The 126,653-nt window shown below is 41.3% G+C and overlaps 6 protein-coding genes across 11 annotated transcripts; 3 read left to right on the top strand and 3 right to left on the bottom strand.

The window, feature by feature from the left end:
- The first annotated feature begins 10,753 nt into the window (after positions 1–10,753).
- Positions 10,754–29,731, top strand: cntnap1 (contactin associated protein 1). The gene is made up of 24 exons (XM_065964962.1): positions 10,754–11,146; positions 15,489–15,590; positions 16,145–16,338; positions 16,617–16,770; positions 17,134–17,337; positions 17,449–17,633; positions 17,748–17,897; positions 18,076–18,337; positions 19,057–19,206; positions 19,289–19,463; positions 19,670–19,776; positions 19,872–19,994; positions 20,384–20,587; positions 20,684–20,840; positions 20,915–21,042; positions 21,143–21,316; positions 21,428–21,646; positions 21,760–21,999; positions 22,101–22,344; positions 22,523–22,646; positions 23,066–23,159; positions 23,256–23,486; positions 23,576–23,620; positions 27,127–29,731. Exons 1-24 carry the CDS (start codon positions 11,086–11,088, stop codon positions 27,324–27,326), a joined length of 3,927 nt encoding a protein of 1,308 aa, XP_065821034.1. The 5' UTR covers positions 10,754–11,085; the 3' UTR covers positions 27,327–29,731.
- An 819-nt stretch (positions 29,732–30,550) lies between these two features.
- ezh1 (enhancer of zeste 1 polycomb repressive complex 2 subunit) lies at positions 30,551–43,370 on the bottom strand. 6 transcript variants are annotated; one of them, XM_020652461.3, is made up of 20 exons: positions 43,263–43,370; positions 41,361–41,545; positions 41,096–41,221; positions 40,461–40,583; positions 39,816–39,933; positions 39,374–39,610; positions 38,668–38,770; positions 38,251–38,414; positions 37,986–38,077; positions 37,714–37,882; positions 36,329–36,519; positions 34,598–34,689; positions 34,271–34,299; positions 34,043–34,168; positions 32,736–32,914; positions 32,524–32,640; positions 32,313–32,394; positions 32,143–32,223; positions 31,952–32,036; positions 30,551–31,821 (listed from the first exon to the last, which is right to left on the bottom strand). In XM_020652461.3, the coding sequence occupies exons 1-20, from the start codon at positions 43,333–43,335 to the stop codon at positions 31,761–31,763; spliced, it is 2,433 nt and encodes an 810-aa protein (XP_020508117.2). In that variant the 5' UTR covers positions 43,336–43,370; the 3' UTR covers positions 30,551–31,760. The 6 variants fall into 6 exon arrangements, with proteins under 6 accessions (XP_020508117.2, XP_065821038.1, XP_065821037.1 ...); XM_065964966.1 differs by having other exon boundaries at positions 32,524–32,619; XM_065964965.1 differs by having other exon boundaries at positions 36,329–36,513.
- Positions 43,371–44,689: 1,319 nt separating this feature from the next.
- Positions 44,690–51,057, top strand: ramp2 (receptor (G protein-coupled) activity modifying protein 2). Its single transcript, XM_020652459.3, has 6 exons — positions 44,690–46,417; positions 47,061–47,123; positions 47,207–47,236; positions 49,058–49,090; positions 49,217–49,400; positions 49,514–51,057. Exons 1-6 carry the CDS (start codon positions 46,357–46,359, stop codon positions 49,761–49,763), a joined length of 621 nt encoding a protein of 206 aa, XP_020508115.1. The 5' UTR covers positions 44,690–46,356; the 3' UTR covers positions 49,764–51,057.
- A 7,045-nt stretch (positions 51,058–58,102) lies between these two features.
- Positions 58,103–59,952, bottom strand: apnl (actinoporin-like protein). The gene is made up of 3 exons (XM_020652488.3): positions 59,714–59,952; positions 59,053–59,175; positions 58,103–58,958 (listed from the first exon to the last, which is right to left on the bottom strand). Exons 2-3 carry the CDS (start codon positions 59,154–59,156, stop codon positions 58,502–58,504), a joined length of 561 nt encoding a protein of 186 aa, XP_020508144.1. The 5' UTR covers positions 59,157–59,175; positions 59,714–59,952; the 3' UTR covers positions 58,103–58,501.
- A 652-nt stretch (positions 59,953–60,604) lies between these two features.
- Positions 60,605–62,744, bottom strand: LOC109997855 (uncharacterized). Its single transcript, XM_029280899.2, has 3 exons — positions 62,584–62,744; positions 62,277–62,385; positions 60,605–61,317 (listed from the first exon to the last, which is right to left on the bottom strand). The coding sequence occupies exons 2-3, from the start codon at positions 62,378–62,380 to the stop codon at positions 60,888–60,890; spliced, it is 534 nt and encodes a 177-aa protein (XP_029136732.1). The 5' UTR covers positions 62,381–62,385; positions 62,584–62,744; the 3' UTR covers positions 60,605–60,887.
- A 34,143-nt stretch (positions 62,745–96,887) lies between these two features.
- On the top strand, positions 96,888–112,583 carry LOC109983135 (C1q-related factor). The gene is made up of 2 exons (XM_020632676.3): positions 96,888–97,557; positions 110,787–112,583. The coding sequence occupies exons 1-2, from the start codon at positions 96,949–96,951 to the stop codon at positions 110,964–110,966; spliced, it is 789 nt and encodes a 262-aa protein (XP_020488332.1). The 5' UTR covers positions 96,888–96,948; the 3' UTR covers positions 110,967–112,583.
- Positions 112,584–126,653: the final 14,070 nt, after the last annotated feature.

Below are 126,653 nucleotides of genomic sequence, written 5' to 3'. Positions count from 1 at the left end.
GCTGTAAGTGTTCTGCACAGTGTGGTGAGTCCGCTAGGCTCAGTGGACCCATTTCATTGCATATTATTTTTTTTACATTTTCTTATACTCTACTCTTATCATGATGTCACGTTATTATTAAAAGATAAGTATGGATATGAAAATGACACATCTGAATAGTATACACTTGACATTAATTCTTGACATTTTATAAACTTATACTATATAAAGTATATGAGGACTCTCTCAATGTTATACAAAAACAGTTTATTGAAGGGCCTAACTTAAAGGGCAATCGTTACTTAAAATTAAATCAGGGATAGTAGAAGTACTCAGGTAATCTTTTGAAGTAAAAAAAAAAGTATGACGTATAAGCTCATTAAACTAGTCCTGCATTAAAAAAAAAAAATGTTGGCCAAAATAAAAGACAGAAAGTCTCAAAGTGTGCAAAACAGACTTCACATTTTGCAGAATGCCCCCCCCCCATACAATGTTATTTATGTGACCTGCTCTATTGGGTCTTTTTACTAGTATGTTAACAGTTAAGTATACCTTTATGTACAGTATGTGCACATTTTTAACTTTACAGTAATTGAATCCCTTACTAAGGCTATTAAATAAATGTAGTTGAATGTTGCAATTGATAAGTTTCCTTATGCTGTGTACCTGCAGGACTTAATAATCAAGTGACTGTCCTCCACTGAGTATCTATAAATATTTCATGGCTCATCAATGCAGTGAGTTGGCTTTGATTTATGCATTTATTTTTTTAAAGCAGTCTACATAAGTGAGTGACTTTAAGACCATAACGGTCTGGCTTTATTTGAAGGGCCATTTAGATTATAAAGGGTCATGATACCACTAATTACGCTATGTATTTGGTTACAGTTGTTTTTTTTTGTGTAAATATCTTATTATTTCTCTTTCTTTACTCTCTGTCTCTTTCTTTTCATGCACACACACACACACACACACACACACATACTTAGCCACCTCCCCCACTCTTTCTCTTCCACTTTGCTGAACAGTCTACAAAGATACAGCAGTAGGAGGTATAGGAGGACTGGTGCTAAATCCAGACACGTGATAAATCCAACCCTCTCTGTACTCGTGCTTATTTCTCCCTTAATATCCCTTCATTTCCCCTTCTCTACTTTGTGCAAACTTCCCCCACACATCTCAGTCAGTTAGCTTTAACCCATTCCTCACCAAGAAAAGCTCTATTGGCTGCTGGTATGCCCACTTTAGTTTGATGGATACACTCCTTTGACTCAGAGATCACACAATGCACACTTACACAATGCACACTTTCACTATGCACACTGCCGCTCATACTTTTATCCCTTGCCCTTAGTAATTCCCTGAAGGCTTTGCAATAAAAGGCTCATGGATGCACCTTTTCAGCTCACCATTATTGACAGTAATCCTGACCACCCCTCACCCAGTCTTACACACAGATCAGTTCAAGACACACACAAACAAAATGCCCCACATTTGAACCCTCGGTGGTAACTGGAAAGCAGTGATGTCTACTTGTATAACTAAACAAGGTTCACTTTATCTTTCTATAACAATGTAAATGCACATACATGTATGCAAGACAGAGTATTCCCTCCTGTCTTAAAAGTACAACGGCCTCTATCTCCGTCTGTAGCCTCTTCAGTATCTCTAAGCCAGATCCTCCCTGTCCTCCCCCATATCCCAAAACAATATGCCGGAGGCCCCTCCATCCCACAGACCTGGAGGAACATGTGTTTTATTTTTAGAGCTCACTCCCCCTGCCTACGCTAGCTGAAGTAAAAAAAAAGTAAAACGAGAAAAGCCCTCCCCCATATGAATCCTTAGAGAGCTGAAGTCAGTACAAAAAGCAGAAATGTATCTGGATAACTCTCAAACAGCAGAAGAAGTTGTTACCTTTTTTTTTTATTTAGAGACAAAGAATCAGCAAGAAAAAAGGACATCGCATGAGCCTATAGTTTCTCTTACAATCTCTTAAGTCTTCCATTCCCCGGTCCTATCTTCCTCTGCCCCCTCCGCTGTTGTCCTCTTACCCTAGCTCTTTCCAGGAGATGACACATGATTCTCCATGAACACAGAGGTGCACACACACACACACATTTGGATGCACGCAAGATAACCTGATACAGTGTGTCGGGTTGACGCGCAAGATCAGAAGAAGGGCATATGATTTGGTCGGGCTCCCAGTATGAACACCAGCCGGCCTGGCTAGCCTTGAGCCAGAGGAGAGGGAAGTTTGAATGTGCTGGAAAAGAATTGAACTGAAGGTTTATATAATGAAGGGGTATTTATGCTGCGTGTGATTAAGCTATTAAATGTGTGATTTGTTTTTGCATTTCAGTTGGCATTGCTCATTTCCTTTTGATACAACTTATCTTTACTGTGGAGTGAATAAAACTTTGTCCTTCACCCTCTCCTTTTTAACTTCTAGCAGGTCCCCACCCCCTTCCTGCCTCCCACTCCACACAACAGTGTTTGTTGAAATTGGTGTGCGGGGTTTCCAACAGAGACATGGAGTAGACACAAGTCGCACATGTCAAGTTGATCAGAGACAGAGCAGAGGCATGAGCAGTGCACTGTTCCACTCCATTCTCCCTCCTCTCTTCCTCTCCCTCTGTAACTCTCTCTCTCTCTCTTCCATCTTTGAGTTTGTGTCTGCAGGATCCTGTTTCACTGTAGCCCGCATCGCAGCCAGACTTTTATGTTGGGGAACCAGATTGATTGTCAACAGAAGGGGCTGTGAAATCTTGTCTGCCAGGGAGCTCCCTGCATGGTTTACAGTGTGGTGGCTGTATGTTATGTTTTCCTCTGAGCTTTCCCTTTGTGGGAAATCCTTTGATACGTTTTAAGGAATACTGTGGGACTTCTGCAATTGAAGTTGGGTTTGAAACTGAGCAGGCACATATCGAAGTTATTGACTAAGAAGCTCTGCGCCTGTTCAACAGATAGTTGCTGTTTCTCTTCAGATATCTGGTCCATAGAGTTTATCCGGCAGCCCCAAACTTAGGATTTAAGATGGGAACTGACCCCCAGTGACCCCTCACCTTTGACTCAGACAGGATTTCCTCCCCACTGCGTCCAGCATTGAACTTCACCCTTATCCTGCCGTGCCACCTCCCCCCTCTATCATCAGCCCAGTGTGTTTAGGTCCAGCAGAGATTTAGGCTTCGGGGTTTTGTGAACAGAGGACTGCTGTTTGACGGCTGTTGGCCCATGTAATGGGATAGGGCTGCTGCGGAGGCCTTTAACTACTGCACCACTTGACCTAAAGTCCCCACTGTGAAATATCCAGCTGTGCATGTGGATTGTTTATGACAGAGATGCTTTCTGTAAGGGAAATAGAATAAAATGATGATGAAGAGAGTGAAACTGATGAATAATTAGTGGATATGTCTGCTTTCAGCTTAGCACCCACCCTGTCGCAGATTGTCTATGTCTGTTTGGTACCTTCCTACATGCTTCAGGAGCTGTGTTTACCCGTATCAGGGACACCACAGGGAGGGAGGTGTTTCTAACCCTGGCTGTGGGTACATCTGTTCCTGGGGACTGTGTGGCACACGGCCTTGTGTCAATGGAAGGCCTGGCTGGGGAAAACCTTCCCAGCTTCAACTTCTGACCCTCTCACCCCAGTTAACCCCTTGCATTCCATCCTTCCCCTCCTTTCCTGGCTTTATTACAGTAACCCTTAACGCTCCAGACTCTTGTACATGCCCTCAGCTTCTCAAGTTTTAAGAGACTGAGTGATATTCTACACTTGAATAATTTATCTTATTTGGCCAATTGAATATGTGAAAGACTTCAGATCTATTATTGATCCAATCTTACTAAAGTTTTAGTCTGAAACATACAACAGGATTTGTTCCTTGTTTTTTTGGGCTTCAAACTGCAAACATTTTTTGTAATGAAACATTTCATTTCGTCACTCTTTAAAGAACAGTTGTGTCTGGAAGCATTAAATATGGCAGGACTATTATCCATGTTGCATTTAATTCATGCTGTTTCATAGTTCAGTTTTCACAGCTTTGCATCAAAACTCACCTTCAACTGAACTTTGAAAAAGATACATTCCTTAGATTTGGAAAAGCACAGCAATACTAGAAGTTTTATTTTATTTTTATCTGTCACTGTCATCAAAGCCGAGGGAGTTGAAGTCATACTGGAACCAGCGAGGCAGAGGAAGATGTGGCATTGATAGGGATGAATTGTAAACCAGAGAAGATAAAGAAACAGGAAACTGAGACTAAACTTGGAGAGGAGACAAAACAATGTACAATGCAAACAAACAGCAGAGCTATGCTGTTCTCATATCGTCTGGTACTTTGACATCAAAGAGGAAATGAAAAACAGATATAGAGTCCCAGTAGATACTCCAGCTCATTATCTGCCGTGAGCGTAAAGACACAGAAAAATCGACTAAGTTCTATCAGTCCATACTTAAGGCAGTCCATACCAAAGTAATGTACAATTGACTCGTGGGTGTTTGTGAGCCAGAGCAGTTAACGGTTGTGGTTCTGTAGGTTTTAAAGGAAGAGAAGATAACTTATTGACAGTTAAGGAGTCTGGGCAGCGAGCCAAAGTCCCTCGGCTATTTTTAGGATGCTGACTGTGTGAAAGTGCACTCAATGCAGAATCGATGACACATTGCCAAATTCTGAACCTGTGCCGGATTAGTGTTGTCTGTGTGCATTTTGCATTTTGACACATACGTGTGCAGAAGTGTGCTTTTGCAGAGAAGTTCATTTATGTGAATAAATCAAGAGCAAAGAGTGCAGGACTCATTGTTGTATCTTGGCTTTCATAACTTATTAAATGGTGGGCTACATGGTGAACTACTCAGAGATGGACATGTCAGAAGGATTAATTGAGTCATTGAAAATGGCCTGCTGATTGTGAAGGAGTCTGGCTCTGTGCTTCTCTGCTGCAGTCACGCTTTTGTTTCCTGTGTTTAGATATCAGCCTTAAGAGTGGCTCCTAGCCGCACAAGCTGTATAATCACTGAATATGGAAAAAGTGCTCACTACTTTAACTCAATCTGCCCAGCAGCCCTTTATAAAGCAAATGTAAGTGAACTTATTTCCTTTAATCCAATGCATTTCTGTGATCTCCCTTACTTTATGAAAAGAAGCAAGAAAATCAAGGCTTTAGTGGCATGGAAGGGGAAGCTAATAAGTATTGCGTGTTGAGTTTTTTTTTTTGTTGCCCATTTATTAGTTGAGTTTAAAAGCTCAAAAAATATCTGTGGGAAAACATCAAAGTTGATGTGACACCTCCCACAAATGAGCTATTTATAGTGACTAGTTTGGCTTCAGAGACTACACAGCGAATGCAGTCTTCAATGCAGTTTCCTCTTTGTGGTATAAAGAGACATAACAGACAAAGATGGAGAGGAAACATGCAAAATATATATGCATATCTATATATATATATATAGATTCATTCATTCAAATGTTTTCTTTTTGCATTAAGATGATGTGAACAATCTCACTATGATCAATTCAATGAACACTTGAAAAATGGGAATTTTCTAGCTTCCTAGTTGAGTCAGTTGTTGATCTTGGATAACTCCTCTGCAATCAGGTTGGTAAAAATAAAACCTAAACATAATGCACGCAAACAAAGTTAGTTTAGTCCGGATCAGTTTTGCAGAATGTACAGTATATGACCATTTAACTTTCGGTATGTGTGTGTCTGCTTGTGAGTTGTCTCGTGTTTCCTTCAGGACTCTATCCAGGCTGTTGCTAGGAGCTGTGACCTCCACAAGCAACATTCATGGATGCAGAGAGTGAACCCTGCAAGAAGTAGGGCTGCATGTATTTTATTTCTGTAACCTCCCCCTACCCCAAACAAACTCCCCCTCACACTCAGTATACAGCAAACACCCTATACAGTGGCACATCAGGAAAAATGTTCACTTTTAACTGCTCATGATCTTAGCTCTAGTTTTGAACAGACGAGTTTCTGGTAATAAGAGCTAAGATATTTTTTTGTTACTTTTCACCCCCCCCCCCCCCCCCCCACCGTTTCAGAATAAAATCATTGCAAACAGGTTTTAAACACTGCAAAATAGACCTCCCGTCCTAGCTGCGCTGATTGCTGCCCTCCAGATGCACCAACCCCCTCCCCTGCAGCAGGACGTGAGTGGAGTGGGGCCCAGCACTGAAAGGACAAGCCGTTCTGAAGCGTCCCTGCCAAAGGTACTTTACTGGAGCTCGACTCCAAGGAACTGAGCTGGGGAGGGGAAGGACACAGTTTGGACACAGTTTGGATGTCTGGCGGGATATCTTAGAGTGTGTGTGTGTGCGTGCGTGCGTGCGTGTGTGTGTGCATAACATAGTGCAGTTGAAATGGACCTTAAGAATTCCTTTAGACCTTATCCTCTGTTAGATTGAAATACTTTCCAGTATTTATTTCCAGTATATATACTCTTACTGAGTATGAAGATAAGGCTTTGCTTTTTACACACGCACAGAGACGTATATGTTTATCCAACATGACCGCCTTTATGATTTGTAATTTGGCATGACCCTTTTCTTCCTCACTCATCGCCCTCCAAGCTGCAAATGTCATTCACCAGAGTCAGCAGTCACCATCAAACAAAGCTGAAAGGCACAGCAACAAAGGAGAGAAGACAGTGGGCAAACAAACTGGGAGGCAGACTAAATAACTGCGGCTTGTCTGCTGCATGAGGGAAACTCAACCCAGTGGTGAGTGTGTGTGTCACTTGCTTGGTTGGTCTGTGTGTGTGTGTGTGTGTGTGTGTGTGTCCATGTGTGTTCGTGTTGGCAGCAAACGTGAGAAACAAAAGTGTTTCAGTATCTCCACTAGGTCGCAGCTGTTGCCTGTATTTAAACTTAATGCAGGTGTCAGCACTGATCTCTTTGTGTCTTTGTGAAGCTGTCTTTGTGCTTATGTGTCCTCAGTAGATTAATCAAATATAAAACTGTATTCATGTGTTGAAAGATGGGGCAGTGATACGCATTGTTGTCATGATTTCTTACTTCAACACACAAGCATCACTTGGTTGTTTAAAGAGAGCAAAGTGGAATCTGATGAGAGCTTGGTTGGCTTAGTATTCCTGTGTTGTTGACCTGGCAGACACAAAGAATTACCCTTGGTAAGGGGACAGTGACAAGAATGGGAACTTTAAATAATGATAATCTTTTCTTATTCCTAACATTAACCAAGATCAGACTAAAAAGACTGATAATGGCTTGGTACGGCAGGAAGATCCCAACCTGAGGGATCTGGATTGTACTGCTGAATATTTCAGATTAGGCCAGGAGTGCAGGTTTTAATGGTAATTAGGATGCTTCCTCTTGCATCCAGCTAGATCGTCTTAGCACAGAGACAAAAAACGACGGCATTGCTCTGTCCAAATCAAATCTCAGATTGCCTGTTAGTGTGTTGGATCTTGTTTTTCTTAACATCAGATCAGTGTTTCTACACAACTTCTTAGCCAGCTCCAAGTGGAAAACACAAGTGACAACTTCCATTAAAAAAGATAGAAAAATAAACACCATTTTGCACATTTTCTCCCACCTTTTTTTAGAATCTAAGACTCTCAGCAGAAGCCAGGACAGTTGCACTTTTTTTTTTTTTGGTGAGTCCATTGTTGTGTCAGACGTCGAACAGGTTGTAGCAGCTGTCCTGGACACACCAGTTGAGCTAACACTGTGGGGAAATCTTCACAGGTGGGATCCCAGTCTGGGCATCTCCTGCTGGGCTTATTTTCAGCTGGGCTAGGCTCTCACCGGCAGGAGGTCTTTCCGTAGTATGGACACCTGAGAGCATGCAGGCTGCTTTAATAGCCCTGTTTACAGCAGCTCAACCGCCAGTACGCTAGGACATCAGGTTCCCATAGGTGCTGGCCAAAATAAACACCTGCCTCAGAGTCCAAGTAGAACACAATCTTGCTGAATTCTCCAGTTTCTGACACATACTGTCAAACCAGCATTTGTCAGCATTCCTCTGTTTTGTTTTTGACGTATCACATCCACAAAAATAAAGAAAGCCCTCATAACTCAAACTTTACGCTTTCCTTCATCCATCTTCAAGACAGGTAGCAGTCAGCCATGACAACAACATCAGCAAATTTAAACATCTCTGCGTGAGGCATAACATGAACCCTGTTTGTAAGAAGAAGTGTTTGTGTGCACGTTGTTGTGCCTTTGATGGTGTATGTCTACGAATGAGAATACCTGAATGTGAGAATGTGTGTGTGTTTTTTTTCGCTTGTAGCCTCAAGAGCATGTGGCACCCCTATGGAAAATACACATAATGCTTAACAAAATCCCCGTGAGAAACAAAGCCAGTGTGAGTCTCCACCTGTGTGTTTGTTAATGCATCTGTGTTTTTATTAAGAAGTTAGAGGAAGTCATTGATATTTTATAGTCTGCATGATTTTGTGTTTCATTTTGAAGTCTAAAATCTCTTGCTTAATTGCATTCTTCTAATTTATTTCAAATTAATTAGCTTAAACTAATGCCCTGCAAGACTCAATGTATTATCCCTAAGACATCAAGCTCAATCATGTATAATGAATGAACATGTTGTGGCATCAATTAAACATTTTCTTCAGAGTTTCAGAACAAAGTGTTGAATAGATAGAGAGAGAGAGAACATTGGACAGCAGTTTAGATGAGACAGAGATCCAAGTCTGAGTTTTGACTGACATCTAGTGGTCGAGTGTGTTTTGACTGCTGCTGCTGCTGCACCTGCAAAATGTAAATGAAGTTAAAATTAAAAAGGATGAAAAAAGAGCAGTGAGCCATATGGTGAGGACTGTTATCACTTTTGCAATTCATATTTCCTGTCACTACTTATTGACTAAATATGTTTCCAAGTAAACGTAACAGTTTCAAGATGGAATCCTTGATCTATTATTGAAATGTGGATCCTTAAAACAAGGTGAGGTGTCATAAAGCAATCAGTAAGTCATTCATATTGCCAGATGTGATGAGTGATTGAAGTGTAAAGTGAATTCATTTAGAGACACTTTAGGTGATTTATATTGTTTCTTGCCTTAATACAGTCTGATTTCATTGTAAATAAAAATGGATTAATGTCACTCTATTGGTAGAAATGATCAAGAGGATTTGGTCTATTTTAGGCATATTTTGTGGCAAAGAGGTTGCCAAAATCACCATGACCTTGAGATTTAAGGTCGAACATTGGAAAGCTGGAATTATATTTGCTGAAAATTCTCCCTCTGATGGCTCGGGATAATCAGTTTATCATTTGAGCCTTGTGTTGTTGTTCCCCCCCCCCCCCCCAGATGAGTAGTTTAACTCCAGCTGGGCTGTATTATGAAACTCTGAACAAGTCTGTCTCTATGGTTACCGTGAGGTCAAATGTAAAAGGTCAACAGGGGAACAGATGGCAACTCAGCCTAACCAAAGCCCGCACAAGAACGTCTAAGCTAGGTGCAGATGAGTGGGATGTTTGTAGCAATTATTAGAAGACATCTGATGGTTTAAAATGATGTAACCGTTATGTTGTAGTTTATCTGAGACGACTCGATAACAAAAAAACAAAGCGATCACTACATCTCAATTATTGTATGACAGATCTCATACAAGTCGTATGAGATTGATGCTTGTCGGTATGGCAGATTGTTTGGACAAACCTGCAAATCAACATAACTATAAACACTCACAAAAAATACACATCTTAATTTTCATGAGAACTTGATATATATATATTTATTTCAGCTTTGACTCAGATAAATTGTTATTTAAATAATAGCATCTAGACATTTTTGTACCTGTCGCTAAATGTAACCGACCTACCATGCAGTGCCTGTGGGTCATATCCGATGCCAGTTCCCCCTGCTGATTTGTTGTCCTACTTTACTCTCCCTTGTCATTTGCCATTGTCTTGCCCCTGCAGCTATAATTCTATACTCTTATAGTATTTTAGGGAAGAAGGGGGGGGGGGGTGCAATGGCTGGCAGGGAGCTTACAAACTGAGAATCTGATTTGATTGAAAACACGTTAAATCCCACGCTGGCCCAGGCATTCAATCTCACATCATCACTGACACACTGCCGTCCCATAAACCCACTTTTTAATCCTAAAGCCCTTTTTTTTTTTTTCTGGTCAATGTGCCACCCATCGCCACAAATCCCCCACTGCCTCAGTGTCATCCTGCCCCAATCCCATTTGTTTGTGTGTGTGTGTGTGTGTGTGTGTGTGTGTGTGTGTGTGTGTGGTTGCAGGGATGAGACTAGGTTCAGACACAGCTGGCATCATCATCCTGTAACCTGTTCACCACTGGGCTGATTTGTGAATGCACTCACATAAACTGAGTACCTGGACAAGGTCAGACAGACTTTACGCAAAACTGTGCAACTGCTGCTCTACTCTGACTCTCATCCTCTGTAGTTGTTCCGCTGATACGGGATACTAGGGACTTACATCCTACTTTGGTCCAGTACTGCGTTCCTGGAGAGAAAGACTTCTTCACCTCTTCCTCACTATAGTGAAGTGCATTCTTGGCCAGTTTGCAGCCTTGAAAAGTGTGCCAAGGGATGATATGAGATCCAGAAGAGAAGAGGATTATGTGTTTTGTGCTTTGGTGATTGGACAGCCTGGATGGAAGATTGTTGTTTTTAACCAGTCTCACAAGATTTGAGCTTAAGGACAATACTATTCTTAACTATTTGGGAGCAATACTCAATCTGCAGCGGACTGAAAAAGTTTTTTTTCTTCCTCCTCCCCTTTTCAGTCTCCTCTACATCTATTCTCTTCGGGGACCACGCCAACCTGGCCCACTGGCATTCTGCTAGTGAAGCACCTATATCAATATGTTGAACGATATCATGCAGGAGCCTCACCATTACATGACGGTCATGTGAATAAAACAATTTAAAGGATATAAAAGAAGAAGTGCGCGCTCTCGGCGAAGCGCAGCATCAGCACCAGCACCCGATGCGCGTCCCCGCCCCGGTAGAGGCTGCCCGACATCCCGGGAAGAGGAGTTGGAGCTGCGCGAGTTAAAGTTGGGCTAAAGGGGGGTGCGAGGATGCTGCGGAACAATCTACGATCTTATTAAAATATCCTATACGGAGAAACGTGTCCTAAGTGAAGGATGACTTGCAAAATACTGAGCATATGCCTCTTGTTTTTGGGTTTTCAACATTGCTCATCACGTAAGTCTTGTGAAACAGCAATTGTTCCATTTATTATCGGCTGCTAGTGTATCATTCAAATGCCTTAAAGTGTTTATACATGCCATTTCTGCTTATTGGTAAGGATATGATCATATTTTTTAGAAAAAGTTTACAACATTCGCTTTAGGATAAGTAGAAAATACCACTGGAGGGCAAAATGTAGCTTGAGGTGTTTGGATCTTTGAAGGGTAAATCACGTTGCTGCGAAACAAGACAGCATTAAAACACAGGTGATTGACTTTCACTGCTTTGTAAGTTAATGTGGGCATTGTTTTGTGGGATTCAAAAAAAAAAAAGTCTAGAAGCAGACCGCATCGGCCCTGCGGAAGGTGCGCACGGCGATCCCCATCGCGACTCCACTGTCTGCATTGCAGTGCTTCTCAGTCAGCACGCAAGTTTCTGCAGCGTGCAGCTTCAACTCTCGACTTCTCCCTAAAGCACGATGCTCTCAAAGAGTGATTTGCTGTTTGTAAAACAATAATCTCCAAATCGCGTTAACAGTGTGAATGGCTGATGCTCAAAATCCGCTAAGCACATTTTTTGCAGTGGCGTTAGAGAGAGCATGGTTCATCGTCCTGACCGGGACCAGCCCACTGCAGCACTTTTTTTTTTTTTTTTTGGGAAGCCTGTGTTTCCATCACCTGTCCGCACAGCCCGAAATCCTGCACGCGACGCGCGAGGATCCACCTTGCAGGGAGATCATCACGCGTAGCAAGATAAATGACTTCTGTGTTTAGTTGTGCAGAGGTGGGGTTGTGTTTGAGGTTAAAATTGGGCTAGGGGTAAAGGCACCATCCACCCTTTTTTATCACAGAGCTTGTATGCATACTAACGCTTTGTGTGATGTCAGTGGAGGATGTCCTCAAAGGGGCTTGGCAGGTCATTAACCCGAACAGTGCATTGCATGAGTTATTCATTTTGATATCAGTGGGATACCAGGAAAGAGGGATGCTGTGACTTGGATTTCTTGATAGTCATTTATCTGAAATTTAGGAATAAGTAACATTCACCACTATTTGAATGCGAGTTCGATTATCAGAGGCAACATAACTGAGTTGAAGAGATATAACACAGTTAACCTGCCCTGCACGATGGGAAACAAAAACTTAACCAAGTTTACAGTATTAGAATTTGATGTTTGTGGATCTACTTTGCATTGCATTTGCATACAAGACATAAAGGCATAAAATCCTGCCAGATGTTGTTCTATAATTTGAATCAAACTTTGGATAAAAAAAAAGGTTGCATAGATGCTGTGCTGCTGCTCACATCAGGAAACTTTCTTATGCTGGGAAGTGAATGATGATGTATTGCTGTGTTGAGAGAACTAACAAGTGAAGGACTACATCATATTTCAAGTGTTTGAATGAAGGTTTGTTTACCTCATGGATACATGAATGCTCCAGTAGAGGCCTGTGGGTTTGGTTTATTGTACATCCTGCTGGTGCATGATTGCAGGCCATAGGTCAACTTTATCTGCCATGTGGATGTGTACAGTGGAGCTGTGCCAGATTAAAATGGAGCCTCAGATCACACAGCACAGGGACTCAGTCTTGGATGGAGCAGAGGGTGTGTTGGTGTATGTTTGAAACAGGAGGCTGTCATGCATATGTATAAGTTTTATGCTTTCTGCATTCTGTCGTGGCCAGCCCATGAGACAGGAAACTGACTGGTACATGTGAGGGGAATTTTGCTATCCAGAGAAGGAGGGCTGTTTTGCTGTGTTTGAGTGAGCTGTCTTGTTTCTTTAGTCAGAGAAGAAGCTGTTTTGAGGTCTAAACTTAAGTCCAAATGTTTGTGTTTTTTTATCCAGGGGAGTGGTCAGACACCCCCTGCTGCGCTGCCTGCCTGGCCATGAATGATTTATTAGAACCCCTTTAACAGAACATGCTATATTTACTTCACCTATGCACTGTTTTGTTGCAGTAATTTGTCAATGATGTGTTGGTGGACAGCTGCAGTGAGCTGACATCTGCATACAAAGAGTTTCTGTCTGAGATCTCAGCTGCCACGCATCACGCATGCCAGTGACATCCAGAGGAGGAGCCTCTCTATACTGTATGCAGCCAGCAGTAATGATGTGTCAGCCTAGACAGTGCAGCCCACACTTACAGCAGACTGATGATTCAGCAAGAGTGCTGCTAGAGCTCCACACAGCAACACTGCTCCCCACAGTCTCTTGATAAATGGAGAAAGAGTATACTCTGTGTGGTGCAGAGAAGGGGGGGGGGCGGGGTTGCAGGAGCACATGGCAAGGGCTGAAAACCTGGTGACTGGATGCTCTGCACAGCATTCAGGTACACTTTAGCTACCGCAACATGACAACGCCCACATGGGAAGAGAGCGAGGCAGGAAGGGAGAGAGGGAAGTTAAAAAATAGCAGGATTATAATTAGTGAGAGAATGATGTAATGGGACGCAGTGAGAGCGGGAATGAGTGAATGCACTTGGGGGTTAAGATGGAGCCGGATCTGGGAGAATAGAAGCGTGACAATGAATTTAGGGGGTGTGGAGTGCGTGACAGTAAGGAGGAGCCGAGGAGTGGAGTGGCCTGGGTTAACCTGCTGCAGTCTGGGAATGTGCTGCTCCCCACATCTAAAGTCGAACTCCCTTTCTTTTAACTTCTAATTGAGAACTTAAAAGAAATCGATAAACATTAAGCCATTTACAGCAAATGAACTTTGTCTGCAGCGCTAAGCTTCTAAATATTATTGTTTGAAGAGCCACCAGGGCTGTGAATGACTTGAAAGGGCTTTTCAGTTTGGTAAGGGAGAGATGCACCAGAGATCTATTATCGACCCTCTGCAGCCCCAGCAGGGATTTCAGTATGACAGAGATGGTTTAGAAAGCCTCTTACGGTGGCAGACAAACGCAGAAAGTCAAGGTCATATCTCCCGTGCTCAGCATGTTTTCTCCACTTGACTGTGCAGAATGTCCTTGCACCAAAGGTAATAGAACTCATGCTCATGTAACCAAGTTATTCATGAGGCAGAAAACTATTCTTTCATTTTGTATTACGGCTTGCATGTTTCACGTCATTTAAGGCATTAAACAGCAATGGATGAAAGCCCTCTATGTTGTCATTCCTGCAGGGTTTGCTGTGATAAGTATTCTGCTCCCGGAAAAACTTATTTAGAATTTGAGTACATCCAGTACTCTTCCTCATCTTGCTCCAACTGCAGCCTGCATACTAATTCTGCTGGTGCTCGTGCTTCCAGCCACTGTATTCTGCCTTTCTTCTGTGCTCCATGACCTCTTTGAGTGTAAGAACAGGGATTAAAATGCCAGAATACTGTTTACCAGTAAACAACTCCAAATGTTAAAAGAGGATTATACTGATAAGGGAGGAGGAAAGCCTTTTGTTTACTATATAGTCCTATTTAAGTTGGTCTTGTGCACAATGGATCTAAAACATTCTTATTTATGTTTGTGTCTACCTTAATATTTAAAAGAACCATGTATATTTCATTTAGATATATATTTTTTTGCAGATCAATATTAAATTGTCTGATCTTCTGGGTGATTTAAAGAGCATACTTTGGCACTTAAAATGAGACAGTGTTTCTCTTGCAGCTCGAGGTGAGGGCATCGAGCATTTATCCTCAGCAGCGACAGGCCAGATTATGTTGAATTATGGTCATTTTTATTAGCTGGGGGCTGGGGAGCGAGCCTGAGCAGATGGGTGATGGTCCTATCAGTCTCATGCAGAATAGACTCAGTGTGACTTTGTTTTTCTTGCACATTGAACCTCAGTGCTTTTTCAAGAAAATTAACAGACTTATACAGAATGTACAGGCACTGACAGGCGTGTACACACAACAGTAATAGATTGCTGCAACATTATTATTATGTGACCGCAACATTGATCAACACAAGAATAGATCCATAGTTGTTTTTTTAAATAGGACGGGGGCGTTGTAAAAACTGCATGACGATAACAGCAGTTTTTCTCAGAGGATGGTGCACATTCAGTCGGCGTTAGTCGAGAATTTTATTTTCCAGTCCCACCCATCCCGTGATGAAATCATGATGCACTCTCAGTGAAGATGTCCTGATAGCTTGACAGATTTATATGCCTTACTGTGGAACATGAATCTGTGATCTCACACACCCATTTTTATTACATTGATACGGGTACATGTGTATCCTATCCAGTGGAGCACAAACGTGCCTCTAGTTAAGCTCAAAGGGTCTTTTCTTATTAAGATGTGCATCTGTGTTAGTCTCTGCTGCCCACATCTGAATAATAATGAAAAGTGCTGCATGAAAAACAGTCCTGTAATAACGCCTGACTCCCTGTGTTTTCTCTATCCTCACTTCAGAGGAATGTGTTGATCCGCTGGTGTCTGGGCTCTATGCCTCCTCCTTCCTGGCTTCCTCCAGATATAACTTTCTCTACTCTGCCAACTTCGCCAAATTGTATGGTAAGTTCCAAACTGTAGGGATGAGTTCATCCATGATTGTGCACCACTGACCTTCAGACCTCTCTAGTCGCAGATATTTTATCTTATTTTGGAAGTAGAAACATCTGCATACATCTACCTGCACCGACTTACGTAGATGTACTTTTATTAAGTTAACTTTGTGATTTGCATGTCAAAATGCCCATCATGACAAAATGCTACTTCCACTGTGGCAACACAATGAAATAACCACACTCAGAGTAGATGACGCTTTCAATTCCTTGGTGATCTTCTTTCAGCTATTTCAATTAGCTAACGTCCTTGTTATTTGCTAAACAATAGACCCGCAGTGTAAGTGCAGTCACATAAATGAATAGAGCTTTATAGTGGGTAATCTGCAAAACCAGAAGTGCAGTATCTTTAATCTCCCTGCTCTCTACATCTGCTCTCTAAATTGGATTCATGTTTAAAATGTCTGCCAGAAAAGACCTGTTCAGTTATTGTCACAAATGCATGAGTCATGGTTTCTGTATTTATTAAACCCCTATCAAGTCCATGTATCTTTCCCTTCTCAGGCAGCAGTGGTTGGTCCCCATCCCCCAGAGACAGACAGCCATGGCTGCAGGTGGACCTGGGCAGGAAGTATCGACTGCAGGCCATTGCAACCCAGGGGACCTTCAACTCGTATGACTGGGTCTCCAAGTACACCCTGCTGTACGGTGATAGACCAGACTCCTGGACGCCGTACATCATGCAAGGAGGAAACTCGGTAGGTTTCTCTGAGCCAGGGTGGTGGGGAAGGGATGAGGCAAGGATTAACCGGTCAAATGTAATCTTTACAGCTGATTCTCCAGTCAGTGTGTGCTCCATTATATTCACTGTCACTGGCACTGTAACAAGTCAGCACAGCATATTGTCTCTCTCCACACTGACAGAGCTAATCTCACCATCAGTTCATCTCCAGTCCCTTAATAAGACGTTAACACCGTCGCAGTGACTAAATAACTCTCTCCACTCTCTCCCTTGCCCGCTCTCATCTGTTTGCAGACGCTGCCTGGAAACTGGAATTATTATCAGGTGAAGAGGAATGTCTTCCATTACGCCTTTACTGCTAAACACATACGCCTACTGCCTCTGGCCTGGAACACAGAGAACGGAGGAAAGATCGGAGTGAGGCTGGAGCTCTATGGCTGCTCTTATGGTAAAACTCACTGACGGGGATTTACTGCCTCTGATTCACATCCAGGGACATTCTACAATCCCAACCCTTACTCATATTTGATAACGTGTCACTAAATTGAAGTGCAAGATATGTTCCTTGTTCAAAAATGACTAGGCTAAGGATCATCATTCACTAACTAAATGCCAACTTGTCTGAGAACTCCAGGAAATATGACATGTAGCGCTTACTCAGATAATCTGTAATCCCTCAAAAAATACTACATAAGACTCTGTATCTGTAACCTAATATGCACATTACCTAAAAAAAATGGGGAATATCTTAATACTAAATCTGCTGCAGTGATTTTGGAAATGTTGATTCATTTTGAGATGTTGTCCACAGATTCCTATGTGCTACAGTATAACGGGGATGACTCGGTGGTCTACATGTACCCTGGGAAGAGGTCCCGTACACTAGAAGACCACATTGCCATAAACTTCAAGACTTTGGAGCAGGATGGTCTGCTGTTACATAGTGAGGGGATTCAAGGTGACCTCTTCACACTGGAGCTCAAGAGAGGCCGTCTTTACCTGCACATCAGCCTAGGTAAAGTGAAACCTCAATATCATTTCAGCATCTCCTCTCATCACCTGAAGCTGGTTTAAGCATTTGTATTTTCCTCCTCTCGTTCCTGCCCTCTTTTTTCTTCTTCTTCAGGAAGCAGTATAGTACACAAAGTTAATGGGCGGACTACGCTGACTGCTGGCAGCCTCCTTGATAATCTACACTGGCACTATGTCACCATTAAGCGCTATGGTCGCCAGGTGAACTTCACAGTGGACAGCCATACAGTGACAGCCATCTGTAATGGAGAGTTTACACACTTGGATCTGGATACGCAGGTACTATAAATACAGTATGATCATTAACGCCTCTTTTCAAATATTACTTACCGGACATTTAATGTGCTTATTTGAATACTTGATGAGTGGGTGCCCTTTACACCTTTCTCTTAGTTATATGTAGGAGGTGTCATAGAGCAAAATTTGCCTCACCTGCCCACTACACCAAATTTCCGTGGCTGCCTGGAGAACGTCTTCATCAATGGTGTCAACATCATTTACAAGGCGAAGAGAGAAGAAGAAGACATCCGCATCCCACGCAAGGTAAAACCATTACTGCGTCTCTACAGCAGTTGAAGTCATGCTATCACTGTAATGATCGACTCCATTGTCTGTAGTAAGTCTTAAAATCATGTTTTTCTTTGCTCCCAGTAAAATATCAGTCACTGGAAATATTTTCGCCTTAATTAAAAAACATGTTTTTGTCCTTTTTCCTCCTCAGAAAAAGATGCACTATGCCTGCAGGGACATTCTGCTCAAACCGATGACTTTTGCCGGCCCAAACAACTACCTGCAGGTGCCGGGCTTCTTCAGAAGGCCTCGCATGTTTGTCAAGTTTAAGTTCCGCTCTTGGGACTACACAGGGCTGCTAATGTTTACACGCTTTGCCGATGACCTGGGTGCCCTCGAGCTGGGATTAAGTGAGGGACAGATCAACGTCACCATATTCCAGCCTGGAAAAAAGAAACTCCAATTTGCTGCAGGTGGGCTTATGTCATTTTTGGACCATATCAGAAAACAGAAAGAATCATCAGAATATTTTGAAATAAAAAAACTTGATGTAAATGACAGCTAATCACGTCTTTCCCTGCGAGTTACCACTGCTATGCTTTTTAAGCTTTCTTTCTATCGGCACATAATAGCAGCCTCAAGTGAGAAAGGTGGCACTTCAGAAGACCAAGGATTACTTTTTATTTGTGGTCTATGATGTAGTTGCTTGGTTTGATATTCATCTTTAGCTAACTAATCATGATCATTTTAAAGCTTTTACATTCTGCTTGATTTGATTAGAGTGTGAAAATGATCGTCAACATTAAACCCTTAAATGCTATGACTTCATATCTTTCTAAAAGGCTATACTTGTTTGCAGGTCATGTTAGTTTGTGCAGCTTATATAACCGCAGATAAATCACTGTTTAGTCATTCCTTAAACATTTGCTCTCGTGTATTTTCTTCCTGTGAAGGCAAACCTCCACACTCTTTGGATGTTAAATGTAGCGTCAGAGCTCTTTTTATAGTCCTGTGCGCAAAGCCTGGCAGCCCTGCCATGCTTTGTCTTGGCTGCTAAGCTGTGATTGGAAAATCCTTTCCGTTTGTTGGGTTTAGCTGTTTAATTTTGAATAGATGCTGTTCATTGCATGTTATCTCTGAATGGAATATTGTTTCAGACACATTGCATGACTTGAATTTCTCCAATCTCTAGGGTACAGACTAAATGATGGTTACTGGCACTCAGTGGATTTGGCAGCGAGAGACAATCTGCTAACACTCACAATTGATGAGGAGGAGGGCTCTCCACTAAAGATTACTAACCCTTTCATGATTCGAACTGGAGACCGCTACTTTTTTGGAGGTGAGAGAATGACTTAATAACTCCTAAAATCAACTCACAAATCAGTGCTTTCCAATTCATGCATTTGCTTCCGTGCACTCAGGCTGTCCCAAAACCAATAACACGATACGGAAATGTGAGACCAAGCTGAACCGATTCCATGGTTGTATGCAGCATATTTTCATCGACAATGAGCAGCTCGATATCGACATTATTCTGCAACGACAATGGGGTCGCTATGCAGAGCTTCTGTTGGGCACCTGTGGCATCACTGACAGGTTAGTCATATCACCTAATTTCCTATATGTAGCATGAACCAGTCAAATGTAATTCAGCAGTATATTGAAGCTTAATGATAGAATTTATAGATATAGAAATTAGTTTTTACCTCATTAACCCTCACCTCAAGGCTCTCTTAAGGCAGAATTTGGAAATAAATGAGATCGCCCCTTTGTTTCATGAAAATGTTCTGCTTTGTCTACAGATGTACACCAAGTCCATGTGAACATGAAGGCAGATGCATCCAGTCGTGGGATGACTTCATTTGTCTGTGTGAGAACACAGGCTACAAAGGAGAAGTGTGTCACATGTGTAAGTGCAGTAATAAGTGTTCCTTTTATAGGATATTACACTCGGCCTGTGCTGTAATTCATCTTAATCATAAAAATCATTGATTTCTTGATCAGCGGTTTATAAAGAATCATGCGAGGCCTACAGACTCAGCGGCAAGTATTGGTCCGGAAACTACACCATCGATCCTGATCTCAGCGGGCCGCTCAAACCATTTGAGGTGTACTGCAAAATGAAGTGTGAGTCATCTCTGTCACGGAGAAAGTACAGCTTCATCAGCAGTGTGTTCAGTGTTTGCATGAATCTTCTTTGAGTTGTTAATTAAAAAGTCAAGGCAGCTTATCATATTCCTTTAATGAGAAATGTGTGCTGAAGTTTCATGGGAACTGAAAGGCATTAAAACACAGGCTGTTCCTTTGTGTCTAATCTCATATATAATACAATACATTTCACTTGTCATCACTTTTACTATTATTCCCTGCAGTGACATTCTTTTAACATGAATTAACTATGGCATATCTCAATTCAGAGAACTTTATTTATCCATTAGGATTTCCCTGTGTCAAAACAGCAGTGTAAACACAACATAAAGCTCCTTTTTAGAATAATCTGTCATGCCTCTTCACAGCATATAAAGCCTGGACAGTGATTTTAAATGATCGAGTGGATGGTACCAAGGTGACTGGGAGTTCAATAGATCGGCCCTATATAGGCAACGTCAACTACTGGAACGCCTCCTGGGATGAAGTCAGTGCTTTAGCCAACACCTCCATCTACTGTGAGCAGTGGATCGACTACTCCTGCTACAAATCCCGGCTCCTCAACACCCCCAGTAAGTAGCATCAGTGAGTTTATGTATGATTTCCTTACATAAAACCTGGAAGATAGGAAACTTAAATCGCAAATGAAAACTATATTTTTAAAATAGATGGAAGACCTTTTGGTTACTGGATTGGTCGTAACAATGAGAGTCACTATTACTGGGGTGGAACTTTCCGAGAAGTCCAGATGTGTGGCTGTGCCATCAACCAAACCTGCACCGATCCCAAGTTTCAATGCAACTGTGATGCTGACTACAGACAATGGTAAGAGAAACCCAGAGCAGGTTTCATCTGTGAAGCTGAAGATGAGTTCCTTACTCCTCCCCTGTGGCTTTCAGGTATTCCGATAAGGGCTACTTGGACTTTAGAGACCATCTGCCTGTGAGGAGAATTGTGGTCGGGGACACCAACAGGACTGGGTCAGAGGCGCAGTTCACCGTTGGGCCCCTCCGCTGCCATGGCGACAGTAATATGGATTGTTCTCACCTCATGTTGTACACTGTGTCTGAAGGGTTAAAGGTTGTGTCTTTAACAAATACATGTTTATTTTTAATGTTTTTCGACAGGAAGCATATGGAACACCATCGCTTTCACTAAGCCCACCTACATCACCTTCCCCACCTTCAGGCCTGGCACCAGCGCTGACATCTCTTTCCATTTCAAAACCTATCGTGACCATGGCGTCTTCCTGGAGAACTCCGATGACCAACTTCGGAACTTCATCCGAATAGAGATGAATAGTAAGTTAGCTCACAGGAATAGGCATTGATCTTTTCTACTGATGTGATTTAAAGACTGAAGAAATATAATCTGTTTTTAATGTTTACTTCCATTTCTTCTTTCCTCTTCAGCAACTCACAACCTCTTATTTATATTCATGGTTGGTGATGGCATCCTCAATGCCACACTACGCTCGCCTGTACCGCTTAATGACAACGAGTGGCACTTTGTTCAGGCAGAAATTAACGTGAAGCTGGCCCGCATCAAGGTTGACTATCAGCCTTGGGCTGTAACGCGATTTCCAGGTCAGACCTTCGTCACCATGAAGTTTACACATCCTATCCTAGTAGGTATGTGGACAATTTGGATTTTAAAACTGCATGACCCAAACTGTACTTAAGGCATCCTCTCTACAACTTTGGATGATGATGAATAACCATTAACACATGGTCTTTGTCTTAAGGTGCTGCCAACCGCACGCTGAGACCTTTCTTGGGGTGTCTGCGAGGGTTACGGTTCAATGGTGTTCCTCTTGATCTAGAGGGCAAAGTGAATGAAGAACAAGGAATAAGGAGGAACTGCACTGGACAGTGTCTGAATGCTACTATACCATGCCGAAACAGCGGCCAATGCATTGAGGGCTATGCTTCCTACACTTGTGATTGTAACAACACAGCTTTTGATGGTTTCTACTGCCATAAAGGTGATTTCAAACTTGTTTCTCACCACTTATTCATTGGAAAAGATGTAGATATCTAATTTAATTATGCTTTTTTTTTTTTTTTTTTTTTTTTTTTTTTTAAGATATTGGAGCCTTCTTTGAAATCGGGTCTTGGCTAAAATACAACATAAGAAAAAAGCCTATAACAGACGAAGCAGCATGGGCAAACTGGATCGACCCTCACTACGACAACTTTAGCCTGGGCTACAACGACACAGCAGATGACATCGAGTTCAGTTTCAGCACAGTTCACGCGCCAGCTGTGTTGCTCTACATCAGCTCCTTTGTCCAAGACTACATCGCTGTCATCCTCAAGACTGACGGTAGGTAGAAAAAGCTTGGAAATATTTTGTCTGAGAATGTTAAAACTGGAATTTTGAGCAGGATTACATTCGAATAGCAGGAGATTCTTTTTATTTAACTGTGATTAAACTAGCCCTGTTGATGTCATCTCCTTTACAATAACAATATTGTTATTATTTTGTTCCTCCTTCTCCACAGGTAGTGTAGATCTGAGGTATAAGCTGGGGCTCATAACACACAAGTACCAGCTGACTCACCGTAACCTGGCAGACGGATACCCCCACTATGTCAACATAACCAGACACAACAGAACCATCAAAACACAGGTTCATGTCCTCCCTGCTGTCACTGTGTAAACTCTGATCTATGGTTCATGTTATATGGTTTATGGACCGTATGTTAAAAAAACAATAAAAAAATAAAATAAAATAATGTGTTAGGTCTGGAAAAACCAGACTGTTGTGCTAGCACACAACATTTCCAACAAGACAACAAGAGGAACTATCATGTCTGTATATTACAGGAAGACAGTGATTCATTCATTGCAACACATTGATTTAGTAATTGTTCACATTAAAAATCAAACCTGACTTTTCAAAGCATTATTCTGTTTGAAAGTATTCATAACACCTGTTATATTATGATTATTAGTTCTGCTAGTTGATTAGTATGCAGATGCAATTTTTCATTCCTTGGATCAATTCCCTTTCTGTGAAGATGATCACTTATTTTGTCTTGCCCACAGGTGGATTATATGGAGCCTATAGTTGAGAAGATAACACTAGTGGAGGATGCCAGGTTTGATTCTCCAAAGTCCATGTTCCTCGGCAGAGTGATGGGTAAGAATTTGGTTTTAACTTGTGGATGCAGGAATTCATGCTGCTGTCATGTAAGAATGTACATCAATGTTGCATTGTTTCCTTGTGCTCTTTCAGAGGTTGGAGACATTGACTACGAGATCCAGAGGCATAACGCTCCCGGCTTCATAGGCTGCATATCTGGGGTGAGGTACAACGTCTACGCCCCTCTGAAGGCTTTCTTCCGACCCAATGAAACAGACCCTCCGGTAACGACGCAAGGCTACGTGTCTGAATCTAACTGTGGCGCTTTCCCTCCTATTCTGGGTTATGTACCTTGGGAAGTAGACCCCTGGTTTACTGGCATAGGTGAGTTTAAAGTCCCATAATGCATCAGTAAAAAACAAAATTTTTGTAACTTGTGTTCATTCACTTATTTGTGTACCTCTCTCCCTCAGAGTATTTTTATATCCATGATGACTTAGGATTGTTTTGGATAACAGGTAAGGTCACTCTTTGTTCTCTTCTTATTATAATGGTTTGCTTCTCTTCTGTATTTTCTGTTAATGTTACTCTACAAACACAACTAGTGCACCTTCCGTCTGACTCAGTGCGTTTCAAAACATGACCATTAATGTGACATTAAGCTTTTTTTATTCAGTCTATTTTGAAGCACTGCTCCTGTTTCTCTCCTGTCCTAGATAACACAAATCAGTCCTTTAAAGGTTTTTTACTTTTTTTTTTCTAAAATCCTTTAATCCTAAATTAGAGCAGGGTTGTCAGATTCCAAAGTGGGATTTTGTATGTTGTTCAAGCTTTCGTCTGAGAGCTCAAATTTATTACGAGAGACATAACCTCCTAACCCCCCCCCCCCTTACCACCCCCACCACTAACACACACACCCACACACTCATCAAAAAACAAACCAGACATTCTTAATGTGTTACTATCAAACTGAAGATTAAATTTGATTCCATTCAGATCAAATCTATTTTTCTATCAACTTGAGTATATGAGTGGATTAAATGACAGTAAAATAAACCTTTTTGTCTTTGCATAGAAACCAATATTCTTAATTTTTAAATGTCCGCTATGTTGTTAGACCTTTACATTTGTATACATCACTTATCCCAAAATAGATCATATACATTACATACTGAACCTTAAACAATAATGTCATTATGTATCTATCCCACCAACAACCATTGAATAGTGCAATGACAGAAGACTTTTCCTTGTTGATAGATGCTTCAGTGTATCATACAGATTCAGAGGTGTTAATACAGGACATCAATATGTTGCATTTAAGATCGGTGCACTGTACAGGGAACAAATGTCTGTGTTAGTGATCTCCTCCAGCCTTGTGCCAGGTGCAGTATGTATTATAAACATCATCAACAGAGCTGGTCTGTTCTCTAAATCCACTTAAGTTTATAAGCCTGAGGGGCCCAGGCTTCTCCCAACATGCATTAGCAGTTAGGCGAGGAAACACTGTGGACACTTTTAAAGACAGTTACACTGTAAAAACACTGACTGTCAAACAAAGCACACCTATAGGCAAAGTAATGTCTGCAGTTCACCTGACCCACATGTCAGGAAACAGGAAACCAAAGCAAAAGCAGAGAGAATATTCAAACTATAGTGAGAAAGACCTGAAGTCTAAACCGTTAGTTGTGAGAGTACAGCTTCAACTACTTAAAAATACTTCTGGTTAAAGGGGCTTTCAGGAAGCTAAAGGAAGCTGATCACAGGCAAGAACCCATCAGTAATTTGGGATTCTGACTTGACCTTTTAAAATGAAAATGGAACATTTTATGTACTCCAAAAAAATCCAAGTAGCACGGGTCCTTACCAAAACATAAACATCAGAGCACATTACCGCAGTTAAAAAAATCCTCATCGTGGTATAAAAGGCATGGCCCCATTGACAGTATGGATAATGGATGTGGCCATCGCAACGTCATCCATGGGCCGACCTCAGCCTTAATGATACCTTGAGTTCAGTAACTTGATTTCTGGGTAGTAAGTAACCCTATTTGGACGAGACAGTGGCACCAGAGCAGATTGAAGGCTTGGCAAACAGAAATGTGCTTTCATCAGTCTAAAAAGGCAAAGACAGCCTCTGAAAGAGAACGTTTGATAACACAAACCTTGTTACTTTAGAGAACAATTTTTCTCATAACTGCAGCCCACTCTCTTCTCTACAGGGAAAAAGCAATAACAATCCTGACTCTTTGCACATCAGTCAATGTATGAGAAACACCTGCAGCTAAGGAGATAGGTACAGTCAACGAGCCCAGCCACTTCAACAAGCTAATTAATGCCAACATGCAAAAATGTATCGATGCTGGATTATCACGCCCCGAAAGGCAGAGGCACAGACTTGTTGGATGTTTTGTTAGCACATACAGCAAGTCAAATTATTTATACCATATTTCCCTTAAAAACTCCATCAAGACTAAAGCACTATTGTCAGTTACTGAATTAGACAAGGTGATGTCCATTAGAGAGCTAGCAGCATCCACATGTCACTTAAAGCAACCTTGCCCCAAATGATGCATTATTTTATGCTTTTATGAATGTTTAACTTGTGAGTAATTCAGCACCAATTACGTTATCTATAGCATATATCTACATAGTTAGGCTTCTTAAAAGAGGCCCAAATGGGATTGAGTTTTCTTTATGTGCAAGCCTCAAGTGGCCACGTGAGGAACTGCAGTTTTAAGCCTTCACATATTGGCTTCATTTCTTAGCCTCTAAGGTTGCAGCATGGCTTTTATATGAAATAATGATCTTAATATACAAACCCAGCAGACCTCCCAAAAAGCACCATCTGTACCACGTCCCGAGAGCATACTCTGTTTTCATTCTGTTATCAATTCCATATTCACACACTCCCACACCTGTGACCACATCACCCCCCTCCTTCATAACCTCCACTGGCTCCCCATCCCCAAGCGTATCCTCTTCAAACTCTGCATAACCTCGCTCCCCCTCTACCTGTCTGAGCTCCTCCACTAGCATACTCCCACCCCCTGTCCCCCCATGCAGGACTAACCATTGGTCCTGGGGAGGTGGGGCCTTCTCCATTGCCGCTCCCAACCTCTGGAACTCACTCCCAAAAACCATCGCAGACTCCCCCTCCTTCCTCACCTTCAAGAAATCCCTAAAAACTCACCTCTTCAACATCGACTACAACCAACAAACTCATCCTCCTTCTCTTACATTCTTTCCATATTGTATTGTTTTCACTCTTTTGTCTTGTTGTTATTCTTTGTTAGAGCATCTTTGAGTTTTCAGAAAAGCACTGTAGAAGTCTTATGTATTGTTATAATAAAATATACCTAATCTGATATTCCGAGCACTCAGGATGTTTTAATTTGGTTTGGCATTCTCACAAAATGATTTTCTCTCTTCCTCTCCATTTCCATTGCTCTTATGATGTAAACACGTCCTCTCTCCAGCTGTTTAATTGTTCTGCCCTTTTTTTCTTTATTGTGTAACTGATATGAGCCCTCCTTTCTTTCCCCCTGTGAAGCACTTTGGTCTGCTGTATGAGAAGGTTCTTAAACATACACAGAAAGACAGAAATAATACAAATAGAAAGGACTTGCTAATGCTACCGGTGTCCACTTGGCTGAACAGACTAATAAAAAAACAGCACCAGAAATTACCTCTCAGAACTAGAAAAAGAAATATAAATTACTCACATAGTACTTGCTAGTGTATGCCTCAACAAGAAGTTGAAGACCATTTGCAAGAGGCAGTTTGGACTGAAAACTTGACTTGCATGTTTAAGGACAGTGATTCTGGGACTGCACATATCTTATTAAGATTGTAGAAAATTCCAGTCACAGCTTCACCAATTCCAACAATTTGACTGATATAAGGTAATAATAAAGCATTAAAAACTCAGTTTGAAGTGCCTGCTCCTCATCAGTATTCTAGGAGTGCCTCTTCCCTCATTGTGTTACAGATTAACTCTGACTGTGCTATTTTTATCCCGCAGTCATTGTCATCCTGGCGCTGCTCCTGCTCTTTGGAGGCCTGTACAGCATCTACGTCTATGCGTATCAGCAGAAGGGCAGTTACCGCACCAATGAACCCAAGAACCTGGAGTCCCCAAGCAGCGCCAGGCCGCTGACCGAGACTCTGAGGAGAGAGAAAAAGAACCTTCCAGAAATTGAAGAGGAGTTCAGGAGCGACTAGCGTCACAGGACCTTTGGGGAAGTGGGCGGGGGTTCGACTGGGGGGTTTGGGGAGAGGGAAATAGCACTTACAACAACCACAGATACCCGTTTTATGTTTTCAAATTCCTCATTCTTTTTTTATATATATTTTTTGTTTTTTGTTTTTCTGGCTGAGTGGGATCTAATGCCTGGTGCTCTACATAGTATGTATTTTGGTAAGGGTTTAAAAGTTCACATCAAGCCCCATGTTGCGTGAGAAGCCAACAAGTCTCACACTGTATCGCAGGGTGAAATACTGAAGTGCCTCATCTAAGCCAGCTTGATCTGAATTAACCATAATAGCTTATTCAGATAGGGTTTAGATTTGACACTGTGGATCACAGGACCATGAGTTTAAGGTATTCAGACTTGTATGAATACATTTTGTTTTTCCTGAGCCATTTTTGAGACTGATTAAAGCTAAAAAAGTATCTAACTGTATAAACTATAATGACATCTTAAATATACCTTTTAATGACAATCTCTCGTGGAGCAATTTTTGACAACAAAGCTCGTAATCCATGAGCTCATCTGCAAACTGAGACAGTGCAACAAAAATCCAGATGACTGAAACACAACTGAATAAAAACAACAAACTTAATAGAGAGCATAAGGACAAGCATGGAGCTTTGAGATGTTAAGCTTTGAGATGACACATACTCAGATTGTTAAAGGTATATATGCTTATATTTGTTGTATTGCAGCCTATAACAGTGCATTACCTATACAGAATGGCACATGTAAGTGGTTTCAGAATTGCTTAAGTGTCAGTAGATAGCAGCTTTGCCAATAACAGTGTGCTCAGAACACATTCTCAAGGATGGGGCTTTAGAAATGGGATTGTGTCATTTGTACCTTTTTGAGAGCTAACAGACAGTTGTACTGAAGAATCAAAACTAACGTGGGAGTGATAATGCCCGAAAGGACAATATGACCCTGATACCAAACTTCTCATTCTGTCTTAAATCTGGTAGCTTATTTTATAGTCGAGATGTCAAACACTGGTGCCACTGAGTGTTTGACCTTGCAAACATCTGTAACAACGGTCGAAGAAAACCCCCAAAGTTTTCTCGCATTCTTTTCTCACACACAAGACTAAAGATCTTTCAGAAAGAACTGTTTCCTATGGCCATGTGGAGAAGCATCAACACAAACACGAGTGCACACACACAAAACAACATAATGTACAGAGGACCACAAGAGTGTAAATGCATATCTTTACCCTCCAACTCATACTGCTAGAATATTTTTGCATCACGCTGTAGGACAGCAGCGGGCCACGCAGTCCTTGCTGCTGCTGCTGCTGCTTGTTTAGCTGCTTTCAGTGGAAAGTTAAAAAAAATTGTACCTTTAGTCTGATGAAATTTCCTCCTTGGCAAGTTGAAATTTCATTTTATCTGTTGCAACCAAAGCTTAGGTCTTCCATCGCTCACTGCAGCACTTCTTGATACTAAAAAGCACTATTGTCTATGTGAAAAAAAAAAACACTTGTAACATATTAGCTATGCATTTGTAGAGCATGAGCGCACTTTGCAGTACCATGCAATAATATGAGCTTCTTCCAGCCACCAACGATGTTATCGTCTCAGATTACTTTGCTGATGCACAATAGCAAATAGGGTGTAATAAGTGAACATGTGAATATAAGTACAATGTGTTAAACAACCTTTATAATGCTATGGTTTATATGAGACAGGTTAATAGAGTTACATAGAGTACCTTGAATGTAAATCATTTGACTCTGTATTGTATGAGCAGACACTACACATGTTCTCATTGTAGGCTGCTTAGCACTGAAAGTAAAATATCTCATGGTAGCTTCTTCGAACGCTCAGGAAACAGAAAGTACTTAGAAACCTCACAAACTCCACATTGTTTTATTTCTGTTACAGCTGGGCCTAACTGTGCAAAGTGTACAGTCAAAGAATGTAAAGTAGATGTGAAAACTGCAATTAAAGGCACGATTTGCTAGTAAGATATGAAAATGTACAGATCCGGCCAAAGATAGCATTTTCAGGCTTTAGTTTTAAGAATGATGTAATGAGATGAATGATAATGAAAAGTGGGCAAAGTTTTTTTTATTCAATGGACAATCACCATGCAAAGTTCATATTAGTCATAAGCCAACATGCTTGAGTCAAATATGCTTTGTTGCCTAATAGGGAAAGTGTCGACTTCAGTGTTGTATAATGTATTCTCTCATTGTATTCACTGGTAAACATTCAGCTTAGCAGTGTCACCTCATTGTCACTCACTATTAATCATGCGTGGTCCCTGGAGTGTGTGTATGTGCGACTGACTGGATGTGTAGGTGTTTGTGTATTCATTTGCCCAGCAAGATTCAGCCTGCTGGTGTTAAACAATGACTCTCATGTAAAAAAATAATAATAATAAAATACAAAAAAAAGCTAATGTGCACCGTTGCCAACCATCCAACTCACTTATTGTAGTGCACCAACAGAGTTACAGTGAGAGAGGAACACGGCTAGGTGTAGCTTAGAGAGGCTTCTCAGTGTTCTGAAAGGTACAAGCACGTTAAATCAGTGCATATCCTAAAATCTCCTTACTGCATCAGAGGGATTAAGATAAAATGGCCACTAGGGGGAGTAGGTGAAAAGGATGTTGTTAGCTCGACAGGGTATCTACTGATTTAAAGAAAAAGTCAGATGTGTGAAGTGCTGTTAAATTCTCTTTTGTCAAAGCAGTGGAAAGTTCAGAAATGAAATACAGTACAGAATAAATTCAGTTGGAGTGATGACTATCAAGTAACTGTTCTGAGTTCTTTGCAAACCTGAGATTTCATGCATATTAACGCTGAGATATTTTCATAGGTGACAAGACAGTGTTAGATACCCACCCAATAGTGGCATCGCTTATAAAATCAAATGAAGCACCCGAGTGAGGAGTATGAGGTGAAGACAGATCAGACTCGTCTGCACCAACAAACTGAATCCTTCTGCAACAGGTACCAGAGATGATCATTACAGGTGTTTGTGATCACACTGAAATGTAGGACTTTTTCCTGTACTGGAGTATGCTCAGTTTTGTTTTTTTGTAAAACCTTCACTGTAAATGACCATTACTGTGTAAATCAAGGCAACGCCAAATTGTCACTACAATAAAAGAAGCTTGAAGGAAATTGTCTCAAGTTATGTGAAGCTGGGGGGGGGGGGTGTTTCTGCACAGTGAAAGCCAACAGACACATTTTAATGTATAAAGTTAAACTTTTATTTTTATAGGCAAACACTGTACATAGCAGTAAACTCCATTTTGTTCATCTCTATTGAGAAAGATCTCATTTATTAGAAGTGGGTATTTAATGTTTTGTAAATGAAAGACAGAATAACACTTCTGGAAAGTAAACGGAATAAGTACAGATAATGAATGGTATACATTCACACGTGGGGGACTTTTCAATTTTTGGTCAAATACTGAGAATTTTGCTTTTTTTTCCATGGTCGTGACCTTTCAAAGGTCACCTCGAACTTGTCTCTGGTTATTATGCAACACATCCACATTTTGTCAGCATCTTTCTGCGTGGAACCATTTGGCACATTAACAAATATATAGGAAGACATTTACTGTGTGACTAGAGAACTTTTTCACTCAACGCGAAGACCTCGAGATCATGTAAACGTGACGATACAAATTTGATGTGTGTGTACGTTGCTTTGAGTACCAATCGGTTGATAATATGAGAAATTAAGAGAGGGATGAGATCTCTTCACCATCATCTACAGGTTACATTCAGTCAGTCGGTTTTCTTGTCTGGTTGCCTATTTTTGCAGAACAATGTATCATAAATGCACAGAAACGTCGTTTTTTTTTTTTTTCTACTTGCACAGAGCAGCATCTGACTGAAGCTAACGCTGCGGCTAATATATTTAATGGTTTGTTTATGCAAGAGACAGCACATGCATTTCACTGATCAGTAGGTACGATGTAAAAGCTTGCATTACACATAGAGGTCAAACATAAGCTGGTCTATACTGTAAGTACAGTAACAAAACGGAGAGAAGCAAAGAATCATGGGAAACCGTGGCCACTTTGCTTTGACAAGATTTAACAAAAAAAAAAAAAAAAAAAAAAAAAACATGATCCTCTTGCAAAATGGATTAATAGTATTTCCACTTTAAATAGATTAGTTTTATAAGCTCGGTTTATACGATTTTGCAGGTGGGTAGGTGGGTGGGTTTGGGGAGATGAGTGGGAGAACACACTGACACTGTGTCTGCAGAGCAGAGGCACCTGCAATCAGCAGGGACTTTCTATTTTTAGAAGATTAGCAGAGAGGGTGGAGACGGTGACTGTTCATAGAGATCTGTCAGCTGGATGTGAGGCTGCATGGAGGGACAGAAGCATGAGTGGGCAGCTGAGGACTTCCAATCAGGTTATGGAGAAAGGCAGCAGGTAGCTAAGTCATTTCGGCCTCCCTCTCTATCCCCACATATTTGAGAGCGTCAGCTTGGCTGTATCTGTGGAAGATAAAGATGAAGGGGAGGCAGTGAGCTTGTACACAGTAACTTAAGAAGCCATAGATTCAGTCAGCTGCTTTGTTTTTTGTTCTTTACTTTGAAGCTGTCACAAAAAGGCCAATGTTTCTACCTGTAGTCAAAGAAAAGCTCCTCTCCCTGCAGGATTGCTCGTTTGGCAAAGATTCCAATGCGATGGTCTCCATTCACCATTACCACTGCAGTGACATCAAACTCAACATCAGCCAAGAAGAGGCAGCTTTCAGTCCACAAAGATCCTCTCAAACTCTCATTTGACTCCATCAATAAAACAAAGATACTAACCTTTAGCGTAGCAGTTAGGATTAACTGAATGATTTGCAAAGCGGATTTTGTTCCCCTTTCGAGTGGCATCCACAACAAAGTCTACAGAGAGACAGAGCACATTCAGGATTTCTTAAGTGTACTGTAATATTGGTAAGTCGTTGGCTAGAGGGGAAGTGGGGGAAACTTGCCATTGTTCAAGTTGAAGAGGAAGCTGGACATGTATTTGTCATAGATCCTTCCACGTCGGTCTGCCTCATCCTGGGAGATCAGCTGTTTGTGCAAACACACAAGAATAAAAACAAAAAAAAACAAAAACAAAAAAAAACTCCAATCAAGCTGAGAGCCCAGAGCCAATGCATACGTGTTTTAAATGAATGAGACTAAACTGTTTGGACTTGCCTCCCCACAGTATTCAGAAATAAACTCGTTCTTTTGAACTGCCTCTTTGATGAAGGTGCCCCATCCGGCCACATCTGATGGAGCCAACAGCAAGTGCTGAAATAAGTCAGGACCCCACTAGTCAAAAAGGAGTTTTAGGTACCGCAAAATGCAAAAAAATGAATAATTTTTTTAAACATAAAGTTAGTTCGACATTCAGTGCCCTTGGCTACCTTTTTCAGGCCCCTCTGTATACTGCAGTTCTTACAGGACACCCCTTTGCTGTCGCAGTGGTCTGCCGCGCCACAGGTCATGCACAGATCTGGGTCACACTCCCTCACAGCGAGGTAGCAGGGACACTGTTTAGTGTTGCACTGTGTCTTACACCTGCAGCCTGGGAAGCGGTTCTGGCCTGGAAAACATTTAGACACACAGCTGCTCAGAGTGAGGACGTGCCGAGTTTCATGCAGCAAAACAGAAAGACCAACACAAAAGACTTGTGCCGAATACATGTACAAAAAAAAAAAATGATTCCAGCTCTAAATGCAGTCGCAGCACAGAAGCCCAACGGCTGAGTAATTCATAGAAGGCTCATCAGTTTGGGACCTCTGCTGGCAGATATGCTGAAATACAATTTTGCAGGGTGTAACATAACACCCTCTGGGCAGATGAAAAGAAGGATCAGGCAAGATTTACTGAAATATCTTTCCTGCAGCCTCTTCTTGGGGGAGAACTGTCCATAACAAGAGCTCCAGGCAAAATGTCTCTCCACTGTTATGGACCTTCCAAGCCTGTGTAGTTTTTTTTATGTGTCTGTATCATCAAGGCTTGTTTAGCTGGAACTGTCTGACTCATACTGATGCTGCAGATGACGTTCAGTACCAGGCACAGAGCCTGTCACGTCCCTTTGATTTCTCTCCAACTCTTTAGTGAGCACGCATTTGCAACTGGAGGCCGCTTCCTGTTTGGCCTCTGCTCAGGTCTGCTACGGGAAAAGGCGAGGGAACAGTCGGGTGAGGAGGAGGGAGAGTGGGGGGACTGAACCACAACAGATGAACAAATGAGGCAAAACAATCTCCTTCAACCCCAACAAACTGTTTACTCCGTCTTAGCCTCGGTCTTTGATTTAAAAACTCTCCAGAGGGCAAACAACAAAATCCCTTCCTCCACCATGTGGCCGATTCAGAGAACACAGTTCTGGGACATTGTTGCTGCAGCAATGCCTCATTATGAGCACAGCTTTGTATAAAACAGACACCCACCTATCCCCACTAGAGGATACTTTCTCCTCTGGCCGGAGCCAGAACACTGCAGAATCAATTTACATTCTGCTGCCCTGCCCGTCTGTGGCCTGAAGAAAAAGGGTTTTGAAGCTGCAGAATGCTCTCAGCGGGAAATGGCTATGACAGAAACATTCTCATCAATTTTACTTCAGCATCACAAAGGCAGTGCAACTTCATTATGAGTTTCTGTTCTTGCGAGAATGACAGAAGAAGAGATAAGGCCTGCACAGGTGAATAAGAGAAAAGGTTACACTTACACTCATGTTTGCACTGGCAGAACTTTTCACAGAAATTCTGGGTCATCACACAAGGACAGGAGCTGTCGCATGGATGGTCGGGGTGATCACATGGCTGGTAGTTGTACACCTGATTGGACGAGTTATCTGGAGCAACAGAGGACAAAGCTCTCTGAGCGGCACATCAAGCTGGGTTGTATTTCAGAGGGCACAATATTAATGTAATAGTTATTTTTAGGATAAACATACCCTTCTTTAGTTGGATCTTTGCCCATAACCTACCACATAAAAAAAGGGGAAGGGGGTTTTATTTAAATTAGTCAATAACTCATCCCACCTATTTAATAATACACTCTTCTGGGATTATTCAGAGTAACAAATTCATTTTTGAAAGGAAGAACAAATGAACTTTTAACACTAATGCGAGGCAAAAAACACAGACATTGACATGAATTGTTTATCTTTTTAAATGTGTATTCAGGCAAGTTTCAACGAGCTCCCTTTTCCCAAGACTTATGTTTCCAGCAATCAGCAAAAGGCAGGAGCAAAAGCGAGAGAAAATTGGTGACATCATGCCTGTGCTTCCTTTTCTTCTTTTGGGGCGAGGTGCCTCCATCACCCAAAGGAACACGATGGATCAGGACCTCTTTCACTGCAAATTCGTACACCTGCAGGAAGTAGGAAATAAAAAAAACACATTCAAAAACAGAACATCCTGCGCATTAATCAGACGTACTTTGAAGATTTTTTTTTTATTCTCTTCATCTTAATTATGTTGAGTTATGTACTGCCAATCAAGCTGAAAAGCACATCGCAGTTATTAAACCACAGAACATCCTGCCCCCCCCCTCCTCCCCCCTCCCCGCCCCCGCCCCCCCCTTCTCCGCTTTCAAAACCCCGACTGCAGAGGCAAAACATTCACACGCATGTGCACAACCACACACATTCAACCACTGGCTGCCGAAAACCCCGATTTGGCCTCCTCCCCGGGACACAGACATACGTAACAAGGCAGCTGGTTTCAGCATTTCCACTCAGTTAAGCAGTGGGCGGGGCACTCTGGATGCCAGCAGACCTGGGACGGACACTCCAACGCAGTCTGTGGACCGCTCTGGCCATGGGACAAGAGGCACTACATGGGTTTGGGTGTGAACAGGAAAGCCTGCTTCAACATGTCATGATTTATTTCACATGTGTCTTTACTGCATGTTTTATGCTCGTGTTCAAAGAAGGTCATTTAGGCATTGTACAAGCTGTCTTTAGGCACATGCTGGTATGATTCAAGGAACGTCTTAGGCCGATTGCCTGAACTTATCAGAGAATATGAGAGACGTCACATCTGGTAAGCAGCATCCCCGTTTATGGCGCCACATGCCATTCTCTCAGTATTCAGCAATTATCCACAACATAAAACCACAGACACAAGATGAACGTGTTGCTACATCGCACTGACGTAAAATGTGATGCACATTTTTGTCCACTTTGTTTCAAAGCATCACCAGTTCCCGAAAGAGTTAGTCAGAGTTATGAATAACAAAAAAATATGGGGTACAGACTGAGAGGAAAATCCCAGACCTCTGTAGACTGATCCTTAACTTTGTTTCATGAAACTGCTTGTTTCTACATTCACTATAGCTACTGCTTCATTGGTGTGCCTCTCAGCCCATTAGGCAAGTGAAAGTCAAACATGGAAACTACGTGAACACTGCAGGTAACATGTTGTATTTTTATACTCTATATGGACAAACAATATTAGAAGACTATTATCATGATCCAATTTAAAAAAAGAACCAAAAAGTGATCAGCGATGCTCAAATAAATACAAAGTTTTTGATCATCAAACTAACAATTCCTTTGATCCACCAGGTTTCTGTGTAATTTGTGACATCGACTCTGTCCTCTCTGTAAATAGAGAAGGAAATCTTTGTTGTTGCTGCAAGTTGAAGGCCCCTCCACAAGAATTTTTCCCACTCATTAGCACATTTTCCAAATATTCTCACACCAAGATAAAGCATGTAATCTAACACAGCAAGAACTAGATGTCGGCGTTCCAGTAGCATTAAGGATTTTGTAGACAACAGGTTTTGGTGAAAAAAGTATTATGCATGGTTTTACCCTGTCAATTGTGAGATTGACAACATGACAATATATAAAATATATATATATATATATATATATATATATATATATATAAAAAAAATGTTTTTTTATTCAATATGTAAGCCTTCATTTCATTATCAGTCGGTAGGAGCATTATTTAAGTTCCGAATGTTGAATGAGGTGTGATGATGAGTGTGAAAATGTCACCTCCTTGCAGGTCTTTGTACCGATAAGGCGAGCGATGGAGCAGAAGTTGTTGAAGTACGTGCCATGGAGAACCCTGAACAGTGACTCCTCCGCCCCGCTCCACTCCACCACACTGCACGCCTCCTCTTCCGCGTCATCTTCCCCCGGACGCTGCTTGGTGGGAGTCGGGCACCGTGAATTGCCCTCTATTTCTCACATAGACACACAAAACACAAAGAAAAACACACACACACACACGCACGCACACACACACACACACACTTCAGTGACTACTACTCTTGGCAGAAGGCTTCTATCTTTTGATTGTACATTCATGAAGCTGTGGACAAATAAATACTTCTTGGTTGAAGGATTTTGGCAGATTTGTTTTCCACACCTACATGTGCTAATCTAACTCTTCATTAACACACATTGCTATTTCTGGATACTATTTCTGGCTATTTGCATTTCAACACTCTCACACATACACCAGGGACCACGGGCTTTGATTTAGCTTTTTGGATATTCAGGACTGATGCTCTAACACCCACAGCTCGAGGCTGAGAGCTGGATGTTGCTTGGCAACAGGCTGAATGCAGCATTGCTGTGGCCACATGCTTCAGCAGCAAGTATCTTTATTAATCTGCTTAACAATCTGCTTTTTCCACATTATCTCAACACATGTGAGGGACTCTGCTGAGTCACTGGCTGAGCTTGAGCGGTTTCCGAAACTAACACAAGGCATTGATGGAGAACCTGAGAGCTTGTGGGAGGGGAGGGGACAATAAAGAGCCTGGGGAGATTGCTCTTATTGCCCTCCTGCTGCTCTCCACATGAAGATATCAACAGAAATGAAAAAAAAAAAAGAAAAGAAAAGAAAGAGAAACCACAGTCGGAGGACGACGAGAGGGAACAAAGTGTTTATGTTGGGGCTGAAGCATGCAAACCTAATGGCTGTTTTATTTTGCTTGGCGCGTGAGAGCTGATATTGAGAGGAGATGGAAGTAGGGAGACCAGGGAGGGGGCAGGATATGACTTAAAAGCTCTCATCTTCAGCCAACTTTCACTTTTCTGAAAGGACTCTACTCTGTTGGGGCAGGCAGTTTTTCGGAAAGGGAGGTATTCAGGGGAGGTTATGGTCAATGATGCATCGCCTCAGTCATGCAGTGACTCATACATTAGCTGTGTTTGTGCTTCGAAACTAAATTCAGCAAGTTATTGGCAGATTTAAAACAGTACGGAGCACTTGGTAAGATGCAGCATTGAGTCAAAGTAAACATGACCAAAATAAAGCAAAAGAGTTACTTTTCACAACTTCCCTAATCCTGCCCTTTAGACTCAAAGAGGCACTTCATGGTTTCTAAAGCAGCTGAGGAACCTGGTTCGTGTGATATCAAGACTCTCACCTGAAGAGGAGGTAGTTTCATGGTCACTGTCACCCTCTTTGCCTTCCTCTGCGGCTCCGGATGGCCCAGGACAGCTGGAGCTGGTGGGACGCTGCTGCTGCTGCTTTCGGCGCCTGCGAGACCTCTGTGACCGCAACATGTTCTGATCCACAAACTCTTTAGCTTCTTTCTGCGGAAGAGAACAGGGGATGAAAAAAAAAACAAAACAGAGATTAAACGACAGATATGTAGCATCTGCAGCTACAGAAGGAGGCAACTGTGAATTGAAATACCTGCAACAAGAAGCAGTCAACACCACACGGGTCGGTTTCGATCCGGATCTCCTTACTCTTCCTCTTGTAAACGCTGGGTGTAGCATGGAAAGCTTTGTGAAGCAAACAGACATATTTGGGCTCCATGTTAAAAATCCGCTGAATAATCGCTGGTGTATAAAAAGAAGGACATAATCCAACCACCTTATGATTAAAAAAGTGGTGGCAGGTCTGAGAGGAAATTAAGAACCTTCATAGAATAAATAATCATAAATCAAGCCATTACTGTGGAGGAAACAGTCGTATTTGAAGCATCGTCGGCAGAACAGCGTATGGAACGAGTGTAAGGACTGCTCCCGCTGCACGGATTTTGCGAAAGGTCCATCCAGGTTTGGGGTGCAGAGGGGGGGCAGCTTCTTTTGACTCGGCGGCTCCAAAAGGTCTTTGTACCTGCGGAGGTCAGAGAACTCTCTTTAGCGGTCATTCATTACCTGTTCACCACAGGCTCATTTTGAAGTTAGTCAAGTCGATGAGGATCTCCGAGAAAAGCTCTTTCAGATGCTGATCAAACTGCTCCTTTGAGTCCGGCGCCTGAGAGGGAGCCGCCATTATTACACTGCGTCACCATGGTGAACACTAAGCAACTGGGCCTGTTCAGTATTGTGCACACAGGTTCACAGTTCTTTTCCTTCACTTTTCTTACTTTTCCTTAAGCTCCTCCGTGGTGCCCTTGTAAGGGAACATCGAGGCGATGGCTGTGAATATCTCATCGCTGGGGACCTTCTTGCTGCTGGACGCGTCTCTTACTTTGGGAAATACAAAGAGACCACAGTTGGTAAAACAAATAACCCTGTTTTTTTGCTCACATCAGGTTTCGATACAGACTAAAAAAAATTTAAAAAACACTTGTGTAATATGTTCTTTTAAAACATTTTGCAATGTTTTCCCAGGGCTCATGGCCAGTTAGCAATAACAGGCTCAGGAAACACGTCTCAGTGTCAATCATAATGTACAAATAAACAGAGCAGGCCGTGTAGTTCCCTGTTTTTCTGCATCTTTTATTCATGGGTCGTAAGCCAACGGAGTGTGTAGCTAGGTATCCTTCTAACTTAGTGTGTATACGGCATAGTTTCTCATAATGTGAGAGGTCTTTAAGTTGTGTAATAAGAGTTGGACTGTATTCCTGTCATGGACAAACAGGTTCCCTCACACACACAGTAGCCATGAAGGGGCACAGGGGCAGCTTCAAAGTAAACACTGCCTGTGCCAGAGCTGCTGTGGCAGGGCGACCTTGTGGCAGCTGTACAGTGTAATGACGAGAACAGTGCGAGCCTTGTTCCCGCTGCGGCCTTCTTGTTCCCTCACACAACAATGTCCGAACACACAAAAGGCGCCGATGACTCACTCACCCTCAGTAGTGCTCCTCCTCTTCCTCCTGGTGAACGCCACACTACCAGATTTGGTCTCTTCTGAACCCTCAACTGAACTCCTCATCACTCTCTCGTCCTCCTTCTTTCCAGTCACCTCCACTGCCGCCGCTGCTGCCGCCGCCACCGCTCCCTCTTCGTCCTCCTCATCATGGTCAGAGTACTGGCTCAAGGCTTCCACCAGCTCTTTAAAGACTTCATCGCTGATGAATCCTCCCCCTGGGACACAATTAACATGTCAGAAAACTAACATTTTGAAAGTTTTCCACAGGCTGAACGAGACGTTATAGAAATACATCAGCTTCATCATCATTAGAAAATAAAACATAGCTCCCAAGTGGTTCTTAAGTGTGATATCCAGAGAGAAGGTGGTTATAAGAGGCATTAAGGCACACATCTGATCCACAGAGAGTATTATACACACCTCTGTCACCATGGACACCATCGTAGTTGTCAATGAGTTCCTCCAGGAAAGCCTCGTCCTGTTCCAGCACCTCATCGCCCATGTACGGGATGTTATGAAGGAACGTCTCATCCTCCACCTAGTACAGAAACGTCCCATCAACACAGGCATGGAACCAACGAAATGCAACATGTACCACATTCTCCTGTAATGCCTTTTTTAAGGATCAAAGAATTGTCAAAATAGCAAAGCTACACTAACCTCTTGCCGCACAAGACATTTACATGGTCCTGCTTTCTGTTCAGTTCATGTTCAAACAAAGGTCAAAGATAAAAAATAAAAAAAATGGAGAATGTACTGAATATGGACAAAGTTGTTGTGTTGTGCAGTATGTGCACATTTTACGTGAGTATGTCAAGTTTGGAAGATACAACAACAACAACAATTGAAGAAAGGGAAAAAGGTCTCTTGCTTAAAGCTGGATAACCTGTGTCAATGAGTTTGTCCAACTGGTGAAAATGCCGTACAGTATAAAAGCACCAGCTCACATTGGATCATCTCCATTGCCACTTAATCATAGTAAAAAAATAACATAAAGTATTTGCGGCTATTGTAAAATCACTGTATATATATATATATCAGTAAAAGCAAAAGTGTGGTTCGTACCATGAAGTTGTGCTGCAGAGGTGACCAGGAGTACATAAAAGGGATTCCTGCCACAGTTGACAGAGGTCTCATGGCAATGGCTTGAGCTTTGAATGATGGGAAGCCAAACTCCACTGTACACATCTGTGAGAGAACCAGAGGTGGGCTGACAAGACAATAGACCAATCCCCCGCAGTAATGGAGAATTTGATAAATCATCAAACACACATGTGGCAAAACCCTAAACACAAGACATTGGACCTGAACATCAAGTGAGAAGGGAAATATAACATGACGGCCTGAGGCTGTTTGTATTATGAGTTCTCATAGGCCCAGATACCACTTATAGCGGTTACATGGCCCTTTTTTTTTTTTTAACACACACACAGTTTATCCTGAGATAACACCTGACTGCCGGGTGGGAATCCTAGCACAACTGGAGCTGCTGAAGAGTTTCTCAAAACACATCCACACAATAATGATAATAGACTGGATTGCTATTTTGGTGTTAGCCGCCTGGGAAGGAATATAAATGCAGAACTGGACGCTGCAGTCAGGTACTGTATGTAGAGGGATGATATGAAATTGCTATTATTTTTAATCTCTTGAGGATGCATCAAAAATAAAGCACATCACACACACACACACACACACACCTTCTTGCTGGCCAGTGCTCCAGTCGAAGTTGACAGAGGGATGGTCTGAATCCGGAGTCTAGACCACTCTGCATTCAGAAGATTTGTGTGCTGCTCAATCTTTTGCCTGTTGGACATGAAGAGGTTCTAGAAACAAACAGAACCCAAAGCATGTCACAATGAAAGACACAAAATACACACCCACTGCAAAGTCCCCCACATCATGCGTACACTACACAGACATACATTTGACTGTGTTTACTGTCAACAGCAGAGTTTGACCCACCTTGACCCCCTCTGCTTTTTTAAGGCGCTTTAATTGGCGAAGGCGCATATACTCAGACTTGACCCTCCTTCTCCACTCCAGGAGGCTGCGGGACGGTACCAAGGCGGGAGGCTGAGGTCTTGGGGTTGGGGGGGCAGCACAGGTGCCAGGGGCTGGGGCTGTAGCAGCTGTTTCCTCCATGACTCCTTTAAAAAAAAATATATATATATATATATATATATTATGTGGAGGAAAGGCAGTCCACAGCACTGGGCTGCACTATGCATCCAGACCTCGAAACATAGTAGATTCTGTTGTACTTACGATCCCAAAAATGACGTCAAATGACGCCAGGTACTGTCATTTGTAGCCTTGTAGGGCTTGTTAAGTCTTTTTTATTCCTATTTTGATCCCCTTGTCGCACAACAATAATCCACAATAATACAGCTAATAAGTGCTTACACTCTCATAACTGATAGTTCTGCTTGGATTTGCTTACAGTCCCTCTCTATAATTGGTAGTGACATCAGAAGTCTGCATTACAAAACAATGACTCTCTCCCCATGCTTGTCACAGACATTCAACTTGTCACTTGATGTTTTAAAAAAAAAAAAAAAGAAAAAAAAAAAAAATGCCCTCCATATTGGTGCTTTAACACTGCTCCGGTTTAGACTGTGAGGCCATTTTTAAATCGTGGATTTGCAGCTGACCCAATAACGAACAAGCACCCTCATCATGTGCACAGAAAATGAGTGGAGTCTCGAATATTTTAGCAGCGCGATGCATTCACTTTCCTCTGGAGTGGGCGTGCCTCTTCGGACGAGCGATTTGAAGGGGAGCAGAAAAGTGCGTAGTACTCTTTTCATGTCTCCCACGAGCACATTGCTGAACACTAACTTCCCTGTCTGAGCCCAAAACAGAATGACACAAATACGCGCAGAGCCAAAAAAAAAAACAAAAAAAAAAACCCCAGGCTCGGTAAGGCTGCTGCAGTGATATTTTTTTCCTGCACTGAATCGTGCACACGTTTCAGCCCCACAGCCATGAAGTGCGTTATGTCCTGTAGCTGCAGCCACACACTGTAACCATTTAAAGGTGGAATACTTTAAGACGTGAGCACCGAGCACCACAATGACAGCATGTTATTCTAGCAAGACGCGTGTGTGCACGACTGCCTCACTAGTGTCGCAGTTATTAAATACCTTCAAATCCACGGCTGGCGTCCTTGTGTGTTGCGACAAGAGCCCCGCAACGCGATCAAGCCTGTGTTGTTTTTTTTTTTTGTTGTTTTTTTTTTTTTTTTGATCGTAAGAGGATCCGGAGCAATCAAAGGCTGTTTCTACTATGGATCTGACGCAGAAATCGTCTTCGCACGGCCAGGGGATCTCAGAGAAATCCCGACGTTATCCATGAGCATGGTGCTGGAAGGTTGTTGTTGTTGTAGCTTACAAATAGCTTCGCACTTGGCTTGGTTGAGCCTACCCGAGCAGCAGGGTGACGTCTTTATTGTGATCACAGCCTTTTCCCTAGCAGAGAAAGGATTTATGACTATTCTGCGTCCTGGGAATAAAAAAAAAAAAGTAGCGTGAAGCAGCCACGGCACAGATATTTACACGCACACACAGGAACTGATGCAACTGTCCGAGTGCTAGATTGCCATTTAAATGTGCAAGGGCAAAAAAAAAAACGCCCTTTGACTTACCTATGTTTAGGATCAAATAAAATATGCAATCTCACAGAATTATAATGGATCTTGAGTTTAAAAAAAACCAAACAAATAGGATACTCACTAAAAACAAAATCACAGAACCAGAAGCACAGTCTTATTAAAAGATGAATAAGGCTATGTGAAATTGTTTAGATTAAAGTAAAAAAAAAAAAGAAATGCTACTCGAAAATGATAAGAGGATTGAAAAGTCATACGTTGAAGTTGAGCCGGATAGAAAATAGTTGAGTTGTTGTTCTCCGTTCCTCCTCCAGGGAGAGCTATTCGCATTTTACAGAGAGAGAGAGAGAGAGAGGGGGGTTGGAAGAAGGTCCTGTAGGGCCAATGGTGCGTTCAAGTACTCCGATTCAAATTGTAATGTAGACTCACAATGAAATCATCACAAAAACCGTGAAGGCATGTTTTTTGGAAACATCATCTCTACACGAGATAACCTCCAGGCTACAAAAAAATAGTATTTGGGGGAAAGTTTTTTCACAGAAGTTGAAATGATATTATGTTGAAAGTATACTCAAGTCACGTACAAAGCCCTTTTGTACAGCTATGAGATCTGTGAAACACTTGGCAACCTGTTATCTTAATGTCGTCTTGATTCACAACTTTAACAAACAACGTTATTCTTGTTATTCAGATCCTGACATTGACTGTAACAACTATAGATATATACGTGTGTTTATATACTGTATGTCTATGGTAATAACAGCGATACCTTACAGGAAAATCCTATGAGAGACACATCATGACATTTAACTGAACATTTCTCTGGTAACCCTGTACTTAAGGTTTCATATATAGATACATCCAGGTTAATAAATCTAATCCTGACTTTAAATGTGCTTACTCTTACCCTCACATTGGGTTTAGCCGTTTAACAGCTCAGCAGTTTATTTGTATTAGGAGCAGCTTCATATTCAAGTCCAGTGTGAACAGCAAAACATACAATACTTTTTTTTTTTATTTCTTAAGAAGCATGTGTGCTATTAAATCTTTTTCAATTAAACTGATGTGATTTTTTTTTTCCATGATTTAATGCCAATGAATTCTTTAAAAAAATAATTTGCAGCTTTGACAAACATGCCAAGTTCTTAAAGCCTTAAAGCCTTTTTGGTCAATCTCTTCAAAACCCCACATGGCATACTACTCAGTGAGCTCACAAGATGGCACTATTCAGCCACTTTTTGCAATTCAGTGACCCAACATGTGCTCATACGCAGGGCTGTAATGTGAGCGAGGAAACCTGGCGTTTCACAGTTTGGTCTTGTATCATGCTTCACTCTTGTGACTGCTGTAGTGTGTTGCTCTGAAATCACCACACATCGTTTCAGCTCTCTGGTTCTGCTGTGTGTGTGTGTGTGTGTGTGTGTGATGCATTCCTCAAAACTAATTATGCATTCAGTGAGCAATAAGTATGTCAGATGATACTGTGTGTTTGGCATGTCTGCAGTGGTGTTTGAAGTAAAATGTGCCATGTTGATACTGAGCTGTCAAACAAAAGCAAACTCACAGGAAGTTAAGCTTTGGTGGTGGTGTGTGTGTGTGTGTGTGTGTGCGTGTGCGTGTGTGTGTGTGTGTGTGCGTGTGCGTGTGTGTGTATGTGTGAGTGTGAGAGGGGAGGGTCGGGATTCATTTTGCGTATTGTAAACTATATGTGCTGTTCTTGGCGCCTGTCATTGTGGGACTCAAGCCATTGAGTATGGTTTACCTTTTATGACCTGAAACAAAGGCTTGGAGATGGAAAGATAGCTGAAATGGGGACATCAAGAGTCATTTTAACTGACTGCAACTGATGTAAGAAGCATTTATTCATAGATGACATACTTGTCAGGTACGCTGTTGTCTGTTCTGCTTCCCCCAATACTGATTGTAAAGCTCCACCCTGAGGGCAAATCTGTTTTTTCTTTTTAACCTCAACCACCATGAAGTTGGATACAGATGTATTTAAGCGCTTATGTTATACAGTCCAGTCAGTTAGGCCTACATGATGAAGAGTGGCCTCATTTATCTGAAAAGAAAATGTGGAAGCAATTGTGTCCCTGGGCTACCTGGCTCTCTCCCAAGTCAAGCAGCTGAGGCAGAGCTCTGGTCCTTCAGTGACGTGGATGAGTGAATCAGTTTCATGCTGGAGATCCTCGCTGCCTCAGAAGCTCAGTGTGACGTAAGAGCCGATGAAAATGAGGTGCTTGTCATCAGCACTGATGTTGTAACATTGAACCGACACCAGAAGGACTTTTCTTACTCAACTCGAGGGAGACTCAATGAAAGCAAAGTAAAGCTCATGCTGTACAGAAACAAAGCAGGAACGTCTTACATGACCACAAACTAAAGTGGAACTGTTCCTGTTAAAATAACAAAGTCTGCTCGATGGTATTGGGGAGTTTAATCAATATGAAAAAATATATTTATTTTGAGCTTTTTGTGGCTTTGTTGTGTAATGTAATAAGTTGCAACAAGTGATATCCCTTGAGACAGTATTGGTTAGAGCTCAAGTCTACAAGTCAGAGTGAGGGGGGTAAGGGCAATTTAAGGTTATCTCAAAGCTACATTCCTGCTACTAGTCTACACACAGAAATCTCTGAGCCAACTGTGAAGCATTGTGGGTAAAGTGGGCCCGGTGTTTTGCAATAGAGGAATTTCTAGGATGAAATATTTCTGCTACGTTTTCATTGTTTTTGATGCTTTATGAAAGGACCATCCTGAGAGTGAATATGTGATAGTGCTGGATGTTATATCAGTCGGGTAAAATGGTAAAGCAATGCTTCCAGTAACAGGTACTTTTGTAGACAAAGACAAGAAAGTAGACAAGAAAAAAAACAAAGCTCTTGAGAGTAGAAAAAAAAAGCCTTTTTTATTATGTTAAACAATCATGCATATGTCTTAATCATTTGGCTTCACTTGTCCAAACATTCAAATGTACTCAGTATGAAATGACTGTTCCATGTTTTGATCAGTCACAAACAATGCAAAACAGAGAAATGCATAGTTTCAGTCAAAGATGAAATAGAGAGGGTGGGACTCACCCTAGTTTCTCTCTTTCTGTTTGAAAATAGGGGGTGGGATGAGAGAAAGCAATAGATAAAGAGAGAGAGAGAGAGAGAGAGAGAGAGAGAGATGGTGGTGCACTAGTGGACCACAGTAGTTCTAACCTTATCTGAGACTCTCTGTCCAGTTGTGTGAAACCGCCCATCCTAGGAAATTAGGGCTTCCTGTTGTTTCATAGAGCCTTCCTGCAAAAAGGTTGAGATAAGTAATCCCTACCCAGCAGACAAGACAGACAGAGCATTGTCAGGCAAAATGACAGCAACCACTTTCTCACTTGTGTTTTCTGGGTGCTTTGTGACTCTTCTCCTCTGGGGTAAGTGCGAGATTTACACTGTCCATTTCTTCACTCTTATGATATAACTTCTTCACTTGCCCTCCTTCTCACCTCTTAAGAGGAATGCTTGGGGGCTTTCAGTGATTGAGTGGCTTTTAGAAAGGAGCTTAGCAAGTCTCATGATAGAGTTTTTATACTTAAACGGTTTGGTTTAAGGGTCATAGAGTGATTTTTTTTTTATCACTACTATACATTTTGTTTTTTAAGAAGAATTTAGCGTTGATGGGAATATAATCACTGGATTATAACAGCTTGTTTTATCAGACAATTATGATTTTTCTTATGTATGACACAAGACCTTTTATTCTTTTATGAGAAAGGAATGTATTGTATTTTTAAAGGTCCTTGAGTTGACCATTTTAAGATTTCAGGAAGGCAAACAAAGAGAGGATGTATTAACCTGTTCATTCCCTACAGCTTGTGCCTTCCATTTCCCTCTGACTCCTATAGTCTCACAACTTTTGAATCCTTCTTTAACGGTTGCTAAAATACTCTTTTTAAAAACAGTTTGTACAGTATCATAAATTCAGTCGAATAATTCCTGTGACATATTACGGTGTTTTCTGCTTGACATCTTGGTTCTAATATTCAGTTCTTCTATCGATTTTTTATCCTGTGGCAGGATGCACAACTGTGGTTTGTCTGGTTGATGAAAAGTTATCAATACAGCCCAGCACAACAACAGGTATGTGTATTTATAGAAAAGAAAGATATCACATGCATGAGCACAAATCCATTGACTAACCTATGATCTTTTTTTCTCTGCAGGGTATCGCTCATCCAAGATGACAGCTTCTAGTAAGTTTACGCCCTTTTAAAATGATAGACTATCACTAACAAATTCATCTTGTGAATAGTCAAGATTTGATTTAATCTTTCTCATTTATTGTAGCACAAAGACATTCATTCTATTTACAGTGTATTTATTATATGGTGGAAAAAAAGTGATTACTAGTTCATAACCCCTGGGGGCTTGTATTGGATATGGTCCCTAAAATTCATTTGCTGGAGCGGAGCTGACAAACACAGAAAGCTGGCTTCTGCCAAGATCTCCTTGTGTGTTATGATGGGAATCCAAGACAAACTCCTGGGGAGGTCTCTACCAGTGAGGGGTCAACAGCAGTAGACACAAGGCCCATAATGGTTTGGGGTTAAAGGTTAACTTAAACCTTATTATGAGCAGCCCTCCCCCTCTGGCTCAACTTCCTGAATTTGTTCGTCATTCACCCCATGCAACGTCTGCGATCAACGCATGAACTCCGAATTGTGAAACAACTGGAACTTTGGAGCAGCGCCCCTTTCACTGTTCCTCATCCTTTGCCTTCCTTTTTTTTTTTTTTCCCCCTGACTCCCCCCCCCCCCCCTCCCTTTCTCCTCCCCCTGCCAACTCCCCCAAACTCAGAGCTCCTCCTCTTCAGAAAAGACACATTTCCTGATGTCATTACTAAATCAAAATGCTGCTCGGCAAACAGATGTTGTGAGAGGCCCGACATGTGGATTCGGTGACATAAATTAACAAGTTGGTCGTGAGAAAGCACAAAGCATCAACTTCAGTTTTCACTCATCTAATGAAACCACCTCTCTCACACTGCTCTTTAAAGTGGTGAGTGATGAGAATGTACCTCAGCTGTAGCTCCTTATGTCATAAAAAAAAGTTTCCCACACTTGTGGTGAAATAAACAGTGCATTCTTTTTACATGTGTGTTTGAAGATAGCTGGCCTTTGAAACAGCTGGTTAGCTCTGACTAATTACTTCTTGCACGTTTGTTCAAATTAGCCTGAATATGAAATCATGGCTGTCTGCAAAGCACACCCTGCAGAGTCATGATTACATCCACCCCAAAACGCTGAGCCCTAAATGTTTACTTATGTTTCCTATTTGGCAGAGGCAGCCCAAAAGGCAAATAAATCACATGCTGTGAGCCGGCCAGGCCTTCAACTGTGAGAAACTGAGACTAAAAAGCAGAACAAGAGTTAAAGAGTAAAGGGTTTTCAGATGTGAGTCCAGCCCAGCTTGGGTGTGCTCCCTTTTATTTAGCAGAATGGAGAGGACAATCTCTGTTGCCTCCACCCCTTTAAAAAAGGAAGAAAATCCCAAAGAAACGTGTGTTGGAAAGAGGAAGAGCTGCTGCCAAGGCGCAGGGCCGTCAGACAGATCTACGGAGAACATCTGCTAACCGCGGGTAACACTGTTTGGACATCTGGTAACCGAAGGTTACACTGCGTCTCTTCCATCCTGTCGCGCTTCCTGTTATGCCTTGCTGTACACAGTCTAAAAAGTTGAGTTTTAATATAGTACATGGTGATCAGTCGGGAAAAACGCACCTTTATTCATTTTCTTCTGACATGAAGGGAGCACTTGGTTTCATTGGGGTATTCCTCTCCTTTCTCTCCGGTGAGTGTGTGGTCTCCCTACTACAGCTGCAAATGCCTGTCTTAGTTCTAGACATGTGAAGGGACTTATGAGCAACAATAGACAAGAACAGACTTGTGTTTTGAATGGATGCATGTCTTTGACGACTGTATTTAATGAAGTGAATTAAATGTGCCTGACAATGAGATTTAAAGAGGGCTTACGTTAACTTCAATAGTCTAATCCAAAGTTTTTCTCTATTTTAGATGCCACTTATGGAGGGCCTCCTTGGCCATATAGTAAGTGGCATAACTAAATAACCACACATATCAATAACAGCTGATATCATTCTGTGAACCAAACATCTAATGTTTTCTTGTCGCTCACTTTGACACTTTTCAATCTTTCTTTTCTCATTTCTACAGCTTATGCAGCCTGTGGGAATAACTCTCAAAACTGTGGGCAATATTGCAGCTTCTGTTCTCAATATCAAGGAACAATAATGGATTGCCTTTCTTTACTCTTTGAGCATCTCTGTCTGGTCAAATTTAGGAATACCATGGCATCCCTAAACGACACTGAATGGTGCATTTGGGGTAATGTGAGAGGGTAAGTAGTGTGTGTGTGTGTGTGTGTTTATGTTTGCAGTTGAAAAAATATGAATTAGTTATTTTTCTCATGTATGAATAATCACTCTCCCACTCTCTATGTCTCCACTGCAGCTTGTATAGTAACCTGAGCCTGTGCACTGAGCAGATATCGGACTGTCTCCTGATCCCATGGCCCAACCCTCTGGTCGAAGAGACATTTGTGAATATTCACTCCACGTTTTTCAAGGAGTGTCCCTCAGAGGAGCTAAGAGACCCATCACCAGCCATCGTCTTTGCCCTGGTGATAACTCCCATCTGCTTGATCCCTGTCATGGTTAGCCTTGTGGTGCTCAAGACCAAGAATGGGGACGGCAGCTCCTAAATATCCTAAATCTGTGCTCCGCTCAAAATCACAAAGAATATTGTGCTTTTGACCTTTGCTCTACTTCATATCCCAACCTGAGGACTACAGCTTGATCATACATGCACTGTGCTGGACTTTTATTTCAACAGTGACAGAGAATCTTTCTGACAAGTTTACCTGCAACTTCACAGTTAGACATTTCTCGAATTAAGCCACAAAGGACACCTAATGACAAGCTGACGCTATTCACAGTAAATTATGTTCCTGATGCTAGCAGACAAAATCTATACTTTTATAAATGACTGTACCATACTGTGAAAAATGTTCAGTTTTTTTGGTTTTCTGACTTGACATTTGAACATATTAATACTGGTCACATTCCATTTATACACTCTGTTGAGAAAACAAGGCTTGATTTTAACGGGGAACCTAGTATTCAGGGTTATGATAACAAAAGCTTTAGAGCTCGCTAAAGCAAAGACACCATATATTTGTGCCGACGCTCCTCATTATATTGGACAGCAGTTGTGTCTATAAAAGACAATGTAATTTTTATTGCTGAACTCTAGGCCTCTTCTTATGTAATTATTATTTTTGAGTGATTATATACTTTGAGCACACTTATTAGACAAAGTACAGCTTGTATGCAGATGACATGTGCAACTATTTCAAGTCTGAAAATGGATATTTACATAGAAATACGTGTGCATGTGTGATGAATGACAAAGATCCTGTAAATGTGCAAAAAGAGGACAGAAACCCAGTGCATCCAGTCCGATGCATGGATCTGGTTATGTGAGTCATAGCGTGTGTAACGTTCGGGATCAGAGGTCACAGATGGGACACAATGAGTGGGTACGCCCAGAAAAAGAGATATTTTCCTGCTATTGTCTATTTTTGAACTATAACAAATCCTGTTGCACTTTCCCCTGTCCAACCCTCAAAAGCCCCTCGCGATCGCACGATAAGCTAATTGATGAAAAGTTTATCTGAAATCTCCGGACAAAAAGACTTTCAAATAGTCTGTGCAGCGATAAACACTGAGCAGCGACAAGAGGATACAATTCGTATCTCTCGCCTGACTAATGTGGTTGTGCATTGTTCATTTGTGAAAGACGATAAAGCCATTGTAAGGGGCTTTCAGAGAGTGAACTAAATGTGTATTTATATACTGTGTGATACTGATGCAATTATCAGGACTCTGAAGACTCCCTTCTGAGGGAGCAGAGTCTACCTGCTCTCAAACAAAGAGTACTGTATGTATGATGATCAACTTTTTTAACATTTCAAACAATTAAATCTACAGTTCTTATGTTGGCTGCTGCTCTTTTTCACTCATGTAGCACTGAGAAAATAAAAACCCTCAAAATAACATTCAGTTCAGCTCATGTTCATCAAGACACATTAACAGAGTTGCAGCAGGCAAAGTAGCCTTTAACCTGGGTCAGTATTTGATGAAACACTCTGGCCCCTCTGAGGATAGTACAGATGGCACTGCTTTAACTCAGGTAGAGTTTAAGTGTATCATCCCTGGATGAGCAGCATATTATGTTGTGGCGCAGTTGCTATGCTGCACAAGTGCTGATATGTAGAGAACGAAGCAGTGACAGCAGTCATGTATCACACCCTCATCTGGCAAATGCAAAAGTGCAGGGTGGGCCTCTGTGTTTATGTACTATATGTGCTTGTGTGTGTGTGTGTGTGTGTGTGTGTGTGTGTGTGTGTGTGTGTGTGTGTGTGTCTAGCAGGGATGGGTGTGGGAAAGTGTGTTTGGTGACCTTCTTCCTCTTTCTATATCAGGTCATCCTCATCCCCACCCCCCTCTGTTCTCAGCCAGTTCTGGGTTACTCTTATTGTTCAAACGAAACAGAAAAAAACCTTGATTTGATTTAAAATTTGACTGAAGATGAGTCATATTGTATTGGTCCTGTTTAATTTTTTTTTTTTTTCCCCGAAGACAATGAATGTATGTGTGTGTGATCAGTTCACTATGTACATGTTGTCAACAGGCCCATACAGGAAGGTTTTTACAGCCAGGAAACCTTGCCCTCTAGTGGTTTCATATGATATAGTAACAAACTGCCTTAGGAGTCAGTGGCATGCCCACTCTAGCAACAGGACTTATATTTGTACAGGACATGTTACAAAAGGCTCACTAAATTTTACTTCTGGAGCACTGATTTGACCCCAGGCTGACCCACAGCCCATTTTTGTATGCAGGCAAACAGTCAATGTGTAACAGAATGCCTCACATTTAGCTTGGTTTTACAGTAAAAGGATGGATGTAAAACTCCTGAGCATAGTTGTAAACTACCAAGTATGTTGTTATATTGTTTCTAGGTTATCATGTTAACATTAAGTTATTAGACATAATGTCTATTTGAGAACAGCTTATTTTATTTATTTTTTATCTTTTTAATGTTGGACACTGTAAGTGACACAGATAAAATGAAGACAGCTGCACACCAAAACACAGGAAGTATTTTTGAATGGCTCCAGTGTTTCTGGTATTCTATAATTAAAATTTTGCTAAATTAACAAAAAGCTATTTGCATTTGCTTGAAAATACTAAAAAGCAAAAAAAATATGATGTGCCCCCCCCCCCCCCCCCCCACTCTGATTTAAGGATGGAATTCCATATTTTTGATCAAATATTATCTGCATGTGTTTCTTATCTTACTTCTGAAAAATGGGTTTAATACCTCTGTGTGAAAATTGGACCAAGTTATGACTCTGAGTAAAAAAAAGTATGTTTTCAACAACTGCCTTGGTTTTACAGCTTCTGTTGTATCTTCAACTGCTGACTGTTTCTAAAAGGGCCAAATAATCTGGCGCCAGTGACAACAATATGAGTAAAAAAAACCCCACATTATCTAAACATCTAAAACACCCATATCAGGTTATGTGTAACACAATAATGTCAGTAAAAGTTGCAATAGAAAATGTGAGTGCTTGGTTAGAGCTGGGATTCTCTTTGGAACAGTTAACTGGGAACCCTTAAAAGCTGTAAATCCTGTATGAGGCCAAGAGGTTATTCTCAGGCGCTTTAGATTAGCCTCAACAAGATTACATAACAGGTTGAAATGTTTGAACTTGTGAATAAATCAGCTAATCTGAACACGATCCCAGAGGCCCCTGGTTCAATGATCTTTGCTGACACTGAAGTGTGATGACTTGATGCTGTGGGGTTGATTCTGCTCTCACAAGGGATCATTGTCTGCACTCCTACAGATATGTTTTGGTGATGTAACTTGTGTACTTATGACTGACAATTAAGGAAAATAATGAAAAGGGATCAGATTTTTTGAATGCATGATGATACAGTATGATGTTACTTAGAAAAGGGAAATTAGAACTAAGGCATAATATTTAAATTTTGTGGTCATGTTGTTACAGCAAATTACAACTTAAACTACGAATGCTGCAATGAATATGCTATGTTACGCATTTGAGTGATTTTTTTTGCATAATTGCTCCTTTGCTGCTTTCTCTAACAGCAGTGGGCTCACAAATTACATATTTTCTAACCCTCCACGTTCTATCTTTGATTAAGCTGATTTCTGGATGGATGCATGTACCGTGTTTTTTTTTACAAGTTTCTAGTTAGTAAGAAAATATTTCCACTTGTTTATCCTGTAAACTATAAATTATTTATCGTATGGTTCATCTATAGCTGGGAAAAGTTCAATCATTTCCTTGTTGTTCCTTTAACTGTGCTTCAGAATTAAAATAGTACGCACAGCCAAAGGGGTAGAAAAGGGGCGCTTGTTATGTTAAACTCCTGATGCTATGCAGGAAAGCAAAAACAACTCTCAACTCTCAAAATATCTAATCAACACAGATAAGTCAGACCGAGAGAAGCAGGCTGTAGCAGGTGCGAAATGAGGGGAGGATGAATGGTATAAAAAAAAGAAAGTTTGCTGCTCAACAGCTTAATTAATTCCACACTTTTTAATCATAACCTTCTGAATCGTGTCTCGCTCATAGTGTGGTAGAAAATCTTAGATTAATTGGCCCAGCAAATATTTCCTTCCACTCTCCCCCTCCCTGAAGTTGTGATCACACTCTCAGGCCGCAGCTGTGTCTCCGGTTGCAGGGTGCTGGGTTTTGGCTCTGCTTTCTGTTGGGGCCTGTGGGTCTTCTCACCGTGGGAACCTATGACTGTCATGTCTCAGAGATCTGGCAGAGTGGTTGGAAGGACAGCCGGTGAGGGCATCTGTACATCAACCTCTGTTTCCCTTGGCAGCTTCTTCCTCTGGTGTGGCTGTGGAGACATGGCTGTGGAAATATCAGAGCTGGCTTACAGCGTGTGTCTATGTCTGAATAGGCAAATTAACTGATATGTTATTGATCACCCATCACATGTATAGATGTCCTTTTGATATCAAATCTGCATTGCACATTTTTCTTGCTGACCAGTTTGTCTAAACATTATCAGACTGGAGTTTTCGCCACACTTCTTTGAAATGAAAATGAAAATATTGCACCCATTGATGCAAGTCATTCAGTGCGACATGTGTAATTACTTTATTGTGCAGCTGGCACTGCTGTGTCAGAGCTGACCCTTCAGCTGGATGGCAGCGAGCTGGCAGCAGAACGCTCAGAGTCAAGGAGGTTTGACATCAAAACGGCTGCCTGATCAGTCAGAATAAACACAGAGAAATACATAGGGTGAAAAACCTCATTCCACTGCCAGCTAAACGTTTGAATGACAAGAGGTGGAAATGATCTTTAGTTTTTTAGAAGATGGTATTAAAGGAGCAGGGCCTTCTGGGACCTGTTGAGGTCACTATCATGAGTTTGATGAAGATTGTCTAATGCACAAGAAAGCAAATAAAACTGCAATTAGTAACAACAGACACCACAATGAGCATTTAATTAGCATTAGCATGTGTAAAAAAATTTTTTAGCAATGCCAATAAGAAGATTCTACATGCATGTTTTTAGATTGGAGGGATTAGGTGACATGAAGCAAACGTATTGGGCTGTTGTTACAGAGAGGTTGCAACAAAAGATGTCTTAAATAACCCGATCACTTGACATCATCACTATCGACTTGAAACTGGATTTGTAGACACTCAGCATTTTGTTAGTCCCTCGAAGGTAATTTATGCCTAAATTGCAAAGCTCATTATGTTGCTTCTTACAAGCAACAAAACAAGCTGTGAATGACTGTGAGAATATTCAATTACAGTTAAGTCTGCTTTTGTACTTCTTCTGAGGGAAACATGGGACTCTTCAACTGCTAAATACTCCACTGTTCTTCTTCTTATCAGCTATTTACTAAGTTTGTATGTCTGCTTTATGGTGCAGCGCAGGTATCATATTGATGATATAATATGATGGAATTAAAAAGGAATTGAACACTTGTGTTGTTTTATGAACACCTTCAAGTGCAACATTGATTCAGCCTTTTAACCTTAGAATTACAAAGAAAGCATACGTTGTGTTAATAATCTTTAGAGGACATTTTAAGTGTCTTCCCTTAAGTTATCTATAATGTTTCATGATAAACATCTTTGTCATTATTCTACATGATGATAAGCTCCAAAACAACAAACTGAAACAATGAGACAAAGCCTGCTAGAAATAATGTGATCTTCAACCCTGGCATGGCATCCAAAATAAGAACGAATAGTGACATATGTCCAAAAGAAAAATAGGAGGAGAAACATTCTGAAAAATACTAGTCTTGTCTTAAAGTGGTCTGTCACCAGTCTGACACACATCAGGGTGGTTTCTTAAACAAAAAGAATCCAGGTTCCTCAGTATTCTGCTAATGTTCATATTACAGTCATGTGTAGTCCTTTTCCCAAGACTTGCCTGGCATGCTTTAAGCATTTAGGCATCAGATGTGTAAATGAACCAGACGTGGCCACTAGATGGCACTCTTTGAGAGCACATATGGTAGTTGAAGGTACTCAAAAAGTACCTCTTCAATTCTCCTTCCAGAGGAGAGAGATTGTATTTTTTATTTTTATTTTCTAACTGTATGATCACAGGCATGCATTGGCTTAAGCTGCAGTTCACACCCAAACCTCAAATTATCCAAATGAAATTATTTGATCCTTCTGTTTGTTTGGACACTCCTCGTCTGAGTCAATACACAATTCAGTGCTCCAGTGCTGAAGGTAAATAGGAAGATCGAAACTCAAACAAGCATCAAAGCTGATACAAATAATACTGAAATGATCTGACGCTCCCTCTTAATACACTCTGGGCGTTCATGTAATTTGGCCCTTCTTAGAGCTAAGAGCTAAGAGCTGATATGAAAATGCGACAATAATTTTAGTGGGGGGGGGGGGTTCATTAAGAGAGACAGCCAACCTGATACGAGGTGGAGATGATAACAGGGAGATTCATGCTGCTGAGTTTACCTCATACTTAAGACCTTTGTTTCCTCTTGAGAAGCACAGAGAGAAACATTACAATGTGTTCACAAAATAGAAATGCTAGAAAAATTAAAAAGCTTAACAGTGGTAAAATCTGGTTCAACAATATTTGACCTCTGCTCGTCTTCTTGCAGGAGGTTGAACTGGAGACTTCAGATGTGATCAGCTGCTTTTAGTGTCATAAAGAGACATGACAACGTGTCAACTTCTGAGCAGCACCTGCACTCCTCCTCCTCCTCCTCCATTTCATCCTGTCAGCCGGTAGAATTTTGGCAGAAGCTTTTATCATGAAAAAGTGCTAGATTTACTCCTGTCTTTTGGTAAAAAGCATCACTTACAATCTTCAAAAGCTGAGCTCAAGTCGTCTGGGCTGGAAAATACACCTTTTCACACAAATCTTTTGTTTACATTTTGAGAAGCCCTAATCCTTCCATGTTTGTGAAATGCTGTTTCATAGTCTAGCTAATATCTCCCTCACATGAATATCTGTAAACTCAGATTTAGTACAGACACAGACATAAACACAAACGTACACACTCACAAAGATACACACAGTAAACAATAAAATACAAAACACAAAAGAAGACTTATGTGCAGGTGAAGTAAACATAGAGAGCAGTTGAAGAGGAAAATACAAAAGGAATTTCATGGAACTCATCCCTTTTTTTTTTTAAAGCTGTGGCAAACAAATGTTTTAGTTTAGTGTCCCTATCTGTTTATAAGGACTGCATGTCATTTCTTCAATACACTCTTCAACAATGCTGCAGGGATTGAGCCCAAACAGGCCTACTTTATTCCTCTGTATTGTGTGTGGCTTTCATGCAAATGCAACGGCTACAGTGAGCAGAAACCTTTGATCTGGGAGTCTTTGTGGCAGGAACAGTTAATGTAGCAGAAGCATTATGAATCTGATGGGAAAACAAAATCAGAATCAGCAGTGTGGAGACTGTAAGTAGAATCTGGGAACCTCATAACTCCAGCTGCAATGTGAATGAAGAGCGCATACACTGCCTCCTGCCTCTGAGCCCCATATTTTCCTCAGGTTAATGACCGTAGCTCATCAAAATTGGTTGATCCATTACTGCAAAACAAGTCATTTGATGACCAAATAACAACTGAAGATAGTCATTTCTGCACACTTAAACAATAATAAAGCTTTAGAGAGAGCAATAAAGAGGTCGTCACCTGTGTGTATCCCTGTGTCATTTAGCACTGCCAGAATCAAAACTGCTGTAAATCTAAATCTGTATCCATTGGTTGCCTCCTTGAGTTTACTGCCTCAAAAATAACAAGTGTATCTGTGAATGCGTTTGAATGTTCCCTCGAGTTCTGCTATAAAGGCAAAGCAGAAAAAAAACACCTTTTGTGTCAAAAGTTAGCAACACTGCAAAACTGACAGCATTTGTAACAGATTTTTAATTCATATGCTTTTCTTGAGATATACTTTGGTCTGTTTCCATTAATGTTTTCAAAGAGACAGTTAGGTTTAAATGTGCTGCACATATGGATTTATGATATTGTTCATTCTCTGGTGTCCTTATGTCTACTTACTGTACATTCGCAGCATTTTAAAATCAACTGATGGTTTCTTTGATAAAATATATAAAAGAATTCTACAAGTTCATATACTGTAACAGGGCATGATGATTTAGAAAAACACCCACCCATTTTTTTTTTGTATTAAACTGACTCCTTTTTAATTTGCTTAGCGTTATACTTTTACATGAAAATTCATTCACATACACATCATCTTTTTTGTATACTGTAAATATGTTATTAGCACTATAGTTGTTTGATGTCGTGTAACATGAGAAAGGGTGTCCCTGCTGCTCTCACACAGCCCCTGTGGGGAAAAACCGCCTCCCATACTGTATGTTCAGTTTGAATCTAAATTTTACTTCAAAGTCTCCTCCTAAGCACTTTTGCGCCCTTCCAAACCCAATCAAAAAGACGTACACAAAAAGATTCAGAAAGAAAGGTTCATTTTATTCCTCCGACTACAGTGTCAAGGTAAATACAGACAAGCTCACAATGTTTGATTAATCTATGTGCCCGCATCCTCCTGTGAGTCATCCTCTGATTTCCTTTTCTAAAGATGCCGCTTTAAAGCCGGATGCCATTGAAACAGACAGAGGTATCTGCTATGAAGGGGGGGTTACTGCAGCCTGGATTTATACACAAACTAAACTCTGATGTTAAGCAGATTAACTGAAGGGTAATACCTCACTATACAGACACATGTCGGCAACAATACATCTGTGAAATCATGTGAATTGGCTGTTTTAGAATCAGTCTCAAAGGGGAAAAGCTGGAGATGGAGGGATGAATTCTGCTGCAGGACTGTTGACAGAAACATGGGGTGGGTTAGTATTGCTGCTGGCCTGCTGGTGTGAAAAGCTTATCCCACACCTCCACCTTCATGATGGCTTTGCCCAGGGGGCCCATGGTGGCTCTGATATCTAGGTAAGCACCCACATAATCAATTCCGGATCCAGTGGCTTCCTCCCTGACAAAGCCATGCTCTTTCTGCTTCTTCTCGTAGTACATTTCTTTGAACAGAGCCTCATCACACTCACGGCCCTTTTTATAGATGCCCACTGAAAACCAGTTCTTGTACAGGTTGTAGTCCCAGGGAACCGAGAACATCATGGCCACAGTCTCAATGTAGTCGTTCCTAGACCTCTCGTAAAGATCGTAGGTTAACACGCCGACACTTCCAGTTGCTTTGCCACCAGACTTAGTGAAAGTGCACACCTCCGAATTTTGAGGGCGCACTGTTGGCTGGGGTGGGTTGTATGTTTCCCCATTGTCAAGGTATACCCTAAGCAGTACAAGAACAGACACATGCATTATACATATTATGTGGTATATATTTCACCTTTGAATACATGTCTCAAAGCACAGTTTGGGCTTACCTAGGGTTCATGAGGCAGTAGTTGTTGGTGAGATTTGAGATTTCAATGGTTACACTCCTCTTGCTCGCCACATCGGCTGCTACAGCTTCAGCTGACTCTGTCATGTTGAACTGTTTGTGAGATCTGCTTGCAAAAAAGGAGTATGTATTATGTTAAGTAGCTAAAGCGCACAATAGAACAGCTGTGACCAACACTTCCTCCACTCCTAAAGACACTTACTGACTAAGAATCACACTTATTATGATATAAATATCCTCCTGACCCGTGCTCTGCTGACATGCTTACATTGACCTTCAGAGGAGCACGTAGACTGGAACCGGGTATGAATGATGCATTTCAGAGGCTAATGAGATTTCAGAACAGTTGTGAACAATCAGAGAATAGCTGCAGAGTGTCTTTGCCTCATTAGAGAGTGCACCTCTTTAATTACAGCACTAAGTAGCATGCAATAATGAAGTTAGAGTGAAAACACTGGAGAAGTGATTGCCCCTTTATCAACAGATATAATATACAAATCAAACAAATGCCCCGTCAGGCTTCTGTATGACTCTACAAATTACTTTTATCTTGAGAGTTATGTGCTAATGAGCCATTCCCTGAACTGCAGCCTCTTAAATTATTCCATTAAAGACTTTTTAACCAAATATTTTAAATGACTTACCTTCTGAGAACCTCTGCTGCCGCTCCCAAGTTCCAAACTGGTAAAAGTTATCTTAAAGGGAGGTGCCCGAAGCCGTTTTTTTATTTTTTACTAAGATGCGTGCCAATGCCGAGGAAAACCTCCCACTTGCAACACGACCCCAGTAGCACTGTACACACCCTCTCTGAACACACATTTATCACCAACACAAAAAGACGAGAGGAACAAATATTCCAATGTTTTCCCCTGTGAGAGGAAACTGCCACACCTTAGTCTGTGGCCGAGTGGAAAAAACCCATCAGATCCCGATGTGTTCCGTGGAAGGGATCATTGACTCAGCACACTCCTACAGGATTGTGGGTACAAAATCCAGCTGACGGTCTGTCTAAGGCGGACCAGGAATGGCATGTTTGTGGAATTGTGCAACAGAAAAAAACAAGAAAATTGAAAAAGTAAAGACAGATGTTTCTTGAGAGACTTTATCCTTATTGTGCTCTATGAAAAAACTTCTATTCCCTGACTTAATATAAATATGATAATTTTCAACTGATTAGGAAATAAAAAGATGACTTGACAATAGAGTTTTTTACCGTCGTGCACATTTAAACCCAAGGATCCAAACATTTAACCATTTATTGACGGAGGGAGTACCTCCTTATTTTGTTAAATATCTTGCAATTCCAAAAACCACACATTTCAGAGGAAGATGGAGAGCACCACAGCCAGCGAAGAACAACATTGTCATCATGGTGATTAAAAAAACATCTATGCAGATATTCCATCTGTTGCTACTCATTAGATTTGGATGGATCGAGCTAAGAGATTAAAAAATGATTACTGTTCATCAGTAATAATGAAAGCATGCACTGAGTGGAAGAAAAAAATAATAAAATCCACACAAAGCAAGAAGCATTTGGTCTGAATGTTTTATTATCATAATAAAGAGAAAGAGGGTTTGATACACATAAGGACAAGAAATAAGCTAATGGAGAATCAATGAGCTGGCTGTCAGATATTGATATCTTTCAGCGCCACAAAATACAGATGACAGCAAATCAGTCTTCCTCTACTTTCAATGCGTCTGTATGAAAAAATGTAACAGCAGTCAAATCAAATTGAGTTTATTTATTTTGTTGGGTGCAAAAGTATCCCCCAAAAAGTACCAAAAGTCAGAAAACTGGAAGACTTTTTTACTCTAGCGACCCATTTTATCATAGAACTCCACTTTAACTATAGCTTTGCCAACACTGGACATTGTAGCTCTCAGATCTACATATGTAGCCTTATACAGAAGCCCGCAGCCTGACTTCTCAGAGCGGGTAAAGTTACTTTGATCTTTCCCATCATACATCTGGTCGTACAGATGTTTGTCGCAGGCACGAGACTGCTCCACCACGCCCACGGCCAGCCGGTTCTTGTACAAGTTGTGGTCATAGGGTACAGAGAACATGATGGCCATGCGGTCGGAGCAAACTCGGCTCTGCATATGGAAGAGGTCGTAGGTCAACATGCCGACAGCACCCGTGGCAGTGTGGTCATCCTTTATGAAGGAGCACACTTCAGTCTTGGAGCTCCGGATGGTGGGCTGGGGTGGGTGATGGCTGAAGCCACTTGACATGTAAACCCTATAAAGGATAGCAGAGACAAATCCTTACCATTACACACAATCGGATGATAACTTTTCTGTCACATTTCTCAGAGTTTCCAGGAAAGACGAGTTTTGTAAGTTTAGTGGAAATTGTCACTTTTCTGAGTGCTGGGCTTTCCAGGGTGCCTCAAATACCTTATGCTGATGGATGGACTGTGACTGCACAAGTAGTACTGCGGACTTCTAAGCAACAGTGTACCTGCTTACAATGTGCAATGAGGCAGTGGGTGTCACTGCATGATGGATAGGTGGTGGATGTTCTACGCAAGTGATGTCACACATGAAAACCACCCATCCAAGATATGGTCTGTCCTGCCACCACTAGATAAATGTTAGGGCAGGGCAGAATTTCCAATAGAGATGAGTCATTTTAAGTTATTCTATTGTTTCTAAATGTTTACTTTTAAGCTGAAAATGGAGAAGAAGAGGGACTTCATTGTTTACAAATCTTAAAATACAGTGCAGTACAACCACAGTTAATAATCTTACATTTTTATTCTGGAAATCTTTATTCCCCCCCCCCATGAAAAAGATGGAGGAACTACATTTTTTTCTTCTTTTTTTGTCTGAGGGGAATGCATGCCGATAGGATCTGGAGCTGTTATCAGGGATTGAAACCTCGGAGCACTTCAAAGAAATGCATTAAGCATTTTGAAATTAATACCTCACACTAGAACATATTGATCTTGCGTTGTACAAGCCATGATACTAATGCAACATATTTCTCTGTCTTGTTGCAGGTGTTGCACTAATCTCAAATTTAGATGTGCATTAAATCCACATTTCTTGGTAAATGTTCCAAAACCATCCATTTACAGTATGACAACATTCATTAATTTTTTGACTTTTTTCTGTAAAGAAATGTGAAGTCTTTGCCCCACCCCTTTGGTTCCTTTCACTGCTTTAACAAATATTTAAACATATTGACAGACTTACTTGGGGTTGATGAGGCAGTAGCTGCCGCTGACATTGGTTATTTCAATGGTGCAGTTTCTGTTGGTGGAGAGAGTGGCTGACACAGCCTCTGCTGTTTCTGGCATCTTAGCTGCAAAGAGGAACACGAATCACAGCTAAAAACAGTACAGTTATTCAGAAAGTAGAGAGCTCTAAATGTAAAGTTTCATACACGAGTATTCAGGTCATAGATACATAAAAGTACTGAGAAAACATTTCCTGCGAGATAAGCAAGGCTTGGAAATAGTTAAGTTGCAATCTTGCTGTAAGTGGCAGTAATTATATTCACCTTTTGGAGTACGAGTTGCAGGTTTCTAGACGGCAGTGTCAGATTGTGTTTTCTCAGCTCATGAAAAGGGTTGAAGAGAGTCTCCCTTTGTGTGGGAGTCCTTGTTCTAACACAAGCACGGGCGTGTCCGTCAGGAACTGGGAATCAACATCCCTCATGGAAAAACCTACCACAAATAGGAGTTACTCAGGCAACTCACAGTATAAAGAATTCCTAAATTAGTTAGGCGACTCATTGCAAAGGCATTGAGACAAAATGTTCTCAATGATTCACTGATATTCAGTTTTTTTAAGACAACATCTTTGCTTCAGCATATTTGTTTCACATAAGATATAAAAGGTATCTATAGCTCAGCTGTATCTTGAAAGGATTAAAAACTACTAACTTCTAACTAAACTATTTTACTTCAGTGGTGTATCTTAATACATTGATGTAACATGACACCAAGGAATGTTTATTCATAATAGTTTAAAAAACACAACTCTTCACTCTTATGGGACTTTCTGCAGCTCAGTTCAATAAATGTATCTCTTGAAGACCCTAGTGTAAAATTTCATGTGCTGACTTGCTAAGAATGAAACTACAACCTGCAAGGTATTGCTCAACTGATTGCTTGTTGTTGTTCCAGGTGATAGCGACAGACTCCTGTGGGAACCCTCCCGACATCAGTCATAAATTTCAACACTTACTATTATGTCACAAAATATTTGACTGCCGACTTTGCTCCAGACGGAGTGTGGAGTGTAAGTGGAGACACTCTTTCTCCAAAGTATAGGAGCGACTTACAAAAACAATTTTCCCAGCATGCTATACTGCAGGGTTATATTTATCCATAAGATAATAGGCCCTGAGGCTCGCCCTAATTAAGTATGTTTTGCAAACTTGGAGTGTTTTGGAATGGGTTCGTTACCGCACCAACCCAATTCAAGTAATGTTGTGGCAGCTGTTCTATTCCATACATCAGGAGCCTGAAACTTGATTTAAATCCTTCAATTCTGATGCTTTAAGTCACCAGATGGCACCAAACATGCATTTGCAAAAATAAATTTGCACTACACAGACTTTGACAGTTAATGTTTGCTTTCTGATGGTTAGCCAGTGTCCACAGCAGAGAATCTCGGACAAACATGACTCATTTAGTATGCATAACCTTCATTATGTCCTGTTTAATGGCCATGGCTGCATTCATGTACATTCAACCTCAGATGAGGGGGGAATTACCATATATCAAGTGTTACTTAAGTAAGAAAATGATTTGAAATGGAAACAATATAAAAATACTCATAATAGTCTGTCTGGATTTGCAGCACCAGCAGTCAAAACACAGATCTAAAGGTCTTCAATGTGTATTTGATATGCATTTAAGCCATTAATGTCAGAATTTATCAAAATTTCAATTTATTAAACTGAGCAGGTCTGTTAAATGTAATCACGCCGAAGAGATATCTTTAGGCTTTCTGAGAACAGTTTGTAAGAGGCTATTAAGAAGGTGACAAAAAAACAGAATGTCACTAATCTCTTGTAAGACGTAGCTGAGGCTTTTAAAGTGTTATGATGACGAAGATGAATGTAGGCTGAAGATAAAAACACATTTTATCATAGTGTCTGCAGTATCAGTATCTCCACCTCATGTAGCTCGTGCTTCTTTTTAGTCCGATAGGCACCTTTACTAACATTCATCTCTCAGCTGGTTTCATATGGACGTCACTTTAATGGTTCATTTGAACTGACACCATACATCATTTTTGTCAAAATGACATGATAGATTGTAGCTGCCAACATTGATTCCACTACCGACTTACAACAGAACAAAGAGAATATCTGATAAATACAATATTGAGCAGTCTGTTTTCATTAGAGTGCTTGTTTTACTTTATATTGTAAGGGGAAATGTAAACTCGGATTATTGCCATCAGTATAGGCTTTACTACACTGAGAATGAGTTTTGAGATCCAGGACCCACTGAGGGATGTGCGTTTCCTTTTTGATTATTTAATCAGAATTTAGGATGAAACACAACATATGGAAAGAAGTAAAGGAACAGTCACTCTGCAAAGAGAAATGTGCTCATACATATGAGATAGGTGGGTTAAGCAAACTTGTTGGTAACTTAGGGACAACTGGCAAGGCTAGCATGTGAACTGTTATAGCTAGCAAGCTAACCAGCTAGCTTAGCCTATAGCTTGGCAGTGCCACTGCTTTTCAGTTAACTGAAGGAGCTTCTGTCCACTTTCGCTTGGTTTTCTGTTTACCACATTTTGGTAATTGTAAAGCCCTTTTTACATAATCGTGCAGGGAAAAACTAAACAAGCTTTCCAGTGGAAAGTTATATCACATGCAAACAGAAATGTAAGTTCAAGTAGGATACAAGTCTCATTCATACCATTTGACTTCTGTCAGAAAACTGTCTACATACCACTTTGTGAGGCAGCAGTTTTATAAGGTTCAAGATGAAGAGGTTAAAAGAAGTGAGTGGTGCAGCAAAGCTAAAAAAATGTGCTTTAAAGTCAAAACAGCTGTTTCAATAATGCAAACATAATGTGCCATGGTTCATGTCAGTTGAACATTATGTGGAACACAAGCAGATCCCCCTGCTCCCTCCTTAAAATGACTGAATTAGGCTGTTTAAAGTCCAGGTTTGAATATTTATTTCACAGCCAGGAGACACCTGGTGGGCAGGTGTGGAATTTCACGTCTGACACCACAGTTTCATGTTAGTAAACAGCAAAATGAATCATTCCGCAGAATCAGATGCAATGCTGCAGAATAGGACGATCGGAGCAGCTGTTGCCATGACAATGTCATTAAATCATTCACAAACAATTTTGATAGCATGAAATAATATGTGTTGAAATATGAGACTGTCACAGGCTTTCTATTCTGGTTTATGATATTCATCCTCAGATCAGGACCGATTGTCAGATCTTTTCATGATTGATTTTTGCAGGAAAAGGTATCTTGGTCAGAGGACAAATTCCTCCTCTATTTTTTGGCAGAAAGGCAAAATGAACATGATGTTTTTCTGCAAACAGGTCAGTTTTAGAGAAATCATTTTTGTCTTAATTTGAAGGATATTACAATAAAATTACAATAAAAAAACAACCATGCTTATTCTTGATATTTAGCAGTACAACTGATCAGTCTGAAATGTTACAATACATTTCACATTTTAGTAAAATGACTGAAATTGCTATTCTAATGTTTATGTGTTATGTACGAGTTTGTAACCTCTGACATGTGCATTTGCTTTTCATGCTGCTGTCTTCCAGCTGTTACCTCCATTATCAGACACGTTGTAAATCTTTGTCATCCGATGCTTGATGTCTGATTTTGTTTTGACCTTTTCAAAGAATCCCTCTCTCACTACAAAATGTGATATCGACATAATGGAGCTCTGCTGTGTAGAATTGGCCACTTAGGACGTGTGAAAACAACCGTGATCGCAAATTGCTCCTCTGGCGTGTGCTTAAGCAGATGTGCCTGATTAATTTTAGATTGAAATGATGGCAGACTTCTAATTATGCATCTGTAGAAAACTGCAGCATTTGTCCTCACATTTTTACTGCTCTTTGATTGTCTGGGATATGATCAGTTCATATTTTTATATTTTATTTTTGAAGTTAATGCATAACCAGTTTGACGATGATTTATAGTCATGTTTCATCCCTTTTAAACTATCTTCTCAGCGCAACATTCAGTCTTTTAGCAGACTGTTGTTTATAGAAATAGAAACCTTGCAAGGCTTAAAGTATGACATTTAGATTTGGTTACAACCAAGTGTCTCTGAATTACTTCACATCTAAACAGATTATTTTAAAGGTACAGTTCTGAAGCCTCAATGGTTACAGTATGTTTGATGTTTATTTCTTTTAACTCATTTAGAGGACGTCAGACGACCTTTTTCTAGAGTGGGACATAAAGTTGCATAGATGTACTTCCTGATTTGTATACTCTTGTGGCAAACAATACACATACAGATTATATAGTGTGTTGCTCTAGAACAGAAATATCTATGAGTTATCTAAAGTACAAAGTATTTCTTCACTTTTGATTCAGTTAAAGTACTATTCATGTTGTTGTCACCATCAGCTATCCATCACTCTTGAAAACTGTAAAATATTTGTGTAAGGAGAAAACAATCTCTTATCAAACAGGCCAAAACTGAGTAAAAGAAATCACTGTGCACATTTTAAATTCAAATGAAGACCATCAAACTATTTATTTATCATTGCCTCATCTCAGCAGCATGCTCAGCTTCGAGAGCAAAGCGCCTGTTTTCATGCCTCAACATTTACAGGCATAGCACACTTTCCACATACATGTTATCCTTTAACTTCAGAAGGTTCATTTGGGTTTTCATATAAAGAGTGAAATTGAAACTCGAATCAGAACTGGATACTTTCATTCTTACGTAAACTAGGTGAATGCTGAGATTGTCTGATAAACCCTTGCATGCTTTGTCAGAATTAAACATTTTCTGATTCACAGCAGCATTTCCCTCATGTTTGTTGTTATGTCCTGTTTCTCAAAAGTGGAAATCTAAAAGTCCATGCAAACAATCGAGCAAGATATCCAACCAATGGATATAAATACCATTTTTTTTTTTATATACATCTTAACACTACTGCAAAAACGCTTTTTCATCTGCCTTCAGGATGGGAAATTCTGATGAATCCCTTCAGTCATCAAAGTGGTCTTGAAAGGTAAAGGTGCTCACACGTGGGTTAATGGGTGGTGGGGGGTGGGGGAGGGGGGGGGGGGCGGGGGGGCGAGAGGGATTATGCAAACTTCTCTGTGATTAATTTTGGCCTGAGACATATCTGCACTGATGGTAGCCGGGAGAGGAGCATATTGATTGATTGCTGCAGGGGGCGCGAGGTTCTGCACATTTACTTTTTGATGAATAGGCTGTCAGGGCCACGAACAACCAAATGTGGCTCCGTAAATGAATGTTTAAGCGATTATGGTATAAGTGTAAATATTACACATCCATTAAGGAGGATTATATTCGGTGCCACTTGGAAGGGGGGGGGGTGTTGAAGGGAACAGGGGGACAGGCCAGCAGAACATCCCCAAGCAGAGTAGGTGAACAGAGAAATGTGCTTTTAATCTGCATGTATAATGTTTTAGAATTCTAAATAGGAAAGTCCTTGACATTAATCTGTGTGAGTGTCTGTGCGTGCAGGCGTACAAGTGTGTGTGTGTGTTTATGTTGGCTGGTGTCTGTGTGTGTTTTAAGAGGGCAAGGACTGAAGATGGGGGCTTTAAGTTGACAGAGCATGCCAGTGCATCCACCCGCTCAAATTACCACACGATAAAATGCATCCGGGGTGTTGCACTAGAGGTGAGAGTGGGAATAAACGCCTGCTTCAAAGATGATTTGTGCTCAGCGCGGATTAATTCTCCCACCGAAGAAAAATCAATGGCACTATGTGCAAAAGGAATACATTTGTGTCACGTCTCGGGGACAAAGAAGTGAAAACGCAGCTCAGACAAAGGTTTAGACAAAGCACATCAAAATGAGTAAAAGAAACCAGCCGAGAACTGGTTTCAGAGCTCATTCTGGAGAGCTGCCAGTAATTAAGGACTTTCTCCTTTCTGTCTGTATCTCCCTCCATCCCACATCTCAATGTAAATTAAATACTTTTTTTCTCTAGCATTCCACTTGTGTAATCTTTAACTTTTGAAGCTTCAGCATTTGATCCTTCAAAATATGCAAATGTATTCACCATATTCATCATTTATAGTTCAAGTAAGCCCTTTTCCATCCTAGTTTTGTCATGCAAACTATTAAATTTGACCCTCAGAACCGGGAGATGGACAGTTTTTCTTGATTTATGATTATTTGCTATCATACTTTTTGAACATAAATTCTAATATGAATGCATTAAAACACAAGTCTCACACATACCACACAGAAAAAAAAAAAACCCATCCTGAGCAAAACAAAGAAATTATCATTTCAAACACAAGCAGAAATACCACAGGGAGGGACCAAATGCAATATTTTTTCTCAACAGCATGTCAAAAGTCTGCAATGAAAACAAATCGGTTCTCGTCATTGTGAGCTCATTCTGCCACAATTCTGCTAATTAAGAAACGTGAATGCATAATGCTTTGTGTCCTCTAACAGCTTGCTTTGTTTCCTGGAAAACAACTTGACTTTTGCCCTTTGTGGCCACTTCATCTTTCAAAGACATTTGGGGACAATTTCTGAGTCATGCAAACATGCTGTATTGCAGAGTTTGCCATTCATTTCCATATCCCCCGACAGAATGTCCTCATCCTCGCATTGACTACACGATAAACACCGGGGCCTCTGTTTGCCTCGGATCTTCTGAAGAGGAGACAGACAGGAGATCAATAAGCTCCCCACCCTTCATCCCATCTGTAGGCATTGGCTTTTCTTCTGTTAAACACCCACCATCCCTCCAACCCCATCCCTCTCCTTCCCCAAATCATCGCTTCGTCATCACATCCTCCAACAGCCCTCGTGCAGCCTTTCACTCGCACAGCCCCGCACCGCCCGTCCCACCACCCCCACTTTCCCCTGCTCCCTCCTGCTTTATAAGAAATATAATCCCATTGATCCAAAACCCGATGGGAAGCGCTGATCTGTAAACAGACGAGGGCTCAATAAGAGCTGCCCAGTCCTCTAGAGAGGAGACGGAGGGATGGAAGGTGTTGGGCTGATTTGAGAGGAGAGAAGGTGGTGGGTGGTGCGGCCTTAGTATCTGTGAGTCTTGGCATCATTTATCAGTTTTATTGCTTTCTTGTCTTATTGCAGACTGCCATGGCCCCTCACCTCGCCCTCCTGCTCCCAGTAAACGTCGCTTCAGTCCCTGCAGCAGCCTCACTTTCATAAAACTTGGTTTTACCAGAGCAATTAAAAGTCAACAGATGAAAGGTGTGACATTTTGCTTTTGACTGACGATGGATTCAGAGTGACAGGCTGGACAGATGCATCCAGGCATAGATATGGATTTATTTTTTCCCCTTATGTTCCCACACTGTCCACTCCATCCCCTCCTCCGCCCTCCCCACTGTCTTATTTTTACATCTCCCTGAGGTGACGGGGGACTAGCTGTAAGGGAGTGTGCAACACCCAAACTTACCCTAAATCATTACGTGACAGTTTAAAAGGGCACAGAGTAATGGATGGCTTTTTCGTCTGTCTGTGGTTATTTTCCCTCTCTTAACCCTTTCCCTTGTGTGTCTTTGATGAAGTGAGTGTTTCTATCTGTGCTTACACTCCCCCTGTGTCAAGGTCATTTGTTACTGAAAGAGTGAGACACACACTCTTGCGCCGCATGGAGGCTTTTTTTCACTGGGTGATTTGTGTGGAGGTTTAAATTGCGGATCGTTTGAGGTGGTTAAATTTTTAGAACAGAGTCAGAGGTTTCTCTTCAGCCTCTCTTTGTACTTCAATGAAAGAATAAACTCTTCCATGTAAACTGCACCTGGGTTACCCTTCACCTTCTCTAGCTGCAGAGAAGCATGACATCTCAGTGAATTACACCTTGAGTATTTAAGTTCCGAGAGCTCGCACAATTATTTGCATGCTAACTGTGCAATAAAACTGAATATATTCCAATATAACTGTTAACATTTGCTACTTTTTTGAGATGTTAGAGCCATGGGTTAGAAATACATACAGGAATAATAATAATATTGTTAGTAAAATGTGTTTTGATCAGTTTAGAGGAAAACAAAGAGCTATCCAGCAACACTGCCATATAGCTCAAACATAGCCATAGTATGGATAAGAACAATCAAGAGTAACTCAAGTCTTGCTGTTCAAAAGGACATTTTCAGTGATGACCTGTAAAGCTAACTCTGCAGTTAAAAGGTGACATCAATACTGACTCCTCAACGCTTCCCTGATGTTCTTTGTGGTTCTTGCTTCTTGAAATGTAACAAACACTCCAAACATGCTGCCCAATACTGAGATCAGCCAAACTCATTCTCCTCTAAAATGGGGTCAGCAGCGGTCCAAGGAGCGTGCTGTGCACACATGGAGAGATGTTATTTTCAGTTTGACACATGACCCGACACACAATGAGCCAGAAGATGCTACTCACATTTCAACAGAGAAAAGAAACAGTCTCCTCAGGTGTATGCACACAAAGTAGGTTTTATGCACAGGAAAAGATTCGGTCTATTGAGTTAAAGAACAACTGGAGATGGCAAGCCATCCATCAGGCACCAACATGATCAGTCCAGACCATTGATCCACCAGTGTTCCCAGTCACAATAGCCAAGTGCCTCTAAGAACCAAATACACGATCCCACTACCAGAGAACAACTGAAATTAATCCTCATATGGGCAGGGAATAGCAGAAGAAATGTTTTATTAACAGTAGCAAAGGTTGAATACAGTAGTAGGTTCAGTCCAGTAAGTGCTGGCAAAAAGCAAACCTGACTCATGGAACAAATGTGCCGTTACTAAAATTGCATAATTAGAACAACAATAAATAATCATGTCGTGTGAGAGGCTTCTCGAACATATGTTTCTTTTGTTTGCTTTTACAATGAACTGAGTTTATCAGGACTTGTAAGTTTTCCAGAAACGGTTATATAACATAAGAGAAGATGCCCAAAAATTAAGAAAACAGATTTCTCCCAATTCCAAGCTTGAATTGGATGTTTCACTAACAATATGGCTGTTGAGCGAGTTGTTAACCAGCTTTATTACTGGTTTGATTCATTAATTATTTTTCTGCAATAATAAGTGTTGTTCATTGGTGTCGCTTGCTTTTTTTCTTTTTCAGGCTCCTCCTGAATTGAATGTGTGGAAATCAGTCAGTTTGTAAATGGTCTGTTTACCTCACAGTGTGCATGTAGTTTTTTTTTCTTCAGTGAGCAAGCAGGTGCAACTAAATTATGCACAATAGGTATCAGAAAGGAACTTCCTTTACTCAGACTATTTTCTTTCTTCTATATTTCTGGAAGGAGTAGCAGGTGTGCAGGCTAGCTTTGGGCGAGTGTTGGCACTGGGAATCATTCCAAGTATAATCAATATACTCCAAATCAATGTAGCACAAACACTTTTATTTCCCACGCTCATGTTGAGAGAAATGAATCTTGTCAATGAAAATGAGTTTTGTCAAAAACACCATTGTCAGTTCTTGGATGAGCAGTATGTTCACCTCCTCATCTGCATGTTTTGTGTTGATCTATTGCTTCATGATTACCGTATTTTCCGCACTATAAGGCGCACTTAAAAGCCTTTAATTTTCTCAAAAAACGACAGTGCGCCTTATAATCCGGAGCGCCTTATATATGGATCAATTGGTTAATTGGTTGATCCATACTGGTTGTACACGGCGCTCAGCGACACTGACTCGGATAATGACGAGAGGGAGCCGGGCATGTTGGATGCCGTACTCGCCCAACTGTTCAATTCGGACACTGAAGAAGAAGAATTCGAGGGATTCGTGGACGGGGAATGAACTGAAAAAGTGAGCTTTACGTGTTATACGTAACCGAACAATGTTGAGTTATGCACTAACGTTTGAATTAGCGGTATCAGACTGTGTTTCTTTTACGTGTTTACAACTGAACAAGGCTGGGAGATATTGTGAATATGCACATTAACGTTTGAACAACGTTGAGTTATTGTGAATGCACTACGTTTTATACGTATTTATATTTATATATTCACAATATCTCCCAGCCTTGTTCAGTTGTAAACACGTTCTATTCTAATCCGGTGCGCCCTATATATGAAAACAGTTCTAAAATAGGCCATTCATTAAAGGTGCGCTTTATAATCCGGTGCGCCTTATAGTGCGGAAAATACGGTAATTCAAATAAAACTTGTTATTGCATTAGAAATGTAAATATGATATAAGTTTAAGAACTCAAACGTAAAAATTAAGTTACATTTCCTCTCAAAAACAGAGGGATTCTTCCTGCTTGATCTCCCTGATAGTGTAATCACCTTCTTAGTCACCAACAAATGACTGTAATTGCCAGAGAGACCCCAGAGTCAGTTTACAAGACAGATGACAGATGGCTGGGACAGAATAATCTTGGCTGTGCAGTATTCATAGATATTAATTGAGGGGGGGGACGTGTTTTAAATTGATATGTGTTATTCTTCTCATCGACCAACAAACTGTGCTGAAATAGCTTTTAGAAGATTACTCACAAACTTCTGCATCAGTTTCATCTTCCCAGCACCTTCACACCTTTCTCAAATAATTCTTCATGTCTATTTGACTGTAGATATAGATGTTCCCTGAAGGAAAACAAAAACAGAATTTAGAAGACAAATAGAAACGGGCAGAAATTGCACTTTAGCGGCCATCAATTGGCTCTTCATGGAAGTAGATGCTTTGGATCTGCAAACAGAATTTCAACACAAACCAACATGAAAAATCTGATCAATATCATCCTTCTAAATATAGTTTCCTCTTAGGTGGATAATTATCAATTAAATGAAAATAAAAAGCTCAAGTACAATTGCTATAAGGATCCAGAAACTTACAGCATAGCCCTACAACTTGGTGCATCACTTTTACTCATGAATTTAAATGTTTCACTGGTCTTTAGCCTAACAGTTTGCGCTAGTGCGGGAGAACAAAGGTGCTCAGCGGAGAGCACAAGGAGATCCCTCAGAGGTAACCTCCACACAAACGCCCGAGGCAAAATAAAATGTGCGTTGCCTTTTTACTCACTTACCGTTTGATTCCTTTGATTGTTTTGTGTTCCACTACATCTCCCTGCAGGCTCCTGAGCTTTAACTGAAGGACTTTGATGCTGTGGGCTTTACTTAATTGTTTTGTTCACTCCAGAAAAATCATTAAACGTGTGTGTGTGTTTGTGTGTGTGTGTGTGTGTGAGTGTGTGTGTTCGCGTGTGTTGCAAGCGCAACGGGCCATCTTTTCAGCCACGAGGACCTGGGGAATAATCTTAGATTGATCCAAAGACATTCAGTCGAACTCCCAGGTTGTTTTGGCACCTGTGCAGATGGCAGACCTTAAAATATCAGTTTGCACACAGAGGTGAGAGCTCAGGAAAGCGAAGCAGCAGGCTCCATAATAAAAAACTCAAAAAGACAAGGTGTCATAGGAGAGCGAGAGCAATGTGCTGCCCAGGTACTGTGTGACTCATCAGATGCTCTATAGGTATATATAGAATGGTTGTCAGAAAACACAACTTTATGTTTGATAACAAAGACATAGCAAAGATTTACTGTAAGTTCATTGATGTTGTTCAAAAACTTTGGAGCAATTTCAATCATTCGCAACACTTGGCAATCTACGCTGTTAAGACTGTTCACTCCTCTATTGTGTCATTTTAAATAACAGGTGGCTAAGTGGTGTGCTTCACTGAGAAAAAAAAACACATTTACACTGTATAAGTGCCTTTTGTACCATATAACAATACTAACAAAACAGTTCTGTTGCAATATTTTTACAAAGAGACACACAAGGGTGTTAGAGCAGCAGAGTAATAACAACCTGGTCTGAAAATCATGCTGTCAAAGAAATGTGTAGAAGTTGTTACATTTAACCAAAATATTCCATGGATTATGGCACAAACTGCATGTTTCTAAATAGGAATTGGATACTGCAGATGTCCCACAGTACATGCAGATAACATCAATAATGCTGGCAAACTTACAAAACTATCAAACACAACCAGGTCTTTGATAAGAAGAAAACAAAGCGTCTATATCTTACTGTGTCATCTGTGCTGAGCTACAATAAACTATGAGGCCAATACCAAAACTCTAAGTTGGTAGAAAAATCAGTTTTTTGTAAGGTTTCCAGTTAATCAGTTAATTAATGAGATCGTCAAAGAAGTGTCTATGGGTCTTAGGCATACACAGGTTTATTTCTTTTTCTCGTTGTCTTGATGTTACTGATGTCTTTGAATTACCCTGCTGCTGAAGAAGTGTTCTTTATAAATAAACTTGACTTGATGGTCTACATGATAATAATGAGGGACTGAGGCCTGATCTTTATTGTCCAGGAAAAGTCATCTCTCTCAAAGTTGTAGGTGTAAAAAGACAAAAAGCAGAATGTTCATGTATTGCAGAGAAGAGCTAAGCGCAAATTAGCCAAGAATAAAAAAGTTACTGCGTCATCAGCTACTCTATGTGCAAGTCAATTTATACATCTCTCAACCCTCATACCTTTATGATGATGTAACATTAACATTACATGTACATTTAAGTGGACTCTGTCTGAAGCTGTGGTCGTGTTTTTTTTTTTGGGGGGGGGCGGGGTAAACCTGTTATTTATTTATTATTTTGTTGCTTTATTACCAAAAATATGACAGTAAATGTTTGGAGAGGGAGTGGGGGATGACATGCAACAAACAGCGTCAGGACTGGGAGTCAAACCTGGGACCAGTGGAATGAGGACTCTAGCCAAGACTTGGGTGCCTGTTCTACCATCTGAACTAAACTAGAGCCTGGAGGAGGTGACTCTTGTCTATGTTTGATAGCAGAGATACTGACCTCCACCATCAGCCTGAGACACCTTCGCTCAAGCTTCGTTCTATTCAGGTATTATAGAAAATCTGGCCGTCCCTACAAACTTCACCCTTGTGATGGACAGCTAATTAATCACAATAGTGACATGCTGTTTTTAAGCTTCTTCCAGCCCTTTGTCCATATGTTGTTGTTTAAGACACATAAGAAAATCTTGGGGAGGGCAATGTCTCTATCTTTTTCTATCTGTTTGGCTAACACTTTCAAACACAATGCATTTTCACAACATGTAAGGAAGTTCAATTATAAAGGCTATTAAAGATAAGCTATGTTTTGTAGCATTTTCTGAGAACGCCCGCACTTAGAATAAGAAGCTTGGCGTGTGTGAATTCAATGAAAATGACACAGGACAAACATTCCGTGTGAAAGAAAAGGGGAGGTGGATGATGCTGAGGTGGAAAGTGAGAGAGAGAATGTGGGAGGCAGGGATAAAAAAGATGGGCAGATGAAATTACACCTGCAGGTCTGTTAGCTTTAGCAGCCAGAGTCTAGTAGTGTGATGTCCCATAACATACCCCAAGGGTCCGCGAGGAATAAAGAGTGAGTAAACCTCACATATCAAAGTTTCTTTTTCTCTCACACTACCGTTATTGCTCCTGTGCCTCTCCTTGACAGCCCTGTGATTCATTTCCCCCTGCCTGAAAGACGGGAAATGAATAGAAAGCTGGGATATTGTCAGGCGCTAAATGGAAAAGCAGGTGCTCAGGAGACACAATGCAGGTGCAGGTAAGAATGGCGAGTTTCGGTTTAAAATGCCACTCAGTCCCAGCAGCACCTGTCTCACCAGGCTGAAGAGGGAGGGATGGGCGGCTGATTGGGTGTATAACACTCACACATCAGCCTGGTTTATGTAAGGGGAGATTCATCTCTCTGCTGTCAGACTGACACTCTGTTATACACCTGCACCTTAGAAAGAGAACAGCTTTTTTTCACATTTGCATTACACAAAGAAAAAATACAACTGACCTCGAAGTTTAACCTGTTTTGATGAAAAAAAAAAAAAACTGGCAACTGGTCAAGTCTGTGCTTTGCCAGCAAAACAAATCTGTGGAGATTTTCAGCAGTGCATGTGGGTTGAGCATATACACACAACACCTTCAATGTTTCTCTAGCACCTGTTTAGATGCGCTCAGTGCTGAATCCAACACATATATCATCGCTCACATGCTGACACACTCATACAATCATTTCCTAAAGCATGGGGAATGAATACCACATGAATGAGGTATGCAAAAAAAAATGGTCGCCTGACCCCCATTCAACAAACAAACCTTTTAAAAGTGATTCTCTTGAGTACAGACCTGACAACACTTGCATCTTTTAATTCATACAAGTCTGCAACATGATTCTGGTACTTACTGAAATAGGTAAGTTCAAGACCCACTTCTTGCAAGGAAATAACAAAAATATCAGGGTCCCTTTTGGGCACATTATTTTGAAGTGAGCTTGAGGGTAGCCTCCGTGTGACTTATTACTTACTTACTATTTACAGATAAACCGAGACTCGCTACAAACACATGTATGGACGCATTGGGTGATGTAATGATCCAAGTAAGGGCAGTTTTTATTTCAATTCTCTTTATTTGGATAAGAACTAACACAAGGTCTCCTCTCAATTTGCTAAATGGACTGGAATCAATGCAATGCATATGAACAAGTATTGTGTGCACTGCAGGGAGTATTGGCTGAAAGTAATTTATGCTGGCTACACTGGAATTACTAATTACATGCCACCGTTCCCAGGGGCATGTATATCCTTATGATAAAAGCTTATGGGTTCTGGGATTTCCCTCCTCAACCTTACCAATTATTTTTGTAGATCCAACAAATCTTTGTTGATAACATCATAAAAATTACATGTTATTTAACCTTAATTTAAACACTTTGTAAAAGGTCGTCTTGGAGTGCAAATAAACAATCCCAATGTGCTGTTAGACAAACAACTTATTTTGGTGTTTGTATTGTTGCTTAAAACTTTAAGACTATGGAATGGTTTTAGATGAATTCAGTAATTATAGCACGGTGGTTTGTTCCCTTCTGAATTTGCTGCATCTCTGATTTGAAACTCTGAGTGTCTTCTTTTTCTTAGAAACAGCATCTGAGGCTCATAGGTATCACAGAATACCTTGAACTCTCCACCATACATTTTGTTGTGGAGATACTGAGGATAGCATTCAAAGAGGACTGAAATGCTTTTACTGTGAGGCCACCTTAGTGGCCATATGTCCATTATGTAAAGAATGAAAGTTCAAGCTTTTACCCAGAGCTGTAATGACTCAATGTCAACATCTAAAGGCTTCTTTTTTTACTTGAGGATACTGAGCTGTACTTAAGGTCTTTGAGCCCTGAGACATGTCTGAGTAGCTTTGTAATCCAAGCATCTTCCCTGAAGTACATCGGAGATAAAAAACACAACATATCAAACTAAGGGAAAACACTGCTTATGAAAACAGAATGGGTATAGATGAATGGTCTCCACCTTTGTTAGAATAGATTTCATGTGACTTGAATGTCTCCATACATTTTCATAAGGGTCAATATAAGGACACAAAAGTAAAGGATGATAATATACCCTGACAGGCATGGAGTGACCAGGGGCCACCCAGAATCTGAACCTGGGACAGCTCTACAAGAAGTAGTTTCAGACCGGGTGGATGATGCTGCTTGTGTTGGCTGGTTCAGCATGGTTTTCAAACATCTCTCCACATGGATGCTCCAAAGGTCCTGACTCTTTGTTTGTGATGGCATGGGTCTTGCTGGGGCATGATACTCAGTGTGTGTGTGTGTGTGTGTGTCTTAAGAGGCTACCAACTGGGATTTGGACAGCAATGACGCGGGTTGAAGGGGGTTGGATGTTCAACAAGCTAAAAAAAAAAAAAAAACACACAGTTGTCTAACCACTATAACATGACGCTGTTGCATTTGAGTCTGATCTAGATATGTTTGTGCCATTAAAAAAAACAGATAATTTATTTGTTATTAATAAATGAACACACTATTATTTAAATGACACTAATTATGAAACTGCAAGGGTTTAAAGACTAGAGAGCACTCCGCACTTCTGCATTGGTGTCTGCATAGCTCTCCAATACTAATACTATGCCTACAAATGCTGGTTGGCAGTAAAGATTTCTATCTGCAGTTTTTTTTTTTTTGGTTAGTCACATTCTCTGCTTGTTTGTGTACAGGAAACCATGGTGACTGAAACTGAGTGTATTAAATTGGAGTTGGAGCTGATCAGTATTGAGCAGCAGTTGGTTAAACTGGCTTGTAGCGTTCTTTATTCTGCAATTTAAAAAAAAAAAGTCTGATACCAGAAAGGTAAATGCAGGAAATAAGATGCTACCCAGACGTCCAAACACAGGGCTTGCGGTTGAATTGTTTTAACGTGTACATTTTTGAGGAGATGCACATCAGGCTATATCCGTACAGTTGCAGTATACAGTTAAAGGGCAATGCAAACCTAGAGTATCTTACCGCGTTGATTCAGTGCAGGAGTATAAATCAGGCTTAATGCTTTATATCTTCCAGTACAGTTATTTGCATTATGTTCTGCATTAGTTTTCAGGAGCATCTCATCTTCCCCATTAATCCTTCATTTTCCTCTGCGCTGTAATTGATTTTCTCAAGGTTGTAAAAAAAAGCTGTTTGACTGTAACGTACACTTTTTCAAATCTGGCTCTGCTTTGAGACAAACTGGCAGAGTGGGCAGCTAAAAAGAATAACCTTTATGGTGTCAATGGAAGTGTTCATGGCCACCTAAGCCCGATTTCAAGACTGAACTGAATACTTATATCAGTACACCGTTAACCTTGAGCTTTTTTGTTGTTTGATTAATGTCCTCCTGAACATGACGTCACAGCTGGTGCAAGCAGGGTTACAGGTATAAAGGGGAAACGAACACACACACTTCTAAGACAGGAGCATACAGAAGTGATGCTATTGATTTATTTCATGTAAAAAAAAGTAAGCAAAAGAAAAATAAGAACGAACAAGGATGCAGGCAAGGGTCAAAACAAGAATACAGGTGTCCAACAAAGGAAAACAGATCCGAAAAGAGCAGGCACATGTCCAAAATGCAATTAAAATTAGAAAAGCAAAATAGTTTTCAGATAGACAGAAGGGCATCAAAACTTAACTCACACCTTGTTTAGACTGCAGGCAGATCAGATTGCTTTATCAAATCAGATGCTAAAGACTGACACCTATATTTGTTGGTGATCAGATTCAAATCATGTGTGAAACCAAAGTTTGACTGGTGTTGGGTATGATGTATGTGCCAATGCAATGTGTGGCTTTAACATACATGACAGCAGGAGAAATCGGGATCCTCTATATTGCACGCCAAACAATCTTACTATGAAGTTGTGTCACAAGACACTCAGAGAAGAGAAACTCCAAACAAGTGTAAGGACACGATTGTTCCAAATATACAGTTATATCATGCCTAAATAAACTTCCAGATATTACATTTCTGCATTGTTATGCATTGTGGGAGAGAGAGAAATGATAACAGAGGAGAAGAGTTGACTGATATGTTGCAAAGGGAGATTCCTTATTTTAGAGATAACTGCAGTAATTTAACAGGAAAACAAGGTCTCATGTCAGCGTTCACTGAGGACAATAAACTGAGTGATAGAGACCAGGGACGCAGCAAGCATGACAGAAGGTTTTCGTGATGAGGGCATTCCCAATTACTCACCTCTGTTACCCCATGGCCAAATTGTGATCATGAAAAAAGAGACTAAAGGGCAAGATCAATGACAGAGATGCATCACTGAACTGGGCTGGTTTCACGGCTGCTGCTGTGCTGCTAACTGTGTTATTGAGTTTTTAATTAAATGAAATGTAATTAAACTACAGTATAGCGGAGTGTGCTTTGGTTTATGTACAACACTTTCACACCACTGTACTGCACTGCAAGAGATTGTGCATTATTGTTTGCGACACCGGGGAGTACATGTAAGCCTTTTCTGTGCCAGAGCCTGCTGCTGCAGAGTCGGGCAGTCGCAAGATTTAAAAGTCCTCATACAGAGACGCTGAATTAAACATTGCATGCATGCCATCCTCAATCTGCACCCCTTCAAACATTCCAACTCTGTGTAATTAGTCACACGGTGCTGTCTGCTCTTTTGGAGACGTGACACACTGAATACACAAGGCTAAAGTCAGGATTACCACATATGGACAAAGTGTCCCACAAAGAGGAAGGACAATTATGACAGCTTAAATCCTGAGGCATGTCCCTATGGGTGCTGTCACTTCTCCAGGATGTTTTCTCTCCAGTTTTGTTTCTGCCGCTTCTGCTGCTGTTTTTTTTTTTTTTTTTTTTGACAATCTAGCCACCTGTCAATTACTGTGAAAACACTTGCAGGGAGATGACTGAGTATCCAGTGGAGACACTGCAGAAAAGTTATTCTGTTTAAACCAGGATGCATGGCAGTGTGGATTCATGACAACCCTCTGAAGAAGAGAGATCAAGAAGTGTGCTTCTGGTGCATAAGAGTCAGAAGAGTCAAGTAGCCCCCTGTAGACAAGCCATATGGCCCGGGAAGACTATCATGGGTGTATATGTGTGGCAGCGAGCACCATGCCAGTCCCACTGCTGATTTCTCATTATCGAGGAATAAATAGAACAAGACAACAAAACAGTGGCCCTGTTGTGTCAAACCCATTCTGACTTGGGTGTGAGACAGATGGTACTAACTAAATGCGAGATTTGAAGAGTTGGGAAACTGGGCAGACGCACAAGTACAACATACAACATACTGTGATCAAGAGAGGACCCACTTCCGCCCCTTTATCCTCCACATTTTCTCAATTGCATAATAATTTTTTTCTTTGTCAATTGCATAACCAAGTTTCCTTTTTTTTTTTTTATTCAAGCATCAGCCTGATTGTACCTGGAATAGTTTCTGCTTTATTGCCTGTACATACAGAGTTCTTGTATGTGGCAGTGGCGTGGGAGGCTGTAGGGAAGTCACAGGGAACAGCAGATGTCAGGTCTCCTCCAAGGTGGCTGACGGGCGGGCGAGGCAGACAAGTACAGGATGCAAAAAGCCGAGGCAGAAAGGCTACCTGTAAATATAGCACAGCAGCTCAGGAGCTTCGGTTTCCATTAAATAGCCATGTATTTCCCAGCTCCTGGCTTTATTGCACCGCTGCTTCGGGAGTGGGAGCCCAGGAGGCTCTTCAACATTATTAGCAGCTCACAGTACATAATCCCACAGCAGATTCTTGCCCAGCTCCAGACCAGACTGAGATATATAGAGAGAGATGTGGAGGGAGAACAGCGAGGGTGGTTGAGAGAAGAGGAGGGAGGGGCAGTGGCAGTTACCAGTCTCTCTGAGTATAAAAGAGACAGAAAGAGAGGCAGGCGTGCATTGTAAAACCTGTGCGTTACTCGTCATGGTGTCTTGCTAACTCAACGACAAACACCAGATGGTGGCCTGTCTACAGAGGTATGTCTCACTAAGTCATGAGGACGGACAGAGTGCCAGAGCCCTCCTCTGCCATTCCTTCAGAAGGGGAGGAAGCCCCCTGGTCTGGATTCCCTAAAGTCTCGGCCTGCTTCCGCTTCTGATGCTTGTTGGACACTCTCAGGTGCTCACAGGCACGCCGAGTGGCTGAGAAGAGGAAAAAAAACTTATTCACAACCATAATGTCAGAGAATAAACATATAGCTTAACTCTTCCAACTCATTCATCATCACATCAGAAAAAGAAACAATGGATATTTAATTCATAGGGTTCAAAGATTTTGTTGAGTGGATACTGGCTCATCACCGTCTTTGCAATATGGCTGAAACAAAAAATAAATGCAAAAAAACCCCCATCAATTCTGATCCCAGTTCTGTTGCATTCCGTTTAACTCATGTAAAGTTAAATACTGAGGTAAAGGGAGCCAGCACTGTATGCAGTGTTTCCCCTACCATTATATTAGGGGGGCAGTGTTTGGGCAAAATACCTTTAAATGAGGTTTAATTTCCTTTTCAATCACAGGAAATGAGAAATTAAAACAAGCGCTATGTAGAAAACAAATAGTCCTCCTGACAGCGAGCATTATCTAAATATTCCTGATCTATAAAGAAGTGTGTGTTGTGTGCTTGTGCTATTTATATTGCCATGAGATTACAGAAAGTTCTCTGTATACTATTGTGTTTTTTGCTTTTTTTATTGCTGCTGGTATTGGCATCAGACATGGGGCTGAATAAATGCCATCGAAACAGTGTGAACTACAACAAGGCCTTTCAAAAATGAGAGTAGTATTATTCTAGTGTAAACAAGAACATATAGGGAGATACATATAAAGTGCACAAACTGGGGTTCAAAGCTATGCAGTCACACGTGATGTGGTCTCTGAATAGATGAGCTCTAGGGATGCCGGCATCCCACAATGACACACTGTACACATCGCCTCATCGCGCAGCGTGTCGCTGACATCCTGTGTCAGAAGGTGAAGAAGATACAATCTTAATGTCCTTTGGCAAAATGTCTCATTAACATTGGAACTTGTGTGGTAGTCACAAAGTGTTGAAGCAGCCTGTTATTAGATAATCACCAGATTAGAAGCGGCAAGGGAGAGAACGCCTGACAACAAACATGGCATCACAACATCCCTCATAGCACAAGCCTTTCTCGTGTCAAACTGGGTGCTTTTAAATAAACAACAGCGACAACATATATTCCTGAGAGGACTCTGTGAACTCTGTTATTAAAGACCATTGAGGACACAAATAAACAGCGTCAAAGTGTTGAATGAGCCGACTTAATTGACTTTTTAAAAAACTATTTGTTCTCTTTCTTTTTCTGCCAGAATCAGTAACTCTGCCCACATAGATTTATATTGTTTTTTTTTAATTATCTGTATTTCTGATTACAGCCAGACAGTTGTGAAAGTCCTGTATTAGGAACTCCATAACAGGAGTTCAAATCTAAAATGAGTGAAAAAGAAAGACAGAAAAAGGAAGTAAGAATATACAGTATCTGTCTGCATCTTACTTGGCATGGCCAAGTATAACCAATCCGAATTGACATTTCTTCAACCATCAGTTATACAAAGAAAATACAATATTCGATGTAACTTTCACAAAAAGATAATCATGGAAAATCACTCACTATAGATTCTTTGAATATCACTAAAGCATGGAGGTTGTAACGTAGAGGTCCTTCTCAGGGAGAGCACAATAAGCCTGCATGTAAAGACTGCTAACGCCCCTCATGGCCAAACCTCCCGTCTGCCCCGCGCTGGCTGCACTGCTATTCCACTTGGCATGATCACTATCATTACTCGCCACTTAGCTTTTGCCCAGCAGCCTCTCAGCAACATTTCCCATCCGCCCCACTTATTCACCTTCCCCTCCCAACCCCGCCCTCCCCTCCCCCCTGCTCTGCCCGCTCACTTTTTTCCCGCCCCCTTTCAGTCACCTTTCTCCTGCACACGGCTCTGCCGGCTGCTGTGACATTTGCCATTTAGATGAGGGAAGAGGGACGAACCCTTATCCAATCTCTGACCTTTCCCCCCTCCTCTTTCTCTCTGTGGTAATTGACACATTCACTTCCAACTTCACCGACAATGAATCTCACGGACCAAAAAATGATTTCATTCAATACATATGTAAAATATGCGTGTTTTGTGTTTGTTTGAGCTGCATTTCACCATCCAATGATATTCACCTGATAACCTGTCTGCACACATAGCTAACTTCCCTACTTAATGCAGGTAACTTACTGCAGCAGTAAAGGTTAATGAATGCTCATTGAATGCCACATGCCACATGCCGCTTTGGGGCATTATGTATTCAGCTTATTCAGTGGTTGGCCTGCTCATGATCTACTGTACTTTTTCAGTCCGCAGCCATATCCTCTTGAGATGGTATAACTATCTCATTATGACTATATGTGAAGGACAAGTGCTAAAAGTTTAAACCCTCAGCTATATCCTAACTACTTTACAGCCAGTGCAGTTAAACAGCCTTTTACCATTAGGCAGACTGTTGTAATATTACAATTGGCTCCTAACTGAAGTTGTAGAAAGGGGCCTATGAGTTCAGAAGTGTTTGCTGAGATCATGCTTACCAGACATGTCAAAGCCAGACTCATCCAACAATCACCTTGTCAAAGCTGTGATCTCCCTCTCCTTCCTTCCAGCAGCAGCAGCAGGGTGCTGGTGACACATATGGCCAATTATAGGTGGAAGTGGAGAAGATGATGTGAGCTGAAAGCTTGTTCACACGTGGCGGGTGTCCACACGGCCAGGGGGCTGCAAGGTGGAGGGCCGTGGGATAGAGAAACTCATCAATAGCTGAGCTCCTCTCCTCGCTCTCTTCGTCTCTCCTCTTTTCCTCTCCTCTCCATACATCCACCGGTCTGTGGCAAATCAAAGACTACTTTTTAGCCAATCGATACTGCCCCTTAACTTCCCTTTATTACTCGGCAGCCAGAATAAGGGTTAGAGAGGGAGATGCAATATTCAGTTCATAAATCATGCAGTAAAAAAATGTCAGGGGGGTAATTGTGGTTTTCTCACACCCTTTAAAGGAAGGCAGATTTTATTAGCGGGTTAACGTCGCCCGCTGACCCTCATTCCTTCTCATTATGGGCTTATGGAGGCATCATCAAACCTTAAACGTTACAGCACTCCTCTGCACACACTGGCCTTGTTTTTTCACGTATACACCTCTCCTGAAAATATGGATACACACAAGCAGGTACACCAAAAAGTGAGAGGCTCTTAACTTGACGTACATAAGACGTTTTTTTTGAGGGACTTGTTATTCTCTTGCAATAAATGACAAGATTGTCTCGGTCAAACTCATTCTCTGAGCCTTTTTATTCTTAATCATTAATTTGTTTTGAGTGTTACTTTTTGCACTGCTAGTTTCCTGCGCAAACAAAAAGCCTCTTATCTTAGTGAGGATTCATAGCACAGATAAGTGGATTGATTGCCTCATAATGGTGCTACAGAGTACTGTTTCTATAAGTTTACTCCTCTTTTTCTATTTCTCTCCATGCTCTATCCAATGAATATCAATTGGACAACAATTTTCCACCATATCCCCAAGTTGCAGTATTTTTTTTGTCACATCTTTTAGTGATTAAATGGATCGATTTCAGTTCTCTGTGGGTGATTAATCCCACAGGGTTAGAGAGATTACAGAGAGGGAGCCACAGGGAAGCCTTCTTAATGGATTCAAGCAGAGAGACTTCCATTCATAGGGGCTAATGAGATTGGATTATAGGAGCGGCGTTTCAAAGAGGAGAGGGAAAACTCACAAGAGGAATCTCTTGTCTGATGGGATAAAATTAAGGTAAAAAAAAAAAAAAAAGATCCAAGAGTCACATGCAATGAATGTATGACCTCTCCTTGAGTTCAGACCGAGTGACCCTCCATGCTGTTTTCCTAACAGTTAAAAAAGACCCACAGCACCTGCTTGGCTAGTGGGGAGGTTCAAACTTCAGTGCTTATCTAGTGTGAGTTTCTTGCAGTTTAGCTCCACATATGATTGATCACAGTCATTATTGGTCAGTGGGACGGGTGAAGAGTGCAAGGCATGGCTGCAGCGAACCACTGCAGCAACTACAGTATACGTTGGGTGTCCAACACTGCCCAGCTGTTTGGACTTGAGAGAGCCTGTGATGCTGGGGCAGTGAGGGTGTCTAAATGTTAGCGGCAGTGGGCGGGGCCTTAATATCGGAGGCTCATATCTGTGCCCCACAGCTGGACATGGAAGCAGGAGCTATAGAAGGTTATACTCTTGTGCTCCAGAGGACTGGAACTCTCCCTCAGTCCGGTGATCTGTGTCACGCCCCACAGATTCAGCCTCCTCCAAAGCTCCGTCAGATCCCAGCGGGAAACTGCGACCCACAATACACTTGGTCGGAGAGGTGGAAACTGGAGAAAGGAGGTTGAGAGATTGCGGGGGGGGGGGGGGGGAGCGTGTCGTTGAGTTTTAAAACACATGTATGACCCACAGGGGGAGATCAGAGGCCCCAATCACAAGCAGAGGTCATCCGTGTCACTGGGACGGAACAGGAGGCAAAGCTAGCCGATGCTGGTTACTCCAGGTCAGAGCACAACGATAGCCCCAATTCATGTGGAGTGTGTAGACTAAATACCCAAGGGATAACAGATCATAAAGCCTAAAGCACATTCGTTCAGTTTCCTCTAACAAAATCGTATGTAGCTATATCATTTTCTGCTATTCTTCTGACTGACCTTTTTTTTTTTTTAATAACAGACTGTGTCACTACACAACAGATGTTTTTGACAACAAGAAAGGTATCAATCCATGCTGAACAACAAATGGATTTGGGCTGTTTATCAAGAAGATAAGAGGAACATGTTTTTGTAAAAAAAAAAGGCAATAAATAAATTAAATCCCAAAGTTTGTGTATTAAGTTAATATTTAATACTGTTGGAAAAGAGAAGACACACACAAAAACAAACAAACACACACACACACACACACACACACACACACACACACACACACACACACACACACACACACACACACACACACACACACACACACACAGCGGTACTGTACATCCACAAGTCAGGCGGATCATTGGACACATTTATTTTTGAGACTTTGCTCCATGTTTCTTATCGGTCATATGGCTGTAGTCAAATGAGTAGTGACGGGTCATGGGGAGGCATGGAACAAGGAAACAGTGCCCCGGAGGAAACACGTCTCTATGCACAGAGCAAAGGGCGTCACTGACAGGAAACTGCAGAGCAAATAAAAACACACAAGCGGTCCGTTGCCCTCAGCAAGGAGTCACAAACTGTCCCTAACCCACCCTGTCTGCTGCTGCAGCCGCATCAGGATCCCCCCCCCCGACATCACTGTGGGACATCACTGTGTGGAGCTCTACACACACATACACAGAAAGTCATATTTGGTTTTCATATATTTTAAAACTGGACTGTGAATAGGAATTAGGAATTTGGAAACATGATATGTGAGGTACAATATTGAAGTTATAAATCAGTTGTATTGTTATACCCAACAACTTTAGATTCAACAAGACTTAGACTTACTAATGATAAACAAATATCTTTGACTTTCATTGAACGTTGGTGCCAATTTTCCAAAGTGTTGATAAACTGGACGTAAATGAAGGTTATCTCGGTTTATGGGTGGGTGTGGTTTTATCTCGATTATTTGATGACCAAACATGTCAATAGACTGTAAAAAGACTATTTTTATCAAATGCCTGTTGGTGTACAGTAAAGTATGTGACATCCCTCTATCCTTGAGGAGCCCCACGCTTTTACTCAGAATGAAGAGAACAATACATAACTCTGTTTTCCAGAAGAATCAAAAAAGTGTTCTAACTTTCAAACGTTCTTTAATGAAGTGAAACGTCACTTATAATCATTTTTAATACAACAAAATCCAAACGTCACTCTTTGTTTTATCCTAATTGTGGTTTATAGTTTATTTATGACAGTAACAGCTTAATAGTGACTTGAAAAAAATGGAAGTGCGTAGTCTTTTTTACACCCTACACGACTTCAACTAAATTCTATTTAGAGCTCCTTGAAAAACAGATTGTTTGAATATTACTACAAAAACTTCTGCTGTGAAAGACCCCCCAGAAATAAACTCTGTAAATACCCCATGGGTATTACTTTCTAGACTACAGGAAAATACATTTGCAGACACTTTTATGACTCACATGAGTCACAAATCTGGGTGAGCTGATCTTGTGTGCAAACTCAGAGTGATTCTTTTTGGAATCCAGTCCAAGGTTAGTTTCGTGTCACACCCGCCTGACGTCAGTGTGTTGCAGTTATGGGGGCTAATTATGGAGCAACACAGGGGGATTTCAGCCTCTAGTGAAAGCTGCTCACGTGGAGGGGTAAGTCTGCTGACTCTTTCAAAAACTGTCTGTCTGACTGGATCACTCGTATTTCCAGTACAATAGGCACTCTATACACGCAAACCTAGCCTATATTTTTTGCAGTGCAGAATGTCTCCAGGTACAGAGGCGAGAGTTTTCCCTCAGTTGCAGAAGCCATTAGTCAGAATGGAGGTGATTTATAGGTTGTCTCCTTGCAGAATTTAAATTAACTGCCATGCTGTACGGTGCAAGGAGGGAGGGTACCAACACTTTTTTTGGGGTCGCTCCCCTTTGCTCTCCTCCTCACTCTCTCCCTCCATCTCTCTCTCTCTCTCTCTCTCTCTCTCTCTCACTCTCTCTCTCACTCAGTCTCATGGGAGAAATTTGGATTATTTTTGGATCCAAGTGTTTTCTGGTGGTCATCTCTTCCATTACTCTTAAACGATTTCAGCAGACAGCGTGTGAACCCGGGCCTGATGAAAACTTTTATTTTCTGATAGGCAAGAAATTAAGCAGAAATCTAAATAATGAAGAGACACATACAAGGTCAAGGTGAGCAGTTCAGCAGTGCAGAAAGTGCTTTGTCTTGTCAACCAGCACATGGCTGCAGTAAAAGCTCTAAAAACACAAAAGTATACACCTTTTTATGTAAATAGCCCTTTGTTATATTCCCCCACTTATTTTGATATGATGAATAATAACTGGGTGGATACAGCATTACTTATCATGTCTATCTCATTATTTCAGGATGTACTCTGCCTGCTCCCAGATCCATATTAATGATTTTCCTATTAAAGACGTTTTGTGCTGTACTCTCTGCTCCCTGATGGCTGTATGATATATAACTGAGCAGGTTTGTGGTGTGACACAGGGAACTTAAGGGACAGGAACTTGATCAGAGTTAATCAGAAATTCCCTACACGCTGCAAAGGATTCTCCGGTAAGACCCCATATACATAAATACATACTTATTGCATAATCCTTAATGTGGTGTGAATGGTTGTGTCGTGACACAGAAGCTGCAGGATGGGTCGTGTTACTGGCTCGGGTTGCAGGTTGGAGGTCAGGATACCACGGGTGACTGGCAGCTCGAAGGGAGAGGGTGGATGTTGGGGTAGTGGGTGTGGAGAGTGAGGATAACTCCATGTGACATTGCACTGTAAGGAACTCAGAGACTACCACATGACAGATTAGTGCGGTGGATTCACAGCCATCTTATTTTGTACTTTATTATGGTTATGTAGGATTAGTGTACATTTGTTTTTCTGTACTCTCTAGTCTTTTTTCGAAGAGAATGCTTTACCAGCAGCTTTATTGCTTCTCCCCCCAAAACCCTCCCCACACACACAGACACACACCTCTTGACTTCCTCCTGCAGGCTCGAAGGGCTCACAATGAAATATGTGCTGCTTTCATTATGCATCTGTTTCCTCCATATAGTGCCTTGACCTTTAATGTACTTGTGCAATTCTGCGGTGCCTAAGCTATAAGGAGGATGCAATTATTACCTTACAAGTTACAGAGTTTAATATTAATAACCATTCAAGGCAATACATTCATCATTTTGAATATTTTGCAGTAATTTCAGTGTTCACTGAGATTTATTTACGGACATCATTAGAGGACGACGGCAACACAGCAGCACAAAACAAAAGAACCAGGACTTGTGGGAAAACCGAAGTTCATTATATTAGAATGTTCAACTTATTACACAAGATATCAGAATTTGCAAGACTCATAAGAGAAAATAACTGTATTATGAAGTCATACCTACTTGCATGTTGGACTTATCAGAACAAAGTAAATGCAGGAATCACCACTAGTTGTTTTAGAGAAATTTGCTATAATTAATGAGCTCTAGACTGCGAACATGTCTGTATGAAAGGTAGCTTCACCAGGAGCTGGCGAGTGTAGCTTACAGCACAAAGATTGTAAACAGCCTGGTTCCAAAATTAAAAATGTAAAAGCTATTTTAAAGAACAACTGAATCCAAAGTGCTTTCAATTAAAACGAAATTTTAAAAAAAGCTAAAAAAAAACAACAAGTTTACGTTCAAGAAAGTAACCTTTGGTGGTTCTAGTTTGCAAGTTTTCTTGTCTCGCTGTATCAACCTTCTAATAAAAGGGTGGTTGGCTTCACAACCTCACAGACATGAGAGGGGTGTGATCTTTCCATGACGACTATCAAGTTATCGATACATCTACTTTTATATGTGTAGAGCACAGGAGAATTGACACCTCAGTCCTGACACTCTTCTTCCCTTTAACTCACCTCTGGGAAAGTTGTCAAATTCAGAGAAGCCTGATCAGCCTCCCCCAGGGAACAGAATATTCCTCCATGGTTTCTCTGCTGCAGTCCTGCCATGCTGGGAGCAAGACCAGGCCACAGAGAGGCTTCGATGGAATCCAGCCGAGATTTCGACAGGCCCGTGTCTTCATGCCTGGATGAAGGCAACCACCCAGGGAGTCAGTCAAGAAGCAGAACAAAAACACAAAAATAATGTCCCTTGTAAGTTAAATATCACAGAAGCAAAATAACTTTTGAGTCTATCATTATCCATAATAAATATTGTGCAACTTGGTTATTCAACATATTACAGTATAAGATGATTATCTGACTATATTGTTGAGTTCCAAAATAATAGATAAAGGCAACATTAACACATGCTTTGTGTTTTACTTACATTATTGTACATAGAATCCTGACCCTTTTGTAAAGTAGGATTCATAGCAGATGCACGTGGAGGAAGAAGGCTGAGCAGAGAGGGATGTGAAGTGTTTAGCGAAGAGATGGATTTTCAGTTCAAGCTGTGAGTGATGCTACAGTCCTAGCTGAGGTGGAAAGGTCAGCCCATCATTTGGGAGCCTGGAGGGAGAGGAGTCAAGTAAGAGTGAAGCCACAACCGGCTCGCTGCAGGCGAGGCAAACTGAGGGGAAGTAAACGCGAATCGCACACACTCATACACAAACACACGCACATACACACTTTACATGTGATGATACAGATAGATAAACAATGTTCACTTTGAAGCTTTTCTGCTCAGCGAAGGAAAACACATAAAGTAAAGCTCAAAGGTCCTGTTTATGACAAAGCCCAACTTTCACAACTCTGTACAGTATCTTATACTCTTAGCCCACTACAAGTCTGTTTAGTCAGTTAGCAAATGTTTCATAATCTTGCATACACAGCATGCAACCATAATTAGCTCATTTCACTAAAAAAAATGTATGCAATAAGGCTGATTTTGTTTGTGTGCACATGTGACACAACATGCAAAGAGATAACACTATGTTTGTTGCCAATTTGATATCAGGATCTCCTGTGCAAACATGAATCCCCGAACATGAAGGCTCCGTGTGATGAGTCACCGATAAATAGATCAGCTCTGCCTGGTAAAATCACACTTATGTCGTGTAAGAATGCAAAGCTGTCACATGCTTTAGTAAACAGGGCAGATGTCAGGCTTGATAGAAGCGTGGCTGCTGTAGTGAGGAGAAACACACGGCCTCAGGGTATTATGTGTTTGTGTGTGTATGTGTGTGTGTGTGTGTGTTTTCTCTGGAGTCATGTCCTTCACTGTTTCTGCATTCACCTGGATATTCTGTGCATTTTACAGCGCGTCAGCAAGAAATCACCGAGGCAGGGAAGGCTTTAAGCAAATACATATTAATTTTCTCAGCACATATATATATATATATATATATAAAACAGCTCCTCCCCAGACTCAAATATTGCCCTCTTCTGACTCCTCATTCTGTCATGGACAAAACACACACACATACACACACACACAAACACTCTAATTCCATAGACACTTTTCAGACGCCGTGGGCAATTCCCCTCCAAACGCAGCCATTTTTTCTTTCCCATTTTCTCTTTAAATTCACAAATGCACCATCTCCCTCCTCATTCACCATCTTCAATTTTGACTTCCTCTGCCTTGCTTTTTTTTTTTTTGTTTTGTAGCCCCCCGTCCCCCGTCCCCCCACCCCACACACACACACACACACACTTCCACCTCCAAACCACCTCAGTGGGTGCCAAGCAGTCACAGCAGTGGCTTGATCCTGGCATTTATGAAAGGAGCTCTTTGATAGGCCTCAACCAGGAGCAACACAAGGGAAGCAATCAGAGACACAAACTCAACCAGAGATGAGGCTTCCTCTGTGTTTTCTTGTGTGTTTGGGATGTTGTTTTGTTACTTTGACCTGTTAAACTTTCCTCTTAGAAAAAAAAAATCCATAAAAGTCTTCTTTTTTTTTTTTTTTTTCTTTTACTCTCTTATGTTTTGTGGTTTTCCCTTGTGCTCTTCTGAAACTCGTAAAAACACATTTGTTCTGCCTCCCCTTTTCTTTGTAACCAGGGAGAACAACAAAGTGATTAAAGCTTTTGAGGTGTGTTTGGATGCAGGGAATGCCTGGACACACTGCCACTGAGGTTGCAGTTTCCTGTTTTTGCCTTGTCCTCACATCCGCTCTCTTAATGTATAATCAAAATCTTTACCTGGCCAATAAATCTGATTCTGATTCTGATCTTCCTTCTCTATCAGAGAATAATAAGCTGTGCTGCATAAGACCTCGAATTACCACGATGTGTCAAAATAAAGGCAAAAATTCATCTTCAATTTTCTGAGTAAGGCTTGAGAAAACTATTCAGGGGTTCTGGTCAACGGATGAAATGTGGGAAGAATTAGTAAAAAGGGATTTAGATCAAGTAAAGACTGGACAAATCAAGAACATGTCATAATTATTCTGGTATAAGTCCCAACAGGCAAGAGTTGTAATACATAAGCGAACATCACCGGTGTTGCCATTTTTAAGATAGAAGACTTTTATTATCACAATGTAAGTCTTCTTTATATTGGAGTTCAACGTAATTAATAGTTTAATTAAAATAGATTAAGAGCATTTAAAACAAATCAGCTTCTAGGATTATTTTTCAAACTGTGATTACTGAAATACTACAATAGTCTTTATGTTTACCAATTTTTATTTTTGGTGAAAGTGGTTGCTCATTCTTTAATGGAAAGTTTGTTATAGGTTATCAGATGTATTATTTGATGTGTTTATTTTCTCATCTATTGACGCGGAGGGTTATATATATATACACACACACACACACACACAGTATATTTGGGATATAGTTGTGTTACAGTTGTTCAAAATAAGGTAAGGGAGTAGGAATAAATTATTGTAAACTTTATTGTACTCCTTGTTGAACCTGTACTTCTGTTTAGGGCTGACTAAAACAGTCAATGTTGTGGTTAAGGTTCACTTTTCATATTTTGTATCGCTTACCTTGTTGAATCATGTATCCTAATTTATATATCCTTTTATTTTGTTTAACATGCTCATGTCCTGACAAATTCAAGTAGGATTGACCCCCCCATTCAGTTCCCCTCAGCTGTTAGTTAGTCTTTTAGCTTTTTCTGTTGGTATTATAAGCCTGTATGCTGCTCCATTAAGTAGCCAAAGCACTAGCTACAGAGATGTTTGAGACAAAGAACAGAGCTTAAAGGAGTGTGGATATGGGACTGAGAAAATCAGGTAGCCAGGGATATAGTACTCAAATTGCTGTAAATCGCCTCGTTACTGTCGCTTCAATATTACAGGCCTGACAACTCTGGACTCCAGACAGTATGGGAACTGTGCAAACACCAACAATTCCCAAATGCTCAGATCTTTGAGGATTCAGAGCTACAAGTATGGCCTGCTGCAAAAATGACTAAGCTAACTAGCTAACTATACAGTGGTTACTTCAGCAAAGCTATCAGTCTATCAAATACCATTTATCCAAAAGAGGATCCAGTTTCACCAAATCATAGATTCATGCCGTCTGTTTTTTTGTGCAACTAAAAGGTATGCAGCATTGTTCTATTGCATTGTTTCTGAATTTGCAGCATGACCCTCCTTAGGGAAATCTTTGGGCTGTTGCAGTGCCCTTGCCCTTGTTATTCGACATACAGATGTGCCCTCTGAAAAATAGCAATCTTAAGGTGGCGTGAAAGTAGACCTTTGGGTTGGACAGGAACCTTTTTAACCCCACGTAGCTCCCTAAACATTTGAAAATCTGACATGTCAATTTCCGCAACTCATTTTGAATATCCGTCTACCACTGCAATGTAGGGTTTCAAAACCTGTCAGTTACATTTTAACAACATTGATATTCATGAAATGTGTTCCTTTATGTTCCAAAATATAAGAAAACAAACCAGCTGAGATTAAATAAAGCTCAGCCGTCATGACAGTTAACTCCCTCTCCAAGATATACCTCTTTCTCCCCCATTGCTTCTCTGTTTCTTGTCTCCCCATCCTTCTCATCTCTCTTTCATCGCTATCATGCTCTGTTTGTCCTCTCTGGTGTGCATTGATCTCACTGGTTCAGAGATTTAGAGATTTGGGGCACAATGATCTGACTGGCAGATACAGACGGCAGGTGTGAAGAACAAACAATGGCCCCCTAAACAAACCCAGAAACCAATTTAGGGTTTGTGTGCTTCCTCTTTATAGGCAAACTCCATGTCTGATATGAGGAATAAAACTAAACAGGCAAATAGGCATCTGAGGCACACCTGGCGTGTCAGTTATTTGGGTATGTCACAGAGACTCTCCTCGGTGATAAATTAGACACCCAACTGGTGATGCCATAAGTTTGTATTGAAGTTTAATGATGATGAAGAGAGAGAAACGGAGCAAAATAACTGGTGATATGTCAAGTGTTGTGGTGACAAATAGTCCGGCATCCTGCTCATTAATCCATCTCAATCCATCACACAAGCTCGCTCCAACTCACGCACAAACTGTCCCATCAAAGCCAGGAAGAGACAACTCTATGACATAGTTAGTCAAGCACCTTCACTTTGTTATCCAACCAGTGACTAGCAGCTCATTCACCGATAAGCAAGAGTTAACTTGATAGGTTTAAGCGATCTCCTGGGGGACCTAAAACAAAGGCATCCAAGTTTTTATCCAAAAATGTCTCAATGTTGCAAAAGATGGAAGAAAAGATTAAACTAAACAAAAGAAAATTAACAATCACATAATGACAAAACTGAAAATATATTTTATAATGCATTTAAAATGCACAAACAGCACTGAAACTGACTCTTTCCTCAACAGACTGAATAAAACTGATCATTTAGGTTTTTGTGACCTTGAACTGCACATCACTGGATTGTGTGGTGTACAGCTAGCAGCTGTATTGGCCTCCGTTCTGTGATTCAATGCCAGAGATATCAAGGCATGAAACTGCCCGCCTCTGCCATTTCAACCATCGCCCCTGTGAGGCGGATACTGACTTGAATACTTTTTTTTTAACCAATTGGCAGTTCATTTTGACTTGAACATGCCGTTATCTCTCCCATCCAACTTGGTATATTAGCCCAACTTTAAAAAAAAAACATGCCAAAAAGGGACTTTTTTGCAAAACAAAACTCATATTTCACACAATGACTGTCTTTTGTTTTTTCGCCATCTAGAGACAGTCTTTTTCTTTCTTACCTCACCATTCATCACTCTATGGGATGAAAATGTCAAACAAATGACATCACTGCTGCATATAGATTTTTTTTCTCCGGCCCAGTTCCAAAGGACCTTTAATTTGATAAAAGCTGTGAAATCAATACTTTAAAAAAAAAAGACACCAATAAGAAAGGTTGACAGTGAATTCAGTGAGAAATTGGGTTATTGGTAAAAGAAAATAAAAAAAAGGAGGAAAACAGGAAGTGTCAGTGGCCCCTATTGGCAGAATAAATTACTGCTTTTTACCTTTATATTGCCTCCTTATGAGACTTACCTATGAGATACAGTAAGAATTATTTTTTTTTCAAACAGTAATTCCACATTGAAGGTTGTATGTATAATAAAATACTGTTCAAGCTGTTGGCTTATGAGAACATTCTTGGCAATAACTTTTGTAATTAGCACCTTTTTTTATATTTGAGAAGCTGCTTGCATTTTCCTGGCAAAGAACATTTAAGTGTTTTCTTGTGTCTGTGCACATATATGCATGAATCTCTAGAACCCACCTCCAGGAAAAGAAAAAAAGGTTGTCTTTGCACAGATCCATCTTTATTTTTAGAGGCTGGATGCTGATAAGAGAGGAGAAAAAGCAAGGGAGTGAGAAACAGCATCAAAAGTAGGGGGGAAGGAGAGAAAGAGAGGGATGAAAATGGGGGGAGTGAGATGGTCTGGGGGGGGGGTTGTGTTGGGTCCTCAGCAGCTCAGGAGTTGGTAGAGAGAAATGCAATGTGATGAGAGTCCTTCCTCCGAGTGAGCCAAAGAGAGAGAGAGAGAGTGAGAGAGAGAGAGAGAAAGAGAGAGAGAGGAGAGGGGACGTAACCACACCAACCTCTCACTTGATGGGGGAGCAGAGGGGAGGGGGAAGGGAGGAGAGGGGCTTTGCTTCTCTTGCCATATAAAAAGCCAAGCCTGAGAATCCAGCACCACAAACTCACCACACACACACACACACACACACACACACACACACACACACATACACACACGCACCCACAGATCCAGTGGCTGCTCTGTATATCTCACACTCACCCACTCATCTCCTCTCTCTCTCTCTCTCTCTCTCTCTCTCTCTCTCTCTCTGTCTCGCTCCCTCTGTCTCTCACTCCGCTCCTCTGGGCTCCTCTGCATCCTTGTTGCTTCTTCTCACAAGTCAGATTGTGTTTGTAAGTGCAGGCTGGATGTCTTCTTGTGCATGGTAGGGTTTCATTAGCTCTTCATGCATGTGTGAGTGACTGTTCGTCTTCATTAGTGTGTCTATGCAGAGCAGAGAGAAGGATCAAGTGTATGTGGATCTTTGTCTTGCCCTCAAACACTTGCCGGTCCTCTTGCAACTTTTCTCGGGATCTGTGGGTCCCTTTCCTCGGTGACAGGCTCCCCACACCCAGCAGTCACCATTTCCGCCCCCGGGAGACCCACGCTGGCAGCGCAGCCCCTTCCCCGACTCAGCATCGGGAGGAAGACCCTGGTGGCGGCTGCCGTAGGGGTTATGCTGGTCCTGGTGCTGGTGGTCCTCATCCCGGTGCTCGTCAGCTCTGTGGGAACAGATGCCAGCCACTATGAGATGCTGGGCACCTGTCGGATGGTGTGCGACCCCTACTTGAACAAGGGCACCCCGGCCAGCAGCACCAGCTCCACTGGGCTCCAAGCTGAGGCAGAGGCACTGAGTGACCACAGCAACGTACTTCCACCCTCCACCTTACTGCAGGGCCCACAAGGGAAGCCTGGACGGCCAGGCAAGCCGGGACCACCAGGACCGCCAGGAGAACCAGGACCACCGGGACCAGCAGGGCCTCCTGGAGACAGAGGGGATCAAGGGAGGACTGGGATTTTGGGTCTTGGGGGGAATGGAGCTATCAGCACTGCTACCTACAGCACGGTGCCTCGGGTGGCCTTCTATGCGGGGCTTAAGAACCCCCACGAAGGCTACGAGATCCTCAAGTTTGACGATGTGGTCACCAACCTGGGCAACAACTATGATGGCATCTCTGGCAAGTTCATCTGCAGCATCCCGGGCACATACTTCTTCATCTACCACGTGCTGATGAGAGGAGGGGATGGCACCAGCATGTGGGCAGACCTCTGCAAAAACGGCCAGGTTAGTGATTTAAAACTTTTTTTCTTTCTTTCCTTTTCCTCGGTGTGAAAACATTGTCTCCCGTGGGTTGCAGCCCCTGCCTGATACGGAGGCTCTCTTAAAATTCCAGTCAGATTATTTTCAGTCAATAAAATAAAATTTAAAAAAAAGTGAAAAGTTCACGCATCCGCATGAAAAAAGCCCAGAGCGCACAGCTGTCACCCAGCGCGCCTGGAGATAAAGACGTGTTGACTGGTGGCATCCCGCGTCCCCTCTGTGCGCGGTGCGTCCCGACATCCAGAGGACGGTCACAGTTTGAGCTGAAAAGGGAGCACGGAAACCAATCGCGAGCTTTTCATGCTTTTTTTTTTTTTTTTTTTTTTCTTCTTCCAGATTTCTTTTGATTCCGAGAGATTAAATGTCAGTTTTCGGCAGAGATTTACTGAATTTTGTTGTGGAAGAGTTGAAGAGCCGAAGTTAAGATAAAAAATAAAATAAAATAAAAAAAAGACGTGCTTCGGAATTAATGTGGGCGATTGGCTTCAAGGAGCGATTATATAGCTACTGTAATAATAAGTAATAAAACGATAAGAATTTTGTTATCGTGAATTTCTGCGATAATTATTATAAGTAAGTGTTTGCAGCCAATAAACCTGGGTTCTTGTGATTAAAAATCGCCACAACACTTCAGATTTGGTGCGCTGTAGTGTCTTGGCTGCACTCGAAATGTAAAAAAAAGGGAGGAAATATTAGAAATTCCTTTCATTCCATGTTTAAATTCAAGCCCACCGGATAACGCTGCTTGTCCGCCGCTGCACCCGTCAGTCTCCTGAGTCGTGTTAAACACATTAGGGCGTCTGCGCTATCTATTCTCGGCTTCTTTGATGCATCATTTTAATGGGGCTTTAATTTTATTTCGCGCCCCGGAGGGTCTTCTCAGGTCGGTAATGCGTGCCGGTGGAGTTTGCAGCCTTCCGATCAGCCGTCAGATCTCTTCTGCTCAAAGCAGCTCCCGAATATGTTTCCCCTGTAAAAAGATGGATGATACTCAAACCTATACGGTTATTTCAGATTAGCGCTGTTTTTGCACAGTCTGCAAGTATTTCTACGTGTTCCAACGTTCACAACAGACATGAAAAAAGTAGGCTATCGTTATAATTGTGAATAAAATAAACAACAAAGAAGCAGCATATTATTTAAAGGCTTATGATTCAGTAAGCAGCTTTTGGTTCTAACAGAACTAACATTTCAATGCTTTAGACATACTTACTGTGGTTAGATTATGTGTTAAAGTGTATATATGGTAAAACACAGAGAAAGTTAAGGCACTGCCAGCTTGGCATTTCACAAATGGCCACATTTCTCCATCTTAAAACAGCATCCTCCTCTAGCTCTGCTGCACTTTATTACTTCACTCAAAGATCTCTGCAATCAAAGTGAATAGAACATTAAGACACAGTCTTGCTATCATAAATGCTGCTGGTAACATTTTTTTTTTTTAAATAACTTTATAACACAAGTGATATCTCACTTACCACAAGTCAAAGGAAATGTATCATTTATAGTCTATTTCAGACAGACTTTGGGCTCCTCCACAGTCAGAAACACCACCCTGCACTGACACAAGATTAATAATAAATATAGAGTAAAAAATCCCCCTAAATCTCATCTTCTCTAAGTATTTTTACATCTTGGCCCAGAATCCTCTCTGACCTGCTTCAGCTGGCTCAGAAGTGACTTCATTTCTGTTTTTTCTTCTCTTTAGCACCTTACTTTTTTTTTTGGAAAGTTTAACAACATAAAAAAAAAAATCCATGTCAATACATATAAAGAGTTAGAATAAAGTATAAAGCTGTTATACAGTAAAAGTGCTGAGACAATCATTTATGTGTCTTTGAGAAAAAATGATAGTTGGCATCAGCTCTGTGCTGTGAACCTGCAGTCTCATCATTGCAGCTAGAGGTTACATTTCTGACCCTCGCCAAGAACACACCCAGCAAGAAAAAGAGAATTACAGCCGCTGCGTTCTATATATAATGTCTCATTCAACAGTAATGTTTATGAGCGGGCGGAAGAGCATTGATATATAATTGGGGAATAGGAACATATGTTCCTATAAAATGCCTTCTGTTGCCGCTTCATTGTGCTCCCAAGAGGAGGGTGTGGAGGTACTTAAGTTAGACGCACACAGTGTTCCTCTCCAGAGACCTGCGTAATGTTTATAAAGTGGTAACTGCTTCCTCCGTCCTATGCACAGCTTTTACATAAACACGCAGTCCTCTCGCTGTGGTGTTTATTAGCTTTGTGTTCTTGGCTGATGAAGAAGGCCCCAGAGCCCCGGTCTGTGTAAATGACTATGAATGGTTATAAATGTTAGGCAAACTTATGCTACATCATTGATGAAGTGCTGAGAGTCAAACAGGGGCTCCTGGAGAAACACTGGTGCTTTACTCAGCTCATTAAGGCTGCAAAAAGCTACACAGTGAGCTGGGACAGGGGAGGCCAGGGGATTGCACACAATACTAGTATTTTATCATCTTTTGGCTCGAGGAAATCGGCGGGTTTCCAGGCCCCGCAGTGCCGCAGCATGCCAGCTTTTGCTCCTCCCACTCCAAGGGTCCTTACAAGCTGTGTATAACACCAACATCCACGGGTTACTCTTTTTTCCATTTCAACTTTTTATATGACAGCATGGAAAGCAAGAATCCCAACTCTGTCCCCAGGACTTTGACACTTTCAAGCTAGACCAAAAGTGAGCTGCCAGGTAAACAAACAAATAAGAAATCTATTTTCAGCTCAGCACACTTCATCTGTAATCCAGGTTCCTCCACGCTCACTTTCCTTTTGCCTTCTTCATTGCCTCTTCTCTTACTGGTGTGTCAAAAATTCCAAGCCATCCTCAACTCTCTCCAGTAAATCAATGCTTTTCTATAACCTGTGATGGAAGCATCATGAAATACACAGCAGAGACAAAGACCAATTTGTAGGATTGGTAAAAAGAGGAGAAAGAAAAGAGGACATAATAGATATAGTTATTATGCTATTGGGCCATCTTGTCTATTTAATTGCAATTAAAAAGCTTGAAACAGATCCAGGATGTGTTTGCGCTTCTACTCTCCGCTCCCATCTTAATATTGTTATTACTCCACAAAACCGTTTCAGAGTTAATTAAAAGCAATGACTTCAGCGTCAGTCTCTCAAGAGGACCATAGTGAATAATCACTCTGTCTCCTCCTTTAATAAGCTTCAACGTCCTTCTTACACATGCCTTTTCCCAAGCAATTACTGCTGCAGCCTCCTGCTCACAAACACACACATGCTTGCACACACGCATGCTTGCCTCACTCACACCCAGCCCCACCCTTCAAGCCCACCCCAACTGTGCTCTGCCCTCCATCTCTCCTCTGTGTCAGGTTTACAGGAGCTCACTTTTCCAAAAGAGCGGAAAGTTTTCTGCTTATAAAGGGAAGTAAAATTAAAAAAAAAAAAAAAAAACTGCAGGCTGCGGTACCACTGAAGAGATTTGATGACACGTAATGCCATTAATACTCTTCATTTTTCTTGAATGTTAAATTGCACAGAATACAGTGAAGAAAAAAAGGATTCCTTTTTACCTTGAAGTGTTCTGTTTCAGGTGTGTCATTTCCTCTCGTTGTGTATGCAGGTGGAATCCACACACATTGTGTTAAGCATGTGGTGTCAATCTCAACATTAAACATCGGAGATGAGCCATCTGGATGAGGTTCTGCTCTGTTTGAATTGAATATTGACATACTGCAAGTCACTTTCAAGCCACAAAAGAAAAGAAGAGAGTTGAGTTACCCTTGCAAGCATGACTTATCCACAGATAGTTACAGCAATACTTGGACTTGATTGATTTTAACATTCTGGGAATGTTCAGACCTGCTAGTCTCCATCGTGGTCTGACTGCAGCACTGAGAGGCCTCTGTGTGCGTGTGCAGGCTGTAACAGAGAGACTCTGTCTCAAACATACAGACTGGGTCTGAGAGAGCCACCCTCAGTCCCTCAGCCTATTCGCCTGCGGTATTGATCCCCTTATGTGTTAAAGTGTGAATGCATGTGCATTTTCCTTTACTCTGTCGGACCAGTTGCTTCCTGTGTGATGCAGCCGTGGCATTTCTTCTATAATCAGCCACAGAGGTAGTGGAGGCGGACCTTTGGCCTTGATCTGCTGTGTAATTGGACATTGGATTTGACACTCTGCCGAGTGGAACATTAGAGCTGCTCTAATTAGGTGCGAGGGCTATCAAATGAAGATTGGCCCATGTTGTTAGGAAATACCACCCACATTGGAAATGTCAAGTTGACATCAGGGCTTCATCTGCAAGCGCAGGGAAGAAAATCTATCATTCATCTGTGAAGTTTCAAGATTTGCTCGAAAGCTGCCTGCTACTCATCTATAATAATTCTGTGACTTCAAAAAACGTGGCGCCTCAAATAGAATGCCATTAGAGGCCAGGAGTGGACACACACAGTCCCCGCGCTGGCATCGCAGATTAAGTAGCTCATGAAATGTTGCAATAATGTCTCGTGTTTAGTGAGAGCGAAAACATACGGTCTAAAATAGGCTATGTATCGTCTCCTGTGACTGCCTGACTCAAGGATGCTATGCTGTTGACTCACAAGGATTCTTCATTATAATGAGGGCCATATGGGAGATCGACAAGTGCCCCCGGCCCTCTTATGCAAACATCTCTCTCCGCCTCTCCCCACGCCCCTGACATTTAGCCGTCCAACAGATTCACTTCTCAGTGATATCCACAATTATCCTTTCCCTCTTCACGGAGAAGTAGCAAGTCAATGGCTTTAAATGACTCACAGTCTGAGACATAACTCAACATGTTTAACACCTCCTGCCCTGCCCCCCCCCCCCCCCCCCCCCCCCTTAAATGAATATGGGTAAGATATCAACAATCACGCCAGAAAAGAAAGATAAATTGACTACAGTATGAAAAATTGATGTCATAGAAAAGCCTGAATTCCGCCTCTCTTCCAACACTTACTCATTTGAGGTCTTTTTTTTTTAAGAAGAAAAGAAGGAAAGTTGCAGTGCCTCAGGGTTACTAGGAAGCACCCTGGAATAAAACACAGGCTTATGGGAACAAAAGGTTGAACATTTTGTAGTGAAAGTCTCTTTGCAGTGATTGTGCTTTTGGTCTTGGTGCTGGAGGCGCACAGCGCTGTAAATCTCAGTAATTAACTGAGTGTGATGAGTCGCACACGAGGAAGAAAGAAGAAGCTGGATTGCAGGTCAAAGTTGATAACTCTTTCTTTTTTTTTCCCACCTTGCCTCTGACAACACTCTTTCAGCGCTCCTGATTCTATCCTCTTTGAAGCCTTGTCTGGATTGTGATACTGTCATTCTGGCCTCTTCAAGGTTTCCTGGATGAGAACTATCACTGAAGAACTAAATGAACTACGCTCTGCTTAGGACTCACCTTTAGCATTAATGGATGTACTTTTGTAAATGGAGATTTTGCAGGTGTGCAGTTTCAAACTAACCTAAGCAGTTACAAAGAGAACAGCTGGTGAACTTCATCTTTTTTTTTTTTTACTCTCTCCTGACAGATTGCAAATCTCCTGTTACCATTTCCTTTCTCGTATCATGCTTTAAGTTAGGTTCCTCTGACAAATAAACCTGTAACACACGGGAGATGCAATTCTTCCAGACACTACAAATCTCCCTTAACCCTTAAAGTGTTTCCTGTACAAGTTTTTCCTAAAAACTGCGTCTTGATTGTTCATGTGTAGCACTGAAGTCCATTTGGATGTCTCTCCTTCAGCCCGTGTTGGTAAGTTGTGCTGCAGTGAAATGTTGGACCAGGCTGTGGCAGACTTTCTAAGCTGCTATTAGGCATGCGGTTCACGACTGGAATGTTCAAACACAATTAGACGGCAGCACACTTTGATTTAAGGGGGACCAATAGACTCGTTGATCCAAAATAGAGGCTCAACATCAAGTCAACAAATCCCTGTCAGAGAGGGCCGTGAGACGCGTCCTTGTCACAGTGACAAAGCCTTGTGTGAGATCAGCATCCCAGTGAGAATATCCCCGAACACAGCGGATAATACTTCAGATTGTCATGATTCTAATAAAGGAGCAATTAATTACAGATTTACACTGCACAACACAGCTGCTGATTAAGGAATATGCAACTCAAGCTGTACTGAATATCAGCACGGCTGTGATTCAGTAATATATGAGGCAGCAGGCTGAGTGTAGAAAATCATCATAGCTGTGCAGATATACAGTACATCAGCATCAACTTGAGTGTCATATTGTTTTACATAAGCATTCTACAAAGTGCTCTTTTTTAACTATTCATTTACCTTAGGTCAACAGCTGATTGACAGTTGACATCTATTCATTCAGCTAAAGCAGTATGATATAATCATTAGGTACCAGTACTGTTGTACTCCTGTCCAATCAGATGACTTGGTTAGCGCTAACTCTTTGGTAAATTAAATAATATATAATTCCTTTTGAATAGAGGCTGTCCATAAAGGAACTTACTTTATTAAGTAGCATATAGTTACTGTATGCGCCATAAATACATCAGAGTCTTCACAAAAACATCATTATTATTAATAACTGGGAAGTTGAGGTGCAGCCTTGAATTTTCCGCGTCTCCACTCGTAATATTATTCAATCAAAGCCATCACGTTGACGAAGTGACGGATGCAAACACGCACGAGTAGCCACGAGGAAGGCAACGTCGCACGACACCTCATTTAGCATGGCTGCAGTTGGCGCTCACAGCCTCACGCTTTGTTTGTCTTGTCAAACTTCCTCTACATATTGGGTGTCAAGGTCACGCACTGCCAGTTGGCTGTTTGTCCCAGCTCATCTCCCCGCTACACATCTGCCATTCCCGGGAATTGAACCTCTGGCTCATAGCCTCTAACAAGTTCCTTGTGTGCATGGGAGACGTGCAAAAAAAAAAAAAGGAAAAATAGCTCAGACACGAGCTCCCTGATCATTATTTCAAAAACATTGAGAGGTTTTATTCATGCGTGCTTATCATTGGAAGCAAACGAAGGAGGCCTAGACTGCGGCAGTTATAGTCTCAGAAGGGGATAAAAACCATTAGAGCAGAGAAACAAAACAAAACAAAAATATCATTGTGGAAAAAGTAGAAGGATTTCTGGAAACTTTACTTTCACCAGGGCTTTGCTCATTTTGTGTCTTCTGAGGGAAAAAAAAAAGGTTATATTTGGTTTTATTTGTACTGCTCCCTCCTCTGCTAAAAAAAGCACATCAATCGGGAACTTGAAGACGATTTAAATTTAGCTCCTTAAAGAGCAAATGAAGAGAATCATTTCCGCTATATTACACATCTGTGACTTTGCCAGAGGTTCACAGGTTCTGTGTGAACACTCGGAGTGCAAATATTTTAATAAAGTTTCATTAATATCTCGGCTGACAAATCCTCCTGAGCCCTCGCCACCCTCTCCAGCGTCAACCCTCGGCGGTAACCCTCTAATAGGATGTTGTTGACTTTGCACGCTCAGGGCACATCATATCATATTAATATGCACTGGACGCCGGCATCTCAGTGTCAGAACAGGAGGCTTTGTTTGCACATTGATATGAGCTGCGCTAGATTTAATCAAGAGAATAAACAATACAAAAAATGATGAGTGTTCCATATATCACTCCTGTATCTTAAAACCTCTCCTCAGAATTTCATTATCCAGATTAGCCTTCATAGCTATACTGCACATGTCATACCAACGTGACTTTCACTGCCTGATATGTTGTTCAAGTTTGAGACTGTTTGATTGCAAAGCAAAGCAAAATCTAAGTTGCCCTGTCTGCAGCCTGAGGAAGGACATTTGGCTGTATATAAATTATTTTCCCGCACAAATGTTCCTTTAAGTGTATTGCCCGTGCTTGACATTCTTTTAGATTCATCTGAATCATCATAAGAGGTCTGTTTGTCTTTTCATATTTCACCTTCCATTACAAAATTGAATATTTAAAAAAAAAAAAAAAAAAAAATCAACGGTCTTGGTAAGAAGGCTGAAAGAGTTTCAACCTTGCGCCTCTCTGCTCCATAATTCAATGCAGTGGACTCAAGAACAGCTCTCTGTCTTTAAAAATGATGAGGAGCGTCTGTAGACAGTCCATGCTGGCTCTTTCTATTGATTATTAAATCCTAAAAAGCTGAATAGGTTTTCATCTCAAACATCAATACAGAAAGCCAATGTGGATTTTTTATGGTGGATATTTATGGAAAGACACATGGAAAGACGAAGCATTGTATAAATAACTATTCAGAATAAGAAGTCACAGGATATGGCCTCGCACCATTTAAATGCTTTTTACAGCGGTATTGGAAGAAAGACTGACTGTGGCCTCTAGTGTACGTCTGTCCGTGTGCCATTGTGTTGCTCTGAAGAGAAGCACTTAAGACTCTCCCATACTTCTCTTTAGGAATCTATTGGTTGGTTTCTATCACAGGCCTTAAACTCTTGTACCAGGCAAGAAAAAAAACCTCAGAATAATACTATTTTAATAAGACTTTGCACGCCTCTGCACATCCTCCTCAAACTTAAATGTTCGGTTTGTTAAAACTAAAGGGTGCTCATAGGTTGATCATTATGGTGGCTGAAGGATAATAGGGAAAATAAATCTGCGTATTAATCAACAACAAATTATTGAACATTACGGTGATTGACTGTGGGGTCACTTCTGGGAATTAACAACAAAATAATAATCCAAAGGGGAAAATATGAAAAAAGGTAAACACAAAAAAAAAACACACAGGATTATTTTTAATCACTGAGTTAAAATGTGCAAAATATAAACAACTTGAATAATTTATAAGTATGACTTTAATGATATACAAACATCTAAAGACACTGTTTCATATCCCCTGTACAGTGCAGCGTTCTGTGCCTGAGATCTGTCAGTGTCTGGTTTCTCATCACATTTCTCAATGTGCCTACATGTTTTGTGTCCTTGCTAAATAGGCCAACTAATTATGAGACACCCAATACGCTGCCTGTTGGGCTGGATTGTCCAAACCAGTTTTTTTTTTTAAAACACCGATTTAAAGCTGTGTGGACAAATACAGAGCCAAGAAAAGGGCCACAGTGGACTTTATAGACCCGATAATGAGCCACAAGAAAACACTTCAAATGCATGTAAAATATTGATTTGATTTGACCTCACTGACCAGACTAAATGACTAATTGGCTTATTTAACCAGTGACTACTTTAAAGGATGTACAGTGCTTTCCTTTTTTTTTTTTATCTGAAGAGAAAATAATGATCCTTTCCTTCGATTCTATTCAACTTAGGATGGATGCTGCTCTCCTTACGAGTGACTGTTCAACAGCTCTGCAGACTTTGAGCATTTGGAGAAAAGAACAGTATTTTTTTTGTCACACTTTGCATGACAACCAGCTCAAAAAAAAAAAAAAAAATGGCAATGCTAATATGGCCAATGTACCAAGGTAACTGGTTGAGGCATACTAACCCAATATCTGATCAAAGTGTATGTGGCTGAATTGCATTGTGGTTAGTCGATGGTGCATTGTGGACAATGCGTGCAATAAGTATCATAATGGGAGAAGGCATGCGTGGAATATAACAAGCCGTTCATCCTTGTTCTGCAGCATAGTTTTTAGGTTCTTTGAATTGTCCGCCACCCGTTAGCACAGCAAGCTGAGTGCAATGCTGATTCAGTGGAGTATTTATTTTTTATTGTTAAAGGTAGTGTGCTGAAATTCAGAGCCATACAACAAAAGATACTGTTTCCTAGCAAGCCACACTGTACACAGTAAGGTTTATAACGGTTGTGTAGGATCACATTTAATTAGTCATGTTGGCTCCGCACACAAAGACACACACTGAATGCTGGCAACATTCAGTGACCTTCACTGTATGTCACTACTGCTTCCTCAGTCACTTTCTATACTCACTCTCCGGTTGTTGTATTGTGTTGTGTTGTATTTGGCAAAGACAAACTGTAAGTTGTTGTATGAATCGCAATATTACATGCAGGTTCTTAAAGTGCACAATTGGTCTCTCAGTCACTCAAACACGCCACACACACATGCTTGAAAACACAGCTATTGTTTCAGAGCCCATTTGGCACAGCAGCTACATTTCCTCCCCTGAGAGGGAGCGCATGTTTGTGCTGGAGGTCTTAATTAGTCAGGACAGGTTATTTAGAAACAGTTCCAAATGTGCTATAGCCAGACCGGCAGAATACAGACACACCACACACACACGCACGCACGCTCACACACACACACACACACCCCAACACACACACTCACACTCACAGTATCAGTTTGAATGGTTTAGAATGTAAATGTTTGATATGATGTTAACTTATTCCAATGACTCATCACCTCTTCGGTCTATGAGCTATGGTTTCCCTGTTCCTTCACATTAAAACCCCCAAGAGTCAGTCCTGTTGAGACTTTGACTTTCTTTAGTATTTTTGTTTCAAGTTCAATTGTCATGGGCTCGACTCAGAAAGAAGGTTCAACAAACTCTCAGTCAAACCCTGAGTGCTGAGTTCATTCACCCTCAGGTGGGAAACTCAGAGTTTCCGGTTCCAACACCGCTGATTTGAGTTTGTTTAATCAACTCTGAGTAGGTTCACTCAAAGGGCTTTCACACTGGCGGAAAAATACTGAAAAACCCCTGATATTTCCAGGAGGAGCTGTATGTGTGAACTCAAACAGCCACTTTTTTCACTCGGACTTCACCCAGAGTTTCTCCTACCCCTAGTATTTTTTTCCGCAGCAATACCGAGTGGGCTGATGTGAGAACGCAGCGGGGCATCTCCGGAGAATTCTGCTTGAGCCGATGGAAGGGGGGGGGGGGGGGAGTGACGTTTATATTCTGTGACTGCTGCACGGTGCATAGACTGTATTCATCTACAATCTGTGCACATGTAATTAAACGACTAAGTTTCTGTTCATCAGTATGTTGTTCTCCGCTCTTTTCATGACACTGTGATTCCGCTGAACTACACTTAGCTTTGATATGAAGGCAAATATTCTCATTATAGCATCGTATAGCGGACTCTGTTGCTTTGTTCGCTACTTCCGCGTCTTTTTTTTTTTTTTTTTTTACATCATGTCTTACCTCAGGAGACCACCACCCCTCCTCCCGTCTGACAGGGATGGACTCCCCCCTGTGAGGAGCACATGTGAACAGCCAGGTCGGGAGAATATCCAGACCAGTCCTCCCGTAATAATCTCAATATTATCCGGAGTGCATATGTGAAAAAGGCTTCAGTGTTAAATGCGTGCACCACAACTATAAAAAGCCATCATTAAGTGAGCCGCGGTATACTATTTACCATGGCAACAGGTGATGAAAAAAAAAAGAGGTCCTCTTACTTTACTCCTTAATTATCTTTAAGAAAAAGAAGTAACAAACGAGGCTCATAGGAGGTCACTTGAATCATAATTGACATATTGAATAAAAGGATATCATTGAGTGGCTATTTCAATGTGAATTTGCTTTATCCCCAACATAATGCTGATTTCACACATACACATTTCCTCTCACTTATAACCGTAATTCATTTCAGGGTTAATAGACTCAGTGTTTGCACTAAAGCTGCTTTCTGAAATGGGCCTCGGGTCTTTGCTGGAGGACTACTGATCTGAGTGATTTTTAAAAATCTAAACGGCTCTTTCTAGTTGCTCCTTCTTTGGCCCCCCAAAAAGATGTAATGTTGTTTTTTATGCATAAAGAGATCTTAGTTTCTTTGTGGTTGATTGTCAATTTGCAGAATATATATATATATTTATATTCATTTTTGTAATCCCGATTAATCCCATGCTAGTTTCTTCCTTTAAGTGCAGTGTGGATAAGCCTTCACACTGTCTCCCTGTAGTCACAGTGATTGAAAAGAACAACTGTTAGGTGGGGGTTATTTCTGTGTGAGATGGACAATTATGAAATCGTGAAACAGACTGTGGATCATCTTAGATTTATTCAGCCATGGTCAGACAACACAGAAACACAACACACATGGCTGACGAAGTGCAGACCATCGCTGACCCATGCTGACCAAGATCACACAATCATTGACAATCATTGGCAAAGTGGCCATCATGGGCAAAATGGCAAAATGGCCAAGCCTTCATCACACAGTGTGGCTTATATTCCGCTAGAAGGTACAGCCCACAAATTCCTTTCCATTTGGGTACATCACTATAAAACAATAAAGATGACATGACACTGATTTGTAGACGTAACAGATGTAGACTCTCTGTCTAGCAAACAGTTGCTGACAACATATAGTTGGCTCCTATCCATTTATAGATCTGCTACTACTTAGGTGCTTCACCCATATAAGGTTAACGCTTCACAGACCCAAAAGTAGAATTACTGTGAGATGGTTGACACAATTTAAAGATATGTCCACAAAATTATCAAGATGAATGAATCCCTGAAAATACGTACTGACAACAACCCTGCTGGATCTTTGAATGTCTCATTTGGCTTAAAAAACAATACCAGAACAGCTCAGCTGACGTGTCTAAAGTAATGTCCACCTCATGACGTCAAACATTTCACTGTTTCACCGTTCCTTTTAGCTGGTTTCATTTCGTTTTTGGATCTGTGAAGAATTATTTGTTCCATGGTTTATTTAACATCGTAGCCTTCGATCTACCAGTATTTTCATTTGAAAATAAAAGCAGGGATGAATTCCAACAGTCCGAACAACTGTGATTTTTATGTGAAATAATGGAATTTCAAACATGCGATAAAAAAGGAAACTAATTGCGACTACCTGAAATTGATCAATTTTGTCTGACAGCCTTAGTTACTATGTTACTGTGGAGATATGAAACAAGTCATGGATGCAGAAATGTAACAATATTTTTTATTTTCTCATAAAGCCTCCATCCTTTGTTGAACCAAAAATGAGAAAAATGTATAGAAATATAAACTTTGCCTTAACAGTTCCCATTGATTATCTCATTTATTGATTATTTCATTGATTGATTATTTCTTCATTCTTCATTAAATAACAAATACAGAAGACTATACAGACTAGGTGGCGATATAGGAACTTATTTTAGATTAAAGTATTGAGGAGTGAAAACACTGAAAACTACATATTTGTAAGTGCGATGATGGAACGAAAAACAGACAAGAATGTCCTTTATAATGGAATTTATTGTTCTTGTGTGTTTTGTTGCTAACAAGCCTACCTGTTGTTATCTTTCTGTCCTGGGTCATCCAGGTCCGTGCCAGCGCCATCGCCCAAGATGCTGACCAGAACTACGACTACGCCTCAAACAGCGTCATCCTCCACCTGGATGCAGGAGACGAGGTTTACATCAAACTGGACGGAGGAAAAGCCCATGGAGGCAACAACAACAAGTACAGCACCTTCTCTGGCTTCATCCTCTACGCAGACTGAGAGACAGACAGACAGAGAGACAGTCAGACAGACAGAGATTAAGACATGAAGTTGTACAACAATGGGAGGGAGGGGTGTGTGTGTTAAAAGCTGGAATGCTTTCTAGTTTTCCTAATTCTCTCCATCATCACGGACACCTCTGCTTCGTATCCATCAGCCGAGACGTCTGGGCTCTGTAGCCAAGCCTGGATGGGGACACACTGAGAGGGGCCAGGGGCAGGAGGCATGGCAGGACATGTTTTCTCTGCACTCCTCGCCGTAATGCCGACGTGTCAAGACACTCCTCGCTTTCTTTCAGTGTCTCTCCTCTTCAGCCCTGCTCCATTGCACAGAATTATCAACATGAAAAATGACAAAACCCTGCTAACGTGGATGATCTCACCTCTTCTCTCCACCATGGCAACAGTCAGCTGTACCGTCAGTGGACTCGATCGACTGAAACTCGTAGTGTTGTTCCGTGCAATTTTCCCTTAGAGTGTGCTTTTATTTTGTAGACATGCATTATATTCTACACAGATGAGATTAAAAAAGAAAAAAGAAAAAAAAAGAAAGAATATATTTGTCCCTTGTGAAGATATCTTGTTTGACTGGGAGAAGTGAAGATGTGTTATCTGTGATGTAGCTTGGAGATTTAAAAACTGAAAAAGAGACCTTTCTTAATCGCTGGGTGCAACAAAGTAACTATATATTGTCCATGTGGGGAATAACAAAACATTCTGCACTGTACCTTCCCAACAAAGGAAGCATTTCATTGAGACAATACCCTTTCCACACCTCACCACGACGCCCTAACACACAAACGCATAATATCCTGCTGCTTTTCGGACTCGACGTAGAGTTTAAATTCTCTTTTCGATGTTCTAGTTTTATGTAGACACTCGACTCAGCACATCCAGTCGTTTGATTAGACAGAGTCTTAAAAAAGAAAAGAAAAAAGAGATACCCTATTTAAAAAGCTCCCGTGCTTTATTCCTCTTTGCTGTGCCGACCTTACAAGCCTTGTTACATGTGGCTTCTGAAGAGGATGGTGAGGAAGAGAAAGACATCATGACATAGAGAGACAGGACAAGTTAGAATTGACGAGGATGGGGGGGGGGGGGGGGGGGGCTCAGACACACTAACAGTAAGTGTGCAATTTTTTCCTGTTTCAGTGTCTGAGCTTCACTGGATGTCGTCCATTCATTAGCTGCATCTTCACTGACACACAGGCATTGATAAGGTTATATTTACTCAACAAGGCGGCCTGGCAGCTTGCTTAAAAATGAAACGGATCGGGTGAGTGACTTGGTCTGTTATGACTGCAGGTTTGTGTGTGTGTGTGTGTGTGCGTGCGTGTGTGTTTGTATGTGTGAGTACGTTTGTAGTGTCTGCATTTTAGCATGTGCTGTGCCGATAGCTACACCATTTTTTTTTTTTTTTTCTCCAGAGTTATTCTGTGCTACAGCCAATGAAAGATATTTTACTCAGCAGCCAATGAGCTTGTGCTCTGTAGGGCGGGGAGCCTCTATAGATAGGATGAGAAGAACAAACAGCTTGTAAATGAAATCTATGACATGTTTGTCTATCTTATCTTTTGGAATCGTTGAATACATTTAAATAATAAATGGGATTTTTTGAGCCACTTGTCTCTGGAGAATTCTTGTATCGCAAATACGCTAATTAGGGAAAATGATCTGTAAAGGAGCTGGTCTGCTCTGCGAGACTAACAAACAACATGACCAGAAATTTGTTTTCTTGTTCTTGTTTAAGCGGAGAATTTTAACAATGGCCTGTCAGTGCGAACATAAAAAAAAAAACCCTATAAATAAGTCCCTCATCTCTCTTTTCTCTCAAAAAAGGTGGAGTATATTTGGGCTGATGGGTACCGAGGGAGAGAAGTCTGTGTTTATGCTCTCTCTGTCCCGTCTTTAACTGATCCTGAGGAGCTGCAAAGGTGCACTCGGAGATAAAGACCATCCAACTTTAGCATCATCCACCAGTGGAGTAAAATGCAGTTTTTGAATGCTGATGAGTCCCTTAGGATGTGCTATTCCTCAACCGGCAATCACAGCATCTTTTCACAGATTCCCATCAACAGAGGCATGATATACTAGCAAGGAAGTGTGGATGAGGGGGAAAGACAGGGGGAGGAAAGATGGAGCGAGATAGAAGACAAGCGGGATGTGGTTTGACAAAGACAGATGGAGACATGAGAGAAAGAGTAGGCCACGGAGAAAAGTAATGGGGAGAGGATAGATGGATAGATAGGGAGTGGGACAGAGAGAAAGTAAAAGGAAGGCGGACAGAAGGGAGAGACGAGCTGGTGGAGTCTTGGGGAGGAGAGGGAGGAGGGCTGGATTGTTTTCAGGCTAGAGTGATTCCTTGTCGGAGCCGTGTGAGGTGTCAGGAGAGATTAGCAGGCGTGAAGCTGGAGGAGAGAGCGCGAGATGGCTTGGATTGGACAAGTGTCAGGGAGTGGACATTCCTCAGACCTGGCAGGAATGGGATGTGACACCGGCGGCTGTGTTGGTCCACACTGCTCTGCTCTTAAGGGAGCCAGTCACCACCTTCTGTATCATTTTATTTACTTCCCTCTAGCATTTAACAAGCGAATGCACGCTATAGTTAGCATGAGAATTTTTGATATTTAAATAAGTATCATGGATGCACTGATGGAAAAAATACAAAGCCATGGAAAATTCTAAGGCTCCACTAAAGTACCAGACCATGAAACCATGAAGATAATACTAAAAACCTTCAGGTTCAGATTAAATACAGAAATGATTGAATAGAGAAAGATAATTTAATGTTGAACCAGATAAGGTATCACAGAACCCCAACATTAAAGCATTCAAGGTGGTTTTATACTGAAACATTTGTTTTGCTGCCATATACGCTACTTTTATACACATCCTATTACCTTTTTATATTTACACTTTACATTAACCCTTTGAGATTAAAACCTCTTTCACAAGGGTGACCTGGCCAAGAGGACACGGCATAATAAATATTACATTATTAAGAAACATCCAGCAATAACATGAACATGTGTCTGTGTTCCCCTTTCATTAGTCAAGTAAATCCAAGTCAAGCATGTATTATCTGGAAACTCTTCTCACAGAATTAAGACATAAAGGCTGAAAGAATGATAAAACTAGTACATGCCTTAAAAAGACAACAGCTCCTTTTTCTCTTCGGTATGTTTTCCTGTGAACACACCGGGCAGATACTGAACATCAGAGCCACTGGTGACTTCTGAGTTCGTTATGTCAACTGCAAATCATCATGACAGAAACCAAAAGGAACCCTGGTGTGTCCCATGCTGCTGTCGGGGTCGTGTTCTATAAACCCCAACAGACAAGAAACAAGCTGTGTCCCAAATAACTCCCTATTTACTATATTGTGCACTGTATTTTCCGTCAGCTAAAGTGTTGTCAAAAAGACCTGCAATGTCTTGCAATTTTGTCTTTTCTTTTTTTTTTTTTTTTTACAGCAAATTTACTGTTGTGCAACTAGACACCTGTCAGTGATGACGCAAAAGATGATTCCAAAGGGTTTTTATCAGTACAGCACAATTTACGGCCGAGTATGGACAAACTATTAATCGTTATTCTTTTAGAATTCTATGGCGCAAAAGACCAGCAGTCACAGCAAACTAATGTCTGTTTTAAGTAAATGTATATTTTATATTGATCCATGTCTTGCTTTTTTTTTTTTCAGCTTCTCTAACTTTAGGATATAGATTGGCCGAGATTGCATCACCTTCTCTTTAAATCCTTATGCTAATGTGATTAAACTATGTGTTGATTAATGCGATCTTGATGGTTATATAAAGAATCTCTAACAGCAGTGTTTCACATAAACATCCAGTGGGCGGAAAAGGTTGCCACAAACACTTGTGAGGCATTAGGAAAGATTTCCTTCAACATGTAAATTCTGACTTGTATGCAGTCGAGCATATTTTCTTTCCATGTTAAAGCCTGACCTCTTTCTTTTATTTTCACCTTTTTCCAATCTACTTACTGTGTTGTGTCTTTAACCTGGTATGACAAACTCAAAGGTTAAAGACACAGACAGCTGTAAGTGGAACACTTTCCTCATGCTGCCCAGAGCCTACACACACACACACACCCACACACACACACCCCCCCCCACACACACACACACACACTCCCAAGCATTAACAGACACAAAGAAAAACCTTTGCATGATAGTTCAGTCACACATTAGCACTGTCAACCTCACTCTGTGTTCCCTAAATCGCCGCACATGATTGCCTTTGTCACTTTGGGTAGAGGCTGAGGAGGAATTATTTTTTCCGGAAGTCCCTGGATGTTCTGAATCTGCCAAGCCAGGTGTTCTCTGCAGTCACTACCTGAGTCGGGAGATGCTGGCCGTGCTGAGTCACCAAGGTGCTTATCTGTAGGCCCACCCACGAACCGTGTGACACCATGACCTCACCTCCCTGCTCCACTGCCTTGTGTACACTTTTTTTTTTTTTTTAATACTGTGACATCATATTTCTGGCAGCAGCAGAATGAAAGTTGACTTACAGAACTTCAGACACCTCTGACCCTTATTCCTTTCTCTGACTCTAACTCGTCACAGCTGTTGTCTTGCTCTCCTCCTATTCTACTTCTGTTCTTGGGAAATGTCTTGTGTAGGCTTGTACAATGCTGCAGGCACAAACAAAATCCAGTGCAGTAAATGTTTCTCCATCTCCCATTCTCTCTCACACAAAAACTATGAAAAAAAAGTACATGGCATCCCCTCACATGTTGTAGTGCTGCATCTCGAGAGAACTCACTGTAAAGAGAGATAAAAATCCACAAACAAACATCCAACATGCTTTTTTTCCCCTTCAGCAGGCTGAGTGCATTAGTGACCTTTTAAAGTGCTGTCTCCCTGGTGCTTTCGCATACACACCCCAAAGAAGAACAAACTACTAATAGGGCTAAAAGCTGACACACTTTAAACAAAGATCAAACCATTTCTTGGCTATGAGGCAGTGCTCGCTGCATTAATTGTATTCAATTATGTAGCCAAGACAAACAAACATCTTTGTAGGATAAAAAGCAAGGAAATGTGTGAATGTTTGGGCAGTATGAGGTCCAAAAATATGCTAAACATGCTGGTTTACTTCCAATGTACGATGTTTGTTTTATTCAGTTACCAATTAGTTTACGATTTTCAAACAATGAAGAGGTATTGCATTATCTTCAAAAACATCCCTCACCTTTTTCCACACTGAGCGTCTCATACATGTTGGCAATAAACGACAAGGATTCAAATAAAACAGAAAGGCGAATGGAGAGAGATGAGAACACTCTGGATACAACAAGATTCAATGTTCCGTTTAGTTCAAGGAAAAGACGGGGTTTCGGAGTACATTCGAGACAGCCAACTTGCAAAAAATTGGAAGTATTTGTTTTCTTCATCTATCAAATGACCCTATTGGTTAGAAACGTAGGAGGCAGTGAGCTAACACAATATGACTCTAATTGCAGCAAATCTGTGTGTGTGTGTGTGTGTGTGTGTTTGTGTGTTTGTGTAAGCGTGCATGCTCCTGTGTGCCAGCAGTGTTTGCGTGAGCGGACATCAGACAGAGCTACAGGGCCTGAAGCAGGGAACGACGGCGAGGTGGATGAGGTCAGAATTGCAGAGGGCAAATGTCAAAGAGGAGATATTACCCTCCACATTACTCCCACTCGAGCAGAACAGGCCGTTAAACAGTGTGCTTCCGACATTAGCACACAGATAAACTGATATTGACAAGTAGCAGATGTAGACACCCGAACAGGCAAATTAAGATATCGTTAACGATATGTGATTTTCTGAAACCACACACAACTTTTATGAAAATGTAAAAGCCCTCACAGTCTTGCAGAATTTGAGCAGACTGCTTGTTCTGAGTTTCAGGACCACAAATTTAGCTCAGTGAGTTCACTCCTGCTGCTTCTCGCAGTCTGATGGATGTGTGGCTTGCTAGTCATGCCGCCTTGTGTCACCTGTGTGCCGCTTGCGCCGGGCAGGGAGACAGGGAGAGCCATGGGAGGTCCGGGGGAGGCCAGAGAGGGGGAGAAATAGACATCTGTGATTAACACATACAGACATGTGTCAGTATTGAGCACTGACTGGGAGGTGTGCGGTGAGACGCTCGCACACAGCCTGCTGCTGACAGCAGAAGTTTGCCTAAAAAAAGACACTGATAACAGGAGGGGAAAGTCGCAGGACGCCGTGACGATCCACCAACTCAGATCCAAGAGAAGAATTTACTGGAGAGATTGGCTGAAAAAGTTACATTTCATCGTGGAGTGGCAAGAATGCAGCCGTCTGCACAGGTGAGTGTGCTCCCTTTGGCATGAGCTGGGAAAAGAAACATATGTAATGAAGTGTTCATATGCAGTACATGAAAGGACCTCGGGAGACAGGCAGAGTTCAGAATTCATTCGTCCCTTCCAATGACCATATGATAGTTTTCACAGCCCCCTCTCTATCTCTATACTTGTTGCTAATGACACAAAGCTTTCCTTTGCCTGTTAACTAATACACATACATATAGCATTCAAACTCTTTTCCAATCTCAGTGTGTAATTCTGTTTATACAATCTGGACCTTACTTTTTTTCATGATACCTTTCCTCTAACAACAATATTAATCTTGGAATAAAAGGTCTTTGCTGAGTTAAGCAAAAAAAAAAAAAAAAAAGAAGGGAAAATGGAAGAGAAGGGCAACAAGGCAAAAAAAAAAACCTGAAAAAAAGAATTAACAACTGGTCTGATCTTCTGATGAATCATGTTTTAGCCTTACAAGGACTGTGTTGTGATGATATTGCAGATCTCAACAAGTTCACTCATGACCAATAAAAATAGCGTCCAAGACTATACCAATATATCAGCAGAAATATGTTTTTCACCATTACTGCTGCTACAATTGTAAACCAAAATATGCTCCCACAAGTTTTCACACTTGCCCCGTTTTTTTCAAAATACAAGATGAACAAGAGCACACATGTACCAGTGTGCATGAGTGACTTGTTTGCAATGTGGCGACGATCTGACAACATGACTGACAACATGAGCTTCTGTTCCTCTGCTGGATTCACGCACACTCAACACATGTGCAATTGCAGAGGCAACATGATGACATCTCCGTAAGTGAATACATTAACCTGGTAAACGGCTGGGATTAAGACAACGTTTCAGAGAAAAATGAAGAGGTAATGAGCCCCTGCAAGGTGAAGAAGACCACAGGGGAGGACTGAAAGAAGAAGAAAAAAAAACAACCAGCCCCTCACCTCCAAACTTCCAGTGTCGATCCTGACGTAAACTTAAATCTTTAAAAGGACGCTTTGAGGAGTCTTTGTCTCTGAGGAGCTACACTAGCAGAAATACGCACAGACGTACACACAAACACACACTTGAGGGAATGGTTCCACAGAGAGATTCAGAGAGCCATCTGCCAAATTAGGCCATGAGCCATGAGCCTGCAACTTCACTGTTCTATTCAATTTTCAATTACTGGTTCTAGAGGCTTAAGCACAAGGTCTGCACACACACATTTCAAACACAAACACAAACACACACACACACAAACAAACACACACTCACATTTCAAACACGCACACGTTTATAGAATAGATATTTTTTCACACATGCATCCATATGAGAGGAGATGAATCATGCAAACACAGCTGAGTTATTCATAATATTTCCATCATGGCATGGTAGCATGGTAGCTGTACTTTTTATTTTTTTTAAATTCAACACTTGGCATTATGAACACACAGTGATGAGATGCTGAAGCTTGAGTGAGAAATCAGCTCCTGAGGGGAGTAAACACATGACAACAGTGATCTACATACATGCATACACATGAGCATCACAACATGCAGGAAAGTCTGTTCATTAACAAACACATGAAGACATCAACACAAGTTTCTGAGCCAACAGCAGAGCCGCTTTTGTGCCTGCTGCCAGCTCCGCCCCTTGCAAAATGTCAGAGGCAAACATAGCAGGGAGGGTGTGAGGTGATAAACGCACTCGGCTGAAAATGTCACAGTGTCACCCGTTGCCATGACAGCCGGCAAAGTTTGGCAAGAACTATAGAGCTTTGGCCAAAGGCACAATTATTTCTTACAGCTAATTTGCCCTTAAGTTTCTAGGAGTGTTCACACTTTGTGCTATAAAAAGCTGCTGGAAATGAATATTTCTCTGTTTAAAAAAAAAAACAAACAAACAAAAAAGTACACTCCTTCCTAATTTAATTAGACTCTCCCAGTAATGATCATCATTCAGAAGAAATGACACCTAACTAAAAAAACAGACTTTTTTTTCAGAAGCTGGGTGTTGGTGAGGCTTGGGAAGTTGTTTAGTGGTGGTTCCAAACCTTTTTTCCTCAGATCAGTATTGAAGAAAAGCTGAGCCGCCCCAGGACCCGCACACAAAAGAATACATTTCAGTCAAAAACCATCATTAAATATATTGTTTTCATTGACACATTTTATCAAAATATGCCTAAACACACTCTTTCTTACTAAAAAAGACTTTTGTGAACTTCCCAGTCATACTTTTATCATGACTGAAGTAAATAAGTGCAAATCAAATTTTGGCTACTTGAGAACAGACAAAGCCTTGTGCCCCCCTTGAGATATTTTGGTGCCCTCCCTAGGAGGGGACAGACCCCAGGATGGGAAACAATGGTTGAAGAGGTAACCTGGGGCAGTTGGGCAGATGGGCAGATGGGCGGAGGTGAAAGCTATTAAAGGAAACATACGGGGTCTCAGTGGTCCTTCCTGTTGATCAGTCACCAGTAAACAAGCCCTTAGGCCACACTTATATGTAAAGCCTTTTACTTCATGTTAGTCCAACCAAGGTCATTCAAAGTTGTCAGATTGGAAAGTAAACAAAAGTAGTTGGTTTAACTTTAATTTTGGTCCCAAAGATACACAGAGAGATCGACACATATTAACACATGTATGAAATACTGCAGTTCAAAAGCAAGTCAATTTAAACACTAGCTTTTAAAGCTGGGGGGAGGGGAGGTTGCTTGTATGTTAAATCATTGGATGATAATTCAATAGTATGGTATTTATAGAGAGGCTACTATACTGAAGGGTTATTTAAATTAAATTAAAATTAATAAATACAGTTCAGCATCAAACAACTTCCATAAATTGTAACTTTAAAATGAACATGCGGTGAATCAACACGTTTTTAAAATAAAGTGTTATATCTGGACTGTTGCATTTAATTAGTGGTCAATCCCAAATAAGACAGGAGCTTAAGGTATGTGGTGAAACGGGTACCCCTTAACATATTATTGTTATATAACAGTTAGTTATTAACCATCTAACACACTCTGACCCGCTGCAACAACCAACCCCATTACAGGGTTATCCAATCCTCACCACATTTGTTTTTTTTTTCTTTTCCGTATACAATTTTCAAAAAAGATGTCCCGAAATATTTGAAAAAAATAACGTGTGATGGCTGCCAATTCACAGGTTAAAGTGATCAAATTTGAACCATCAAAGCCATCAACACCTGTTTTTCTTTTATGTGTGTTAAATAAAACATGTCTTTTGCAAATTAAAATGGAAATTATGGCATTTTATAAACTGGTCCCCCTTGTAATTTCCCCCCAAATGATAAATTGTGTGACTTTGTACTCACAATTGCCGTGTTTTTGTGGTGCTCTCTGGCTATGTGAAGCAGCTGCTGACTGTGTTCCTGGAGGCGGTTTGGAGGCTTACAGTCGACTAATTATTATGGAAATGTAATAAATTGCTATAGTTCACTCAAACCCTGTGATCACCAACAGTTACTAAGGCTATGCTGAGTTCATTACACTTAAAAATGGCATTGCTTCATCATTTGAGGGAATATTTTGAAAGGCAGTTTTTGATATTTGCATTTGTTTTTTATGTTCATGTTAATCTCTATTCTCTAATCTCTAGTCTTTGACATTTCACTGGTGGGATATTTGTAAATTACTACTTTTAATAATATATCCTTTGTGTCATGACATTTTTTCAAATTTACTAATGTCTACAAGTTCTTTGTATGTAAAGATTTTATTTTATAGTGATTTATGCCTTTTTAAAGAAGATGAAACAGTGATCAGTATGTAAGATAGTAAGCAACAGAACAATGACACTCTTTAAATGATGGGACTCAAAAACAGGATGTGTGGGCTGGAAACTTTTTCATATGGCCCAGAGGAAAGTAGCTTGATTTTCGGACGGCACATGGGGACGTTTTTGGTTTGTGTTTTATTTCTACTGTACCTTGAAAAGTTACGAGCAGTGTCAACAATATGAACTCTTTTCACATATCAACAGGGTGTTTTCTGGTCCCTTGGTGTTACAGAAAGTCCAGCAAATCTGAGTGTAGTGTGGATGATTTCAGCATATTTACTTTTTTTTCTTTTCTTTCTGTTATTGTTGTATGTTTAGTCTTTATTTCTATCACAGCAGGACTAAATCATGCTCACATGATGCACAAAAAGCACGTATTTTATCACACAAATCCCTTTAGTTGTTTACTCATTATTGGATATGAGTTGACTCAGCTTAAATAGAATCAATTATGGGGATTAGTTTCTCTGTGCCTTTGTTGTTGAACAGACAAAATGCTGGAAGCTGCATCGCTCCCCTGGTTAATACGGGTCAGTATTAGTGTAAAGTCTGAGCCTGTATAAATCCCCAGGTTAAGTGAAGCCTCACACGCCGACACAAGCAAGCAGATGTCTGATACTTGACATCCAACAGTAATTCTGACACAGCGGGCGTCTTGCACGCTCTGACAACACACAAGCTTGTGCAACACAATCACCTCCTGATCTGCAAAAGGCCAAGTGTTGACTTTGACAAAGGCCAAAGCGCTTTTCACTCTCTTCCTATTCCCTGACTTCCTGTCACACTCTTTTCACCCTGGTCTGTCTCTCACCCTTGTACGTGATTGTTTTTTCTTTGTATAAGTCTATGTGCTAGTTTTTAGTCACTTGCAAATTCCTGTATTCCTGCATCCTCCATGTATTGTTAAACTGCAACTATCGAAGATTAAGAAGGACGGTTGTGATGAGAGGACCAATTATTTACGTGATATGTCACTCACCGGCAACCCATCTGAGATTTTGGTTCTCTCCACTCCACAAGCTTTCTTAGGGCCTCTGTAATCATCAATCAGCACATGAAGAACTAGCTCTTTCTTGAGTTAATTGTTTGCCAACACCTCGCTCCTCTCTTACTCCAACCTTTTATCCAAATATGGAAACTTCTGGCTTCAAAAAACAAAGATGGAAACTAAAGGCATCACGTATGAACCCAAGAAAAAAATGGATGACGTCAAAGAGGCTGCACCAATACAGACCATAGCAAAAAAAAAAAAAAAAAAAAATGTATTTGAGCAGATGATTAATTCAAAAACATATTTATTTTAGCCCTCACTGTGAAAAATACTCTGCATTGTGTTATGGCTCTTCACTTTTTTAAACAGTCTGGTGGTGAGTCGAGATGAAAACATGTGTTGGCATCAGACTCTCTGGAGGATAGATGTCCAGTGTACCTGAAGCTCTCTCTCTCTCTCTTTCTCTGCCCAACTTTTACCAGCCTGTTGTTTCTGTCCAGGCCACTGAATTCTCCTCCAGGATAAATCTTTTCTCCGTCTCTCCTGGGCTGCTTCTCTGTGGCGCCGCAGGGGAACACGGAGACCAAGAGTGAGCCTCCGAGAGCAAATTATGTACATTTAAATGAACCGTTTCCTTGAGTCTGCTCGGCTCAGCGCTGAGAGAGAGTTCAGACGGAACGGAACTGGAACAGGAGGCTGAGTGGATGTGTGTGTGTGTGTGTGTGTGTGTGTGTGCGTGTAAGAGAGAAAAAGAGTGTGTTTCAGGAATACATACAGTGCAGTCCTGAGTAGGAGTGTAAAACTTGAGTGGACCCCAGGCCCTCGCTTAGCCTTAATAGCTTTCCTGTCCACCTCCTCCTGCTGCATTAGAGTTACATTTCCACACTGGAGGGACGTTCCTTCTTTTATATATTTATTTATTTTATCTTCTATCAGTGCCCAAATGCACCAGCTTCGTCCATGCAGTCACTTCACAGAGGTGCTGCCCCAAGGCTCACTTCAAAAAGCAGCCTAGACTGTCCTGCAGGGGTCTGCAAACGATGGAAAGACAAGGAGGCAACCATCAGTCCTTCGAACACACACACACACACACACACACACACACACACACAAACTCACACACCTGTGGCTTTGTTTCACATTCAGACAATGCATCATGGCGCCTCCTTTGTTTGTCAGGCTGTTCCATTATTTACCTCCTCCCTTCTCCCGTCCACCTGGGCCTTCGGAGGCCATTTATCATCCCTGAGAAACCTTGCCTCCGCTACAACTTGAAAACCTGATGAATAAGTAAACTAGTTCCTCCACGTTGCCACACACTTCCTGTCCTTTTTCAGAGGAACAAAGACAAAGAGCTTCAGCCTCAGCTGTGAGTGGACTCCTCCCAAACCAGACTCTACAGGCTTGAAAAAAAGTAAGAAAAGAAAGTCCATTCCCTGACATCCAAAAGCCCTCCTTTGATTCTCAAAGTAATTTAACTGCTTTCCGAATTTTTCCACAAGTCATTAAAGTCATTAAGCTATGCGATAAGAAGAACTCTTTAAACCTGCCCCTTGTGAGTGTACACATCCTCTTGCCCTATCCGGAGCTCTTACACAGTCTGTAGATCACTTAGGCTACATGAACAACCCACCGCCTACTCAAGTCTTCAGCTCCAGCTTTCTCCAGCACACGGCCTGCTGTCTGCAGGCCTGCCAGCCTCGGCTGTCGCTGCATTCCTGTCTCTCCAATGAGCTTAAGACAGCCAAATAGTGATCTGCTGTAAGTTATTCAATTACTCCACCAGGCTGGCCTAGGCTCCCCCAGGGGCTGCTGGTCGCGGGGGTACCAGGGACGATGATTGTGCTTTAGGTACTGACGCAGGCATCCCTGCAGTATCATGTTCATTTCCCTCCATAATAGACCAGAATTAGTTCCGATTCAGTCGTTTAGAAATACAAAATTCAGTTGTCATGTCATTTCCCTAACTGCCGCCAACCTGTTTCCTCCTTTTTTTTTGTGTCTGGTGGCCTGCGGCGCGCGCGCGCGTGTGTGTGTGTGTGTAAATCCCAGCAAGGGCCTGTGTGTGTTTGAAGTAATTGATATCATGAAAGTATTCCTGTGTGGACTGTAAGCTCCCAACAACTTTTAGGCGCACTAATACCAACAAGGCTCTAAGCCGCAGGCATCCCCAGGATGAAATATCGGCTGTGTCTGCAAGGAGACAAATCTATTCTGTGCTTTCAGTAAAATTCTGTCTATGCGGCAATATCTTATTTGTAGGCTGAGAGTGGAGTCTCTCAGGGACCAATTGAACTCGCTCTCTCCACCCCTGTGCTTTGTGTGCTAATTACAGGGGTCAGAAAGACTGATGGCTTAACACAGGAGGTTATAAGATGAGGTTATCACTGTCCCACTCCCTCTCTTTCTCCCTTTTATTTCCACTTTTTGGTCTCTACTTCAGGCTTTTCTGCTTCTCCACGGGGTGCTCATGGATGAATAGATGTTCTATTCAAAATGGAGGAATCAAATCCATGAGCTGACGTTAGCTGACATGGGTGAATTTCCATATCCTCTGGATGTCGTGCCAATGTTTGTGCTCCAGGTAGCACCAGTAGAGGACCACAGAGGTCATCTGAAGGATCTGCCCCCTCAGGGTGATCCGCCCTATCTCTCTGTCTCTCGCTCTCTCTCTCTCTCTGTCTGTTTCATTCTCTCTCAGTCTTTTCTGTATGTTGACACATGAATCAAGGCTTCTCTTGAGACGAGGAAGTCAAAGATGAAGAGGACTCAGCCGGGATAACATGTTTGGCATGACGTGTCATCGCCCCCCCTCACGCGGCAGCTCAATTAATGTCCCCCACATTCAGCGGAAAAACTTCAACCGGCCTGTCGCAGATTTAAATCAGCCATCACATCTTGGCTGCCTTAAACTTCTAACCTTCTCTTAACCTTGTCATGTTTTTAGAGACGGTGGTTAGAGAGGAGACAAAGAGACAGCCTTTTCATCTCCTCCTCACTCTCCTGACTCCACAGATGTTCACTGCCTCTGCTGTCTAAACGCAATCCACAATCATCTTTTTTATTTTTTTTTCCATCTTCGGAAAATCAGCTGTGTGTCAGCAAACATGCTATGCTGCTATATGCACCCTTTCCAACCAATCATGCTGTGAGGATTTTACAGCTGATATATGCAGATTGCTTCAAACAGCAGGAATTCAATGGAACATTTACCCAACACACACAACTGTATGTATTTTACTCAGCCATGGTGCATTAATGGGACTCAATATTCATCATCTGAAAAAGCACATATTAGACCATTAATGCAGCGCACACCCTCGCCCGCCCCCCCCCTGAATAACCTTATTAGTCTTCAAATGAGACGTCGGCTGCTCCCTCGTATTGTCTCATTTCACAGACGTCAGGGGGAGATCCACCGAGACACGACTGATAGCAGAGCTGTCCTAAGGGGTGCTAAACTAAACCTGAGGGATCGCGTCTCCATCGCATGATGCGCACAGAAAGCACACAGCATACAGGCTGATCAACATGCATTTTTCATGAATGCATTATTAGAAGAGAGACGTACTTGCAAGCTTACACGCGCCCATCGCTCCAGGTTCTAAATGCACAGGATGGGCGAGTGGCTAGGTGGGTGGGTTGTTTGGATTTCCCAGTCCCTTGCACCCTTAGGGGATAATTAGCACTGTACTCCAGTGACCTTGTTGAGGCTCAGCGGTGAGAAGAAAGAGCCTTGAAAGTTTTCAGATGAACATTGTTTCCCACATGTGGTTGAATGAAAAATAGAGACCATGCAGAGAGCTTCTTGTTGATAATATTGGAACACTAAGAAATAATGCAACAGGATGAGCTTCAAGTGTATAACCGCACTACATATCATATCAATAAAAAAAGAGTTATTATTAGCTGTGACGAGCTAGTTCTCCCAGACCTACAGTTGGGCTATTAGGCACTTGAGTGTAAGCGTTTCGTTTGAAAGTTTTGTTTTTGATTGCACTGCAGACATGTACAAAGAACTGGAGAAATGGGATTGCATCGGATATTTTAATAGAAAACGGTTCAGTCTCCAAAAGTCAAAACAGTTAAATTTGTTCATCACAGGTTTCCATGAGCCAAAAGTCTGAAAAAGAGAAAATCCATGAGCTGATTCAGCGAATGTTCATCATATGGAAGTGCAACAATAAAAAAAAATGGATTGTTTGTGTGTATTTATTGATAGACTAATAATATTAGCACTTTAATCCTCTATTGCTCCAGTATAATCCTTCAAGCTTTTCTGTGATCTCTATGTTATGTCAGAGTGAATCTTTCCAGATCTAGTAAATGTATATAAGTGAAATCTGTAAGACCTTCTGTTAGTATGTCTATAATCCAAACATTCATGTTGAACATACAGCACATCCTTGCATGGAACAAGTCAGTGAGCTACTTTACAAATGAAAAGGCAGCATTGTTTTTGCCTGATTAGTGAACCAGAGGGTGTTGATCTACAGAGCTGCTGGATGATCAAGCATCACGAACCATCACTATCACTCCCCATCGCCAGCAGCCATCGCTGCAACTGAGCACGTGTGTC

The sequence above is a fragment of the Labrus bergylta genome, chromosome 16, assembly GCF_963930695.1.
Source record: "Labrus bergylta chromosome 16, fLabBer1.1, whole genome shotgun sequence".
In the NCBI taxonomy this organism is placed as follows: domain Eukaryota; kingdom Metazoa; phylum Chordata; class Actinopteri; order Labriformes; family Labridae; genus Labrus; species Labrus bergylta.
This window is presented reverse-complemented; position numbering and strand designations above follow the sequence as displayed.

What these genes read in the sequence shown, in the direction of transcription:
- cntnap1 (XM_065964962.1), top strand. Translation starts at nt 11,086, where the DNA reads ATGACTTGCAAAATACTGAGCATATGCCTCTTGTTTTTGGGTTTTCAA. An exon ending in CAACTTCGCCAAATTGTATG is followed by an intron (nt 15,591 to 16,144) that starts GTAAGTTCCAAA and finishes TTCCCTTCTCAG; the next exon opens with GCAGCAGTGGTTGGTCCCCA. An exon ending in GTTCCTCGGCAGAGTGATGG is followed by an intron (nt 23,160 to 23,255) that starts GTAAGAATTTGG and finishes GTGCTCTTTCAG; the next exon opens with AGGTTGGAGACATTGACTAC.
- LOC109983135 (XM_020632676.3), top strand. Translation starts at nt 96,949, where the DNA reads ATGCTGGTCCTGGTGCTGGTGGTCCTCATCCCGGTGCTCGTCAGCTCT. An exon ending in ACCTCTGCAAAAACGGCCAG is followed by an intron (nt 97,558 to 110,786) that starts GTTAGTGATTTA and finishes TGGGTCATCCAG; the next exon opens with GTCCGTGCCAGCGCCATCGC.
- LOC109997855 (XM_029280899.2), bottom strand. Translation starts at nt 62,380, where the DNA reads ATGCCAGAAACAGCAGAGGCTGTGTCAGCCACTCTCTCCACCAACAGA. An exon ending in TACTGCCTCATCAACCCCAA is followed by an intron (nt 61,318 to 62,276) that starts GTAAGTCTGTCA and finishes TATCCTTTATAG; the next exon opens with GGTTTACATGTCAAGTGGCT.
- apnl (XM_020652488.3), bottom strand. Translation starts at nt 59,156, where the DNA reads ATGACAGAGTCAGCTGAAGCTGTAGCAGCCGATGTGGCGAGCAAGAGG. An exon ending in TACTGCCTCATGAACCCTAG is followed by an intron (nt 58,959 to 59,052) that starts GTAAGCCCAAAC and finishes TGTACTGCTTAG; the next exon opens with GGTATACCTTGACAATGGGG.
- ezh1 (XM_020652461.3), bottom strand. Translation starts at nt 43,335, where the DNA reads ATGCGAATAGCTCTCCCTGGAGGAGGAACGGAGAACAACAACTCAACT. An exon ending in GAGGAGGAGCACTACTGAGG is followed by an intron (nt 38,771 to 39,373) that starts GTGAGTGAGTCA and finishes TATTTCCCAAAG; the next exon opens with TAAGAGACGCGTCCAGCAGC. An exon ending in TGAAACTACCTCCTCTTCAG is followed by an intron (nt 36,520 to 37,713) that starts GTGAGAGTCTTG and finishes TGTCTATGTGAG; the next exon opens with AAATAGAGGGCAATTCACGG.
- ramp2 (XM_020652459.3), top strand. Translation starts at nt 46,357, where the DNA reads ATGACAGCAACCACTTTCTCACTTGTGTTTTCTGGGTGCTTTGTGACT. An exon ending in TGTGACTCTTCTCCTCTGGG is followed by an intron (nt 46,418 to 47,060) that starts GTAAGTGCGAGA and finishes ATCCTGTGGCAG; the next exon opens with GATGCACAACTGTGGTTTGT. An exon ending in ACAGCCCAGCACAACAACAG is followed by an intron (nt 47,124 to 47,206) that starts GTATGTGTATTT and finishes TTTTCTCTGCAG; the next exon opens with GGTATCGCTCATCCAAGATG.